This window comes from Manihot esculenta, chromosome 1, assembly GCF_001659605.2.
Source record: "Manihot esculenta cultivar AM560-2 chromosome 1, M.esculenta_v8, whole genome shotgun sequence".
Lineage (NCBI taxonomy): Eukaryota > Viridiplantae > Streptophyta > Magnoliopsida > Malpighiales > Euphorbiaceae > Manihot > Manihot esculenta.
Window position 1 is genome coordinate 40,572,535 of NC_035161.2, and position 139,264 is coordinate 40,711,798.

The 139,264-nt window shown below is 34.9% G+C and overlaps 15 protein-coding genes, 1 long non-coding RNA gene and 1 pseudogene across 23 annotated transcripts; 11 read left to right on the top strand and 6 right to left on the bottom strand.

Moving 5' to 3' along the window:
* Nucleotides 1-12,924: 12,924 nt before the first annotated feature.
* On the top strand, nt 12,925-18,177 carry LOC110614491 (exportin-2). The gene is made up of 2 exons (XM_021756042.2): nt 12,925-16,127; nt 17,729-18,177. The coding sequence occupies exon 1, from the start codon at nt 13,218-13,220 to the stop codon at nt 16,125-16,127; it is 2,910 nt and encodes a 969-aa protein (XP_021611734.1). The 5' UTR covers nt 12,925-13,217; the 3' UTR covers nt 17,729-18,177.
* An 11,128-nt stretch (nt 18,178-29,305) lies between these two features.
* LOC110614518 (transcription factor MTB1) lies at nt 29,306-32,013 on the top strand. Its single transcript, XM_021756075.2, has 2 exons — nt 29,306-29,556; nt 29,842-32,013. The coding sequence occupies exon 2, from the start codon at nt 29,844-29,846 to the stop codon at nt 31,704-31,706; it is 1,863 nt and encodes a 620-aa protein (XP_021611767.1). The 5' UTR covers nt 29,306-29,556; nt 29,842-29,843; the 3' UTR covers nt 31,707-32,013.
* A 3,845-nt stretch (nt 32,014-35,858) lies between these two features.
* LOC110599629 (protein DEFECTIVE IN MERISTEM SILENCING 3) lies at nt 35,859-38,941 on the top strand. Its single transcript, XM_021736105.2, has 6 exons — nt 35,859-35,945; nt 37,188-37,299; nt 37,430-37,664; nt 37,783-37,974; nt 38,048-38,368; nt 38,502-38,941. Exons 1-6 carry the CDS (start codon nt 35,925-35,927, stop codon nt 38,686-38,688), a joined length of 1,068 nt encoding a protein of 355 aa, XP_021591797.1. The 5' UTR covers nt 35,859-35,924; the 3' UTR covers nt 38,689-38,941.
* A 1,463-nt stretch (nt 38,942-40,404) lies between these two features.
* Nucleotides 40,405-43,161, bottom strand: LOC110610945 (annotated as a pseudogene).
* Nucleotides 43,162-50,463: 7,302 nt separating this feature from the next.
* LOC110614542 (aspartyl protease family protein 2) lies at nt 50,464-52,350 on the top strand. The gene has a single exon (XM_021756105.2). The coding sequence runs from the start codon at nt 50,651-50,653 to the stop codon at nt 52,097-52,099; it is 1,449 nt and encodes a 482-aa protein (XP_021611797.1). The 5' UTR covers nt 50,464-50,650; the 3' UTR covers nt 52,100-52,350.
* Nucleotides 52,351-56,182: 3,832 nt separating this feature from the next.
* On the top strand, nt 56,183-59,873 carry LOC122721364 (E3 ubiquitin-protein ligase SINAT3-like). Its single transcript, XM_043948947.1, has 3 exons — nt 56,183-56,865; nt 58,131-58,517; nt 59,359-59,873. The coding sequence occupies exons 1-3, from the start codon at nt 56,641-56,643 to the stop codon at nt 59,719-59,721; spliced, it is 975 nt and encodes a 324-aa protein (XP_043804882.1). The 5' UTR covers nt 56,183-56,640; the 3' UTR covers nt 59,722-59,873.
* Nucleotides 59,874-60,682: 809 nt separating this feature from the next.
* LOC110614553 (E3 ubiquitin-protein ligase SINAT3) lies at nt 60,683-63,971 on the top strand. The gene is made up of 3 exons (XM_021756115.2): nt 60,683-61,279; nt 62,402-62,788; nt 63,371-63,971. Exons 1-3 carry the CDS (start codon nt 61,058-61,060, stop codon nt 63,731-63,733), a joined length of 972 nt encoding a protein of 323 aa, XP_021611807.2. The 5' UTR covers nt 60,683-61,057; the 3' UTR covers nt 63,734-63,971.
* Nucleotides 63,972-64,565: 594 nt separating this feature from the next.
* On the top strand, nt 64,566-69,928 carry LOC110614562. Its single transcript, XM_021756126.2, has 5 exons — nt 64,566-67,048; nt 67,338-67,984; nt 68,208-68,417; nt 68,968-69,191; nt 69,341-69,928. The coding sequence occupies exons 1-5, from the start codon at nt 64,714-64,716 to the stop codon at nt 69,387-69,389; spliced, it is 3,465 nt and encodes a 1,154-aa protein (XP_021611818.1). The 5' UTR covers nt 64,566-64,713; the 3' UTR covers nt 69,390-69,928.
* A 567-nt stretch (nt 69,929-70,495) lies between these two features.
* LOC110614571 (phosphatidylinositol 4-kinase gamma 4) lies at nt 70,496-73,264 on the bottom strand. Its single transcript, XM_021756137.2, has 2 exons — nt 71,323-73,264; nt 70,496-71,088 (listed from the first exon to the last, which is right to left on the bottom strand). Exons 1-2 carry the CDS (start codon nt 72,694-72,696, stop codon nt 70,702-70,704), a joined length of 1,761 nt encoding a protein of 586 aa, XP_021611829.1. The 5' UTR covers nt 72,697-73,264; the 3' UTR covers nt 70,496-70,701.
* A 2,746-nt stretch (nt 73,265-76,010) lies between these two features.
* Nucleotides 76,011-79,101, bottom strand: LOC110618632. Its single transcript, XM_021761809.2, has 2 exons — nt 78,097-79,101; nt 76,011-76,347 (listed from the first exon to the last, which is right to left on the bottom strand). The coding sequence occupies exons 1-2, from the start codon at nt 78,799-78,801 to the stop codon at nt 76,186-76,188; spliced, it is 867 nt and encodes a 288-aa protein (XP_021617501.1). The 5' UTR covers nt 78,802-79,101; the 3' UTR covers nt 76,011-76,185.
* A 2,914-nt stretch (nt 79,102-82,015) lies between these two features.
* LOC110621602 (cytochrome b561 and DOMON domain-containing protein At3g61750) lies at nt 82,016-84,391 on the top strand. Of its 2 annotated transcripts, none has more exons than XM_021765883.2 (5): nt 82,016-82,508; nt 82,694-83,090; nt 83,162-83,448; nt 83,557-83,843; nt 83,936-84,391. In XM_021765883.2, the coding sequence occupies exons 1-4, from the start codon at nt 82,209-82,211 to the stop codon at nt 83,830-83,832; spliced, it is 1,260 nt and encodes a 419-aa protein (XP_021621575.1). In that variant the 5' UTR covers nt 82,016-82,208; the 3' UTR covers nt 83,833-83,843; nt 83,936-84,391. The 2 variants fall into 2 exon arrangements, with proteins under 2 accessions (XP_021621575.1, XP_021621569.1); XM_021765877.2 differs by having other exon boundaries at nt 82,019-82,508; nt 83,956-84,391.
* A 146-nt stretch (nt 84,392-84,537) lies between these two features.
* LOC110621624 lies at nt 84,538-86,017 on the bottom strand. Its single transcript, XR_002488987.2, has 2 exons — nt 85,710-86,017; nt 84,538-84,860 (listed from the first exon to the last, which is right to left on the bottom strand). It is a non-coding gene; the product is annotated as an uncharacterized LOC110621624 (long non-coding RNA).
* A 17,757-nt stretch (nt 86,018-103,774) lies between these two features.
* LOC110601203 (probable F-box protein At3g61730) lies at nt 103,775-107,836 on the top strand. Its single transcript, XM_021738260.2, has 8 exons — nt 103,775-103,959; nt 104,976-105,175; nt 105,294-105,338; nt 105,848-106,012; nt 106,136-106,183; nt 106,662-106,832; nt 107,308-107,415; nt 107,597-107,836. Exons 1-8 carry the CDS (start codon nt 103,868-103,870, stop codon nt 107,677-107,679), a joined length of 912 nt encoding a protein of 303 aa, XP_021593952.1. The 5' UTR covers nt 103,775-103,867; the 3' UTR covers nt 107,680-107,836.
* A 5,156-nt stretch (nt 107,837-112,992) lies between these two features.
* Nucleotides 112,993-118,997, top strand: LOC110614613 (beclin-1-like protein). Of its 2 annotated transcripts, XM_021756199.2 has the most exons (11): nt 112,993-113,396; nt 113,950-114,290; nt 114,440-114,610; nt 115,149-115,273; nt 115,474-115,522; nt 115,869-116,027; nt 116,792-116,877; nt 117,176-117,247; nt 117,375-117,464; nt 117,820-117,969; nt 118,519-118,997. In XM_021756199.2, the coding sequence occupies exons 1-11, from the start codon at nt 113,258-113,260 to the stop codon at nt 118,763-118,765; spliced, it is 1,629 nt and encodes a 542-aa protein (XP_021611891.1). In that variant the 5' UTR covers nt 112,993-113,257; the 3' UTR covers nt 118,766-118,997. The 2 variants fall into 2 exon arrangements, with proteins under 2 accessions (XP_021611891.1, XP_043804906.1); XM_043948971.1 differs by lacking the exon at nt 117,375-117,464 and having other exon boundaries at nt 112,995-113,396.
* A 1,284-nt stretch (nt 118,998-120,281) lies between these two features.
* LOC110610992 (non-specific lipid-transfer protein 1) lies at nt 120,282-120,734 on the top strand. Its single transcript, XM_021751080.1, has 2 exons — nt 120,282-120,643; nt 120,725-120,734. Exons 1-2 carry the CDS (start codon nt 120,282-120,284, stop codon nt 120,732-120,734), a joined length of 372 nt encoding a protein of 123 aa, XP_021606772.1.
* Nucleotides 120,735-120,993: 259 nt separating this feature from the next.
* On the bottom strand, nt 120,994-124,992 carry LOC110614632 (cyclic nucleotide-gated ion channel 1). Of its 3 annotated transcripts, none has more exons than XM_021756228.2 (9): nt 124,838-124,992; nt 124,541-124,610; nt 123,615-124,188; nt 123,323-123,535; nt 122,933-123,228; nt 122,725-122,836; nt 122,116-122,352; nt 121,649-122,043; nt 120,994-121,495 (listed from the first exon to the last, which is right to left on the bottom strand). In XM_021756228.2, the coding sequence occupies exons 2-9, from the start codon at nt 124,567-124,569 to the stop codon at nt 121,195-121,197; spliced, it is 2,157 nt and encodes a 718-aa protein (XP_021611920.1). In that variant the 5' UTR covers nt 124,570-124,610; nt 124,838-124,992; the 3' UTR covers nt 120,994-121,194. The 3 variants fall into 3 exon arrangements, with proteins under 3 accessions (XP_021611920.1, XP_021611936.1, XP_021611926.1); XM_021756244.2 differs by having other exon boundaries at nt 124,801-124,953; XM_021756234.2 differs by lacking the exon at nt 124,838-124,992 and adding an exon at nt 124,680-124,831.
* A 5,127-nt stretch (nt 124,993-130,119) lies between these two features.
* LOC110614647 lies at nt 130,120-136,197 on the bottom strand. 4 transcript variants are annotated; one of them, XM_021756262.2, is made up of 10 exons: nt 135,899-136,197; nt 135,730-135,800; nt 134,624-134,692; nt 133,686-133,841; nt 133,413-133,518; nt 132,938-133,120; nt 132,404-132,569; nt 131,424-131,737; nt 130,653-130,742; nt 130,120-130,399 (listed from the first exon to the last, which is right to left on the bottom strand). In XM_021756262.2, the coding sequence occupies exons 3-10, from the start codon at nt 134,636-134,638 to the stop codon at nt 130,335-130,337; spliced, it is 1,095 nt and encodes a 364-aa protein (XP_021611954.1). In that variant the 5' UTR covers nt 134,639-134,692; nt 135,730-135,800; nt 135,899-136,197; the 3' UTR covers nt 130,120-130,334. The 4 variants fall into 4 exon arrangements, with proteins under 4 accessions (XP_021611954.1, XP_043804916.1, XP_021611947.1 ...); XM_043948981.1 differs by having other exon boundaries at nt 134,624-135,800; XM_021756255.2 differs by having other exon boundaries at nt 135,730-136,197.
* Between the last annotated feature and the right edge of the window lie 3,067 nt (nt 136,198-139,264).

Genomic DNA, 139,264 nt, shown 5'->3' on the forward strand with positions numbered 1-139,264 from the left:
AAAAATAATCGTCTAGTACCGGGAGCTCGGCTCCACTATCGCTACGGGAAGGAGGCCACCACTTGAAAGTCAATGCAAAAACAGAGTAAACTTGAAGCCACCAATCTATCAGCTGAGGGAATACCCTTCCTCGCGATCTCAAATTGATCCAAAAATTGAACACCCAAATGGCTCAAATCCAAAGACCCAAAAGCATTATTGATTTTTTAGGAGAAGAAATAATCAGAATCATAACACCAGTATCAATCTGCATGTTCATTGTGGTGATTCTGGTCTCAATTCTCAACACGGACTCCTTGTCGGCATCAACAACAATAAACACCATAACTACCATGGCTTACACTGAGACAACCTCGGACTCCTTCTGGGATAAGCTCGGAGGTACCCTTTTGAACTCTCTTGTGTTTGTGGCTGTTGTCATTGTTGTTACTTTCCTTCTGGTGCTTCTTTTTTACCTTAGATGCACTCAGCTCTTGAAAATATACATGGGTTTCTTACAATGGGCTAGGGCCTATAACAGCAAGACAAGTGTCCTCTGTTTGCCTTTTTGTTTGCCAATAATACATATACATATTAAAAAAAAAAAAAAAAAAGGAGAGGAGGAAGTGCTGGTCTGGTCGAGCTCCAGCAAGTGAGGTCGGCGCAACGAGTCCTCCCAGATCTGCTCTTTGTCTCCATCGAAAGCTTCCACAGAGAAGGAAGGAAACAAAGCTCAGTTATATACGGAGGAAGGAAGTAGGCAAGATGTCGCTTTGCTTCATGAAGGAGAAGCTAATTGACAGGCTCAAATCGGCGGTGGCGCGGCTAGAGGCGCTGTCTACGTCGGCGTTTAGGGACCATGGAGTTTCGGACTTTAGTGGAGCTGATGTGACCATCGATCCATCAATTGTGGCATTTGACGATCTATTGGGACAGTTCTTTGGTAAGGTTTTGGCTGCGGATGAGAAGATTGGGGGACAGGTGTTGGAGGTTACAAAGATTGCGCAAGAAGCTTTTAGTGTTCAGAAGGAGCTTCTCATTAAGGCTAAGCAAACTCAGAAACTTGATTTTGCGGGATTGGCTGAATTTCTCAAGCCATTTGAAATCTGCTGCGGACGGTCTAACAACTTTAGCATGGATTGCTTATATAGGGAAAGATTTGGTATGGGCATGCCTAGCGCACATATTGAAGAGAGTTGACAAATGGCTGGATTTTACAACAATAAGGGTACTCTTGAATTCCAATAACGCACACTTTCCAAGGATGAAGAAATCAAGCACATCACTTTCTTCAGCATTTTCTTTGCTCTATCCGCAAATTGCTGTGAATTCCAATAAGAATCATGATTTAACATTTCGTCCGTATGTAAATATGGAGGTCAATCGGCCAGTCGGAGTAGCAAGACCGAAAGGAGCTCGGACTGCAGCAGGTCGGCCAAATATCGAAATTATTAATTTTTCAAGATTGAGTTTGAGGGAATTGCAGTAAAGTGACATGTCAACGCAATCCATACAAAAGTGGTCGACGTGACTCTTAATTACTAGGAGGTAAGTACCCAAATTCTTTACAAATATTACAACAATGCCATCATAAATGATTTATTAGCTTACGCACGATCCACAACTACTGCAAGCAATTAATTATTTATCATCATCACCACCAGACAAACCTCAAAATCAAGAGTCTTTTATGCTACCTTCGCTTTATAGTTTTGCAGTTATTATTGATTTCAAAATTATACAGTGTAAATAATACTTACACTTTTCACAATATTTTCGAGCATAGTATTTTATAAATTGATCATCTGAAGATGAAACCGAGTGACATGTGTGACATATTATTTATTGACAGATATTATTGAATTAACAACAAGTATTCTTGTTATATGTGCTCTGTGCAAGCTCTTATTTTGTAGAAAAATTCAGAAAAATAAACAAGACCTCAGTTAGGCACAAAACCAGCTGAGATGACGAAGCGACAGTAAGGCCATAGAGCCCGAATTACAAAGAAGACTCCGGGATCCCCTAAGAACTCCCGGGTAACCAAACAAGACCGGGATCCCCTAAGAACTCCCGGGTAACCAAAGAAGACTCCGGGATCCCCTAAGAACTCCCGAGTAACCAAACAAGACCGGGATCCCCTAAGAACTCCCGGGTAACCAAAGAAGACTCCGGGATCCCCTAAGAACTCCCGGGTAACCAAACAAGACCGGGATTCCCTAAGAACTCCTGGGTAACCAAAGAAGACTCCGGAATCCCCTAAGAACTCCCGGGTAAACAAACAAGACCGGGATCCCCTAAGAACTCCCGGGTAACCAAACAAGACCGGGATCCCCTAAGAACTCCCGGGTAAACAAACAAGACCGGGATCCCCTAAGAACTCCCGGGTAACCAAACAAGACCGGGATCCCCTAGAACTCCCGGGAAAACAAAGAAGACCGGGATCCCCTAGAACTCCCGGAAAAACAAAATAAAAACAGCCGGTGAGGATCTTAAAGATGCCTCCCGGAGCATGAAGACCGGGATCCCCTAGAACTCCCGGGAAAACAAAGAAGACCGGGATCCCCTAGAACTCCCGGGAAAACAAAATAAAAACGGCCGGTGAGGATCTTAAAAGACCTCCCGGAGCATGAAGACCAGGGTCCCCAAGATCTCCTGGCAAAAGAAGACCTCAATAAGGTCTTGACAAAAGAAGACCTCACTGAGGTCCTGACAAGAGAAGACCTCAATAAGGTCTTGACAAAGAAGGTCTTGACAAAAGAAGACCTCACTGAGGTCCTAGCAAGAGAAGACCTCAATAAGGTCTTGACAAAAGAAGACCTCACTGAGGTCCTAGCAAAGGAAGACCTCAATAAGGTCTTGACAAGAGAAGACCTCAATAAGGTCTTGACAAGAGAAGACCTCACTGAGGTCCTAGCAAAGGAAGACCTCAATAAGGTCTTGACAAGAGAAGACCTCAATAAGGTCTTGACAAAAGAAGACCTCAATAAGGTCTTAACAAGAGAAGACCTTACTGAGGTCCTAGCAAGAGAAGACCTCAATAAGGTCTTGACAAGAGAAGACCTCAATAAGGTCTTGACAAAAGAAGACCTCAATAAGGTCTTGACAAAAGAAGACCTCACTGAGGTCCTAGCAAAAGAAGACCTCAATGAGGCAGAAGACCTCAAAAGAGGCAGAAGACCTCAAAGAGGCAGAAGACCTCAATGAGGCAGAAGACCTCACCTGTAACGACCCTAAAACGGACCGTCACCGGCGCTAGGATTCAGGTCGGCTTAAGGCCGCCAGAACCCGTAGCAAGCCTGTAATACTCTCTGTGTACCTGTAATTCTCATACATGATCATACATTTTCAGTGAAAATAAAAACTCTTTTCTCTGTACCAAGGCTTAACCTGTGCATGCACTAACTCTGTACTCAGTACTCTGTACCCCTGACTAGAGCTTGCTCTAGCTAGGTTATCTCGTATCTGTTAAGCCTGGTTTTTCACATACAATATACATATACAGATCATGTATCCAAACCAAAGAATTACAACACAAAACATTACTAAGTCAAGCACAATTCTAACTGAATATACAACTGATACATCTCTTTATAAATACATGTCCACTCTAAACTATTACAAGTTTCAGTTTCTCTTTCTGAACTCTTCTAGACTTTCCCTCTGTACACTGTACACTGAATCCTGCAAGACTGGGATTAAGGGAGTGGGATGAGCTCTATAGCCCAGTGAGTAGAATAATAAAATCAGTCATAACATATGATCTCATGGAATGCGTCATAACACAGACAAGCCACATCAAGAGTAAACCTGTCACCACATAGCCTCAGTAACTTCCGTGCCAGGGCGTAGAATCGAGCACCTGGTCTTCCTGTCATATATGTATATGTGTATAACACCTCTGTACTTACCATTGCCAGGGCGTAGTCAAAGGCTCCTGGTCTTTACTATACCTGCCAGGGCGTAGTCAAAGGCTCCTGGTCTTAACTCAGAGACTATTGGATCATTCAGCATTTACTCACATCAACAATTAACAATGCAATGCAACATATTCGTGAATACTAATGCAGTCAACCTATTTGCATAATCATGATGCATGAGATATGCTAAAACATTCCATTGTTTCATTAAAAATACTAAGTTTAGTTCCACTCACCTCTGGCTCTGGACTGACTCTGCAGGTTCAGTAAACTCTGGAGCAGTACTCACTGCTGCTCTCTCTGGTTCCTCTGGTCTGTATAAACACATAAAGACTTAAATGAGGGACCAAACTACCTTACATGTACTACCCAAGAATCCCCTTAATCTTACTATAAAGTTCATGCAAAACATACAAAAGAAAAGCTGGACAGAACACTTTCGGCGACAGGTTCGGCGGCCGAATGTCCTCTCCAGAGACGAAACTCAAGCACCTTCGGCGGCACCTTCGGCGGCCGAATCCCCCAAACAGAGCCGAACATGCAAAAACACTCGGGGGCAAACTGTGGCAACCTAGCCACCATGCAGGAGGTTCGGCGGCCGAATGAACCTTCGGCTGCCGAACCTGAGTTCATCCAGAACTCAGCTTCAACGGCAACTCATCTCCTCCTTCCCTTCAATTTCTCCAAACATGCATACTTCAACTATTCAACACACATATACTCACGTATATGATCACAGGGGTCCAAAACTAGCTAATAACCCCAAACAACAAAACAAACATAACACATAAACATATATACATGCATAAATCATCAAAACTACCATTACTAACCTAAGCATGCATCTCTTTCCTTTAACCCCATAAAACCTTCAGAAAACATATAAACAGGTTCTAGATCTTCCCTTACCTCTGTAAATAGAAAGATGCACGTACTGAACAAGGGAAACGGATCAACTTTTCTTCAAACCCTCAAAATCTCAAAAACGTGGCTTGAGTTTCTCTCAACTTTCAACTCCTTTGCAAACACCTCAACCTTCTGTGTGATCAACCAAAACATGTACAGATGAGTCATAAGAGACGTGGCCTATTCCCTGGCAAGAATCTGAGGCCAACACCTGTCAAAATCCATGACTCAGCTGACCAGCCAACTCAGCTTCGGCTGCCCAATCGCATGCAAAACCATGCAACATTCGGGGGCCGAACCTGAACTTCGGAAGCCGAACATTGGGCACTTTCGGCAGCCGAACTTACCTTCGGCGGCCGAACTTGGCTCATCTGCCTTGGTTCCTTGCAACTCACAACTTAGTTCCATGTAATTTAAAAACATTTAAACACATCATAACACTTAGTCAAACATAAATCCTACCCTTTTATAGAAGGCCGACACCCCGAATTCCACCGGACGACAGGAATTCAGGTGCCGGATTCTGCCGGGTATTACATTCTCCCCCCCTTACGAACATTCGTCCTCGAATGTTCCTAAGACAAACAACAATTATAACAAAAGAAGGAGAATACCTCAAAATAGATGTGGATATTGCTGGAGCATAGACTCCCGCGTCTCCCAAGTGCACTCTTCTAGGTTATGGTGGTTCCACAAAACTTTCACCATCGGAATCTCCTTGTTCCTTAGCTGTCTGATCTGTGTGTCCAGAATCCGTACTGGCTGCTCTACATACGTGAGATCCTCTAGAATCTCCACATCAGGTGCACTCATAACCTGATCCGGATCTGACACAAATTTTCGTAGCATAGAAACATGAAATACCGGGTGAATCCTCTCCATAGAAGTAGGTAAATCCAGCTTATATGATACATTTTCGATCCTTTGCAAAACCTCAAAGGGTCCAATGTATCGTGGAGCCAATTTACACTTCTTCCCAAAACGAACCACTCCTTTCATTGGAGACACTTTCAGCAATACCCAATCTCCCTCCTGAAACTCTAACAGTTTCCGGCGAATATCTGCGTAGCTTTTCTGTCTACTCTGTGCTATTCTGATTCTCTCTCTGATTACTGGCACTGTTTTACTGGTAATTTCTACCAACTCTGGCCCTGCAAGAACTTTCTCTCCTACCTCTTCCCAGCAAACAGGGGATCTGCATTTCCTCCCATATAAGGCTTCATAAGGAGCCATCCCAATGCTAGCATGATGACTGTTATTGTAGGCAAACTCTACTAAAGGTAGATGCTGCCTCCAAGAACCGCCAAAGTCTAATACACACATTTTGAGCATGTCCTCTATGGTCTGGATGGTCCTCTCTGACTGTCCATCAGTCTGTGGGTGGAAAGCAGTACTAAAATCTAATCTCATGCCCATAGCACTCTGCAAACTTCGCCAAAATCTGGAGGTAAACTGAGGTCCTCTGTCTGAAACTATAGACACTGGGACTCCATGTAATCTCACTATCTCATCCAGATACACCTGTGCTAACTTATCCACAGAATAGTTATTCCTAACTGGAATGAAATGAGCAGATTTCGTGAGTCTGTCCACAATCACCCATATAGAGTCTATCCTGTTGGATGTTACCGGTAAGCCCACTACGAAATCCATAGCTATGTTTTCCCATTTCCATTCTGGAATCGGCAGTGGGTTAAGCATTCCAGCCGGCTTCTGATGTTCTAACTTCACTCTCTGACAAGTCTCACAGGCTGTCACAAACTGCGCCACTTCCTTTTTCATGGCTGGCCACCAATACACTCTCTTTAGGTCTCGATACATCTTGGTGGCTCCGGGGTGAACACTATACCTTGCATTATGAGCTTCCCTCATAATGTCTTCCTTCAGACTGCTATTATCTGGTACACAAAGTCGACTTCCAAAATGAAGGATCCCTTTGCTGTCAAATCTGAACTCTGCACTGTTGCCTGACTGAACAGTCCTGGCAATTTTCATCAACTCAGGGTCCTCGTGCTGTCTCTGTGCTATCTGCTCCAGAAACACTGGTGTCACTCTCATCTGTGCTATCTAAGTTTAGTTCCACTCACCTCTGGCTCTGGACTGACTCTGCAGGTTCAGTAAACTCTGGAGCAGTACTCACTGCTGCTCTCTCTGGTTCCTCTGGTCTGTATAAACACATAAAGACTTAAATGAGGGACCGAACTACCTTACATGTACTACCCAAGAATCCCCTTAATCTTACTCTAAAGTTCATGCAAAACATACAAAAGAAAAGCTGGATAGAACACTTTCGGCGGCAGGTTCGGCGGCCGAATGTCCTCTCCAGAGACGAAACTCAAGCACCTTCGGCGGCACCTTCGGCGGCCGAATCCCCCAAACAGAGCCGAACATGCAAAAACACTCGGGGGCAAACTGTGGCAACCTAGCCACCATGCAGGAGGTTCGGCGGCCGAATGAACCTTCGGCTGCCGAACCTGAGTTTATCCAGAACTCAGCTTCAACGGCAACTCATCTTCTCCTTCCCTTCAATTTCTCCAAACATGCATACTTCAACTATTCAACACACATATACTCACGTATATGATCACAGGGGTCCAAAACTAGCTAATAACCCCAAACAACAAAACAAACATAACACATAAACATATATACATGCATAAATCATCAAAACTACCATTACTAACCTAAGCATGCATCTCTTTCCTTTAACCCCATAAAACCTTCAGAAAACATATAAACAGGTTCTAGATCTTCCCTTACCTCTGTAAACAGAAAGATGCACGTACTGAACAAGGGAAACGGATCAACTTTTCTTCAAACCCTCAAAATCTCAAAAACGTGGCTTGAGTTTCTCTCAACTTTCAACTCCTTTGCAAACACCTCAACCTTCTGTGTGATCAACCAAAACATGTACAGATGAGTCATAAGAGACGTGGCCTATTCCCTGGCAAGAATCTGAGGCCAACACCTGTCAAAATCCATGACTCAGCTGACCAGCCAACTCAGCTTCGGCTGCCCAATCGCATGCAAAACCATGCAACATTCGGGGGCCGAACCTGAACTTCGGAAGCCGAACATTGGGCACTTTCGGCAGCCGAACTTACCTTCGGCGGCCGAACTTGGCTCATCTGCCTTGGTTCCTTGCAACTCACAACTTAGTTCCATGTAATTTAAAAACATTTAAACACATCATAACACTTAGTCAAACATAAATCCTACCCTTTTATAGAAGGCCGACACCCCGAATTCCACCGGACGACAGGAATTCCGGTGCCGGATTCTGCCGGGTATTACATCACCGAGGCAGAAGACCTCAATAAGGCAGAAGACCTCAAAAGAGGCCGAAGACCTCAATGAGGCAGAAGACCTCAATGAGACAGAAGACCTCAAAGAGGCAGAAGACTTCAATGAGGCAGAAGACCTCAAAAGAGGCAGAAGACCTCAAAGAGGCAGAAGACCTCAAAGAGGCAGAAGACCTCAATGCGCCAGAAGACCTCAAAAGAGGCAGAAGACCTCAAAGAGGCAGAAGACCTAAATGAGGCAGAAGACCTCACTGAGGCAGAAAACCTCACTGAGGCAGAAGACCTCACTGAGGTAGAAGACCGGCGAAGATCTCAAAGATCTCCCGGAGCAAAAATAGCCGGAATCCCCAAGATCATCCGGTGCTACAAGCAAAAACAACTCATAAGAACATAGTTCCGATCTCACATAAAAGATTGGGGCACGGGACCATAAATGAAAAGCTAAACTCCGACCTCCCAAAGGACCTCGAGTCATCAGGTAGAGAGACTTTGATCTCACACAACAGCCAAAAGTACCAAAGCATCATGCCGATCTCAAGAAAACGAGTGCAGTACTGGTAAACCCAATAGGCAGGCCGAATTAAGGCAAGGCGATTCCTAAGCAAACTGCATACCAAAATACAAAGCCAAACAAAGAATCAGGGGCAATCATAAGAGGCAACGACCTCGAGAATTGACCGCTCACACTAAACTAACTCCGCTGACCTAGAGAAAGGTCCAAGCAACAAAGAGCCCGCAAAACGCTCGAAAGAAGACAGCCCATAAATACTCAGGGGCAAAAAACATACACGAGAGTCCAACGATCAGACAAAAATAATAAAAAGGCAAGAAAGGGATACTTTCGACAAGAGCAGTTCTCAGACCGCACGGTCATGAATAGAGTTTAAAGATTTATCCCCTCACCAGTCATGGAATAACTGCTGAGGAGATAAAGGGGCAATTGATGATCGCTGGATTTCTTCACCCCGGTATAAAGGCCAGGCCCATGAAAACAGTCCATGATCCGAAGGCTTCAATATTCCCCTCGAGAGCCAGGTCCAGCCCGCTCAGTCACAGGGCCGGACTCCGCCTAGACTCCTCAATCAAACCGGCCCAAACCTCTCGGCCCAGTAATCAGGCCCTCACCAGGCTCAACTTCAGCCCTACCATTCAACCCAGCCCGGAAAAGGGGAAAATGACCAAGATGCCCCGCTGGTAGGTCCTTCCGCATGCGTATCAGAGGAGAATCATACGTATCAGAGGAGAATTAATGGCCGTTACGCATGGAGCAGGCGCCTGACACATCCGTACATACGGAGCTAAGCGACAGAAGACAGCTAGCATTGTGGTAGAGAGACAGATATATATATCACGGTAGAGGCCACGCAAAGGGGGCTCTCTTCTTCTTCTTTCTCCTTCCTGGACACCATTTTTATTCTTTCTGTAACCTTTGCCTAAATATACTATTCTGAGCCATAAAATCTGACTTGAGCGTCGGAGGGCCTCTGCCGGGGCACCCCCGGTAGACCCCTGACCATTCTTTCTTATTTTACAGATCCTTTCACCAGGTAGAACATGGAGAGACCCATCAGGGAGCCCAACAAGAAAGGACCCAGAAGAAAACCAGATCTATCATGAACCAGGAAGATGAAAATATTTATCACTTTTAATACTAAAAAGAAAGAAAGAAAATTTTCTTTTAATTAAAATAATTGAGAGTATTTTAATTTTTAAAATTTTAAAATTAATCTAAAAAATTAATTATTAAACATTTTAAAATTTTAAAAATATTTTAACGTTTTATTTAAAATTGAGAACCAACATAATAGTATTTTTCTTTTTTTTAATATATTAATAAGTCTATTTCTTAATTTTTAAAAAATAATATTTTAGTTTTGAACTGGATATATATATGTTTTTTAAATATATCTGTTTTTTAAAAATAATAAATTTTACTCAATAAAATTAAAATATAGTAATAAATAAGGGTGTAATCGAATCGAGTTAAATCGAATTTTGTACAGTTTAAACTCGTTTATTAAAAAATTTTATAAGTTCGAACTGGAGCTCGAGTTCGAACTTTAATATTGAGTTCGAGTTTGATTCAAAAATTAAATACTATAATCGAGCTCGATTTGAATTCGACTCGTGAAAAATTTATTTAAATTAATAATAAGTCTAATTAAAATTCAAACTCGAAAATTTAATTAAAAAATTTATTTAAATTAATAATGAGTCTAATTCAAATTTAAATTTTTTTTAATTAAAGGTCAACAGAAATTTTAATAAAATTAAATATAATTTAATTAAAATATTCTCTAATCAAATTTTTAATTTAAAATATAATAGAAAGTAAAATATTTATTTATAGAGGAGTTTTACCCCTTTATCTCTATAAATTTTTAATGTGGAATAGGAGATATTATTTCAATAATTTTCAATATTTTATATGTAAAATAACGCGTAATAATTTTATAAATATGAGTTTATGATCTAATCGTTAATGAAAGGTAATTTTTCAAAAATTTTAGATTCTATTCCATCGACAATAAATAATTAATTTTTTTTTATTATTTAAATTTTAATATTTAAATATTTATTTATTTATAATATCAAATAATATTTATTATTGAAATACTAATTATAAACTTTTAATTAATTATATAAAATATATTTAATATAAAATTAATGATATAATATTAAATTTAATAATTATTTATTTAAATATTTATATTACATGAAAAATTAATTGAAATATATATAATAAATATATAAATCTATATATAAACGGTCTATACAAATAGGATAGATTTTTTTTAAATTACATAATTCTTTTTAAATTATATAATTTTAATTAAATTTATATAATTTTATTATTAATATCGATAGATATTTTTATATAAAATTTATTAATATGTTATCATTAATTATTCATATGTTATTATTAATTATTCATATATCATTATTTATTTTTATTTAAATATATAATTTATATTAAATTATTTTATTATATAAAAAATACTATACATATAATATAAATATAAAATATTACATAAAATAAATATATTAATATAAAATATTACATAAAATAAATATATTAATATAAGTATAAACAATTTAAATTATATAATTATATATATACATTATATTTAAATTTTATCAATAGAATTATATTAATTTATATTTAAATTATATAAAAATTTAATTTAAATATAATGTATATATATATAATTATATAAAAATTTTAATTTATAAAATTAAGTGAATAATATTAAAAAAAAATAATCATACATATATATATATACCTATGAAAGTAATAATAAGAAGAATAGTTTATTAAGAGATTTAATATAGGGGTGAACATTCGGTCGGTTCGGTTTTGAACCGAACCGAACTGAATAAACCGAAAATTGAAATTTGAGTGTTTATGAAAACTGAACCGAACCGATTTTGATCAGAAACCGAACCGAACCGGTCTGATTCGGTTCGGTTCGATTTGATCGGTTTCGATTTTTATTAATTTTTTTATTTTTTACACTTTATTTTTAATATTTTAAAATTTAATTAACATATTTTAATTTTAATATGATTTAATTTTTATATATTATTGAAAAAACATATTATTATTACTAATCGGTTCGGTTAGGTTTTTTCGGTTTTTTTATGATCAAAACCGAACCGAACCGAAATAACTGAAATTTTTGAAATTGAAAACCGAACCGAACCGAACCGAAATATATAAAAAACGAACCAAATTTTCAAATCGGTTCGGTTCGGTCGGTTTTTTAAATTTGAACCGAATACTGCTCACCCCTAATTTAATAGTTTAAAAAGAGTGTTTACACCAAAAAATAAATATATAAATTAATAATATAATTATATAATTAAGTGATAGAAATATAAAAATTAACAATATATATGATAAATAGATTAAGTGACAAGGGGTCTAATCGAATCGAGCTGAATTTTTAAATGGGTCTACTCGATGGACATTTATGAGTATATTCACAAGCCTCTTAACGAGTAAGTTCACGAATCTTGACGAATCGAATACTACGTAGTTCAAGTTTAGTTGGTTTAATAAACGAATCTAAAAATTAAGTTCGAATTCAACTCGTTTAAAAATTCAATTGAGTCCAATTAAACTTTTATTGAATCGAGTCTCAAATAGTTAATGAATAATTTAGTTCATTTATTGGCCTACTAATAAATCATTAGTTACTTAAAAAAGCTGAAGCAATACGTTTATCAAAACATTGATCAAATGGTTTTTCTTTAAAAGAAAAATTGATCCAATGGTGAAAAAATAATTGTTTTAAATGTATTTAAGTTTTATTTTTTTTGACATTCAATAGAAAATTGAACAGATCCAGATTCAGTACGATGAAATTAATATAAAGATTAAATTGTTAAGTCTAAAGAAATTAAAGAAATATATATAAATTTTAAAATAACTTAATTGTAAAACATAATTCATTTCATAAATAAATAAATTAAAAATATTTTTCTCAGCTTATACAAATTTTTAAACTAATAAAAAGAGAATATAAATTATCCTTGAACAATAATTGTACTAATTGACAAATCTATGATCTTCTATAGGAAAGAAACTAACGGGCTAAAAAAGCTGAGCGGCGTATTATGAAATCAAACAGCAAGGGCAAGTAATGTAATACTATCTCGGCTTTTTGGGCTTGGGCTATTTAATGGATGACAAAGGGAGCTAGCTTTTAGGCCGAACATTGTATGGTTTTGATCTTTTATTTACTGGGCATTTGATTGGGAGCCCAAGCGATCCACGGAATTGGACTATTGTCCGCGACGAACCAAACAGAGCCACGCGTCTCCCGTTTCTCAAGCAGCGGAACTCACTGCCCTGAAAGCTAAAGCCTCCCTCCCTTCCTCCCCTTTGAAATTCTCGAGATTTTCCCTCTCATCGCCCGCTCTCATTTACTACTTACCAGTTGCCTCTCTTTCGCCATTTTACTCTCTCTCTATTTCTTTCTTTTCACGTTACCACTTCCAATCCCATTTCAGTTTTCTTTTTATTTCTCTCAAACCCTAAAAAGCCGCATTCTGTGAACCCTAGCGCAGCCACAAACGCGCAACAGAAACCACATTCTATCCGATCATGGAAATTAGTCCAGAGTTCCTATCTCAATGTTTTCTCCATACTCTCTCTCCAGCACCGGAGCCACGACGCGCCGCCGAAGCCAAACTCTCCGAAGCTGCCGACCAACCAAATTATGCCCTCGCCGTTTTACGCTTAGTTGCTGAACCCTCCGTCGACGAGCAGATCCGCCACGCTGCTGCCGTCAACTTTAAGAACCATCTCCGCTCACGATGGGCTCCATCACCGGAGTCTTCCCTCTCCCCTATCCTCGATGCCGAGAAAGCTCAGATCAAAACCCTAATCGTTAGTCTCATGCTCTCCTCGACTCCTCGCATTCAGTCACAGCTCAGCGAATCGCTTTCTCTCATTGGCAAACACGATTTCCCCAAATCATGGCCCACTTTGCTTCCGGAGCTAATATCCAACCTCCATGCGGCCTCCGGCAATAACGATTACGTCTCCATTAATGGTGTACTCGGTACGGCTAACTCCATCTTCAAAAAATTCCGGTATCAATACAAAACTAACGATCTCTTACTTGAATTGAAGTATTGCTTGGACAATTTTGCCGCTCCATTGTTAGAAATTTTTCTAAGGACCGCCGGTTTAATCGACTCAACGGTTAGCTCAGGTGGTGGCTCCCCTGTAACCCTAAAGCCGTTATTTGAGTCCCAGAGGTTATGTTGCAGGATATTTTACTCGCTGAATTTTCAAGAGTTGCCTGAATTCTTCGAGGACAACATGGACAAGTGGATGAATGAATTTAAAAAATATTTAACCACCAGTTATCCTGCACTGGAGAGCACTGCGGACGGACTAGCTGTAGTTGACGACCTTAGGGCTGCAGTATGTGAGAACATTAGTCTTTACATGGAGAAGAACGAAGAGGAGTTTAAGGGGTATGTGGAAGGTTTTGCACTTGCTGTTTGGACTCTGTTAGGCAATGTATCCCAGTCTTCCACCCGGGACAGGTTAGCTGTTACAGCAATTAAGTTTTTGACTACTGTTAGTACTAGTGTCCAACACATTCTTTTTGCCAATGATGGGGTCATCCCACAGATTTGTCAAAGTATTGTGATTCCTAATGTGCGGTTGAGGGATGAGGATGAGGAGCTCTTTGAGATGAACTACATTGAGTTCATTAGGAGGGATATGGAAGGGAGTGATCTTGATACTAGGAGGAGGATTGCATGTGAATTGCTTAAGGGGATTGCTACAAATTATAGGGCACGGGTAACTGAATTGGTTGCTGTTCAGATTCAGAACTTGTTGAACTCATATGCTGCTAATCCTGCAGCAAATTGGAAGGACAAGGACTGTGCAATTTATTTGGTTGTTTCCCTTGCAACTAAGAAGTCTGGGGGCACATCTGTTTCAACCGATCTTGTTGATGTTGAGAACTTTTTTGCACAAGTGATATTGCCTGAGTTGCGGAATCAGGATGTAAATGGTTTTCCAATGCTGAAGGCTGGTGCTCTCAAGTTCTTTACAGTATTTAGGAGTTTGATACCAAAGCCTCTGGCAGTTCAGTTGTTCCAAGATTTGGTCCGGTTCCTGGGTGCTGAGTCTAATGTAGTTCATTCTTATGCTGCAAGTTGTATAGAGAAACTCTTGTTGGTCAAGGATGAGGGAGGAAGGCCACGGTATAATTCCGCAGATATTGCTCCATTTTTACAAGTGTTAATGAGTAACCTCTTTAATGCCCTGAAATTTCCAGAGTCTGAGGAGAATCAATACTTGATGAAGTGTATCATGCGGGTTCTGGGAGTGGCAGAAATATCCTCTGAGATTGCTGCACCTTGCATTGCTGGATTGACCTCAATCCTTAATGAAGTTTGCAAAAATCCCAAGAATCCTATATTCAACCATTATCTCTTTGAATCAGTGGCTGTTCTTGTAAGGCGTGCATGTGAAAGGGACATCTCTCTCATCCCAGCCTTTGAAACCAGCCTATTTCCCAGCCTCCAGATCATTTTAGCAAATGATGTCACTGAGTTCTTGCCTTATGCATTCCAGCTCTTGGCTCAACTTGTTGAATTGAGTAGACCCCCAATCTCGCCCAATTACATGCAGATTTTTTCTCTTCTCCTGTCTCCTGATTCATGGAAGAGAAATTCAAATGTTCCAGCCCTTGTGCGTCTACTCCAAGCTTTCCTTCAGAAAGCACCGCATGAGCTCAACCAAGAGGGGAGACTCAGCCAGGTGCTCGGGATATTCAACAGGCTTGTGGCATCCCCAAGTACTGATGAACAGGGTTTCTATGTGCTTAACACTGTGATTGAAAATCTTGACTATGGTGTCATTGCTCCATACATGGTTCACATCTGGAATGCCCTATTCACACGCCTGCAAAATAAGCGAACTGTAAAATTTGTCAAGTCTCTCTTGATTTTTATGTCACTCTTTCTGGTCAAGCACGGGTCTGTGAACCTTGTTGACACAATGAATGCAGTTCAACCCAATATATTCTTGGTGATTTTGGAGCAGTTTTGGATTCCCAACGTTAAGCTAATCACTGGACCCATTGAAGTTAAATTAGCTGCAGTTGCCTCAAGTAAACTTATCTGTGAGTCTCCTTCCCTTTTGGATGCTGCAGCTAGTAGACACTGGGGAAAAATGCTGGATAGCATTGTTACCCTTCTCTCCCGGCCAGAAGAGGATAGAGTTGAAGATGAACCAGAAATGCCAGATATTGCGGAAAATGTGGGTTATACTGCCACATTTGTCAATCTTTACAATGCTGGGAAAAAGGAGGAAGACCCTCTTAAGGACATAAAGGATCCAAAGCAATTTTTAGTTGCTTCACTGGCAAATCTTTCTGCTCGTTCCCCTGGGAGGTATCCCCAGGTCATCAATGAAAACCTTGAGCCAGCAAATCAAACAGCATTATTGCAGCTTTGTACCACTTACAACTGCCCAATTGTTTGAGTGAGTTGCTAACTTAAATTGCTGCCATTGTCTCTGGTTAATATGCTATCTTGTTAATTTTGCTACTGAATATGAAGTATATTATATGACACAACTGGTTGAGAACAATTTTGGTGTGCATTAATGTTCCTAGATTTAATCTGAACTTGCATACCCTAATGAGGTTTTCCTTTTTCTGTGATCCTGAATTAGAAGGGGGGGGGGGGAGATGCTATTTTGTAGTCATCTTGCTTCTTGTGAAGTTGTGATCACTCTATAGACTTTAACTGTGCTTGACTAAGTGGAAGCCAAGCGGTGTATTTCGCTTCTTGGATTGTTAGTGGTGATATTGTGTGATTGTTCTATATGTTTCTTTTACTTTTGCTGTTGATAAAATAGTACTGAGTATTGTATTATTTTCTTGGTTATATGCAGCTAATTAATAGCATTTTAAGATTGAAATTGGTTTTAAAGATTGAAGTTATCTAGTTGAAACACCTACATAGCGCTTGAATTCTTTATGTTGACTTGGATTCAGTTTTTTCTTTTAATTTTTGAAATGAGACTTGGCCATCTGGTATTCTGTCGTTTTAGATGTTATAATCGAGTAAATAGTTGACTGATGTCATGATGCCTAAAATATTATGCCTGCCTTTGTTTTATAAATGTGTAGGAAACCTTTTGAAAATGGATAACAGCTGCAACCTTGCAAGCTTAAGTGCAAAATGTTTAAAATAGTTTGCAACTGTTAAAAGCTTATTTCCTTTATTCTCTTTCTATTCCTCCTTATATATATATATATATTACATGCTGGGTGCACTGGAGCACCCTTTCTTGGCTTCTTTTAAGATCCTATTATCGGCAACTTCTTTTCATGAACTCTTTTGCAAGTCTGTTGTTTGTTTCGACTAAGGGGTTTGGTTGGCTTGGTTATAGACTATGTAGCCCATCTTTGGCTTCTGTCATCCGTAACTAGGACCTTTGTCTTCTTTAAATGATCTTGAATTAACTTCTCTACTATTTGTGCCCAAGTTTCTTAGGGTTTTGTTTGGTTGAGGACAAGTAGATTAAAGTAGAACTTTTCATGAAGTGCAAAAAAATTTCTTTTGTTTGGTTTCCACTATTAAACTAACTTCCTAGGAGGTGGAGCATTTTGTTGTGGCCCCGCGTCTGGGATCGCGTCACGGAATGTTAAACAAGAAGGAGCTCATTAGAGCAAGCTCTTAACACCTCAAGCCTTGACAAAGGGAGAGTCTTAATCTCACAATTTTTGAAATAAATATGCTTATTTATTTGTAATAAATTGGCCTTATTTATAGTGAAAGCTTACATCAAGAGTCCTACCCAAATACACTGTTAATTAAACATATCTTCTCCATTGATTAGATAAAGATAAAACATATCTACTCCTAGAATAAGATAAGATAAAAAAAATGCTATAAGTGATAGATTTCTTCGATATTTGCACTCTATTGTAAGATGCTTGACATATAACTATATTGTGGATTTAAAGGGTTACATATGCCTAGTTGGTGTTGTCTTTGAATTTCATTTATGCCTTGTTTAGCTGATCTTATTCCCAACTGCATAATATCTTACCGTTATTTTGTGGTTGTTTTCAGAATCTTATATGAAGGAACAGAGGTCTGTTTTGTGGTCAATTGGACAAGTATTTTTCAACATGCTTTTGTGAGCAGATGGCATGTTTTACTTTACGGTCGGTGGATTTAGTCGGCTAATTATCTGTTTTTGCAACGTCACAAGGTCTCGTGCAGCGACAGTATAGGGTCTTACGCGTGGCTTGGGGGAGTTTTACATTGCTTAAGAGGATAATATCCACAATGGGCTTTTATTGGATTTTGTTGTAACAAATCACTACCCTTGCTTTGGAGCGAACTAGCGAAGATATCACTTAGTTGTCATGTCAGTGTATTTCTATGCCATGCATTTTTGTTTGGTCATCGAGTTCATGTAAAAGGAGGGGAAAAACAGTTCCTAGAGGGAGTCGGTTCATTTTCTGTGTAGTTAAAATTTGGTTGTTATCTGTTGAAAATTTTGGCAGTTATTTGCATTCCTTGTAGTGGATGCCATCTTAGCTTTTGAATTTTGGTGGAAGTCAATCGGGAGCTGAGGGAACCGAGAGTTTAGATGCGAAACACTTAATTACAATTGCGGAAGTTTTTCTCGAAGTTTGAGAGAAGATCAAGTCTCCTCTGACAATAGACAAGTGTCATGGTAGTGCCAAGCAATAAGCCATTTTTCACTAGAATCACTAATGAATGCCGTGTACAAGGTGATAGTTGAGGTGACATGCTGCTTCTCCTTACTCAGTTCGCAAGCATTCCGCTATTATTTTTATTGTCCCCATCATTTACCACCTCCTAGTCAGTAATTTCCCATCTCTATATATACATATATATGTTTGCTTTCTATTCAATACAAGTCTACTACTAATGTCTTTATATTAAAGCATTCATGACTGACAGGATACCGGAAGACGTATTCTAAGCATGGAATAATTATAATTATAATTATATACCCATGTGGACTTGGGTGTCATATAAACTCTATGGTTCCCTACTTAAAAAAAGGGACAATAAGAGAGCAGAAAACTGATCATTCTAATAATCGTGTTTATTATGCACATTCTCCTTTTTTACGCAGTTTATTTTAAGAGTATTTCAAATATTTCAAAAAATTTTATTATATTCTTTTATAATATTTTTGAAAAAGTAATTCCCATTTAGAATATTTGTTCCTTATACTTTTTTAAGTTGAAGTTTTAAGAGAAATTATTCGATTTTCTTGCATAATAATTTTCACTCATGATTATTAAATTTAAGTTATTATTTTATTGCAATCATTAAACTTTAATTTATTTTAAAAAAATTATTAACATTTAAATATTTATCTGAAATAATCAATCAACTCATCAACGTTTAAATATTTATCTGAAATAGTCATTCGAGTGAGTTTTCGACAAATTTTTTTACGAAACACAGGTGTTAGGTCTTAAGTAGTTAAAAAAAAAAAAAATTTTGCCATGTCAGAGAATTTCACGATGGGCTTCTACACACACAATGTGGGACTCCATAAGGTTCTGAGTAAAAAGGAATAAGATGGATTCAAAGCTAATATATGATCATGTCGGAAATCTTTTATTCTTGCCATTTTAAAATAAGAATGTAATGAAAATGTATAGAAAGATCTTCAAAGCATACCTCCCTCCCCTTTGATTAATTTTGTTGTCCCCGGACGCATTTCTCTTCCTTATAACATAACCCACAGACCCAATAATAGCATCCGCAGAAAACCTAATTCCAAGTCCATACCACACATTCTGAATAACCAAACAACTTCTAAGATTCAAATTCTCCACTATTCCATTGTTGTCGTTGTTCCCTAGCGATGCATCTTAAACCCTTGAATGTAGTGTTCTTTTTCTTAATGATAGGCTCAGCATTGTTTGTGGAGGAAGAGGAAAGGAAGATAGAGGAGTTTGTGGATTTAGAGGGCGAGAGATATGTGGGTGTGGATCTGTTTCTTGTATAGAAATGACATTTTCTTCTTGCTGATGATGGTGAGTAGGGGTGAGCATTCGGTCGGTTCGGTTCAAAATCGAACCGAACTGAATAAATCGAAAATTGAAATTTTAGTATTTATAAAAATCGAACCGAATTGATTTTGATCAGAAATCGAATCGAACTGAATCGATCTGATTCGGTTCGATTCAATTCGGTTTGATCGGTTTTGATTTTTAATAAATTTTTTATTTTTTACACTTTATTTTTAATATTTTAAAATTTAATTAAAATATTTTAATTTTAATATAATTTAATTTCTCTATATTATTGAAAATAACATATTATTATCATTAATCAGTTCGGTTCGGTTTTTTCAATTTTTTTCTGATCAAAATCAAACCGAACCGAAATAATCAAAATTTTTAAAATTAAAAATCGAACCGAACCGAATCGAATAAAAAATCTAACTGAATTTTAAAATTAATTAGTTTCGGTCGATTTTTTCAATTTAAACCGAATACTGCTCACCCTGATAGTGAGCCAATTTAATTCTAGGTTTTTTTAGCTTGATTTAGTCTACTAAGTATGATTTTACAGAGAAATAAGTAGAAAAAAAAAAAAAGAAAAATCACAAGTAATTAAAGCTAGAGAGAAAAAGAGAGGGAGAATGAGGAAGAAATTTGATTTTTGAGTTATTATGAGATGAAAAAGAAGAGATTTTGATTGGTATTGATGAGTTTGTTTCTCTATTGAAAATTTTCAAATTAAAAATGAAAATAAAAAAAAGTATAATAGTGAAATTTGAGATTAATTTGAAAGAGTTTAAATTTGATATTAGTATATAAAGAAACTCTCACAAATAAATTTTTTTTAGTTACATAGCACATGTCTCGTGTATATTTTATCAAAAAATTTATCAAAAACTCGTTTGATTGACTATTTCAGATAAATACCTAAACGTTAATAATTTTTTTAAACAAATTGAAATTTATTGATCGTAATAAAATAGTGACTTAAATTTAGTGTCCGTCAAATGAAAATTACCTTTAACTCTTTACAATATTTTGAAACCATATTTTAAAAATTTTTATTAAATTATATTTAATTTGATAGAAAAACAATTGAAGTGAATGGCGTTGAATTGGGATATTGATATTTATTTATATTGAAAAATAATTCAAAAACTGTGGTCTAAAGAAGACAACTGAAAATAAATAGTGTTCATATGTAAGCGATATTTAATTAACCATGCAAACAAGTTTGTATTGAAAGTTGCCAAGTGAGTTACAACAATAGATTAAGATCATAGCTCAAAGATTATACTACAGAAGGGAAAGCAACAATAGACCCTTCATTATAAAATCTCACTAAAAATGCTAACAGCCAACAATCAAACACAACAAATCAAAATACAAAAATTTAAAAAACAATTAGACTAAATCAAGACACAAAATCTCACTCAGGCAAGACAGAAACACAGTTACTGAATACCAGCAACAACCTACGTTCATCATGGATGCTTAATTTGAGAGCAACTATGATATTCAAATTGAAGTGGGCAATGACAGGATTGGGATATTCATATTTAATTATATTAAAAATATTCGAAATTCTTTGCTACTGATGAAGACAAGTGAACGCAACAAACATGATAATTATGAACAAAATTATTTATAATTTCTTAAAGCATCCTCCGTCAGCAATATAACACGTGGAAGTGATTTTGCTAATGGCAATTGAGCTGTTTTCATTTGGGCAACGATTGGAATAAATTAAAAACAAACATGTGAAAGATCGAAAGGTAATTATGAAAAAGAGCTGTACGTGCGTGCTGTCTTAAATCTATAAATTTGAAGTTCTTAATATGCTGCTGCTTTCAGACAAAAATAAGGAATATTTAATGCTCCAACTCTAATAATCGCATTAATTGTTTAATCAATCACATGATAGATTACTTTGTGGGATCAGATACACACACCTCAATCGCATTAATAGCATATATTCCTGGAGCTGGAGGTGCTGAATTCACAAACCCAAAGCTATAGTAAGTGTAACATGTCCGTAAAAATGAAGGAAAGCCCAGCTGTAACCAATCAAATAATACCAGAGGAGCCTCCATCCTCTCAACCAATTAACACCCACATATTTGGTATCCACCACATTAAACCTTTTTCTTTTTATGTTGCTTATTTTAATGAATTAAGCGATTTTTCATATAATTTTCTTTCCATTCAAATGCAAATCCTATATATTTAGCTAATTGCAATAAGTAATTAATTTTGACAAATAGTAGTTTATGTAAAAAAATTAAAATATTATCATGTAAATTTTTCTAAAGACTGAAATCGAGAGATGAAAATATGATCAGTAATTATTGAGACTGAAATCGAAATAGAAATATATAACATGAAACTAAAAACAAGTTGAAATTCATAAAAGAAAAAATGGTCATGCCAAACGACTGATCTTAGAATTATGAAAGGTGGAAAAGATTCAATTACATGGTTACATCATTTATATTTATGCCTTATAAAAAAAAAAAAATTAAATCTACCTGTTTATGAAGATTGTTGAGCCGAAACCTGTTAAAAAACTGTATGGTGTTGCTAGAATAGAGCTAAACTAAAATTGGTTAATTTAATAATGCATTACCTCGTCGTTTTCAACCCAAATGCTATTTTAAAAATATTTTATTTATCATACTTCTGTCATCGGTTTGTAAAATTAAAATATATTATTTTTATATATTTTTTTAGTTTAGTTTCAAGTTGATTTTTTTTGAATTATATTACTATTAATATTCTATATGCTAAAATACGTTAATTTAAAAATTTAGGTTTATTTTTTTTAATGTAAAATTATTAATTATATTAATAAAATTTCATTAAATAAAAATGAATATCAATGATGGTTGGACTTAATCCACCTTGGGCAAGATCAAGTCCAAATGAACTAACCGATCCAAAACTCACAAAATCTCTTGAATTGACCGACTCAGCATTTCAGGCCTCGACTCAGACACGCCGAACCGGATGGGTTATTCGAGAGCCCAGATCCAATAAGAAAAAGCCCAGCCTGGTGATGTGACGTGAGGGAGAAGAGCTGGTCCGGTCACTTTGCAGCCCTGTCCGTATGTGCGCCGGAAAAATTAAATGGTCGTCTGGCATGGAGAGGGATCTGACACGTCTATACGTACGGATTTGAGTGACATAGACAGCTAGCACAATAGCAGAAAGGCCGTTGAACGTCACTAAAAAGTAAAAAAGAGAAGGGATCTTTTTTTGAGGGTGTCTTCTTCTTTTTTCTCGAGGGGAGCCCCAGATTATTATTTTTTCTCTCCAACCCTGACCTTTTCATATTATACCAGTTCTTGAACCTGACTTGAATGTCGAAGGGTCTCTACCGGAGGCATCCCGATAGACCCTTAATTATATTTTTTATTTTACAAGTCCTTTTATTAAATCGAATATTGAGAAATTCATATGAAAAAGAAAAAAAAACAACCAAATTTATTATGGAATAAAAGAAAAATTAGATCTATCGAATATTATTCTAAATAGGAAAACGATCGTATGTAATAGATTTAATTTATATAATAAAAGGTGAGGGAAACGAAATAAACTCATTTAACTTTTTTGGTAAAACAAAAAAGATCGAGCATGTTGGGGCTTGAAATTAGTTGTTCGAACCGGTAGGTTTTCGGTATGGGTTTAATAAGGGTCGGTAAAAATCCGCTCCGGAATAAACAGTTTCAACTTGATTCAAGAACTGAAACCTTGTGGGCTCTTATTCCTGATTTGACCGGCCTGATCCGTTACAGTTGAAACCGGACGTGGCCAGGTCTACCTTTTCTTTTTTTACCCTCAAGGTCCAGGTCCACCATTAACCAACGATAAAGGGAGTGAAGTGATGCCACGTCACTAAGGAATGTCCGTCCAATTAGCTTTGCTATTAATAAAACATGGACACACGCTAAACACGTTACACGAAATTAAAAAGAAAGGCACAAATATTAATAAGATATTAGCGTAAAAATCTAAAACTTTATTTTTTAAATTATAACTCATTTTTTTAATTTTAAACAATAAAATTATTTTTTAACTTTATTATAATTATAGTAAACTAGTTAAATTAATTTTGATCAAATTCATTATTAAAATAAATAAGTAAATTATTAGTCCAGAGATTTAATAAATAATTTATACAAAATATAAAATTAATGCAGTTTTATTAAAAATAATTTAAGTGTTTAAATATAATTATAATAAAATTTTAAAAAAATCATCTTCAAAATTAAAAAGTCATGGATCATGAAAAATATAAAGTTTTAGGGGCTAATTATTAAAATAATATTTTTTAATTTTTTTTATAAATTTAAGATGAGTTTAAATAATTTATTAAAATAATATTAACTTATAAAAATATTAATGGAGAAAGAATTTGTAGAGATAATGAAAAATTTAAAAAAACATTCTCAATGAAAAATTAAAATTATTAATTATTAAATAAATTAATATTTATTATATCAATATAATTGCATTTTTAGCATTCTCTTTTATAAATTTATAAACTCAAAAGTCAAAGTTTTTAATTTAAAATTAAATGTTTATATGTTATTATTTTTTTGAGTCGACCTTAACAAAATTAAAATAAAAAAAATTAAAATTTTATATTTTTAAACATAAAAATTATATAAATATAAATAATGAACAATAAAAAAATGAAAAAATTATAAATAATAAACTGTTTTCAGAAGGCAAGCGCAAGCAAACCCGAGGCAGCCTGGATTCACGTTAGAGTCACGTGCTATTCATTGGCTTTTGACTTTTTTGTACAAAAGAAACAGAATGGGGCCGGTGCGAGTTTGCCTTCCACTGACTAATAAAGTCTTTATTGCATAAGATAGATAAGATCTTAGAAGAGGCTCACCATGTAAAGCACGTGGACCGCGTGTGCAGTGTTAAACGTGTATGCTCTGCAATGGATTAATAGAGCCGCCCAAAACGCGTGACTGCGGAGCTGGCGTCGCGTGATAAATGAATTTTTTGAATCTCGTGGAAGGCAGTCATCTCATTTTTCTTGGGCTTTGTGATTGGATAATCAAACAAGACTAAGCGGATATGTTCTGTTCTTGAGTTTTTTATTATTATTATTATTATTTTTAAAATCTTATTTAAAAAAAAAACATTTCTTTTTAAGTTTTCGTAAGGACTTAAAACATTGAAATGAATATTGTTTTATTCATTTAAAATTACTAATTCATTTTTTAAAGTTTTTGTAGTATATACAAAAAAATATTTTTTTAAAAAAATATGAATAAAATTATTAGTGAACTAATTATGTTATCAGAATTCAATTTACAAAATTTAAACCATTAAAACATGGAATCACTTTTATTTTACTTGTCTTTTTTCTTTTCAAGAAAAAACCAAGTTACTTTAAGTAAACCAACGGACCTATCGTATAAACTCTGAATGAAAATTTTGAAAACAGAAAAATAAATAATGGAAATATAATAATGTATTTTTTTAATTATTTTATTTTATTTTTATTTATATTAAAAAATAAAAAATAAAGGGATATGGTATAATAATGACTGAAAATATATTATGAATTATTATTTTAGAATAATATTATACGGTAAAATTTTAATAAATTATAATAAATAGTATAAAAATTTTATTTATAAAAAATATTAAAATATAATAACATTCGATATTTAAAATAATAATATTCACTCTCTCTTAAATTAAATTAAATTTTTTATAAAATAAAATTATTATTAAATAATATAATTTACCAGATTTCCATTTCATATATAATAACAATATTTTTATTTATTAATTGATATTAATTAAATTTTTTAAAAATTTAATTACAAACTCAATTTCTTATAATAAAATATATATAATTTAAAATACATAAGTCAACTACCTTATTTTTTTTCTTTTGCCTATTAATAGTCATAATTTAATTTATTTTCAATTTCAACTTGAAAAAATAATGAAAATAAAATTAATTTATTTTATTTAAAATATATAAAAAATTAAAATGAAGGTAAAAATTGTAGTTAATTTATAATTCTATTTTATATATTAGAAAAGAAAAAAATGATTTCAAACAGTAATTTTATGGTTTTAATATATAAATATACCTTTTCTCTTAAGTTTTATTTTTTCCTTTTAATTTTAGAAAAACCAATAAGGATAAAATAATTTTTTTTCTTTCTTTTTATTTTTCCTCTATTTAAATAAAAAAATATATAATTTTTTTATTTTTTTAAATTATTTTTCATTTTCTTTATTTTCCACATCAGGGTTATTAAAGTATTTTGAAAATAAAAGCACATCATAAATCTCTTATTCAATACTTTTTCTACATTCCGTAGAAAAAAGAAGAATCATTTTGATTAAATTATTATTAATTTCATTTTTTTATCGATTATTAATTTCATTTAATTATTTTAATTTTAAAAATTTATTCTATAATATAAACAAACGAAGATATATATTTAGTTATTTAATAAAATGAATTATTTTTTAATTTTTATTTTCAAAAATATTATATGTTTATTTCATTTACTTTTAGTTATTTTAAGCATGTTAGACGCTAATTAGGCAGGTTCAGTTCACCATATGAAAAAAAAATATTTTTGATATTTTTAATATTTAAAATATTTTTAAAGTTAATTAATATAAAATTTTATTTTTTAATTTAAAATATCATTAACACTATAAATATTTTAAATATAATTTATTCACGTTCTTTATATCGACTATTGCAATCAAATAAAATAAATAATTATATATAAAAATTATTTTTCATGAAGCAATGAAACTTATTATGAATATAATTTTAAAAAATACAATTACACATGCTTTGTATTTTTTTAAATTTTGTATATTTAATTCTCACAGCAATAATTTTTTCTTTTAAATTTGATAAAAAAATTTAAAAGAAAACAAATAAAAATTCTAAAAGTAATCAATATATTTTTTAAAATAAATAGATAAATGCTTTGAAGGTTAATTCAAAATGAATAAATTAAATATGAACATAGCAATATTAAATAAGAGCTATTATCATATTTTATCGCAAAAATACTTTTTTAATTAAAATAAATATTAATATTTTTCTTAAATTATATATATTTATTTTATTTATTAATATATTCAAAAAATATAATTATATTACGATTGGTTAAATTTAAAAAACAATGTGAGATGATAAATATTTTCGACGATAATTTTAATATTCAATAAATAAAGAGTGAAATAAAAATTATTTATTTTTTAACTGTAAAAATTTAATTTAATTTTTTAAATATTTAATAATGATATGGGTGATTGATAAGAAATTTCAACCATTAATAAATTGAAATTCGTGATTATAAATTTAAAAGGATTTGCGGAATTCTAACCTCTAATCTTGTCTTCAAGTTTCAGCATATAATTTTTTTAAAATGTAATTTATACAGTAAAAAGCGTAATTTAATTTATATTATTTTAAGAAAATTTATGAATTCTAGTAAATTACTAGATTGACCCCAAAATTTATTTATTTATACATCACAAGTAGTTGCTTCTTTAATTTATTAGATAAGTTGAATTAAACTCCTTTTTTTTCTTAATACTTAAATAAAATAAATTTAATTTTTTATCAATAAATTTTTATTTTTTTTAAAGGTTAATTAAGTCGAAACTTAATATATAATTATTTTTAATAATAAAATATTATTTTTGATAATTTAATATATAAAAAATAATAAATAAGTTGAAAATTACAAAATAAAATTGTACTAAAAATATTTATTATTAAACGATAATATTACATTAAATTATTAGTTACTTAATATTTAAATAGCAATATATAAATTTAATTAAAAAATTAAATTAATTTAAATAAAATAAATAGATTTAATTAAATTTATTTATGTAATTTAATGGTGTGGCTATTATGAATTTAGTGGGCCCGGTTTTATAAAATAATACGTGAGCGGTTTTTGTATGACTACGTTGTCGGTTAAAATGCGATTAAAGAATTACTCTGCCATCGAATCCAACATTTTCATTTATCAATGCGATGCGGATCGGCACCATCGTTGAACTAGGTCCGCTGACTCCAACGTGAATCTGATTATAAATTTAAATATTTATTAATATTTTATGAAAATTTAATTAAAATATATAATAAAGTAATGAATTTGAAAATTAATTCAGAAATTATAATAAAAAATAAAAAGCTTCGAGAAACAAATACTCACATAGATCAAAGGAGAGTAAGTTGAATTTGCATTAGATTCTGGTTCGGTGATGGTGTTGCATAAACCACAGCAGATCGAATAAAACTCGATGATTTTAATTTTAATATCAATATTAATATTAGTACTTTTTGAAGCTTCAAACCTCAAACTTGTCAAAATAATTTTCAGTTGTCTTCCAACGTCATCATGTCGCCAACAAGAACCGGTGAACATTGGACATGTGATTTTATTGCTTTTTCTTTATGAACACGAGTATTAGGCCCCACTTTGGTCAACCCCGTTCACTTCTGTTTCTTTATTCCATATTTTTATCCCTGTACTATACGGTACCTGATCTGTATATATTCAATTTCATTTAATAGTTTACGTAATTTTTCATAAAAAAAATAAAGGCTAACTATAATTCTTTGAAATAATATTTACTTTTAAAAAATATTTAATATAATTTTCTTTCAATTATAAAAGAGGCATATTTAAAATTATTTGGATATAATATATAGAGGGTAATTTATAGTACAATATCATAAATTTGGTAAAACTTATAATTTAATCTATATTTTTAATAAAGATTTAAATAATTAAAATTTAATAATAACGTTTAATAGAAATATTATTTTATAAAAAAATAAAAACTTAAAAATTAAAATATTTTTCATTAAAATTATGATAATTAAGTTGCAGATATTGTATAACTTTAAAGATTATATTGTAAATTATTATATAATAAAAAATAAAAAATAAAATCAATGTTCTCTGACTATAAACTTTTTTTTTAATTATACGGTTTTCTTTTAAAGTGATATTCAGTTAAAAAAAAGGGAAAATTAAGAATTGTGGATTAAAAAGGCACAAATTGTCTTAATAAAAAGTAATCGGTGAGAAGTGCATTCGCTTATTTGTTCAAAATAATTTATATTTTTAAAATATCTATATTTTATTTTTTAAGAAAATATTAATAAATTTATATATGATAGTATTAATTAAAATTTTAAAGCCTATAAAATAATTTAATTTTTATTTAATGAATAAAATTTTTATTGATTAATTTTTTAAATATTCTAAATATCAGAAAATATATAAAAAAAATATTTAATTAAATTAAAAAAAAAAAAGAAAAAAGAAAAGAAGGTCCCTTCCTAGTTTAACCCAAAAGAAGTTGGTAATTACCGATGATGTGTAAGTGGGAAAGCCACAGGAACTCTTAGGTGTCTACTATTACAGCTTTTATTAGACCAACAAATAAGCCACACAAAAATCGTTGCCGACTACTCCTCATCTTCCAACCAAAAATAAATAAATAAATGCTAATTTTCATTTATTTTTCTCAACCCGGGTTTTAATCATGGTTACTTTTTTTACATGTTCTCTACTTAACCATGGTCCACTTATGCAGTTAAGGAGTTAGAGAGAGCAGTAAACAACAAACCCATTCCCTTCTCTATCTCTGTCTTTCAACTTAACCTCCAAACTTTGCTACAAACAGGGAAAAAACCTTTGCCTTTTGTTTTTCCTCATTCTTCGTCAAGTTTGCTGTACGGGAAAATTTATTCCTCAACTGAACTTACACTTTCCCGGAAAAATTTACAGCACCTGAGAATATCATTCCGGTACCTTACCCAACTGTTGTCTCATGATCCCAATTTGCTTGCTTTTTCTTTAACTGGTGTGTATAGTTATATCTCTATTCATTTTATCTTGGCATTAATTTTGCTTTACTTTTTCTGGGTTTTCTTTCTAACTTAGCTATAGAGCTCTGAGATCTGAAACTATCGCACAAGAGAACCCATGTGGGGAATTTTGTTATGTGCTTTGGATTTTAGTCTCTAGCAAAATAAAACCACGTTTCCTTTTTTCTCAGTATTTTGTGGGTTTTTTTACTCAAGGTTTGATTTGGGTATTAAAATTTGAGATTTTTTTTTTGTTTGGGTACTTTCATTCTGGGGCTTAGTGATGAAGATTGAGATAGGCATGGGAGGTGGGGCGTGGAGCGATGAAGATAGGGGCATGGTGGCAGCTGTTTTGGGAACAAAGGCTTTCAATTATTTGATATCAAATTTAGCCTCGAATGAGAATCTGTTAATGGCTGTTGGCAGCGACGAGAATTTGCAGAACAAGCTCTCGGATCTCGTGGACCACCCAAACTTTTCGAACTTCAGCTGGAATTATGCCATATTTTGGCAGATTTCATGCTCCAAGTCCGGTGATTGGGTCCTTGGATGGGGAGATGGGTCTTGCCGGGAGCCCAAAGAAGGGGAAGAATCTGAAGCCACAAGAATTTTAAATCTACGGTTTGAGGATGAGACTCAGCAGAGAATGAGAAAGAGAGTTCTGCAGAAGCTGCACGCATTGTCCGGTGAGTCGGACGAGGATAATTATGCTTTGGGGTTGGACCGGGTTACCGATACTGAGATGTTCTTCTTAGCATCCATGTATTTCTCATTTCCTCGTGGAGAAGGTGGCCCCGGCAAATGTTTTGCGTCCGGGAAGCATATATGGGTTGCTGATGCTTTGAGGACGGGGACTGATTATTGTGTGAGGTCTTTTCTTGCAAAATCTGCGGGGATTCAGACCATTGTTTTGGTGGCTACTGATGTTGGAGTTGTTGAATTGGGGTCAGTGAGATCAGTGCCTGAAAGTACTGTGATAGTTCAGTCGATAAGGTCTGCCTTTTCGGCTCATAATACAGTTATCAGGGCCAAACCAATGGTGCCGGCAGCAGCCCCAGCCTTACCTGTGGTCAACGAGAAGAAAGATGAGAATTCCCTGTTTTCCAACGTGGGTATTGTGGAGAGGGTTGAAGGAATTCCAAAGATCTTTGGGCAGGAGTTGAACAACTCAAGTCATGGTCATGGACATGGTTTCAGAGAGAAACTAGCAGTTCGAAAGATGGAAGAGAGGGCATCATCATGGGATGTTTATCAAAATGGGAATAGGCTTGCATTTCCAGGTAATCGAAATGGCCTTCATGGTTCAAGCTGGGCACATAATTTTGGTTTGAAACAGGGGAGTACAGCAGAGGTTTATAGTTCGCAAATAGCAGCAAATAATCTGCAAGAGCTTGTAAATGGGGTTAGAGAAGAGTTTAGGCTGAATCAATTCCAGCCACAAAAGCAGGTGAATATGCAAATTGATTTTTCGGGGGCAACTTCCGGGCCTTCTATGGTTGGCCGGCCAGTTAATGCGGAATCAGAGCACTCAGATGTTGAAGCATCATGTAAAGAGGAGCGACGAGGCACGGCTGATGACAGGAGGCCTCGTAAGCGGGGCAGGAAGCCAGCAAATGGAAGAGAAGAACCCCTCAATCATGTTGAGGCAGAGAGGCAGCGCCGAGAGAAGCTAAATCAGCGATTCTATGCCTTAAGAGCCGTTGTTCCCAATATTTCCAAGATGGACAAGGCTTCCTTGTTGGGGGATGCTATTTCTTATATCAGTGAGCTCCAAGCAAAGCTCAAGTTAATGGAAGCGGATAAGGAAAAATTTGGGAACACCTCGAGAGAGGCATCAGCTTTGGAGGTTAATTCAAATGGAAAAACTCATAGCCAAGCTCCTGAAGTTGACATTCAAGCTTCCCACGACGAGATTATCGTGAGAGTGAGTTGCCCTCTGGATTCACATCCAGCTTCAAGAGTGATTCAAGTTTTCAAAGAGGCAAAGGTTAGTGTGATTGACTCAAAATTTGCTGCTGCAAATGAGACGGTGTTTCATACATTTGTGATAAAGTCTCAAGGATCGGAGCAACTTACAAAGGAAAAGCTGATGGCAGCATTTTCCCTTGAACCCAATTCATTACAGCAATTATCATCAGTTGGGTAGCTTCAGGAATGGCATTTAACATATAGTTCACAGTAACGAGAGCATTGGCAGTGAAGAACCCTTTTGAAAGCTTCTTCAGAGTTTTGTTTTAGACATTGGAGTGCATCACACAAACACAAGAAGCCACCTAGAAGTAGAAAATAACGACCTATTGACCAAGTAGCGCAGCAAAATTTCTATGATTGTTTATAGTATACATAGCCTGTTGTAAGAGAAATATTCTTGTCAAGAAGAATTAAATTTGTAAGTTTTTAACCAACTTTGCAATTGTTGGTTGTAAGAATTCATATATTTGTTTTGTTCTTAATGTTTTTTTTTTTTTTTTTTTTTTTCTAATTCTTTTGTTCTTTGGCAAATTATGTGTGCGTCATCTCAATTTCAGTTTCCGTTTGAATGGAAATTTTGTGTGGTTCTAAATTTTGGAAGCCTAATCAAGCGTTTGTGGTGGAAGGCGTTATTGGCCCTTTACTGGCTGTCCATGTATAATGAGTCTCACGATTTTCACATGCTGGGTGGGGCGATGCAAAACTCGTTTTTGTGCGCTTAATCACATTGCACACGACTGCCACGTGACAACAATAGTTTAATAAGCAAATATAAATGAGAAAAATGAAAACTTTAATTTTCTTTTTTATGAAAATTTTAATTTTCTTTTTTTTTTTGAATATATATATATATAAAAACTGGAGCATGATTTAAGGTAACTATGCCATGGATTAGGAACCCCAATTTGAAGCCCCACCAGTTTTTGCAGGGTTCAGAGTTGGACCTTGACTGGGAATATGAACTTGAATATTTCTTTTTACATGTAGCCAAACCGACACATGTGTAGTTTTAGGTTTTATTTAATAATTGTTTATGTAAGAGAACCAGACTCTGAGAGATTCCTAGTTTGTTTCTTTTCGTATGCTTTTTTTCTCTTGGAATCAAATGAAGCTTCTTTAGAAGCATATGAAAAGGAGGAAAAGAATAGATCCTGTTCTCAAATTCTAGGTCATCCCTTTCATTTCTTCTTTCTATGAAGAGATTTTGAGGTGCATTAACCTTGGCAGAAAAAGAAAAATTCAAAAAGATGATGAGATTATAAACTATAGCACCACCAATTTTCAATTTTAAGTAATAATACAGAAAATTTATGGTATTGAAAATTCTATATATTATTTGTATTGCTGTATAGAGTATATCTATATAATATATATAAGATCTATCAACGGTTAATTAGTAATTGAGTTGGATACAAATTATATGATAATAAATATTATCTCAAGTAACTCTAAATCTTATCACATCTCTAATCTTATCATAATTCTAAACCTTATCAAATAATAACACTTTATATACACCATCCATCCATTTAAGGATATTTATATTTTAAAATCATTATTTCACAATTAAATTTTTTTTAAAGGCATAATTGTATCAACCTATATATTAAAAATATTAGTTATTTTTTTATTTATTTTGAGATTTTTTGTAAAATAATAAGTTGATGCTTATACGCTTATGATCGCTGTAATTTTGGTATTCAGACCAAGATCGAGTCCTGAAAAAAAAGACAGACTCGAAACTTATTAGAGTATACTAATCAGACCCATCCATCAACATTCCATTCAATCCGCGCCTAAGGCAGATTAGGCTGATCGAGAGCCCAGACCTGCCAGAAGGGAGCCTAACTCATTTGATGTGACGAAGAATTGGAGAGTAAAACCAACTATGCTGCGACCCTTTCACCACGTGTGCCAGAGTAGAATTATGGCTAAGAATAGACAGACATGTACTTCCGTATTTACGGTTCTGCATAACAGAAATAGGTGGCAGGATTGTGGTTATGTGTCACTAGAAGATAAGGGAAAAATGAATAAAAGAGGGTAACGTGACCCTCCAGTTTACACACACTTAAAAATTTTATTTTTTCTGAATCTCAAAAATTACAAAAAATTGAATAGTTATACAATATTTGCCCTATATAATACGTTGGGATTATTTGGCTACTATATTCACAGAAACAATAGCAGTAAATGGTAAAAAATATTCAAAGTGTCTGAGAAAGCTATGTCATAATAATTATGTTGGAATTGAGATGTATACTTTTTCATTTCTTATGGTTTGACTCTTTTTACGGGAAATATGGATTCACAGACTCCTTTTTTCTATATTTAAAATAATTTTATATAAATTTTTTAAAAACATATAAAATTATTTCATATTTGCTACTAACCAATCTAAACCTTAAAATATGGTTGTGACTGTATTTTAAAAGGAATATAATCATGTAAAAAATAATATAATTTTATGAGAATTGAATTTATATATATAATTTTACAAATAGCTTTATTTGAAATCAATAATTTTATTTGAATTCAGACTTTGATTCAAATAATTTATTTGAATTTAAAATTTAATTCAATTATTTGAAATAGAAGAATTCACTTCTTTTTAATTTAAAGAAATCATTTTTAAAAAATTTGAAACCATGTATTATTTTATAAGAATTTATTTAAAATTTTATTTTATAAAATAAATTAGGTCAAATAAGTTAATAAAAAGTTATAGATCCATTTCTTCTCCTTTTCATTTTCTTTCTTTTTTTTTTTTTATTTTCCATTTTTAAAAACCCTCTTTTCCAGTGACTACTTATCATAAATGTACGGAAAAGAAACATTAAATCTCGTACTCTCTATAGAGTCACAACCTCAAGATTTTGATTAAAAAATAAAAAATTAATTTCTTCTAAAAATATTGATACCAAAAATTTTATTTCAAGTATTTTTAAAAAATAATTTTAACTACATTTCCTTCACTTTCCCTTATAGTATTGATGGTTATTAGTTGTTTATTGCCTTCTTTTTGTTATATTTTGAAAATTTATCTTGCTTTAATTAGAGAAAAATTTAAATTTTTTTAAATTTGTGAGGGATTAGCATTAATAAAGTCTTAATTATGATTAGAATTTTTAAAATCTATTTTAATTTTTTTAATTATCTAATATGTATCACTTTTTATACATTTAATTTTTTTCAATTAGATTTAGATTAAGATTCATTAATATTGAATTTTTTCTCTGATTTTCCTTTATTTTCTTGCCGCTTCCTTTATCTTCTCAATATTATGATAATGAGTTGGGTATTTTTAATATTTAATTTAATTAAATTTTAATAGAATAAATTTATATAATTAAAATAAATTTAAATTTCAAAAATAATATTTATAATTTAAATTTTATTTATATAATATATGTTATTTAAATTTGTTTATATAAATAATTAATTTAATAAAAAATATATATTTTATAATAATATTTATAAATTTTTTAAAGATGTTTTAAAAATATTAAAATTTTTGATATAGTACCCAAACCTCATATCGCACGTGAGCAAAATAAGGGTAGGCGAGGCCCCTCAAACCTGATCCAACTTTTTTATTTTATATATATTAAATAATTTAAATAATTTATATTTTTATAATATCTCAATATAATACAAGTAGATAAAATTAGCCATCACAATTTGCATATAAGCTTGAATTAATCAAGCTATTAAATAAAGATTTATTTTATTATAATAAATTTACTTTACTATTTAATCTTTTATAATTTAATAATTATATTTTAATCTTAGACTCTATTATATATTATATTCTATTTATTTTTATTTAATACATTACACTATTATCTATATATACATAGATGTGCATATACATTTTATTTATATAGATAGATAGATAAATTATTTTTATTTAAAGTGAGTTTTACTGTATTTAATTTTATTTAATATTTTAATCTATATTTTATAATTTAAAGATAATTTTATTTTATTTTTTTAAATTTTTCGGGCAAAATAACTAAATTTATAAAAATTTAAGTATGAGACAGGACGCTTTAAAAATCGTGAGTGCCAGTAATTTTTTTTTTTAAATTGAATTGAGGGGCGTGAATTTCTGCATTTGGAAAAAAAAAAAAAAAAACCCAACTTGTCAGGTAGATTCTTCAGCCTGAGAAAAGGACCGTCATTTAACATCAGCAACTACACTGCGCGTGTAGCCACGTACCAATGAAAAATAAGATTGGCTGGGACCCATTGATGTTGAATTTACCCAGGTACCACCATGGATTTAAATCGCAATTTAAATATTCAAAATAAAAAAGGTTCCCTTTAGGGATTGAAAGACTCGGAAGCAGACAGCGAAAGAGGCGCCTCTGAATTTCGGCATTGACAAAGCATGGCTGGTCCCGGCGGCTTGGTTATTTTCCTTCTCTCTTTCTCTCTTATTTATCCACACACATGGCTATTGTGATTCTCACTTGTATTGTATTTTATTTTTATTTTAAAATGCAAAATATAAAATTTTAGGGTAAAAGATTTATGCTAATTTTATTTTGAAGCAACATCTTTTGAAAAGGAAAAAAAAGTTTTTAAAAGTTTCAAATGTTGTTTAAAATCCCTAATTTTTTCAATCAATTAAATTAATGTTTTAATAGGGTTTTTTGATATCACTTTTCATTACTTTAAAAAAATCTCTTATGTACCATAGCCAAACAGTCTTTACATTTCATTCTATTTGAAATCAAAAAATTTATGAGATTTTAATTCAATTCAATTGAATTTTTTTTAATAATTATCTTATTTAAAATTTAAAAAATTTTAATTTTGAAAAAAGCTAAATTCATATTAAAATTTTGTTCTTATAAAATAAATATAGTGATTATGCTTGGATCTGCTGATTTTTAAAGTAATAATTATGTTTGGGAGGAAGATCATTTTTGCAGTTTTATAAAAAAAAGACACTTTATTATCCTTCGTCTTCCTATTTTGAAATTTTATTTTTTTAAATTTAACTCCGATACTATTGGGGCTTTGAGAAAAAAACTTTGTTTGCCTTCATGCTATCAAAACACACTGTTGATCTTGCTATTTGAAATTTTATTTTTCTAAATTTAATTTCAATATAAACAATTTAAATTTTTTTTTATTAATTTTCATTCCATTAAAATCCACAATTAATTTTACTTTTTCGAAATTTTCATTCCATCATAACACACCAAGGTATTATTATTTGAAATTCTATTTTTCTAAATTTAATTCTTATGCAAACTGGGCTTCTAATATAGAAAGTTTGGGCTTCGCTTTAAAAATTTCCCATGTTCTAAAAACAAAAAAAAAAAATGGAATCTTTTCTAGAAATTGTATCTCATGATCATCACTGGAACATTCTTAAATACGGATTACTTGTAGATTAAAGCCAAAGAATCAATGTTCATAGGTTACATACTTTAGCCAATCTGCCTACAAGTTAAAACAAATGATTTGGTCACCCTGCTTGCTGAATGGGATATTTATTTCTTTATAGACTGATTTGTGAAGTTTCTTTTTTCTCTGCTTAATGTGATAATGAATTATGTGATAGTTCTCTGCTGGAATTATTTGTGGTCTAGTCAGCCTGCAAGTATTAATTACTAATTGGTTCATTCAAATGGCAACTTAGGATGAAATTGAGATTATGAAGTTGAAGAAAGATATCAAAAGGCATGAAGACAACCTAACATTTTTGAAGTCAGAGGAAAACCGTGTAGATGAATCTATACTTCAGTTGCAAGGTTTCTTATTTTCTTATTATTATTATTTTGTTTCTGTATGGTTTCATGGTCTGATATCCTTTTGTATTTTAAAGCCAATGTATTTGTTAAGAGATTTGATAATGTCACTTCTTACTAACAAATTTTTCAGTGATCTCTGCGAAGTATCATTTGAACAGTACATCTCAGGGAACGAGTAAAAATGGAGGCTCTCACAATGAGGAAGAGACAATGGAACAAATACTGAAGCAAGAGACAACAGCAGCTGCCATGTTGTGCCAACTAAAAACTCATCATTCAGTTCTGTTGTCAAATTTGCCAGTGACCAAGGATGTTCTTGGTGTGGTGGCAACTCTGGCCGGAGTTGAGAATGATAATCTTAATAGGTCAGTCCTCCAATTTGCTGATTGAATTACTACTGGGTTAAATCATTTTAATGAGCTAATTACCAGTTGTAAACCTTCACTTTTCTTGAGATGATGCCCTTTTGTAACCTTAAAACAGGCTTCTGTCGGAGTTCTTGGGACTGGAGACCATGCTGGCGCTCGTTTGCAAAACATTTGAGGGTGTCAAGGCTTTGGAGAAATATGATTGGGAAGGGAAAATAATCAACAGTGCGGGTCTCCATGGCCTTGGATGTTCCATGGGAAGAAAAATTAATGGCCGGTTTCTTGTCATTTGCCTTGAAGATTTAAGGCAAGAACCAGTTTATTATCTTTAATTTTGTACTCATTTCATGTATAGATATTTGACTGTATTTTGTTAGCAGGCCATATTCTGGTGGTTTCGTGGATGATGATATTCAAAAAAGGCTTGATCTTTCAAAGCCAAGGTTAGCAGATGGGAGTTACCCATCTGGGTTTGTAGATTTTGCAGTTAACATGATCAATTTGGATTATCGGAATTTGTTTTGTGTCACTGCGAAAGGAAATGGGCTTAGAGAGACACTATTCTATGCTCTATTTTCTCACCTTCAAGTATACAGAACCAGAGAGGAAATGCTACGTGCCCTCCCATGCATAACTGATGGAGCTGTGTCTTTAGATGGCGGGATGATCAATAGACACGGTGCCTTTGCCCTTGGAAATAGGTAAGCTCTCGAGTATATTTCATGGATGTCAGATTTTGTTTTTCAACTGGACGACATTATTTCAATGTCATGTGCTTCTCTTATTATTTTTTATTTGTTGGTCTTGTTTACTATGAATTCCATATGCTTCCAGGACTGATGTAGAGGTGAAATTCCCAGTGATTTCCAGCAGAAACTTACCAGCAGCAGACGAAGTTAACGTTGAATATGCAATCAAGGTGCTGAAATTGGAACAACTTAATATTTCGGAGGATATGAGAAGGGAACAATCATTGTTGGAGAAAACAAAAGCTGAATTGATAGCCAAGTACAACACATAAAGTTGCTGCACACTGCAGTCGTGGTCGGATGGGGGAGTATAAACAAAAGTTGGTGCACAGACAGCTTCTAGTCTAAAATACAGAAGCAATGAATAGTTGTTTAATCAGAGAATTACCTCTGTGTTATGCAGATTTGGTTAGCTCAGAGAACCAAAATTAAACCGAGCTTTGCTTTTATCCTCCTTTAAACTTTATGATTTAGTTCAGTAATGTCATTGAAAAAACAGCTTGAGAAAATATGTTTTTGTTATTCTAATGTTTTTTATAACTAAATTATGTAAAAAATCATTTTAAATATATTTAAAATAGTATTTTGGAACAAAAATACTTTTCTGAATCATAATTTTAAGAGTAATGCTATACAGGCTTTAAAGCATTTCAGAACTGTTATTAGGCCCAAACTTGGAAATCTATTCTAAAAAGGAGTCACTGGTCAGGGCCAATAGAGCAATGGAATTACAAATATCCTTATTTCCCTGCGAGCTACAGGTTCTAATATCTTACAATAGCCCCCGGCTTTTGCTAAAATGTCAGCTAGAATTACTTCATAGGCTGTCATCATGCTCTGTCTTTGAATTCTGATAGAAGAATTTAAATAATTATAATTAAATTTAAAATATTAAATAAATTTAAATTTGATATTCTGATATCTATTGAGAATAGAGTTATTATAATTGTATGTGCTTGGAGAGGAAAGAAGATATCGCTCCCCTTTTATTTCTTTTTTTTCGTACGCCTAACGATCTCTCTATTACGGTATCATTTATCTTTGTCTGTCTCTGTCATACAGGTCCGTATGTACGAAAGTGTTAGATGCTCTTTCCGCGCCAGACGGTCATTTAGTTCTTTTCGGCTTACGTGTAGACAGAGTTGTGAATTAACTGGGTCTATTGTCATTTCTCCTGTCATGTCACCGGATCGAACTTGTGGTTAGTGGATCTGGGTTTGTGAGTGACTTGGTTCGCTCTGTGGAATTGAGTTAGGGCTGACAGGGTTGGACCGGCCTACTGGGGAAGTTTGGTGTGCTTTAGCCAGTACTGCTTTTATAGGCTCAGCCTTCTACTGAAATGCGTAAAACCCGATAATCATCAAAATTTAAAAAAAAAAAATATATATATATATATATATAATAGATTTAAATTTTATTTATAGAATACTTAAATAAAATTATTAATAAAAAATATTTTTTATATAAATTATTAATTAAAATATATAAAAGTAAACGAGTTTAATTTTGTAATAATATTTATAATATTTTATATATTTTTTAAAATAAATTTAAATATTTTTTAAAATATTAAAATTTTTAAATAAAAATTATTAATGAAAAATATTTTTTATATAAATTATTAATTAAAATATATAAAACTAATCGATAGTGATAATAATAATTAGATTTAGAATAATAATAATTGGGTTTAAGAGAAATTCGAATAATTTATATAAAATTCAAGTGTAAATTGTTTAATTTTTACGGACACCCGCACATTTACATGATAATATTTACAATTTTTTCAATACTCCCTTACGTGCAATCACATAATTAGCACTTCATAATTAATTTTTCACAAACACCTATCCGACATTTTTATATTTTTTTCATGTGGTATTCTCAATAAATATGTCCATTTTACCTACAGCAGTAACAGACCAGAGCCTTGTTATTTATCTCCATTTCTTGTCTCTTCCCATTTAATCTTGGTCTCATCTCATCTTTCATCCTTGCAGTCGTAGACTGTTGGTATGACTAGAGCATAGAGAATTGGAAGTCTCCACTTGTTTCTCTTGGTTGCGAGACTCTTCCTCCACCCTTACACGTTCCATCAACATCCAGAAAGGCAGGCGTTCCTCGCACGTTTACTTAATACAAAAATCTTTCCATGATGGGGGAAGCTTGGAAATAATGGCACTAACATGAAATTTCTCATAAAAAAAAAATTCCAGGAGCAACAAAAAAATCTGTAATGCTATTAAGTTCTTAAACTTGGTCAATAATTTATTTTTCATCCACTATCTGAAATTCCATGTAATTTCTGACTTGAGATCTCCTTTCAAACTCCTCATAAAGATAAACTAATTTTAGCTGGCTTTTTAACTTTTTCAAACTTAAAAAAAAAATATTTATCAAATTAGATTTGTGGCAAATTTATTTACCATGATCGTCTACGTGACGGTTAAATTTCAGCACATTCTTAAAGTGTTCCTCCAACTAAGATTTTTAAAAAAAAAAAATTAATTATTAATATATTATAATAATATATTTATATTATATTAATTTAATAATATTATTTATAATATAATTTTTTACACTAAAAAATATTTTTAATTATTTTTTATAATAATTTATTTAATTATTATAGTAATACAGTAATTAAATAGTATAAATTATAAATTTATTAATAAGTATATATTATATTATTTTTAATATATAAAAATACTATAAAAATTAATAATAGAAATAATTATATATAAAATAATATTATACTGCAATTAAAAATATGTGAAATTACTGACTTATTTATTATTTATTAAAAAATATATAAATTAATTAATTAATTAATATAAATATTTAAAATTATAAAAAATATGTAACATTATATTACGATTAAATTTATATAATATTACTAAATTATTTATAATTCATCAAGAAAAAATATGTAAATAAATAAATAAATTAATATAAATATTTAAAATTATAAAAATTAAATTTATATTTTATCGATTGCTTTCGTGCATATGTATATATTTAATTATAAAATAATATTAATAATAAAATATATTAAATATTTTTAAATATATTAAAAGAAAATTTTTTAATTATATTAATTATAAAAAATAAATTTTTAAAAAATATAAAATACTTTTAATGTTGGCTGACAGAGCTCAGCCAACGTGTTTTAAAAACAAAAGGGCAACATATTTTTAAAAAAATATAAAAAATTTACTTTATACCTTAAAAAAAAAAAAAAAATTTAACACCAAGAACATGAAAACCCCTATTTCTCTGGCACTCTTAGTCTTCTTTAAATAGTGATAATAATAAGAGCATCAGATAGAGCAGTCAAGATGCTGTGGCGACACAGTGGCTTGAGCAATTTCTTCAGCAATTGTTTCTGGTCTTATAGCAAAACTGGGGCATGGATCAAATATCACATATGCGATCTTCAATTGCTTCAACAACTCCTCCGTTAGAAGTGCCCAAAACTGATAATTCTTACCATTAAAACGGTTAATCTCGATAGGAATAAATTCATGCAGAGAAGAAGGTATCATCGAATCAGAAACTTGGCCATTGGGTTCATTAGGAGTAGAATTAGTCGCTGATGTAATGAGCTGTCCATTAAGTTCATGAGGCATAGAAACAGTCACCAAATTAGAGGCTTCTCCATTAAGTCCATGATTTGAGGAAGTTTCGTATTAGAGATTTGCCTATTAAGTCCACAAGGAGTAGTAGCAGTCATTAAATCAAAGGCTTCTGCATCAATTCCATGAGTAGAGCCAGTCAATCTGTTAGAGATTTGTCCATTAAGTTCACAAGGAGTAAAAGCAGTCACCAAATTACAGATTTCAGATTTGCTCACTTAGTTCAAATCAAACCAAGTAAGAGCAATTTGAAATTTAACTTCTTTGTCCACCCTTTCATAGATTACAATCTAAGATTCAACTCTCCAATTCTATTTTATGTTGCTGTAATAATCTCCAACCAACAAAATTTAAACAAACCAACTGCATTTAGTCTACCTCAATGAAAGAAAAAAAAATCCCATAAAAAGCAGGAGATTAGGGTTTCTAACCGTACAAATAATGCAATTCCCGTCGCCATCAAATTCCTTCCTTGGCATAGTGTCATGCTCTTATCGCGCCATTCCTTACCCTCCACCTCCATTAAAGGGATCGGCCTCTTTACCCTCCTTGTCACCTACCTCCGTTGTAGAGAGCAAGGACTCAACCACACCTCTGACAAATCTCTTGCTATTGTGACGATCAACCCACAAATAACAAAAGAACTTTAGCTACATCCACAGTCATCCATCCATTTTATCTAATAAATCATCAAATACAAGTTTAAGTTTCTTAATCCATTACACCCAATTAACCACACATTGTAAAAAACTGTTGCTTATGCTTATAGTAAAAATATTAAGTATTATTAAATTTCATCCCATTTAGAAATAATACGTAAATCAAAGATTTATTATTACAGTAATTCAAGTAATAAATTTCGGTTCTAATTAGAAAAGATTTCCCATAAATCTAACACTTCCATGCCGAGTCTCTTTAATGCGGCCACACGGACCTTGAACTCAGTCATTCATTCCATGTCGGCGTCCTTTAGTACGTCGAGAACAGCTTCCTGGATTTTCAGCTGAATTCCGGTTTCACCGTTACAAAGAGTTTTAGTTTTATATCATACCAAGCTAGGGATTCAAGTTTTAAATTATATTTTAATTTTTAAATTTTAACATGGATCATGGCTTAAATCTCTTCCATCTATAATTATTCTCTTTCATTTATAATTACTTAATCAACCTGTCAAAAAAAAATATTTTAAATATCTAAAATATTTTTATAAATATTTAATTTTTAAATTTTATTATTATCGATAAATATATTTTTATATTTTTAAAAGTTAATAACAAAAAAGCCATTATTTTTAATTTTATTGTAATTACGTCATACTTTTTTATTAATTAAAATTTAATTTTTTCAAATTATCCCAATTGTATTTTATTATTATTTGTATCATTAAAAATTAATAAAATTATCGTGTTATTCAAATGTGTTAATAAATTTTAAATTCAAATGTGTTAATAAATTTTAAAGTAAAATTGATGATAATTTAAAAGTTTACGGTAGGATTAGAATAAAATTAAAAATATATATTTTTTTTGTTAATTATTTATTTTATTAATATTTTTTTAGAAGAGAGAGATAAAAATTAAATTTGTAATTTTAGATAAATTATATATATTTTTAGTTATTTAACCAGAATAATTAAATATTTAATTTATATATTATTTATTTTTTAAATTCACTCTAAATATTAGTATAATTTAAAAAAATATAAATTAATATTATATTTGAGAGTTAAAAAAATATTTTATTATTTTTAATATTTTCAAATTAAATTATATTAAATATTATTTTAAATTATTTTTTAATATTTTATAACTAATGTATTTAATAAAATTATTTTCTTAACTATAATTTTAAAAATACTACTAAATAAATAGTAAGTATGTTAAACAGATTTAATAATTAATTTTAAATTTTAATGATATGGTATGGTGATATGATATTAATGTAGGAAGTAATATTATAATTTATTAGTTTTTTAATAATATAAATAACAGCAAATATGATTAGATTAATTTAAAAATATTAAATTTTAATTTAAAAAAAAATATAGAGCGTAATTAAAAGTACAGATTTATTTTTTTACCATTAACTCTATTTTTAAAATTAAATCATATTAAAGCTTATATATTACAGATTTTATATATCCAGCTAATAAATAAATAATAATTTGAGTAAATCAGATTAGAGCTATATTTAAATTTAGATTAATAAATTTTTAAAGAAATGGTGACGCGGAACCCTATGGCACAAGTCTCAAACTCACACGCACAAGTAGATACGGAATCCAAAGATCTGATAAATCCACCTCCTATGGCACCCCAAACTTAGAGAAGCTGAAATACCAATGATCGAAGGATTTAGATGAGAATCCGACAAACGTCACAACGAATAATTGATAAGTTAGCCAAGATTCCTGGTGCAATTGATGAAAGCAAATCCTCACTCTCACTCAAAGCAATACACGCCAAATGCATGAAAGAAATTCTGAAAAGTTTGATTAAAAGCTACCTCTTACAATTGTTTCTTATCCTTATATAGTAAGGAGAAAAAGAAATAAAATCCTAAGACACTCTTCTTGGGCCTGACTTAAACACATAAGACCCAAGCCCAATCACACACTAAAATAACATATAAGTATTAAAATATAAGCCCACAACATGGCCCAACACTCTAAAACTTAAAAGATAAAATATGGCCAGAATACAAGCCCAAACAAAACTAAAATAAAACAAGTGTTTAAATAATAAAACTAGCAAGCCCATCATAACAAAGTTGAATCTTCACAAAACCCTTACTTGATCTTCACTTTAGGCTTTCCTTTATGTAGTTTTAGCCCATAGGTTTGATTAGGCTCCCTCAACCTATGATTGCAAGTGTTGCACCAAATCTGTCCCATATGAATTAAAGCACGCCCCAAATATATATGGATTATATGAATATGATTTTGAACTACTCTTCGATCCATTGGAATGATATAAGTTTGCTCCACACCATTGTTAGAAATTTGTCCTATTGGATCCGTATCATTCCCTCTTTCTTTAGAAAAGATTCGTCCTCGAATCTTGCTGATATTTATGTCAAGAAGGAAAGCTTTAGGCACCCATGTATCTTCAAAGACCTCCTTTTGAATAGGTGGAAATAGTATAAAACTTTCATCATGGATGTTTTCATCAACAACCTGCACATCAAGAATAAATGAACTAGACATAAAAATATTAGTCATAGAAAGATCATGTGGATGTGACCCATTCTCCTCTACAACTTCCAAAACAGTCTTATTCACCTCCTCCACCTCATCAATCATGTGCTCCCCATGTCCACCATCATTCACAACCTCTTCTATAAGCTCATTAATGGAATTTTCAAGAACAACTACATTAGATGATTGCATTACAACTTCCTCTTCAATTTGAATCTCTATGGAAGTTGACATTGGAACTTTAGCCTCTTCTTTCTCATTTTCTTTCTCCATCTTCCCTCCTTGAACTAGTCTTGATTCTTTTCCAGCCTCGTTACCCTCAAACTCACTCTTTTCTCTCATTTTTTCCACAGAACTCAAGCTCTCACTCTCCTTTGTAGCCAAGGCCGAAGCCTCCCTCTCCCTCTCCAGCATTTTTATGTGATCGGCATATACCTCTTGAGGTGATAAAGGAGCGAGTATAAGCTTCTGTCCTTCATGAGTGAATGAGTACTTGTTATTGAGCCCATCATGTTGCACCTTTCTATCATATTGCCACGGCCTACCCAACAATATATGGCTTGCCTGCATAGGTACCACATCGCACAAGATCTCATCCTTATACCTACCAATAGAAAATGGTATAACCACCTGGCGTGTAACTCTGACCTCACCACAATCGTTCAACCATTGCAATCTGTATGGCTTAGGGTGTTTAATAGAAGCCAAGCCCAATTTCTCCACCATATACACACTAGCCACATTTGCACAACTACCTCCATCAATAATGACAGTACACACTTTTCCATTAACCAAACACCTAGTGTGAAATATGTTTTCCCGTTGTTCCAAGCTTTCTTCCTTAACCTGCATATTCAGAGCATGCCTAGCAACAAGCATCTCACAATGTGCAGCAAGCAACACATTATTAACAAACACATCCGAATCATCACAGTCATTATTGCAATTATGAGTTCTTTGAGGTATTCTTGTAGAAGTGGACGCTGGTGAGACATTCTCATCTTTATTCATCCTACCTTAAATCAACAAAGAACAAAGAGAATTAGCAAATATTGTGTTAGAAAAGAAAGAACTCAAGTGTTTGCACACTTACCACTCTTTTGCCGATTCTTCAATTGCACTTCAGAAACTAAGGTCAACCAACTAACCACAAGGTGCGTTTAATGAAAAAAAAAAAAAAAAACTAAAGAAAGAACGAAGCGCGCAAAAACTAGAATGAAGACACTGACAATTTGGAAAGTAACACATGAACTAGGTTTTGTGCTACTTGAAAAATATTACCTAGAGTATAGACATAAGCAAACAATACTCCAGCAATGTCAAGGAAGTAAAAGCAAGCTTAAACCAAAAAGAAACTTTGAATTGAAATAAAGACGAATCTGGACAAAAGTTTGAATTTAATTCACTTCAACGCAAATTAAATATGGATCTGCTTAAATCTACCCAAAAAGGCAAGTATCAAAACACCACAAATAGAATCAGAAAAAAAAATATAAATTTCTCTCAGATCAGAAACATGGACGAAAATTCTGGTGTTAAAAGAAGGACTTGACATCAAATCAATTTAGATGCAATTTCCTTAAATGTGCACTTTAGGAAATAGGCAGAAATTCTTTTATCTCCTAATCTGGATTCAACCAAATTCAAAATTCAAAATTGATTCCCATAAACTACAGCAATCAATTGAGATAGGCAAGGAAATATGGATGAAAAAGGAAGCATATCACAATTTCGGCCAGATCAAGATAAATATGGCAAAGGCGAATTTTTTTTTTTTTCGTTTTTTTTTTTTTTTTTTTTTTGGGATTTCGAATTTTTTTTCCCAAAAGAGATTATGGATACAGAAGTTTTCAATGAAATCAACAAGAAAGACAAGGAAAACTCAAAAAAAAAAAAAAAAAACTCTAGATCCTGAGATAAATAAGAATTTACCTCACTTTGGCTCTGATACCAACTGACGCGGAACCCTATGGCACAAGCCTCAAACTCACACGCACAAGTAGATACGGAATCCAAAGATCTGATAAACCCACCTCCTATGGCACCCCAAACTTAGAGAAGCTGAAACACCAATGATCGAAGGATTTAGATGAGAATCCGACAAACGCCACAACGAATAATTGATAAGTTAGCCAAGATTCCTAGTGCAATTGATGAAAGCAAATCCTCACTCTCACTCAAAGCAATACACGCCAAAGGCATGAAAGAAATTCTGAAAAGTTTGATTAAAAGCTACCTCTTACAATTGTTTCTTATCCTTATATAGTAAGGAGAAAAAGAAATAAAACCCTAAGACACTCTTCTTGAGCCTGACTTAAACACATAAGATCCAAGCCCAATCACACACTAAAATAACATATAAGTATTAAAATATAAGCCCACAACATGGCCCAACACTCTAAAACTTAAAAGATAAAATATGGCCAGAATACAAGCCCAAACAAAACTAAAATAAAACAATTGTTTAAATAATAAAACTAGCAAGCCCATCATAACAAAGCTGAATCTTCACAAAACCCTTACTTGATCTTCACTTTAGGCTTTCCTTTATGTAGTTTTAGCCCATAGGTTTGATTAGGCTCCCTCAGCCTATGATTGCAAGTGTTGCACCAAATCTGTCCCATATGAATTAAAGCACGCCCCAAATATATATGGATTATATGAATATGATTTTGAACTACTCTTCGATCCATTGAAATGATATAAGTTTGCTCCACACCATTGTTATAAATTTGTCCTATTGAATCCGTATCAAATGGTGTATAAACACTTGTAAGAAATTTCCCTATGCTAAGCTAAATAGTGCCTTGATGACTTTTCTTCGTGATTTGGATTCAGTGGCATGAACACTGTTTGTGCAGAGAAATGTGTTCATCTGAGATATTTTTTAATTAAGTTGATGGAAAAGCTAAGGATTATCTGTGATCTCTTTTTTATTCTTTCTTTTGCATCGCCTTCATGTCTGCAAGGCTTTTTTCTTGGTCTCATCACTCATGCTTACACTTTATTGCTTTTCCAACTTATAATTCATTTTTATTATCATCTATTGCTTTCTTTTTTTTTTTTCTCTCTTTTCTAAAAAAAAATGTTTATTTACTTTGGAGAAATGCAGTGCTTCCTCTACTCTCTTATTTTTCTTTTCTAACCAAACAAGATAAAATGTGATATCAAAATTACTTTATCGCATCTATTCCCATTCCTTCCTACTTTTTATCTATCCAAACAAGCTCCTAGCTTGGCTACCTTACAAGGAAAATGCCATTTTTTTGGGGATAAGGCCTAGGGCTTCCTACCCTTTTAAAGGGTGCAAATTCATAGGTGGGGTTTCCCCTACCCTTTAGTTGTCTTTATTAATGAATGCTAATTTACCTTTTCTTTTTTTTTCTTTGTCAAGTGCTCTACGGACTGCTAAAAAAGTACATTTCATTATTATTTTTTATGTGGAGTCTATCTAGATTTGTAAGGGAAATAACACTAAAGCTTGATGAATTATTAAATTTAAAAATTTTAATTTATTAAAATATTTTTTTATCAATAAAATAATTATTTTATTAAATTTTATTTATTTTTATTATTTTTCTCTCAATTTTTTTATATTATTTTATTAATGAAAAAAAAAAATATTTTAATAAATTTTAAAAAATATATGACTATTTTATTAATAATAATAATATTCAATGACTAAATAAAAAAATTTATCGATTATAAAATTTAATTTTAAATATTTTTTATTTTATTTTTTATTTATTTTTAATAAAAAATGAAGTGAGTATTTTGTTAAAAAAAAAACATAAAAACATTAATAAATTTTGAGCCTATCCTGTTAACCTATGATTCAAATGAATAGTTAAAGTGTAGAATTGCACATAACTATTACTTCACCTACTTTGCATTTATGTACAGCCAACTTGAACCAAGTGGCCCTAAAAGCAATATACATGCTGGTTCATTGATTTCGCTTGTGAATCACAGATGCACCATTTTCTTCTTTTTAAAAAGAATTTGGACACATACTGATATGATGCAGATGAAAATCGTGCCCACTAAGAGCTGCCACGTATGATTCAAACAATTCTCAATCGAATATAAGGCTTCAACAAAGGTGCAAGAGCAGGAAAAGCGTTAAGAGTCATATTCAAATTCAATGGAAATGGCATCCATGCATGAGAGAGACTGGTTCTGTGTCGCTGCAAATGCTTATTGGTCGCGCTAGAATTGGATCATGGACATGCAGATGCGAGATAGTAACATGGGTTTCAACCATGTGAAGCTTCCTACGACTTGTCAACACAAGAATGAAATTTATAATTTCAATTTCAACTTAAATAGATCACTTAGATTTGATATAATTCAATCATGGTCCCCTTGTAATGTGCCATCGCGGTTTGTGTCATCAATGAAATTTCGATCTTGGAGAAAAAAAGAAAAGAAAATAAAAAAAGGCAATCACTTTCTGTCACTTTCTATCGTTAGGGTCTCTATATACACACATTTCATTAATTTCTACATGCCATTTAAGTTAAAATTAAAATATTTAAATTATAATAAAATAATATTTAATTTGATTAAATTACTTTTATCTTATATAATTATGTGAATTTTAATAATTTTATTTTTTATTAATATATGAATAAAAAGTGAAATAATGGTAAAATACATTTTAATAAATTGTAAAGTAATTACTATATTAAAAGTAATTTTTTTTAATTTGATAGATCATTTATGGTAAATAAAAGTGATGGAAAAGTATAATTTTGGATAAGCTAGGCATCTGATCTAAACTGGTATTATACGGCAGTAAGGTGATAATGGTTGAAGTCACTCCAAGTTACGAAGCATATGAGGTGCACGCGGTTGAGGATGACTTGCAGTTTCAGTTCACCGCTAAGTCTAAAGCGTCCAGATCAGCTTAGGTCATTTCTGTTTATTTTTAATTTAACCCATTAGTTAAGGCAAATTAATACTTTCACCCAACAAAAGCAAAGAAAACTTGGGATATTTGTCCTCCCCACCTTTCTCTCCTTTCGCTTTCCCATCTATCTTCCTACCTAATTCCTTATACGTTAAATAATTCACTTCTTTTAAAATTACAAGAATGAATGCAAGAAGATGCAGTAGCAAATTAATGATCATTATTATTATTATTTTACTATACTAATATTTTTCTAGTATTATTTCGGGAAACAAATTGCAGACTAAGAAAACTGTATTTGCAGAACTGCACGACTTCAACTTCAAAAAGGAGAAATAAATGTTATTGCCCGACGAATAAAAAAAAGATGCAACTTCACTTGAACGGCTTTTCCGACTCACTCTTTCAATTATTTATACTCTCTCACCTCTGCAAATCTCTACGCCCCTCTTTCTCTTTTCTCTCTCTCTCTTCCTCACTTTACTTTGTCCATGGAAGGAAAAGCAAGACCTGTCCTTCTTTTCTTTTCCTTCACCATTTTCCTTTCCCTCTCCACCACTTCCTCATCCTCACTCCGGTATCACACCCTTGTTCTGAACCCTCTCCCTAGCCAGCCCACACTCTCATGGCCAGCCTCCGATTCCGAATCAGAAACGCTCACAGCATCCAACGCCACCGAAATAGACCCAGAAGAGTCCACCTTATCCGTACAGTTACATCACTTGGATGCACTGTCCTTAAACAAAACCCCTCAACAACTCTTCTGTCTGAGGCTCCACCGTGATGCTTCGCGAGTTGTAGCTTTGTCCTCTCTTGCTGCCTCAGCAGCTGCAGCACCCGGTGGGCGCGTCACTGGTGGGTTTAGCAGCTCCGTCATATCTGGTCTAGCGCAGGGCAGCGGCGAGTACTTCACGCGCATAGGCGTGGGCACGCCTCCAAGGTACGTTTACATGGTGCTGGATACCGGGAGCGACATCGTTTGGATCCAGTGCGCTCCGTGTAAGAAGTGCTACTCTCAATCTGACCCGGTTTTCGACCCACGTAAGTCCAGATCTTTCGCTGGGATCCCCTGTGGGTCCCCTTTGTGCCACAGGCTTGATTCACCGGGCTGCAATACTCAAAAGCAGACATGCATGTACCAAGTATCCTACGGTGACGGATCTTTCACTTTTGGTGATTTCGCCACTGAAACGCTGACGTTTCGCCGTACTAGAGTTGGGCGTGTAGCTCTCGGGTGCGGCCACGATAATGAAGGACTATTCGTCGGTGCTGCGGGTTTGTTGGGACTTGGCCGGGGTAGGTTATCTTTTCCCTCACAAACCGGTCGCCGGTTTAACCGGAAGTTTTCTTACTGTTTGGTAGACCGGTCTGCTTCTTCTAAACCATCCTCCGTGGTTTTTGGAGACTCGGCCATCTCTCGAACCGCCCGCTTCACTCCGCTGATCTCAAACCCCAAGCTGGACACTTTTTACTACGTTGAACTCCTTGGGATCAGTGTCGGTGGCACTCGTGTCCCTGGTATCACTGCATCTCTATTCAAACTCGATCAAACTGGCAATGGCGGTGTGATTATTGATTCGGGCACGTCCGTGACTCGTTTGACGCGACCCGCTTACATAGCCCTTCGGGATGCTTTCCGCGTCGGAGCTACCAGTTTAAAGAAGGCACCCGAGTTCTCTCTATTCGACACCTGTTTTGATTTATCTGGGCAGACGGAGGTGAAAGTTCCAACCGTGGTGTTGCACTTTCGCGGTGCTGACGTATCTTTGCCGGCGTCTAATTATCTGATTCCTGTGGATAGTAACGGTAGCTTTTGCTTTGCGTTTGCGGGTACAATGAGCGGGTTGTCGATAATAGGGAATATTCAGCAACAGGGTTTCAGGGTTGTCTACGACTTGGCCGGTTCACGGGTCGGGTTTGCTCCACGTGGGTGCGCCTAAAGGCGTAATTAGTGTGCGTTGCGGTAAAGGATAGAAGCTCTTATCTCTTCCTTTTTTTTTTATTATTTTTTTTCCCCTTGGGTTTTGTGGTTCCCAGAAAGAGTGTAGGATTTGGGATGATGTCCACTTGTTGGTTGGTTGTTTGTTGTATAACTCGCAGACGAGGGTAAAATCGTTATATATAAGGCTCAAATTCAGCTTGAGTTAACATTATGAGAACCTAAAATGCAAATTTCCTTTGATTAATACAAGTTAAATCGTGCTGATGAAATTTAGTCTTCATGCTGTGATTCATAGTAAATACTTCTAATTAGTTGGTGTAATTTGGTGAACATTGTGCAAATGTGTAATCCAAAGTATTAAACTCTTTTGAGATTTTTGTAGATGTAAGCGTCAGCCAGATTTAATAGCTGGGAGAGATTTGTGGGGACGTATTGTAGCTACGTGCTAGTTGCTATCCTCGTTTGGCAGGGTAGCATTAAGTCACTTTGAATTTAGTTCAAGGCATTAAGTGCATAAAATTAGCGTTTCCGGTGCATTTTCACATAGATGGAAAAAGCCAGGAAATTTTTCTTGTTTGGGCATGGTTTTCATTTTGTGGTAAATGAAAAGTATTTTGCAGGTTTTTTTATGTTATATTGCTGAACAGTTTGTAAGTACATTAGCTTTACTTGTTCCCTACTGAGATTTGTGTATTGTCTGGCTATTGTTGCTCTTAGTCAATATTAACGTTGAAAATGTGTTGCTTGATGATGTCTTTCTGCAACCAAAGCCAGCATCGGCGACTAAATTAAACAGACCCATAAATTAGATAATGCAGCAGCAGCTTCATCGTGATCTTCATCTCTCCAAGTGGGAACTGTGAAGGAGCTTTGGAAGTTTCCATGTTTTGGTGGGGCCTCATCAAAAGTATTCACTTCGTGATGGAATATCACAAACCCATCTTTCGGTGCATGTGCAAGTGGATGTACTAGTCATTTACTAATTTAGCACAGTTGTCTATGCAAAGCTAGAAACTTTATACAGTGGGACTTAATTATTCATGGGATGGTGCATGGGCGATTGGTATGAGTTAAGCTTGTGTAATTACGACTTGTAGCTGTGTCTCTCAACTGTGAAAACAGATAGCCCATATGCCACATGCATGACCTCACCCATGCTTTAGTGTGTCCACCGCTCACCCATATCGCACACGCCCCGACGGCGAGTCAAAGAAAGCTGCCAACGACTCTGTTTCGATGTATATTTATTAGCAGATTAGAATTCTACACTTTGTGCGGTTCTAGCTGGACATAACCGATAGAAAAGTTACATCAACTACTACGCAACATGAATAGATACTGGAAGCATCACTACTTAAAAGTCGCATGTCGATTCAACGACTTTAGCACCTTGAAAATAATCTTATTTCCGAGAGATTTTAATTCATTCCTCCTTCACCAGCAAACTGTGGAGATCAAAAGTAGATTTTAGTCATAATCATGGGTTTAGCGAATCTAGAGTTGCAAAGGATGGAAATTAGTAAACCTTTGTTCCATGGTAGGATAGGCATGTGATGGGAGATTATCACATGACGGATCTTTTCCTAAAATCTGGAAAGGCGGACCAAATAAAATGAGTCTGATTATAATGATTAAAAAAAGGATGTTAATTAACCTAACCATTATTTTATCTCAATATAATCAGAGGAGTATAATTTGGTGTATGAACACAAAGAGACAACCATCCATCCTCTTTGTCTCGTAATACATGTGTATTGGGGGGTGGGGGTGGGGTCAGCAATGTGTATAATCTTTTCCTCATCTCAGTTTTTATTGGAATTTTTTTTTTTTGAAATGGGATTGGGTCTCGTAAAATAATGGTCCTTTTAATTTGATAAAGTTAGAATATATGGATTAAATTTATTTTTAAAACAATTGAAAGACATAAATATTAATTTAAGTATGTTCTAAAAATAAATAAATACTATACTTTTAAGGGTATTTTGATTATTTTTTAGACAATAACTAGAAAAATTAGAAAAAAACAGTTTTTTTTTTTTATACAAGTGAATTGAGGGAGCTGTAGGAGCTTCTAGTGACAAAGCCGGATGTTTTTGTCCAGAACTTGATGATCTTCTAAAGTAGCTAGATAATTCAGAGATTGAATTCTAAATGAATCATCATTATCCAGAATTGTCTCCAATATGTTCATTCTATGTTTCGTAGAGGTGATGAAAATGAGGATTTTGAAAGCAGTTTAGGCAAGGCAAGGCAAAGTGAAAATGAGTCATAGGGTTGTGTGAACATGTTGGAACTGATTCAAGCTCACCTGAAGCGACTCTTAGGTAAGGTGGGGCGATTTCCTGGATGCATGATTTGGGGTCAAATAGGGATGATCTGTCCAACCAGAAGGGCTGAGAACTTGAAAATCACTGGGGTATTGTGGGCTACTGTGCAGAAAAATTTGCAGAAGAGTACTCGTTGCACCGTAGTGTTTTTGAAAAAGAGCCATGAAGAGTGTTTCTGTAGGCAACTTTTTCATCTTTGTGTGGTTTTTGGAGAAAGTGAGAAACCAATAAAGCCTACAAAGGGTTCTGATGCAGAAAATAGTTAAATTTAGCCATAGTCAATCCCAAATTGTGTACTATTGGGTCAATGACTATGTAGGTATATTTATTACCCACAATATGTAACCCAAAGTGAAGAACGAAGAGAGAAAGGGGAAGAGCGAGTATTGAGAGTGGTGGTTTGTTTTCTTGTCGTCCAGAGGAGTGGAGGCTTTGGCCTTCCTTTTCTCCATTTGATGAAGTATAGTTTTGTTTGTTTTGTGTGAATCGGTGTTTGTTTTTAGATTTGTTCATTTTAGTTTGTCTGTGGGTTTTGTTTCTGAGTTTTGATCGTTCCTACTCAGAGGGGGTTTCTACTTGATAATGACATTGACACCTCGAGGCGCTGCCACTTCGTCTTACGATCTCCGCTCTCATTGACATTGTGAAGCCATGCTTTGCCGCGTTGCCCTCTTTATGTGGAGTTTTAGAGACTATAGTTTTCACGGTGGTTTCAGGTTTGTTGGACTGCTGGTGGTTTTAGTTGATGCGTTCTTCTCTGGGTTATGGGATGTTTTTCAACTTCTGCTTTGTTGTCGGTTGAGTTTGATTTTTGGCATCTTTGTGCTTTTGTTGTGGATTTCTTACTGGCATGTAACATGCACTGACATTTTTTTTTAAAAAAATTTTTGTTTGCTGATTGTGATGAGGCGGTGGAGAGGGCGGAGGCAGCGTAGGAGGAGAAAAGTTGGGTTGGTATTTCCAGGCGGCACCGTTTCTCTAAGGGTTGGGTTGTGCTTTTCAGGCTCTAGGTCTAGGGTTGGGTTTGTTGGATTGTGAATTAGATTTCTATTAATGGATTAATGGACTTTGGTCTCTTATTTGTAGAATTAGCCCACTGGACTTTAAATGTAACAAGCTTTGCACGTTAAAAAGAAATGCCAAATAATCCGATTTTGCTGATGGCGAGTGAATCACATGGCAGATGCTTATGGCACAATAGACGAATCAAAGTAGTTAGTGGAGTAGGTAATATCCCTTCTCACGTCAGACCAAAAAGTGTTAAAAGTGGCAGTAGCAATACCATCCTTTTGCACTAATATAATACATCTTTCATCTGCAAGTAACGTTGAAACTAAGACATTTTTTATGCCATTATCATCCCCAATCCTTCCTACCAAAACAGCAGCAAATGGACGATCAATCCATGCTCCAAAGTCCAAAGCCCACAAATATATTATTTTAGGCGCCAAGTAGCGATAAAGGGACACATTCCCGGGCTCAGACTAATGACGAGAATTAGAGTGAATATAAGAGATTTTAGGTTTATCTACCCCAATTCCCTATCCCTTATAAATTTGGAAAAGAAATTGTAATTGAACATAAAACGACATTACTAAGAAGAACAAGAAAAAATCCCATGACTTGGAATAATAAAGCGTATAAATCGGACCGGAAGAGCCAAGAGCCAGGCTCTGCCATTTTCCCATAGATATAGAATAACAGGGCAGTAACAGCTCACCAGTCACCACCCAGTAGGGAAAGTGAAAAATAATGATTCACATTATTTAACTGAATAACAATGATAACACTTACCCTTTAATTATTCCATTCCACCTAATCCAATCTCCTATCTAAGCCTCTACGCTTCACTCCCTCTCTCGCATGAAACCCTTTGATGTCATCGGTGACTTGCATTATTTCTCACCCTCTCGCCGATTGGGAAACTCACTTCTTTTTCCTGTAGGAGATATTGTACATACAGAACCAATCATCGTCTCCCTGTTTCTTCATTCTTCCAAAATTTCGACCTTGTATCCCAAAGTACACACCCATCAAAGAAAAAGACGCTTGCGTTTGAAATACTCATCCTGCGCTGTTTCTCTTCTTCTGGGAATGAAGGATACAGAATTGAGAATACCCATCAGGGAATAAGCCTTAAATTCGGAAAATTACCTCTTCTTTCTTTCCGGGGGGGGGGGGGGGGGGGGTGTTTGGGGGTAATTTTTTTATAATGGAATTGGATACAATTGAAAGTATGCCATCCTCGGATTTGACAGATGAGGATGAGATCCATCCCCACCATATTCAATTCCCTTCACTTCCAAAGCCTCAAAGCAATAACAATATCAACATCAGCAACACTAATAGTGTTTCCTCAGCTATTCAGTCCATCAGTGTCCATGAGTTGCTTGAGTGCCCTGTTTGTACCAATTCTATGTATCCTCCAATTCATCAGGTTTGTACTTTGGTTGTTGGGTTCCTAACTTGTCTCGATCTGTTTGTTACTTTTTTATCTGGGGGATTTTTGGCAGTTGAATTTGTTCCATTTTTTGTGGAGGATAATAAATGCAATTTTGGTATTTTCTAAATTTCATTGAATTGAACTCAGGTTTATTGTTCTTCAGTTGGTTGATATGGTTGGAATTGGACATAGGGTATATTTTAGGGCTGCGTTAGAAGATCATCTAATTTTTGAATTGTGGAATTTTGACTTATATGAGTAAGACTTGGGGAGTTTTTAGTGCCAAATAAGTTCAATAGATGTTGTTCTTTGCCTTGTATTTGTACGACATGCCAGAGCTTTGTAGTTTTCAGTTGGGAACTGTACCTATATTGCCATATCATTATTGTGGTACAATATGAAACTAATACTTCTAAGAGTGAACTAAGAAGTAGCATGCACGGGTTTTCTTTTTTGTTAATTCTCACGTTTGGAATGGAAGAATTAGTTCTTTTTACATTAAGTTTTATTATTATTATTATTAAAAATATAAATAGTGCAAGCTTGTGTAAGAATTCAATTGAATTATTTTCTTGTAAATGATTTATTCCAAATAGCGGGAGTAGGATTTACCAAGTGAAATTCTTACTTGAAATTTTTCCCTCCCAGTGTCCTAGCTTTGCTTTCAAAATAACTAGCCAAAAGAAGGGAAAATGGGTTGAAACTTGTTGCTCTCAGTCGTCTATAGATTCTCTATTGCTTATTTATGACTAGCAGGATTCACAGGAACCATCTGCTTGCATATGAAACTTGGAATCTTTGATGTGAATCTTAGGACGCTTGAGTGTGAGAATTTGGTAGATTGGAGGTTTTATATGCTAGTGAGGTGACAATAGGATGCTGCATGTAGTTTTTTTATATTTGTGCATTACAGTAGAATAAGTTTTCAATCTGCAAAATCCCAAAGGACTTAATTCGAGGGGGGTTTCATCACATGATTGTATGAACCTATGGCATATATAAAAGTGAGCTCATACTGGATTTTGTTTGAAATATTCTGGGTTAAACCTTTTTGAACATTTAAAACATGGAAGGAATTGTGAGTTAAGACTTGAAATATGACAAACTAAAGGAGTGTGGACTTGATGTAAGAATCCGATCTTGTGGCTTCTGTGTGTTTTGAATGAGACAGATTTGCTGGCTGTTAAAATTTCATCATGCTAGCTGAAATTTTTTGCTAACGTGTTCTTTAAATTTATTTATTTATTTTTTCTGTGCAGTGCCACAATGGGCATACTCTTTGTTCAACTTGTAAAACAAGGGTGCATAACCGATGCCCCACTTGTAGACAAGAACTTGGTGACATTAGATGCCTTGCATTGGAGAAAGTAGCTGAATCACTTGAACTGCCTTGCAAATACATGTCACTTGGATGCCCAGAGATTTTTCCTTACTACAGTAAACTCAAACATGAAGCTCTATGTAACTTCAGGCCATACAACTGTCCATATGCTGGATCTGAGTGTGTTGTTGTTGGGGATATCCCATTCCTTGTTGCTCATCTGAGGGATGATCACAAAGTAGACATGCATTCTGGATGCACTTTCAACCATCGCTATGTTAAGTCTAATCCTCGTGAAGTAGAAAATGCAACATGGATGTTAACTGTAAGTATTTGTTTTGTCCCATTTAATTACTTATAAGGAAAAAGAAAAGCTTATGTAATTAAGTTGATTGGAAAAGGACATAATAGTAAATTTGGGATAGCCTAAAAGATTGGGACATGCTTCTTGTTTATGGCTAGATCATTGTAATTGTGAGTCAGGGAACATGATCTGGCAATTATTTTGTCCACAGGAGAACCCATCTGTGCCATTTAAAGAAGGCATTTTGAATTCCTTAATCATCTGCCAACAGTTTGGTTAAATGGTTAGACAATCGCATGTTTGGTCATTGGCCTCATGAAGTCTGTACCTGGGTTCAACCCATCACAAACTTTTCACAGGACTTCCTCTAGGGATTATCCTGGTAGTTGCATGGCTTGTTTGGAATAAGGAGATTGCATGTGCTAGGTATTTGTCTGGTTGAGAGCAAGAAAACTGGCAGAGAAGAGGAATGTAAAATGTATTTAATTAGTATGACTCTAAAACATTCTAATTTTTTAAGTGTTTATAAAAATATATCATGTGCTTTTATCTCTTTTATGTCCTTATGGGGCCCCCTATGATGATGCTGATGCAAGTATGTAAAACCATAATTGAAGACGAGTTATATGGAAAAGGGCATAAAATGGTAAATTAAGATTTGGATGATACTTAAGGTCATTAGTTTAACCTTTACTATTATGTTTGCCTTGAACTGTGTTGGTTGATTGATCGAAGTTGTCCTGATGAAGAATGTATCCTTACCTGAGGACTGCTTTTCCTATAACCTCTAATCTGCAAATCTCACTCATCGGTTGAATTTCCAAGTGAGTGCTGAACCATTGTTTCTGACAATATTGTGTAGGTTTTCCACTGTTTTGGTCAGTACTTCTGTCTGCATTTTGAAGCGTTCCAGCTAGGGATGGGACCTGTTTATATGGCATTCCTTCGTTTCATGGGAGATGAGACAGAAGCCCGTAATTACAGCTACAGCCTGGAGGTAGGGGGAAATGGCCGGAAACTGATATGGGAAGGGACACCACGAAGCATTAGAGATAGTCACAGGAAAGTTAGAGATAGCCATGATGGCCTCATTATACAGAGGAACATGGCGCTTTTCTTCTCTGGAGGGGATAGAAAAGAGCTAAAGCTTAGAGTGACAGGGCGCATATGGAAAGAACAGCAGAACCCTGAAGGTGGGGCTTGCATACCCAATCTCTGCAGTTAGTGTGTTGCCTCTTTTGTATTGTTATCATATTCAGATGTCTTGGGAATCCGTACATATGACTTTCGGAGGCATGAGCTCTATAAATTGTCAATAAACTATGACGAAGTTACTCTGGCTTTGTTGTGAATCTATCATTATGGCACCTGCATCTATATTCGTTTTGAGAAAAAAAAAAAAAAAAAAAAAAAAAAAAAATCTCACATTATCAGGTGTAATTTTGGCTTTTCTCCCTATTAAAAAAAAAAATTCTGCAATTCGTTAACAAAAAGATAACTGGCATCTAACTTTACATTTTAGAAAAAACAAACAAACAAACAAGATATTTAAGTGAAAAATACAAAATATTTCGCACCAAAGATACCATTTTGATTTGCCTTTCTCTTGGTGATCTTGATGGGAGTCGAATAACCAATATATATATATATATAATTAAAAGAATTGAACCATCCAACCATTTTCATTTTCAATAAAAATTTTATATTTTAGTAATTTAATTTTAAAAATTTTAATTCTACTCTGTCCACTGTTTGGATGCTTGAAAACAAAGGAAAAATAAATTAAAAAATATAAGAAGGAGCACTGTCTCTTGATTTGGCAAGAAAGGTGTTTGTTTTTTTATCTCACGATAAAAAAATGTTACTTTTTACATAGAAATTATAAATGTTTTATTATCCATTTTAAAATATATAAAACAAATTATAAATTCATACTAACTTTATTATCTCTTTACTTTTAAGCCTTTTTAAATAAGCATTTTATTTTATTTATAGTAATTTTTGTAACCATTTATCGAATATATATATATTTCCTTTCCCTTCTGAACGTAGTGTTGAATGTTGATAGTAAAATAATTTGAATAAATTATTTAAATATTAAAAATTTAAATGAAATTTACTAAAATCAAGTTTGAAGAATAAAAATTCGATAAAAAGTTTTTAGATATATTTTTTGTTAAAAAAAAAAACTTCTCTGTCAAAAAGCTTCATCGGTCTCTCTCGCCAGAAACATTTTGACGTTGATGAGCTGACTCTGTAATGTCGACTTTCATTTTTCCTCGCTCACCAGTTAATAAAAGCTCTTCTTTTTGATACAATTAAATTTTATACAACACGAACTCGATCAGATTCCACTCTTTCTCTCTCTCTCTCTCTCTGTTTTTCCTTTCCTTTTTTTTGAAAATTCCGACCTTATATCACGCGTAGAACACCCTTTAGTTCGAAAATTTTCCATATACGCTCTTTCTCTTCTTTTAAGAATGAAGTATACAGAATTCTGAATACCCATCAGAGGATAGGCCGTAAATTTGAAATTACCTCTGTCTGGGGGAACTATATGAATGGAATTGGATAGCATCGAAATCGTGCCATCCTCAGATTTGACAGACGAGGATGAGATCCATCACCACCATGTTCAATTCCCTTCAGTTCCTAAGCCTCAAAGTAATAACAACATCATCACCAATAGTAATAGTGTTTCCTCAGCGATTCAATCCATCAGTGTCCATGAGCTACTCGAATGCCCCGTTTGCACCAATTCTATGTACCCTCCAATTCATCAGGTTTGTATTTCGTCGCAATCTGGTTGTTGGGTTCCTAATGTTTCTCGATCTGGTTGTTGATTTTGTTCCTTCGTTTATGGATGATGGTTCGTAGTTTTTTTAGTGCCTTGAATTGTAGTCAGGAACTTTCATTTGTTGTTCAAATGGTTGATTTGTTCGAATTGAAAGGGTATCTACGATTATAAGATCTTTGAATTGTGGAATCAGAGAATTTGATGGTATTGGGTATCATTATTGCGCCTTACTTGGACTTGTATGTTAAGACTGAAGGAATTCTTAGTGCAAAAATATTCGACGTTGTTCTTTGCCTTACCTTTTTACAACATGCGAGATGCTTTCTAGTTGTCAGTCGTAGACAATTATTTCATACTTGACTACTTCATGATGAAAATTAATACAAACCTTCTTGAAGTGAACTCAGGAGTAGAACGTAAAGCGCTCTCTGTTTGTCAATCCCAAGTTGTGTTTAGAAAATTGCATAGTGTATTCCTTCCGAGTTGCCCCTTCTACACATCCATCCAAAAGGAAAATTTGGTTGAGATTCATACTTGTTAGCTCTCTTCTTCCGTAGTTGTTCATTGCTTTTTTTTTTTTTAATTGTGATGGCAAGTGGGTAGAGTTCATGGCCTGTTTGCATCAATTACTGGAAATTCTAGTATAAATCCTAGGGATGCTAAGTGGGAGAATTTGGTAGACTGCTTATTTTTGTTGTTTAACTTGAGCTTTACAATAGCAAATCTTTCCCTCTGCAAAATCCTGAAGAACTAATTAGAGATGGATTCATCACATATTTCTGTGCGGCTATGACCATATATAAAAGTGAGATAATGCTGGATCTTATTTGAAATATTAGGAGAATTGGTAAAAATTGGAAGGAGGTTCTGAGTTTAGACATGAAATATGAGCACACGAAGGAGTATGGGCTCTTGGTGGCATCTGGATTTTGGGATGAGACATCTCAGATACCCTGGACTCTCAATTATTACATGATAAGGGGCCATTTTTTATGACTATCACTGTTGAATGAGACTCACCATTATAATTATTTTTCTCTCTTGAAATTCTGTTATGCTAGGGTGGAGATTTTTGCTAATATGATCAGAAAATTGTTTCTCTCTGCAGTGCCACAATGGGCATACTCTTTGTTCAACTTGTAAAACAAGGGTGCATAACCGATGCCCCACTTGTAGACAAGAACTTGGTGACATTAGATGCCTTGCATTGGAGAAAGTAGCGGAATCACTTGAACTGCCTTGCAAATACATGTCACTTGGATGCCCAGAGATTTTTCCTTACTACAGTAAACTCAAACATGAAGCTCTATGTAACTTCAGGCCGTACAACTGTCCATATGCTGGTTCTGAATGTGCTGTTGTTGGGGATATTCCATTCCTTGTTGCTCATCTGAGGGATGATCACAAAGTAGACATGCATTCTGGATGCACTTTCAACCATCGCTATGTCAAGTCTAATCCCCGGGAAGTGGAAAATGCAACATGGATGTTAACTGTAAGTATTTGTCTTATTCAAGTGCTTATTATGGGAAAAATGCTTGCCCAATTAACTGTACAAACTAATCAATTATTATGGCCACAAATGATCTTTTCATGCCTCCTTCAGTTGGCTCAGTCATGGTAACGGTAAGCCATGAACATGCTTAATCTTAATCTAATAAACTTCAGTTAACGTGTGCCATTTATTGGAGGGACTTCTAAATTCCTAATCTTCTGCATGAATTAGACTATAAATATTGCGGTGCTTATGTGCATGCTATGGACTGTAGTAGCTTTGGTGACTAAACTATACTAACAGAAATGAAGCCCAAGAGTTTAGCTGAAGGGATAGTTTAAATCTTTATTTAGTATGTTATGTCTGCTGTGATGATTGACGCATCCAAATAGACTATGTTATCAGTGAACTGATAAAATGAATTTGCAAACAGGAATTATTTATCTTTGTCAATTGGCATGATTCATAGAGTAGCCACTACAAGCATTGCTTATCTTATTTTCAGGAACCAATCTCTGAATCTCACCTATAGGTGCAATTTCTTAACGAGTACCGATTATCTTTTCTGATAAACTTGTGTAGGTTTTCCATTGTTTTGGCCAGTATTTTTGTCTGCATTTTGAAGCTTTCCAGCTTGGAATGGCACCTGTGTATATGGCATTCCTTCGTTTTATGGGAGATGAGACAGAAGCCCGTAACTACAGCTACAGCCTGGAGGTTGGGGGAAATGGCCGGAAACTCATTTGGGAAGGTACCCCACGAAGTGTTAGAGATAGCCACAGGAAGGTTAGGGATAGCCATGATGGCCTCATCATACAGAGGAATATGGCTCTTTTCTTCTCTGGAGGGGATAGGAAAGAGTTAAAGCTGAGAGTGACCGGGCGAATATGGAAAGAACAGCAGAACCCAGATGGTGGGGCATGCATACCAAATATCTGCAGTTAGGGTGGTTGGTGAGTGCTGTGTCTCCCGTGCTTGCTTTTGTAATATTGAAGTGTTCAGATATCTTGAAATGCATGTGTGGATAGTGGAAGCCTGAGCTATATGAATTGTGAATAAGCTATCTGAAGGCTGTGGTGTGAATTTTTCCAATTTACCACCTGCGTGAAGTGTATGGTGTGATTGCTATTGTATTCTTCAACTTCAATGTTACTGCTATCAATGGCCGGATCAGTTGTTTTTTTTTTTTGTCCATAGCACCAACTTTGAAAGCAGGATATCAACATTTTCAAGTCAGTTGTCTAATAAGGCCATGTGTATGGTGATAACCGAGTCTTCACACAGGATTTGCTCATATAAGCACACTGAACTGATATTCTTAGGGCCTAGACATTAATTAACCGTCTAAATTCTATGCTTATTATGTTTAAAATTAAAAAGAATATTTCACGAATAATTATAGCTTACGAAATTTTTATATATGACAACTTTATTTTTTACTAAAGTAGATATCACTTTAATAATAATTATTGCTAAATGGTATATATAGAATAAAGTTATAATAATTTTAAATTAATTTTTTAAGTTATAAAAAAGTAATTAAATTTTAAATTTATCAATATTATCTCTTAAATAATAATTTATAGTTTATAATTTTTATTAAATTTTAAAATCTATAACTTTATTTTTTAAAAAATGAAACTTAATTTTGTCAATATTTTTAATAAATCAATAAAATCCAACGAAAAAATAAAACACGAATAAAATAAATAAAAAATCATCATAGAAAATACTTTCAAAATTTTTTTTTATCAAATTTAGAAAAGGCCGGTTATTTATATTCACATCGGTGGCCTTGGCTCCTCGCTAACCCAACGATGCCAAGGGTTTTAGCGACGGCCGGTATCTGAGAAATCCACAAAACCTCTCTTATCAGAGTATCGAAGTCCGGCTTTTACCTTCTCTTTGACCTTTCATCCTGAGTAATGGAGCTTCTCAATCCTTCTGTTTCAAACAGACATCTGTTTACTCCACGCTCTTCCTTCTTCACTCGCAAATTTTCCTTCAAAACTTGCAAAACTAAAATCCCTTCCAAATCCCATAAAAACCTTTCTGTTCCATTCCATTTATCCTTCTTTACCACCAGAATTGTGCTTGTTTCGGCCCATTTTGGACGACCTACGAATCGCAGGAACTCCCTGAGGAAAAAGCACGTTGATGATCAACAGGTGCGTCAAAAGAATCCTATTTCTCTAAATCCAAGTTCTGATTTTCAAAACCCGAATATCCATTTTGATAATATTGGTAATTCTCAAGAGACTTTGGATTATGATAGTCTAGAAGGGATTGATTCTAGTTATGGAGTTGGTTTAGTTGAACCTGGATGGGAAAAAACATGGAAAACAAAACCGAAGGAACTGGGTGAGTCAGTTTTGTCGACTAAGCTGGAAGACTGGGTGCATCAGTATAATAAAGATACTGCATATTGGGGTCTTGGGTCTTCTCCTATTTTTACCCTTTTTCATGATTTAAAAGGCAATGTCAAGCGGGTTATAGTCGATGAAGATGAGATCTTAAAGAGAAGCCAAGTTAAGAAGCGAGAATTGGGAGATATAACAAAACTTAATTCTAAAATTTCGTATGCAAAGGATTTGGCTAGACGAATGGAGGAAGGGGGAAATGTTATTCCTAGAAATAGTTCAGTGGCAAAATTTGTTGTTTCCAGGGAAGAGTCTGGTTTTGTAAACTCAATTCGTGATGCTGTTTTCCAACCCCAGTTTGTCCCAGTCCTTTCGGGACTTGGGAAATTGACATTTTGTGGTTTTGTTGCAATTTGGGCGCTGAAGAAGTTGTTCACCTCTGGAAATAAGAAGGAGCAGTTAACAGAAGTGGAGAAGGAAATGATGAGGAGAAAGATAAAATCTAGACAGGAGAAAGAAATGCTGGAGAAAGGTAGAGTTGAAGTTGTTCAAGAACCTTCTGAACTACCAATGTTGTCAACTGAAAAGCCTAAACTGGACAAGCAAGAACTAATGAGAAATATACTTGATGCAAAGGCTTCAAAGGATAATTTGGTGTTAGTAGATTCTTCTGGTTGCCATACTACCAGTAGCATGGATTTTGATAAAAAAATTCAAGAAATTGGAGCAATGGCAAGGGAAGCTCGGGAGATTCAGAGTGGAGGACAACCAATGGTTAATAAGAATAGAGAAGAAAAACAGTCTGTTAAAGATGAATCATCTGGTGGGACAGAGTTGTTTGAAAAGCACACAGAAGAAGTGAGTTCTATAAGTAACACTCAAAATGGAGAGTCTGGTCAAAGGAAGGATATAGATGAAATCACAGGGGAGATATCTTTAGAAGGATCAGAGGGTGATGATACCAGACATCTAAATAAGGTATCCTCAGAAAAGAATGGGGTCATGCATTCTTCCTGCGCTTCAAGTGTAGAAGTTTCGAAAGACAGGCAAACAATGGCAAGAGGAGAAGTTACACATTCCTCTGATACTCCTGATGGTGAATGGTGCTTGCCAAAGGACAAATCTTTTACAATGAAACCAAGGATTATAATGTCAGTCAAAGAAGCAAGAGAATTCCTTGCTAAGAGTGGTAGCAAACGTGGCCAGGAACCCAACGTTAACAAAACGCAAGAGAAAACTATTATGTTAAGTCCGTCTAGTGATAAAGTATCTTGTAGTAAAACAAGCCAAAGAGTGGAAACAAGTACACCAATTTTTGGACCTGTCAATTTGGGCGGGGTGTTAGATCCTTCTACTGCCACAAATTTTCTCAAAGATTCAATTTTGGAGGGGAATGAAATGGTTTCAGTCCAAAGAGATGATTCAAATGATTCTAAGGAAGAACATGGATTGCATAATCTTCAAAATTCCCAAACACTCTTAAATGGTGACATTAATGACAGCAAAGAGGGAATACAACCTGTACAGAAAGAAAACTGGATGGAGAAAAATTTTATTGAAGTTGAACCCATAATTGAGAAGATTGGTGATGGATTTAGGGATAACTACAAGATTGCAAAAGAAAAAGTAAATCAACATTCAGCTATTGATCTGTCAAATCTTAACTATGATGAAGAGGATAGTGAACTTGAATGGATGAAAGATGATGACCTTAGGGAAATAGTTTTTCAAGTCCGAGAAAATGAGTTGGCAGGGAGGGACCCTTTTCATTTGATGGATGCCGAAGATAAACTTAAATTCTTCAAAGGTCTCGAGGAGAAGGTTGAGAAAGAGAATGAAAAATTGTTTCAAGTTCATGAATATCTCCATTCAAATATTGAAAATCTTGATTATGGGGCAGGTAATTGCTTGCTTATTAACCATAGCATTAACTATTTTTCCTTGTCCTTTATTCTTAAAAAAAAGAAAAAAACAGTTGTGTAATGGCATGGCTATTGTATGTCATTGAATCTGATACCCTTTCTTTAATGTTTTATTCTTAAGATTACAATTTTTTTGTTATAGTAGTTCCAAATGGCTGAAAAGTCATCAAACCAATTGGTCAATTGTAAATTTACATATTACTGAATGCATTTTGATCCTTTTTTAATCAAATTAATTCTGTTATTTGTCTTCTGCTCATCCTGTAGATGGTATCAGCATATATGACCCTCCAGAAAAATTTATACCACGATGGAAGGGGGCTCCATTAGAAAAAAATCCCGAGTTTTTCAACAACTTCCTAGAACAACGGAAAGCCATTTTTGCTGGAAATGCTAGCACTTCGTACCTTGTGAAGGAGGATGAACCAAACTTGCTTCAGATATCAACGGAATCTCTAGTAGATGAGAAGACTTCAATTTCTGTATCAGACAATGCTCTCGAGAAGACTTTACATAGTAGGAACTCTAAAGATTCCAAGACAGTTATAGAAGGTAGTGATGGTTCTGTTAGACCTGGAAAAAAATCAGGTAAAGAATATTGGCAACACACAAAGAAATGGTCCCGTGGGTTTTGGAAATCTTACAATTCAGAGACAGACCCAGAAATGAAATCTATCATGAAGGATATAGGAAAAGATTTGGATAGATGGATCACTGAAGAAGAGATTCAGGAGGCAGCTGATCTGATGAAGAAACTTCCTGAGAGAAATAAGAAGTTCATGGAAAAGAAAATCAACAAGTTAAAAAGAGAAATGGAATTGTTTGGACCGCAAGCTGTAGTGAGCAAATACAGTGAGTATGCAGAAGAGAAGGAAGAAGATTACTTGTGGTGGTTAGATCTTCGGCACGTACTGGTATGTAGATATCATTTTGCCATGCATGTTGCTGATAAGGCATTGCATTCGTCCAAATCTTCTAAATTAATAAAATCCTATGGATAGCATTGCATGTTGTTTTGCTCAGATACTGTCATTAGTATTTCACTCTTTTAGGTTTATGACGTTAGGTTCATTTGATATCATGATATAGCTTTTCTGTAGTGCATAACAATTGAACAGATTCTGTTGGTATTTCTAGTGCATTGAATTGTACACAACTCAGAATGGGGAACAGAAGATTGGATTCTATTCATTGGAGATGGCTGCAGATCTTGAATTGGAACCAAAACCATGCCATGTGATTGCTTTTGAAGATGCTGGTGATTGCAAAAACCTATGTTGTATTATTCAAACTCACATGGATATGCTTGGAAATGGCCATGCCTTTGTCGTTCCAAGGCCTCCTAAGGTACAAAATGACCTCCAGTTAATTATAGCTTTGACATTTCGGAAGATCATCTAGTTAAAGAGAATCTTCCATCATGCTAACACGAGCATCGTTCTTTTGATTAAAAGAGAACCTTATTGTTAGCTGCATCTAGAAACTACTTTTAACAAACTGGATTAACCATGCTACCATTTAGTAGATTTTCAAGAATATGTTCTTAATTATTTTTCTGTTTTGTGCTCATTTGGGAGACTAGAATAGTATCTTGCTTTTAGATTTGATAAATAAAAAGGCATGGGTAAGAGAACTCTATAGTGGAACCTACCTTGTATTACTCATTATTATTTTTCCCATTACTTTCCAGCGGAACATAAACAATCCTCTTGATGAACATATTCCCTTTTAGCAAGTGTGTTGGAATAATTGTATGCAGAAGGCTAGTTGTCTTTTTCTCCTTGATTCCCATTATAGAGGAGATGAGCATTAATATTTCGACTTTCATTTTTTTTTTCTTGTTTACCCCTTTGATGTGGGGAGTATTATGGTCTATTCTAATTGTTGATCTTTGAAGGATGCCTTTCGAGAAGCCAAAGCAAACGGTTTTGGTGTTACTGTTATTAGGAAAAGAGAGCTAAAGCTGAATGTAGACCAAACCCTGGAAGAAGTGGAGGAACAAATAACAGAGATAGGAAGCAAGATGTACCATGACAAGCTCATGCGGGAACGATCCGTTGATACAAGTGCACTGATGAAGGGTGTTTTTGGTGTAGACGGCCAAAGTGCTGACGCTAAAAGGTAATTTTAATTTTGTTATGGTTTTCCTAGCAGATGTAACCTAGCAATTGAGAGGAGATGAGGAGGATAGGAAAGAGGTGTGGGTGGGCAAGAACATTGTGATTTGCAAAATAAGCACCTCATGTACTTTCTGATTGTTTTATCATCAGAAAAAAGTCAAAGCGGAAGCTGAAGAAGCCTAGCAAGAAACGAAGATGACTTGTGGCTAATGAATGAAGCTTCGGTGAGGGTTGATGACCGTGTTAAAAAATTGATGAATGAAAGCTGTTTTACGAGGTCTGTATCTGGGTTCGTTGTCTTGTTTCTAGTCAGGCAGCGCAGGAGCACAAGGAACACCTTTTTGTTCAATGCTGAATGCTTTACCTGTAACATATGTCAAGTTAATCTGCTGGCAGCCCTATTTGAAAAGGTCCTTGCGTCATGCAGCGATGTCAAGTTGGCAATTCTACTAGTTAATCCACGAGCGTAAGGCTTCAATTCTGGAAGTGAGAATCAATTGTACCGTGGGAGGGGCTGCTCTGCGTCCATCAGCAATTTCCGGCGCATTGGTCTTCCAAGTCTAAAGCGATTGGAGCAGGTATCTGTATTCTTTGGGATCGACAGAATAGGATTTGGCCCTGTAAAATTCAAAGCCCGCTGCTGGTGAGGATAAACCCTTCACCTTTCATTTTTTTTCTTTTTTAATTTGTTTTTTAATAAAAAAAGGTTCAAATAAACTTTCGAACTTTTTATTAAAATTTCAGCAAGTCTAATTTAGCTCTTTAGTCAAGTAAAACCCTCAATTGTATGTTCATATCTAATTTAATAACTACTGTTAAATATAAAATATTTTTTTCATAATTTTGTCTAATAAATCATATTTTGAATTGAAACAGAAATTAAAATAAAAAATTAAGAGTAAAAATAAATACTCTTTAATATTTAAAATTATAATATTTTATTAAGTCGTTTTTATTTCAACTTAAAAAAAGGTCGAGTCAAATAATTCAATAAAGTTAAATGTAAGTATTTTGACTTTTTGTTTTTTTTCTCTCATTTTACATACCCAGCATGCTATGCAGGATTTAGTATCTGAAGTAGGAATCTCGTATATCCATCATCTGATCTGGTTTACATGATAGATATATATCATTTCCATGTCCTTCTCATTGATAAAAGCATAAAAAGAAAATTCCAACAAGTTATCAAGAAATGAGAACCTTCATCGAATAGAAGACAATGAACCTTCGTCTTCTAGGAGGACGATGTGAGAGATATAGATGCAACTGAAAGAAATGCACTTTAGAAGCCAACCGCATTCACGATGAAAAAACAACCAGGTTTTTATTCCAAGTTCAATCAGTTGAAAAAGGAAATCCTTACGAATACTCATGAAAGAATAGCAAATCACTATCAGAGAAAAAATATTTGGACAATTAAGCATCCCTGCAAACAAATGCTTATGTACTTAAGATATGTGCATATACACATTTATAACCATGTTATGTTATCCACAAAATTTAGCACTCCATCAAGGTAGAGATCCGGCAATCTCATCAAGGCGACGATCCATGATGTGTGATACAGCTTCAAGGAATGCAACTTCGCTGGTTCCAGGAAGAACAGAATCCCGTGCTTCTTGGACAATCTCCTCAATAATAGATGCCTTCTTCAAGGTCTCTCTGCACATTATGCCACCAATATCAAAGGGTGTGAGTCCCATCTCGACTCCCTTCTTCAGAAGCATTGTGGAGATGCGAAGTATGCGTGCACATTCTACTGGCATGTCCCATCCATGAAACTTCAGAAGAGAAATATCCTCCTCAGCGTCCAATGATTTTATATAGTTAATAGTGCTGGAGTCAAAAGGACGACGAGCTTGAGGCCAATAGAGCCATTCAAATGTGCAATCCTCAAACTGCAGTGTAAGAATCAATGATTAAGCCAACAAATTGACCAACATATAACATCCATAATAGCAGTAATAGAGAGTCCAAACCTAACTGCTGCATACAATGTTTTACAATCAATCTTAACTAAACCAAACAAACCATGTAAAAGATATAGAAGCATGTAAAGTCAACAACACAAGGAGAGACGATAAGTTTGAAGTTTCCTGAAACTAAAAGCATGTTAAGCATACAATACTTACACTTTCAGGGAAGCAATATCCATGATCTATTGGAATAAGCACAGTCTGTCCATCTTCGGAATCTCTGCTCAATAATATATTCCCAGCATGCCTATCTGCATTTGCCATTCTTATATCCAACACAGAGATCTTATGAACTTCCTTCACCGGAAAAGCCCCAGGACCCATATCTTCACAACTTCCATTGTTGTCCATGAACATCTGCAAGGAGCCAACCTTGACAACCACATCATCTGGATGGTTAAACCCCTTATGAAAGCACTTGACCATAACTGTAGGTGGAACCCCAGCAAAGCCCTTCTCATCACCAAACAAGGATCGGCGCCCACTCTCTGGATGATCCAAAATATAAGCTGCAACTTCCCTGAAAGCTCCTTCTCCAACTCTTGTACCTTTCTTTAACCCTTCACCATCAGAAGACAATGGCAGCCCTCGGGGGTTGTTCACACCCATTGGTTCCTCATCAATAGGCTTGAAAACAGAAACAAACTTCTGTCCACAAGAATCCTGCATGAAATAAGCCCCCCCAGTACCCTCCATAGATCTGATTGGACTATTTCCACACTCTAATCCATCAAAGGTAGCATTTATCATATTCCAAATCACAGAGGGAAATTCAATTTTGGGGTTAACAACAATCGGTTTCAAGAGAAAATCTCTTTCAGGAGGCTTTCTTAATATGGTAACTTCATAACTTCTCCTGTCATTTGCTTCACCAACATCACATTGTTTTCTAGGATTCCCTTCATCATTCAACTGCGGTGCCACAATAGACAATTCTAAATTTTTCTCCACAGGCCTTGTCCGAACCTTTGCAGATTTCCTCACCAAAAAATGAATCACAGTATCATTGCTATGTTTACAGATATCATGAATAAGACTCTGATCATCAAGCGGCTCACCATCACAAACAACCTCTTGCTTGTCAAGGTCATCAAACTCCCTCTCCTTCTTTGCAACCTGTTGTTTCACATAACCAACATCTCTACCTCGCTCCACACAAAAGGTATATTCTTTTCCGCTAGTAGTTTTAACCTTTATAACTTGAAGATCGGAAAGCCTGAGAACCAAATGCAGAACATTCCCATCAGTGACTCCATAGTCACGGATAAGGGAATTGCTCCTTGATAATTCTCGGCCCCCACAGACCAGCTTTTGGTTCTTCACAACAAATCCTTTACAGGATTGAATTCGTAGCTTCACAGATTCAATGGAATCAGACTCTAAAACACGCATTGGCATCATAGACCCCCCAACAGAAAGATATATCAAGATGTACTCATCGGAGCAGGGGAATGGTTGGGCCTTGGCACAATCAGAAGAAAGTACGGAACTATTGTGAATTGGAGTGAGAGCCACACCAGCGGAAGACATTTTCCCCGTTTATTGTTTCTACGCTTATATTGCAACAATCAATTTGGATTTTAAGGGAGTTCAAATTAAAAGCTCACCAGAAATTTGACATTTTTTTTTTCGGGTACTGTTAATGATCATCTAATTACAACATCATCTGATAAAGAAAACTACAAGACGAATGTTGCAATTTCTGTACAGTAAACCCAGAAACAAAATGTGGAAACCAGATCCGAAACATATCGCAAACAAAGAAAAGATAAAATTGGGAGTCAACGGCTAGGAGTTCAACAAATGTACAAAGATTAGGGTTTCAGGACAAGGAGGGATTAAACAAAAGGATAGACAATATAAGAGCAGTGAAAGAGAAAGAAAGAAAGGATCCTTACCAAGCCGGAAGAACCGAAGAGAAAGGGAAGAGGAACTGGAGGTTAAATTGGGCTGATTTTTACTAAAATAATCTGAAGCGTAGAAGATTTCTGTGCTTGTGAACGGTGAAGAAGCAATGAAGAAGAAAACAAGGACGCGTGGAGCCGCCTCCATTTATACGTAGCGCGTTCAAAGTACGACTTTTGACAATTATTTTGTTTATTTAATTATTTTGGGGTTTTTGGTCAAATAAATGCTAACGCTTATTGGTGTTTTTTCTGAAATGCACGTAATATTACTAACTCTTATTGGTAGAGAAATTTATAAAATTATTTATTTTTTTTTCATTTAAAGAAAAGTGGAATTATGAGCTCTAAGCTTATTCAATAAATTTTATATTATCTTTATAAAAAATATTTTTTCATACATATTACTTTATTTCTAAATTATTTTTAAAATTAATAAATTTTACATCTCAAAACATATTAAACAAAATATATTAAAAATTTAATAAATAAAATAAATAAATCACCATATCAAAATACTTAGAATATAGGATAGATAAAAAATAATATTTTTTTAGATAAAAAGAGTATATTTTATTGTTATTAAATACTAAATTAATTAGTTATAAAAATAAATAATATCTCAAATTAATTTAGTTTTAATTTTAGTGGATTAGTTAACCTATTAATAGTTTTTTTTTCTAAGATCCCTATTTCTGATTTCATAATATAAAAAATTTATAATTTTAATTTAATCATTCAAAATAAATAAAATGATAATTTATTTATTATTATGACTGGAGCGGCAACTGGCGAGTGTGGGGATCTTGACGAGGAAGTGGGACTGGAGACGCATGTTATAACGGAAACTTCTCTATAATTAACGTCATCTCTTTCAAAAAAAGAAAAAAAAAAAAAAACATAAAAAACGTCATCTCCTACGATTTCAATTTTGGGCGTTTTCGTCTTGGGTCGAGTTGGAACGGAAAAATATCGCTCGTTACTTAATAAAGAATTAATAAATTACAGAATAATTATTAATTATAAGAAAATGGCTTTTTTAATGCACAAATACCAGATGCTTTTTTAAAAATTAACTTACAATATAAAATACAAGCAAATTGAATATACAACATTGTACATTTTTTATATATTATTATTATTATTATTAACAACTGTAATTTTAAATTTTAAGACAAAAAGAACGGTAAATATAAAAAAGCTAATTTTTCTTTAAAATTATAAAAAATATATATCTAAAAATTTAAGTCAGTAATTCAATTTTATATTTTCAATTGAAACTCTAATTTCACTTAATTAATAAATATTTATATAAAATTTTTAAAGTAAAATTTAATTTTAAATTAAAAAATTTACATATATAAAATTTTATAAGTTAAATTAATTTATGCATATTAAATACTGAATATGAATTTTTAAAATTTTTTAATATGAATTTTCTAAATTATTATTTATCATCCGTTAAAAAATACTTTTAAATTTAATATTTTGATTTATATTTAAATATAACAGTAAACTATTAAATTTATTTTTTTACTTAATTTTTTTAAATTAAATAGTTCATAAAATCTATCAAACAATCTAACTATTATTTTTAAAATTATTTTCTACAAATTTAAGATTTATTTTTTAAATTTAAATAGTCTAATATATAATTTTAATCACGTAAATAAAAATAAATAAAAATAATTTTACTTTTTAACAATAAAAAAGTAGTGTATATAAATAAATTAGGTTAAATATATATCTATACTAAATTTTTAGTAAATGAAAAAAATATTATCATCTAATTTTATTAATTTATAAAAATTTAAAATACAATAAAAAAACAGCATAATTAATAAGATATATAATTAATTTAATATTTTTTAATAATAATTAATTTATATTTAATTATTATAAATTTTTATAATTTTAAATGTTCAATGAGTTAATTTTAATTATTATGCGATATATATATTAAGTTAATAAATTAAATAATTAGTTAATAACTTAGTTTATAAATATTTTGAAAATAAAAAAAATAAAGCAGAATATGTGTGAAGTTAAAATCTTAAAAATTAAACGTACCGTAAATTTTTTAAATCGAAAAAAAAAAACATAGATTAAATGACTCATTTAAAATATTATTAGTATTGAAACTTATTTATAAGAGAATTATTATTGAATTTTTAAATTTTAATAACTTTCATATTTATAAAAATCACTTAATTAAGACGTGTCATATATTTTATAAAATGAAATCGTTTAATTAAACTAACCGTTAGTTTACTTTTAATTTAAAAAAAAATAATAATATAAATATTTAAATATATAAAAACTAAATAATATTATATAAAGTAAATAATATAAATATTCATGTTAATAAATTTATAAAAATTAAAAAATTTTATTTTATAAAATATAAAAATATTTTAATTGAATAATTTTCAAATAAAATAAATTAATAATTTTTTTTAAAATTTTAGAAACTGAATAATAATTTTTTTCATTTATTTAAAATTAATAAAAATTATATAAATACCTCTATAAAAATTTCAAAAGTTGGCCATACTTAGATCCGTCACTTGAGGGTATTAAATAATTTCACAAGAGACAATAACATGTAAAGCTTTGTAAAACCAATTATTTATTTATGCTTTTTTGTCACTTCATTATTGGGTGTTATTTGTTTTATATTAATTTATATATTTATAAATAAATCACCTAGATGTATACAACGGCTCTCATTTTAATTCAAATCATTAAAGCTCATATTCAAAAATAATTTTTTGGATTTATTAATTAGTTGAGTATTTATACACTTAAGCATGTAAGAATTTTACACTGCAGAAATTTTAAAAATGGTTTTGTTACAACACCCCAAATTAAAGGATGATGCTTGAAATTTACCTCATTTAACTGGAAATCCAATCAAACAACCACAAAATCCATCCGACATAGAAAATGCAGACAGAAGAGACGCTTCCATTTCTGTTTCTCAAAATCTTGATTTCCTCCAGTTATTGGATAAAGTAAAATACATCAACTCTGAAGGCCAAACAGGGATTATCTACGGCAGAAAAATCACTGCCATGGACGCAAATCTGAACCAAAATTGCCCACAGAAGAAGACTTAGGTTACAACTAAGTAACCCTGACAACAATAACAAGCAACCAAAATTCCAAGCACAGCTCCAGCAAAGACTTGTGATGGGGTATGTCCCAGAAGTTCTTTGAGCTTCCTCTCACTGATAGGATGCCCTTGAAACAGGTCCTCAACAATCATATTAAGAACCTATATCATCAACACAGGAAAGGTGCATGTTAGTTCCTGAAAATGCCAATGAATGAAACTGAACATTGCAATCTACCATTAGGCAGGGAAAAGAAAGTAGCTAATTTCATATCCTCCAAAGGATTGAAGGAGATACTATTAATTAGTTAAACTGTCTAGAACACATCCTACGCTATAAATAAGCATCAACCATCGAATATGTAGGTTTACAAGGCAGAGATATCAAATAAATTGACTGGAACTTCAGCAGTGGATTCAACATGCATTAAACCAGAAGTTCTGAGGTTCAAGTCATAAATTGCATGTTTGCCGGATGGCAGTTTAGGGTACATCATATCTTACACGTGCTATTATTTGCAAGGTATACAATAACCCAATGTAGTGCTCCTCCATTCACAAATAAGTGAGCTTTCCATGAAAAAAGAGGTGAATACAACAAATTTATTAGTGAGAGTGCAACTGCACCAGGTGGGTGCACTAAGCAAGGTTAATAGTTATGACCATTGAATTCCACCAAAATCCAATGGGCTCAATATTATCAGAGTTGATTCCACAATGCTAACTATGAGAACTTGTGATCACCATACCCAAGTCAATTTAACCTGTTCAGTTGGTAGGTACCATGTTCATTTCAGAGATCCCAACTCTGTTACCAAAAATGCCTGCATGACACCTTTTTACTCTTCACTTAGCACTAAGCTACCTGTGCTTGACAAGGTTTCTTTGTGAGAACATGACAATGTCAAACTTTAAATTAGTAGCCAAATCTATGAAAAGCTTGGGAAAAAGGCGACCTAGATGCCTACCCATTAAGATACTCATATCATAGTCCAAGTAAACATAAATTGCCCCCGTAATCCTTATTTGATAGACCGGCATTCTCATATAGGCACAATAATGTGAATAAAGACCATCAGTGCCATTGCAGTTTGCAAACAGATGAGCTAATCATCAGAATTCAAGGCTTGATGCTATCTAGGATTTACTTATCATGAAACAAGGGCAGCATATCACACCAAGCAGTAAGCACAAGTTTAGAAACTCAAGAATCTATTCAACTAACTGAAAATTTCAAGATTAAATTGATAAATGAAATTTTACTAACAACTAAATTATTCCAACCAAAGACCAGAAAATAAAGACTATATTACGTTCAGTCTCTTGCTTATAACCAAATAATGCCTATCCCTTTTCGACAAGAGGTTGCTCAAATATCAAAATTTGAGGCCTTTGCACAAAAATGCTTATCAGGAGTATCCACTAGTAAATGGTAAAACGCAAATGACCTTCTGAATTCCCTGTACTTTTTATCTGTCTCCACCACTACCAAAAAAAAAAAGGCTATATCCCCAGATGAACTCCCTAATCTGATTGGTTATTATTTGATCCAGGAAGACGATACACAGAAAATATATATGGCCAAACTTGGGACATAGATTCAGAGTTCAGAACAAGCGTTCATTCCGATTTAACAATACCACCAGCGATGAAATCAACAACATGAAAAGACATGGGAAAATAACAAAATACTCCAGCTCTCGGGTTGGGCAACGAGAAAAACAATAAGAGCAATGCAACAGTGGAAACCCATATCTTATACTTCACATATGCATCACCAGTAGCAATCTTCCCTCAAACAAGAATGATTATTTTTCTAACAAAAAATAACTTGAACAAGACCAGAAGCAAAAGTAGTGATAAAGGGAATAAATCTTTTTTTTTTTTTTTAAAAAAAAGATCACTCATTACCTCGGCTTGCATTCCAGCATGACGTCTAACACCGATTGCATCGTACATAACTATAAGGCTAAACCCCAAACAAACTGGAAATAAAGAATCAGCCACCCCATGACATAGCGCCACTGATGTTGTCAAAGCAGTGCACAAGGCAGAGTGTGAAGATGGCATCCCTCCGGATGCAAATAGTATTCTTAAATCCCATTTCCTCTCCACAAAGAAATTCAATATTACCTTTATCGATTGGGCCAAAAACCACGCAAGCAACCCCGATATAAAAGTTGGGTTTGCTGCCAATGTCGCCACAAAGGGACTAAATCGGACCTTAGCGTTCGATGTAACGCTCAATAAAGCCACTCCAAAAGCTCCGTTTTGCAAGTAATTGCCACTGTAGCCGTTCATTGCTTTCTCCGATTCCTCACTATAAGCTTGTAGGCGAGAAACCCATTTCCTAGTTTGAGAAGAAGCTACCCCCTTGACGCGTTGCAAGATTGGGACAAAAACCCATAAAGGGTTAAAAGAAGACACGTTATTATTACAGTCTGATTTGGGATTTAGCCGATTTGAAGGACTTGTACAGGACAAACAAATAGGAGAAGTTCTAAATTTGGAAAGATGAGTCAACTTGAAGAATGACAAGTGTTTAGGATAGAAAGGTTTAGTGGTGGGATTAAAAAAGAAAGAGTTAAAAGTGGGTTGAAGTGTTAGAAAGTCCATGAGAGAACACTTCTAAGCTTGAGCTGAGTTTCAGTCAGCATTTCAGGGAAGAACTCTAACGAAGGAACGAGAGGCTCTACGAGAGTTGGAAGAAACAGCAAACTAGATCATCAGACAAGGATTGGCTACAGTGGATGGGAACTAGTGGTGGAGAAAAGAGACCTTCGTTTATCTTATTATAACGGAGATGCCATTTTCAAAATCACATAGGAATATGCTCTGGTTCATTTGCTTGGTGCTTAAAACAGGGTTTGGACACGAACGCAAAGCCCAAGAGGAAGAAGAGGATAAAGGAAACAGTAGTTGTCTTGCACCTGGGTATTTTATAATGGGGTTGCCAATCTTTTGCTTTGCTTTTTGCATTTTGGCCCAATTAAAAGATGAAGGGTAATATAGTAAAACAGGTAAATACGTTAGAAAGTTTCCACCGCCTCTTTCCCTCGCTCGACCCTCCTTCATGAGGCGGCACAACGAGGCTAGGGTTATATATATAACATAAATGAATGGTTAAGATTAGATTTAATTGACGGTTGAGATTTTTTAATTAAAATCTTTTAAAAAAACATTGTACGGAGGAATTGAATACATGACCTATACGTGTCTAAAAATAAGTTCAAAATTATAAAAAAAATTTAGCATGTAAATTAAACTCCATTAAAAATGTAGAGGAATGACATATTGCATATTCAAACTGGTCCAAAAATAAAAAAGTTTATATTCCAGTTCAAAGCCCAAATATAACTCCATTCATTTTAAGATTAAGATTGTTCTGGAACAATCCATCACTTTGATTTTCACAGTTTCATCCAGCATCTCGGACAATTTAAACAAACTACCAGCTACAATACACTTCAAAAATAGAACCAGAATTACCGAAAAAAAAAAAAATACCATATCGATTTAGTTTTGAGTAGCTATGAAGGTGCAGTAAGAAGGCAATTTCGCATTTTTGCACTGATTATATCCACTAATTCCAGTATTCACGATAACAATCCACCGAACATAAGATTTGAGATACGAAAATAAGATTATACAATAAAAAACATTTAGTCATACACATTTTAATACAATCAAAATTAAATTCCAACCAAATACCTTACTAAAAATCACCAAGATCAAAACTCTAAACTATATATAAACTACAATAGAAAACTCATCGAGATCAAACGAATTTCTATATCATGACCAGAGACATAATTCCTTTTCTTTTAAAAATCAAACTAAACAATTTAGAGTAATTAGTTGGACCAATTATTTCCATTTAAATCTCTAAACATCTGAGTCTTATTTACCTAAGTATCATTAAAGTTAATTAACTTAGTACACACTGTGCTGTTAATCAACCTTATAAAAGCAATGTTTTTATAAGCGTTTGAGTTATTTTATAAGTCAATCAAATTTACTTATTAATAGATCATAATCCTGTTTAATTAAACTAAAAAAATATTTCCATATTAAATCAAAAGTCAAGTATTCATATTTTTTATTTATCTAGTTATTTTTAAATTATTTTTTTACTAAATAAGATGGTATATTCCAATGAAATCAATATTGTCTGTATTTGATAACTATAACACTTTTTTTAATCTAATAAACATAACACTTAATTACTTATCTTTTGATAAACTAAGTTATCTTTTAAATATCTTTAATCAAACACTTAAACTAAGTAAAGGTTACTTTCAAATAATTTTATCTGAAAATTATTTAATTTGATTTATAATTAATTGATAACGAAGTAAATATTTCTTAGGAGCCAATAGTATTAAAGAATCGCACCTTAAATTATTCAGATCCAACTTTTCGCTTCTCTTCTCTTTTAGAACTTAAAATTCAACTTTTCGCTTCTTTTCTCTTTTAGAACTTAAAACTTATGAAATAATCTATTTGCGCAAAATATTTTGAAAAATACAACATATCTCCATAGTTTATCCATCATTACTCCTTACCCACAGGACAAGCTCTTAAAAGACATGTTTGTAAATGATTAACATTATATTGTGATTTAGCTTATTTGAAATTAGAATTTTAGAATTTTTTTTAAATTTAAATTATAATTAATTAATGATATTCTCTTGCTTTTTATGCAATATATCAACCAAGTTGTAGGTGTTTTTTTTTTGGGTAATGTAAATTATGAAATAAAATTAAGAAAGTTAGAATGTCAATTTATTGAGGGTAAGGAGTTAATTATAATGTGAAGGTGATGGAGTTGTGTAAATTTCATCTTCCATGAAAGAAATGTCTTATCGTCCCTTGTGTTACAAGCTAATTAAAAGGTTTTTATAGATTTGCCTCCTCCATAAATAGTAATTTAACGATTATTTTACATAAAACAACTATATGAGATGCTAATTCAATTAAAATGTAATAAAAAATTTATAATTTAAAATAAAAAAATTAATATGAAAATATAGACATCACTGAATTTTATGAAATTCACTATTGCTAATTTGTAATTTTATTATAAATTTATCATTTCATATAAATTTATATATCACTATTGCTAACTTTTTTTGAAGAAGTAAAATACCATATGATTGAATGATGGCTAATTCATCATTATTGGAAGGTAGCTGCTGCACTTTTCGTTAACTTATAGCGCAAAACAAATCTGCCAAACACTAAGGCTTATCAATGGCATGGGCCATCCATAGCCAGGGCTACCAGGGAATCCAGCTTAGTCAAAATACAAGCAGAATTCAATTTTAAATTTTAGCTTTTGAAAAAAAAAAATAGATATTATTTTCTGAATATAATTAAAATTCACCCCAGTATTATTCAACAGCTGAGCCTTGTCGTTCATATTTTGGGATGAATAATTTACACACAAATGGATTTTTCACCAGATTATGCTGCTATTCTTGGATTCAAATTCTCTAGTTGCCAAATATATGTTTAATTATCAGAGTGCAGATTTGCAAATGTAGATTCGTATATTTATATGTAAAGGGTAAAACTATATATACTCGAGGGAAGACTATCTGGTTGCCGCCGCCGCCGCCGCCGCCACCCTGACCTTTGGATTGTAGGCGCATGCAAATTCTCCTGCTTCCCGGGAGGAGAATCTATTTGATATATTCTGAAAAAATAATAAGAATATTGAGACACTTGAAAGAATGTTGTTGTTGTTGGGTAGTGAGTTTGCAATAACAGGCGAGATTGATCATTACTTGCCATCACCAACCACCTTCTTCACCAGCAATATCTATAATTTACATATCCTTCAGATTCAAGCAACTGACACCTTTCAACCACCAAAACCTCTTCAATCTCTTCTTCACCTTCACTTTCACAAATCACATTACCTTTCTTCAGCTTGTTTCTGTGTGGTTTCATTTGATTATCCCATTTCCAAATTCAAGGTTTTGATTATCCTCTCCTCTGCTTCTTGGCATTATTCTTGAATGGCAAACTCATTAAGATTTCGAGCTTTCAGGCCTGTGATTGTTTTTTCATTCTGTTTCTTGGTTATTTTCTTGAGACCCAATGTTTCCTCGGCCACACGCGATAAGTATAGGGGTCCAGGGCCACATGATGATTATGTTCATGTTACAGCATTAGATGGTGAGAGCGGTGGAGCTACTCTAGGAGTTGACGGTAGATCGGAGCTTTGCAATATAGATATGAGTAGTTTTCTTCCTCCTCCCTACAACAATATATCAGGCATGGTCTGCTCACCAGTCTGGAATAATTTTATTTTGAGGGTAAGCCAAATTAAATTTATATCTCTTTAGATTTTGTTTATGATTGAAACCCTGAAGAATTATGCATATATATTGCTTTGCTTAAGACTTGATCCTCTGCCTTTCAAATCTTAAAAGGAGACAAGATAGGCAGCAGCATATGTTTACCCATTTATTGATATAATTCCAACGAATGTATTTTGTAGTATCACAAGAGAGAAGAGAACTTGGTGACCTTTATATTATCTGCTGTATACACCACTGGATGGGTAGGAATGGGGTTTTCTAAAGATGGAATGATGACTGGGTCCAGTGCTATGGTGGGATGGTTTAACAAGGAAGGTCATGCAAGAATCAAACAATACTATTTGCAAGGTTCTCGGCCATCACAGGTCATAGCAGATGCAGGTGAATTGGATCTCACAAAAGTTCCACCTGCCGTTGTGCTTTATGGACCCATGATTTACTTGGCATTTCAAGCCAAGTTTGAAAAACCTCTCACTCGCCAACCCATCATACTGGCTTTTGGAACAAAATATCCAAGGCATCACCACCTCTCCATTCATGATGATAAGACCACCGTTCTCTTCGACTTCTCCGCAGGTTTGTTAGGTCATTTTCGCTTTCAGCTTACCATTTCTAGCTTTCTTCATATTATTTTCATTCTTCCGCAGGTTCTGCTTCTTCTGGGTATGCAAATCCTGGGCAGATGAAGAAAAATCATGGAATATTGGGCATCTTTGCGTGGGGCCTGCTCCTTCCCGTTGGAGCAATTGTTGCAAGATACATGAAGCATAAAGATCCACTATGGTACTATATACACGCAGGTATTCAATTTGTGGGATTTATCTTCGGCCTAGCTACTGTGGTCCTTGGACAACAACTCTATTCTAAAATTAATGCCAGTATACCGGCTCACAGATCCATAGGAATCTTTGTTCTTACCCTTAGTATTCTTCAGGTACGTTCCTGAATCCTGTCCTGATTATATCTGGACTTAGATTGGTGTTTTCAATGAGATGCATTCTAATTGATTATTTAAATTGGCATGTCTAAACTTGGGTTTCAGATATTGGCATTCTTTCTACGGCCCAAGAAGGATGCCAAGATCCGTAAGTACTGGAATTGGTATCACGGCTGGTTTGGTAGGATCGCGCTCTTCTTCGGAGCTCTAAATGTGGTGTTGGGAATCCACGCAGGATCTGCAGGGATGGCATGGAAGATATGCTATGGGTTTCTAATTAGTACAATATTAGTCACAGTGGTTATCCTAGAAACATTGTCTTGGATGTGGAAATCAGAAACAACTCCACCTGCTTCCTTCCAAATGAATCCAATTTCATAAACAATTTTCAGGTAATATTGTATGAGTCCGTGATTCTTGATTATGTGTTCCTCATTTATGTCCCGATCAGAAAACTGGATTCTAGATCAAATTTCTGAAACAGGGTGACCACGGTTGTTGCAGAATTTTGACCTGAAAGAAACTGTAAGAATTGTTCAACAGTTGACCATTTATTTGTTTCTGAGAAGGACAAAATGCCATGCCAAACTGCACTCATTCAATTTTAGACGTGGCCTGCACTCATGTAAACTTTTAGAAGCTGTTCGTTATGTAGGCGATTTCAGTGTGAATACTAGGGATATTACTGAAAGCCGGATACAATTATTTGTAAGGCTGGAGCAAGCAAGTTTCAGCCTTTTTTTGGTGGAAAGTCAACACAAACTAAACAGTGAGATTCTCCTTTCCACATTGTGGGCTTGTATTGCTTCGAGTTTGCAGATGAAGGTATAGTCGAACATACACAAAGTTTCTCCTTCCCCCTCTCCACCTTTTCTTTAGGGAAGACATGGTTGTCATGTAGGCTATATTGACTATATTGAATATGTTTCCCGTTCAAGTCATTCTATTGCGAGACATGCCACAACCAAACGGTGATAATGATGACAAGAGACATGTATCAAACAAGATGAAGTTATCTACCCATTTAGGCACCATGAAGTATCAAACAACAGAGTTATCTATGGTCTAAGGGCTGAACAAATTTTAAAACTTAATATTCTTTTTATCTTCAAAATGTGGTTGCATTATCACATAAAAAAATGAATAAACAAATAAAAGGGAAAATAACCACAAGTCAGCTAGAACTGAAGGGAACAATTCCATTCCTTTAGAATTCAATCAAATTAATATCAAAATCACTTGTATTGGAACCAAGAAACTCAACTGTCATTAGACACTGGCGCTCCTTGGAAGTTCTTTGAAGTTCGTTCTGTCATTAGATAGATATCAAAATTTTGTGTCGTCTGCCAAAATTGCACCTCAACCAATGTTACCCAAAGGTCCCACCAGTAAACAACCAACTACGAAACCTGAATAACAAGCAAAAAAATGATCAAGACCTTAAATGTAGCTCTTCAGCCTCATCTAGTTACATCCCTTCTTTTGTGTACCAACTGGGAAGCAACTCACAGGCTAACTTAGTTTTCTATATACATAGACATCTCCCAACAGTTCACCATGGCAATCAATTGAACTATGCTATAGGCAAACAACCAAAAGAGTAGTTCTTTCTTTAATTTATGCAACACGTAGACTGTATCATCTTCCGTAATTGATAAATCATCATCGAGGGTAGAGAAAAATAATAATAAATTTTGCATTAGTAACAGCAATAGCCGGTGTGTGTGTGTGTGTGCGTTTTAGGCAACCGTCAAAGTTTCCATATATAATTACAGCCTCCCTAAGAGTGTATTCACATATTAATGTAGCTGACAAACATAACAAACAGAAATATATAAAAAGAAGAAAAACTGATAGAGAATGTGGATTGGTCATGGATCAGCATACAAGGTTTGGATCAACGGAGGAAGCATGGTGGCAGCAGATGGATGCTTAAGTAAATGTTGGGAGAAGTCTAGGTCAGCATTCAATACTAGAACGCGACCACGCCTTTTATTTCAACCCATCGTCAATGCTCATGCTATGACATATTTTGATGTGGGAGAGATAGCGATAGTCACAATGCAATTACTCAAACCAAGGACAAGGGCCCTCTCCCTTCTAAGACCTTCACATCCATTACTACCACCATTAATCTTCACTGCTCAGACCTTTTACTTTTAGCCATCATTTCCATTTCAATCGACATATTATCAATTTTTCTCGTAAACGAAAACTTGAACAAGGGATTCAAACAAAACAATTTAACAGGAAATTACCCCATTTTTAATCGGAGAAGGCGAAGCAACCTGAACCGCTTCTATTCAAAGAGGGAACTCCTAAAGCATATGGAATCCGGTCCTCTGGCGATTCGATTAGAGGTAGTGACTGAAGATCTCTGCAGCACCGGTGGCCGGCGGGATTACAGTGGAGGCTGTTTATCCCCTGCTGCTCTTTGCAGTTAGGTTTCAGGCAGAAATTAGAATTCTTCCCATGGAAATTGCTATTAAAATTAGACGAAATGTTGCGTGAGGTTTAGTGACATGTCCTATGAAACAGCACGAGAGAACAGGTAATTTATTTTATAAAATCAATAATAAATAATTATATTTAATGAATTTATTGTTGTATTCATTATAAAACTCAATAAGATAAATGCTCCTCGAGCCAAAAGAAAAAATAAAAAAAGATGAGATAAATGCTCGATGGATTAAATTAAAGTATGAAATATATTTTCTTTCTGAAATATATAGGTCAATTAGATAAATTTTGATTTTATTTTGGTATTTAAAAATTTATTAGAAGGGGAAAGGAATTTTATATAATGGCCATCTTAATATTATATTTATATAATAATTTTAAACACTACACAAAAATATATTATATACTACATTAAAAGAGGGAGCAATTTATTATATTTAGATATAGGGTGTTGCATGTTATGGTTGATTCGTCCATTGTCATTGAGGCATGTGAGGGTGGCTTTGTCATTAGTGATATGGTGGCCGACTCTCAACATTTTTCTCGCCTCTTTGTTTTAGTTTTTTTTCCTTGTTATTAAGAGACATTCGCATCAAGCTGCTCATTGTCTTAGTTGGAAATTCGTAAAGAGATTCCAACTTTCGTTATAATTTTCCAACTCAGTTATACTTTGTATCTGGTTTTCAGCCTACTTTGATGGAATATCAATGAAACTTCTATTTTTTAGAGAAAAAATATTATGAATTTCTAGGTGTTTTGAAATTCAATATTATTTATGGATGGTATGTACGGGGACTTACATGACACTAAATAATTTTATTAAAATTGTTATAATTTTGATTTGGATTTAGTGGATTCTGGTTTGTAAGTATAAATTTTATCTTTTAATAAAAAAATAATAAATCGAAAAAATAATTGGTGTGCATGCATGCATAATCTGGCATGAGTCTTGGATGGACAATTTATCGTATGGATTAGTTTTTAAAATCTCGTATTAATTATAGATGGATGTGTGTGCGGACTTATATAATATTAATATAATACTAAAGAGTTGTCAAAATTATTATAATTTTAATTTTAATTTAATAATTGTTGATGACTGCTGGATTTCTTCACCCCGGATCAGGGGCTTGACCACAGCCAAAGGCCCATAACGTAGAGGCCCACACACTTGATAAGCACAATAAGCCTGGCCCATTCAACCTTCAAGGCCGGGTTCTACCAAGCTTCTTTACTCAGATCGGCCCAGTCCGCGACCAGCAGGTCCTCTCCTCTCAGGCTCAGCGTCCGGCCCGACTCTCGGCCCAGCCCAGTATCCAGAGCCATACTAAGACAGCCTAGCAGATCCGCTCGAGCGTACGCACGAGGAGAATCAGAGGCCGTTACGCATGGAGCAGGCTGCTGATACCCTCGTACACCCGAATCTGTATGTCAGAGACGCGTGTCCCAATCATGGAAAGACCTTTACACGTCACCAGCAAGCATAGCGAAATGGATAAAAGGGAAACCCCCTCCCCAGAAAGTTTAAGCTTATTTTTCAATACCAAAACCCTTGTAAAACCCTATTCTATTGGATCTCAGATCATCAATTGGCGCCGTCTGTGGGAACGAAGGAGATCTTTTCATCACCGGAGTTTTCACTTTCAAAACCCACTGAGATCCACGATGACAAACCACCAAGAAAGTAACCTTAACATTCCAAATGACCTTAGCTCTGCCCAAGATGGGCAGCAGTTCTCCTTTTCTAGCCCTACAACGTTGAATAACCAAACGCCTATCTCTCTTAATCCCTCGCCAAGCTTGGCAGGGAATACTCCCACCGTGACTTTATCTAACCAGGACATTCAAACTATGGCTCTCCAGCTACAGACTACTGCTCACTGGTTGGGGCAGATAATGCAACAGAGGGGCCTTAGCACCCCAGTAAATGCACTCCCAGTAGTGGAGGAACCCAGAACCAATGAACTCCGACCTACCTCTGACCACCTCCAAACTAACAGCCACGATGCCGGGGAAGAGGAAGAATCGGAGGCCCGAATCCATGGGAGAAGGGCAAGAGAGTTGATAGAAAATGAGGAGGCGGACAACTATTCTGCCGGAACAACCAGGGAAACGGGAACTGAAACAGGGGAGGAGGAATACAGCTGGGGGAAAGGATCCAGCCCAGAAGACGAGAAAATGAACCAAAAGCTGAAAAGGTTGAAAGAGCAGCTCTTAGCCGAGCTAGGTAAGAAAGATCAGAGCCAAACCTCCTTGCCCACTTCTTCTCCCTTCTCAAAGATAGTGCAGCAGGAGACCGTTCCCAAGAAGTTTATGATGCCGCCGATGGCGGCCTATAATGGAGCTGGTAACCCGAGAGAGCATGTCATGAACTATAAGACCTTCATGGAGTTGTAAACCCTGTCAGATGCCTTAATGTGTAAGGTGTTCCCAACAACGCTCTCGGGACCAGCGCGGGCGTGGTTCAACAGCCTGGAGGCCGGAAGCATTAAGAGTTTTGGAGATCTTGCCACCCGCTTCATCAGCCGGTTCATAGCCGGGGTGCCAGCAGATAGGAAGACAAGCTATCTAGAAACAGTGAAACAGAAAGAAGGTGAATCACTCAGAGAGTATGTCGCCCGCTTCAATACGGAGGCCCTGCAGATTCCCGAGCTGGATGAAGGAAGGGCGGTGGAGGCCATGCAAAAGGGAACAACCTCTGCCGAGTTCTTTGGTTCTTTGAGCAGGAAACCTCCGACCTCACTGGCTGAGTTGATGAAGAGGGCGGAGAAGTATATAAGGCAGGATGACGCCTTAGTGACGAGTAGATTTGCTAAAGGGATGGCAGGAAAAGAGAAAGCCCCGGAGGAGAGGAGGCCGGAGAGACACGAGAAGAAACATGGAAAGAGGCCTGAGCCGTACAAACAGGCCTGGGAGAGACGGGATCAAAGGCCTCCTCCTCCTCCTCAGGCTCTTGAACCAAGAGTGCTCCCTCCTTGGGTTCCCGAGAAACCAACCCCCCTCAACGCTTCCAGAGCCGAAGTGCTCATGGCAGTCCAGGATAAGGAGTTCCTCCAGTGGCCCAAACCCATGAAGTTGGAAGCAGATCAAAGAAATCCTGACAAGTATTGTCAGTACCACCGGAGCCATGGGCACGATACGAATAACTGTTTTCAGTTAATCGCGGAGATTGAGAGGCTGATAAAAAGGGGGCACCTCAAAAATTTTGTGAAGAAACCAGAGGGACAGAGGCCTCAGCCTGGTCCGACAACTCAGACACCTAGGAGAATAGGAGCTGGACCAGTGAATGATGGGTCCAGTGGGACCATCAACATGATTGTTGGAGGAACGGGAGGATGGATGAGCCGTCGAGGAAAGAAGAGAAACCGGGAAGGAGAGACCAGCAATAGTGAAGTCATGCAAATCGTTGACCACTCTCCCATGATCATCACTTTCTCCTCAGAAGATGCTCAGGGTATTCAGATGCCCCATGATGACGCGCTTGTCATTGAAGCCGTCATTCATAATTATCGGGTAAAGAAGGTCTTAGTGGATGATGGGAGTAAAGTCAATTTCCTGCCATACCGAGTGTTTCAGCAGATGGGAATTCCAGAGGAACAGCTGGTTCGGGACCAGTCACCAATTAAGGGGATCGGAGGAGCACCGGTACTTGTAGAAGGAAAGGTGAAGCTGGCTCTTACCTTGGGAGAAACACCCAGAGCTCGCACCCATCATGAGGTGTTTTTGGTGGTCAAACTCCCACTGAGCTACAATGCGATTTTGGGGAGACCGGCGTTGTTTGACTTTGAAGCTGTCACTAGCATCAGGTATTTGGCACTCAAGTTCCCAACGGAAGAAGGAGTGGGAATGGTCCGGGGCAGCCAGAAAGAAGTAAGGGCGGTATACTTGGCCACAGTAACAGAACCGAGCTCAACTGGAGAAGCACTCGACTCGGAAGTTCTGGAGGTCAGAGATGAAACAAAAGAAGCCCGGACAGAGCCAGTTGGAGAGTTGGAAACCTTCCCCTTATCAGGAGCAGATACAAACAAGGTCTTCAGTCTTAATGCCAGTCTCACCAAAGAACAAAAAGGTGAAGTCATGGCCCTGATCCGAAGTCACGCGCCGACCTTCGCATGGAAGCCTTCAGACATGCCGGGAATTGACCCTAAAGTGATGACACACCGATTGAATGTCCTCCCCGAGGCCAGACCAGTAAAGCAAAAGAAGAGAGTAGTGGGAAGAGAGAAGCAGCAGGCCACCCGGGAAGAAGTGCAGAAGCTAGAAGAGGCAGGCTTTATTAGGGAAGTCATGTACCCACAGTGGTTGGCAAATCCTGTGTTAGTCAAAAAAGCCAATGGCAAATACAGGATGTGTATAGATTTTACCGACCTAAATAAGGTCTGCCCTAAAGATTGTTACCCCCTACCTGATATTAATAAAATGGTCGACTCAACGGCCGGTTTTGATTATATGTCTTCTTTGGATGCTATGTCGGGTTATCATCAAATCCCAATGGAAAGGTCGGATGAGGAAAAGACCTCATTTATAACTGAAGATGGAACTTATTGTTATAGGGCTATGCCCTTTGGATTGAGAAATGCCAGGGCAACGTATCAGAGGTTGATGAATAAAATCTTCAAAAACCAGATCGGTAGAAATCTGGAAGTGTATGTGGACGATATGGTGGTCAAAAGTTCCACTTTCCAACAACACATAGCAGATTTGAGGGAGATATTTGGGGTGTTAGATCAATACAGAATGAAGTTGAACCCAGCAAAATGCGCCTTCTTCATTAGGGGAGGAAAATTTTTGGGGTACATGGTGAGTGGTAAAGGCATTGAGCCTAATCCGGAGAAAGTGGAAGCCATACTGAATATGCCAGAACCGACCTGTGTAAGAGATGTTCAGAGACTAACCGGGAGAGTAGTAGCGCTTAACCGATTCATGTCGAGGTCGGCAGAAAAGTGCTTGCCATTCTTCAAAAAGTTGAGAAAAGTACCGAATTTCGAATGGACAGAAGATTGCCAAAAGGCCTTCATAGAGCTTAAGAAGTATCTTAGCTCGCCTCACGTGCTCAGCAGTCCCGTAAAAGGAGAAAAACTTCTGATATATCTGGCGGCCTCAGAACAAGCAGTCAGCGCAGTGCTAGTAAGGGTGGAAGAAGAAGAACAGAAGCCTGTTTTCTACGTTAGCAAGGTACTCAGAGACACTGAGGTCTGATATTCGAACATTGAAAAATTGGCTTACGCCTTATTGCTAGCAGTCCGGAAATTCAGAGTTTATCTAGAAGGCCACCAAGGAGTCGTGATGACAGACCAACCCTTAAAGAAGATTCTACATAGGCCAGAAACTTCAGGGCAGATGTTGGCATGGTCTGTAGAAATTAGCCCTTACTGTTTAGAGTACCGACCTCGAATAGCCATAAAATTCCAAGCTTTGGCTGACTTCATAGCGGAGTGCACATTCAATGAGGAGAAAGGAGGATCATCCTCAGAGTTATCAAGAAAGGAGGAAGAGAGAGAGCCCCCCCAAGAATTTAGCTGGAAGCTGTATGTAGACGGAGCATCAGGTGCTGAGGGTAGTGGCGTTGGGATAATGCTTAAGGGGCCAGAAGGTTTTAAAGTATGTTATGCCTTGCGTCTAGAATTTACGGCTTCTAACAATATGGCCGAATATGAAGCCCTGGTAAATGGAATGTTGATAGCTTCGGAGGTAGGGGTAACCGACCTCGAGGTGAATAGCGACTCTCAGTTGGTGATTAACCAGGTGACGGGAGTATATCAGGCTAGGGACCCCATCATGCAGAACTATCTTGATAAAGTAAAAACTATAGAAGCCGAGCTCACGGGTCGGGGAGTTATCGTCAGATTTCAAAGAATACCTCGGGATGAAAATGAGGAAGCAGACCTGCTTAGTCGGTTGACCAAAGAGGAGTTAGAACAGCTTCCCGATGAAGTATATATACAGCATGTCCGTACACCTGCTTTTAAAAAGACAAACACGGTACTGCAGGTAGAACAGAGCCCAACTTGGATGACCCCATACCTGAGATACTTGGAGGAGGGTGAGCTCCCCGAAGATAAAGATAAAGCCAGAAAGATAGCAGCTCGTGTTGCCAACTACCAAGCAATAAGGGGAACCTTATACAGAAAAGGGAAGTCCAGCCCATGGCTCCGGTGTGTGAGTCCGAAAGAAGCTGCAAAGGTAATGGAGGAAATACATAGAGGCCTATGTGGGGCTCACGAGGGAGCAGGGACATTAGCCAACAAAATATTCAGGCAAGGGTACTACTGGCCCACTGTTAAAAAAGAAGCAGAAGAGTTTGTCCGGAGGTGCGACGTATGTCAGAGATTTGCTAACGCCATCAGAACCCCTGCCACTCCTCAAGCAAGCATATCCAGTCCATGGCCTTTCTCACAATGGGGAATCGACATCCTGGGACCTTTCCCCAAGACTACGGGGCAAAGGAAATTCGTGGTGGTGGCTGTGGAATACTTCTCGAAATGGCCAGAGGCAGAAGCAATAGCCACAATCACAGCTCGCAAGATGATAGATTTCGTATGGGGACATATCATTTGCAGATTTGGCATACCTAGAGTACTTATCTCAGACAACGGCAGACAATTTGACTGCAGCATTTTCAGAGCCTTCACGACGAACATGGGCATATGGCATAAGTTCTCCTCCGTGGCTCATCCTCAGACTAATGGCCAAACAGAAGTCACTAACAGAGCTATCCTTCAAGGATTAAAGAAACGGCTGGATGGCGCAAAGGAGAATTGGGCAGAAGAACTCAATAGCATACTATGGGCACTCCGAACCACTCCCAGAGCGCCCACTAAAGAAACACCGTTTGCACTTGCTTATGGCACAGAAGCCGTAGTCCCAGTTGAATTGCAGATCCCCACTCATCGAGTCCAATTCGTTAGTGAAAATACTAATGAGGATAAGTTAAGAAGCAACCTGGATGCTCTTGAGGAAGTCAGGGAAGAAGCCCAAGTCCGAACTGCCGCTTATCAACAACGAGCAGCGAGATATTACAACCAAAAGGTCAGAGAAAGAAGCTTAAAAGTGGGAGACCTGACCTTAAGAAACCTGGAAGCTACAGGAAAAAGAGTGGCCGCGGGCAAGTTAGCACCGACCTGGGAAGGTCCTTTCAAGGTGACAAAAGTGGTCAGGCCAGGGGTATACCGAATCGAAGATATGCAAGGAAACCCCGAGCCCCACGCTTGGAACATCCAGCACCTAAAAAGGTATTTCCCTTGAAATATTTGTAAAGAAAAACATTGTATTTGGACAAATATGAGTAAATAAAAGTTATTTATACAATATGAATTATCTTTATGAATAAACATTCCTCCATGAAAAAGAAAGAACAGGGCTCAGAAAGATCCCTTGAAACAAGACCTCAGTTAGGCACAAAACCAGCTGAGATGACGAAGCGACAGTAAGGCCAATGAGCCTGAATCTTGTGCAAAAACCTCAAGAAGGCACAAAAAAAACTGTCAGCGGGGCCCCGAGGTCACCCCGGAACGGCCGGTGAGGATCTTAAAGATGCCTCCCGGAGCATGAAGACCGGGATCCCCTAGAACTCCCGGGAAAACAAAACAAAAAGCTGCCGGCGGGGCCCCGAGGTCACCCTGGAACGGCCGGTGAGGATCATAAAGATGCCTCCCGGAGCATGAAGACCGAGATCCCCTAGAACTCCCGGGAAAACAAAACAAAAAGCTGCCGGCGGGGCCCCGAGGTCACCCCGAAACGGCCGGTGAGGATCATAAAGATGCCTCCCGGAGCATGAAGACCGGGATCCCCTAGAACTCCCGGGTAAACAAAGAAGACCGGGATCCCCTAGAACTCCCGGGAAAATCAAAACAAAAACTACCGGCGGGCCCCGAGGTCACCCCGGAACAAAAACAGCCAGGATCTCGTAAGATCTCCTGAAAACAAAAAATGGTGGGTGAAGGACTTAAGAGCTTCCCGAAATGAAAATTCCCCATATCATATGCAGGGACAACTTCACACACAGTTCCGACCTCACAAAAAGAGAGGAGCCCGGAGCTACCAAAGAAAAATCAGGTTCCGACCTCCTGAAGAGGCACGATAGCTGAGAAGCGCCGACCTCAACACAGATGCTAACTGTAATACCCGGCTCGAGTCCGGCATCGGAATTCCTGTAGTCCAGTGGAATCTCGGGTGTCAGAACCCTCGAGAAGGGTAATACATATGTTTTTAAGATATTTTCACTTGTTTTCATGTTTTGAAGTGGTAAAAGACTTGAGTTTTGAAAGAAAAGCAACAAGGGAGAAATGCAAAGGTTCGGCCGCCGAAGGTAACTTTCGGCCGCCGAACATTGCATGGTTGCGGCTTCACGTTCGGCTGCCGAAGGTGGTCTGGCCAGCCACCTATAAAAGGGCCAAGGGTCGGTGGAAGGAGGCTATTTCTCCTCCACTTGCAGCCAGAGGTGAGTTTCAGCCTCTCCCACGTTGACTTTCATGTTTTCCATGATTTTCATCAAATCTTTCAAGAGTTTTAAGAGTTTTGGTGATTTATGAAGGTTTTGAGCAAAAGAAGCAAGTTTTGAAGCTTGGAGCTTTGGAAGAGCTTTTCTTCATATCTCCACGTTAGGATCCTTCATCCTCAAGTTGTGTAAGAGGTAAGTGAAGATCCTGAGCTTCTTTGATGATTTTGAAAGGTTTTATGAAGTTTGTATGGGTAGTTTGCATGTTTAGGTTTAGGTGAGGTTTTTGGTGATTTGTGGTGTTCTAGCATGATTAAGTGTTATGTGCTATGTTTGTTTGGGGTTTTAGGGTAGTTTTAGACCCCTTTGTGCGCATATATGTGTATATGCTAGTTGGGAGTAGTTGCTATGCATGTTTGTAGGATTTTGGGCAAAGTTTGCATGAAACAGAGCAGGGTTCTGTCCTTCGGGCAAAACCAGGTTCGGCCGCCGAAGGAAGGTTCGGCCGCCGAACCCTTTGTGGAGGCAGTTCGGCTGCCAAAGGTTGCCCCCGAAAGCTAGGCTTTCGGTTTAGGAAGAGACTTTCGGTCGCCGAAAGAGGGAGTTCGGCCGCCGAAAGTGTGTGAGTTTCGTCTCTGGACGAGACCTTCGGCCGCCGAAGGTGCCGCCGAACATGCATGAGTTTCGTCTCTGGAGAGGGGTTTCGGCCGCCGAACCTGCCGCCGAAAGTGCCCTGTCCAGCTTTCTTTTGCATGATTTATGTGCTGGTTTGAGGATTGTTTAGAGGGGTTTTGGGGAGTTTCTGAGAGATGTTCTTGAGTGAAGTTTAGTCCCTCATTTGAGTCCACCTGTGTAGGTACGGACCAGAGGAATCAGGGACATCAGCAGTGAGTCCAGTGTCAGAACCTGCCGAGTCAGTTCAGAGAGAACTACAGGTGAGTGGAATTTAACTTAATGTTTTAATATGATAACTGATATTTTCTCATGCTTCATGCATCATGACTATGCTTTAGGGTGAGTGCATTAGTGTACACAAAGATGATGCATTGCATATATCCTTGTACTTGGCATTGCTCCTTGTACATTGCTTATGTGAGACGGCACGGACTTCGTGAGGATTCATTAGCCCTCAGAGGAAGACCTGGAACAGCCCTACGGGGACCAGGCACATATACAAAGACCTGGAACAGCCCTACGGGGACCAGGCATATGGTACTTGGGTACCCCAGATGAGATAGAGGGAGTTTTGATCCGTCCGGCCGAGGTTATGTGATTATGTGTTGCATTCCATGAGAGCATGTTTTATCACCTATATTTGCCTATTCTACTCACTGGGCTCTTGTAGCTCATCCCTCTCCCCTAACTTCAGTTGTGCAGGTTCAGAGGTCAGAGAGAACTCAGCAGGGTACAGGAAGAGTTCAGAGTCTTGTAATAGCTAGTGTGGACATGTAAATGTAAAGAGATAAGGTTTATGTATAGTGTATAGAATGGTGCTTGACTATAAGACTTGTAATCCCTTTTTGGAGTCACATGATCAGTTTATGTATATTTCTTTATTGTTGTATGTTTATGAGCAAAACCAGGCTTAACATTATGAGTTTGATCCGCCTAGGGCCATGAGGAGCTCTAGTAGGGATTACAGAGAGAGTGCATGCACAGGTTAAGCCTTGGAGAGAAGAAAACTTTTATGTTTTTACAGTAAATGTATGATCATGTATGGGATTTCACAGGTATACAGACAGGATAGCAGGCTTACTACGGGTCCCGGCGACCTTAAGTCGATCTGGATCCTAGTGCCGGTGGCAGTTCGGTTTCCGGGCTGTTACACTAACGCTAAAAGTTTGGCTATAGAACAAAAAGCCGAGCTCCTAGCTCGGAAGGACCTATACTCTCAAAAGCTCAAAGCCGGGCTCCCAGCTCGGATAGACTTATATCCTCAAAAGCTCAAAGATATGAAGGCCAAAGAAAAAGGCCGAGCTCCCTCTCTAAAAGGGCTCATAAATGAAGAAACCTTCAGAAGGATAAATAAGGGAGAAAAAGGGCTATACTCAAAGCCCAGATCAGTTTATCTGGAACAAACATCCAAATTTACAACCAAGAAGAAGGGGCTACAAGCAAAAATCAGACATGCTAGTCGCCATTAAAAGGTATGAGATTTGATCTCTCAGACTATTAGCTAAGAGCTGAGCTTGCAACTCAAGAGCAATTCAGAGCTTATGAATAGTGTACAAATATGAGAAAAAATATATTAGAGTACTTTGAAAACTGATATTTCATTACAAATAACTATTACAAATTATCCTTCTGACGAGGTGGGGGGATAAATAGTCCTTAAAGGACTTACATCAGTAAGAACACCCTCGCCTACATTATTTCTACTTGCAGTCACATCTGAAGGAAGCTCGGAATCCCTTGGATCAGAGCCCTCAACGTTTACAACAGGAGCTATCTCTGACTCAAGGTGGAGATCCTCCTTCTCAGAGTTAAGGTCATCCTTCCCTGACTCAAGGACTTCCACGTCCTCCCCCTCTAGCTCGGACTCTTCCGAAGAAGACTCAGCTGGCCGGCATATGTCCCTCCGGCAATCTCCTCGGGGCATAGAGAAATCATCCTCCCCATACAACACTGGCTCGCCATCTGAGTCCACTTCGTACTTGCGAAGCTCGGCCAAAGGAGTATCAGGAGCGTGTCTGGCTTCTCTTAAACCGCGATTATAGCCGGTCACATACATACGGAAGGCTTTCTTAAGAATAGCCGATTTCATTTCACCAGAAGCCTTATATTCATCGAGATGTGCTTCACAGGCCTCAGCTACAAATTCCTTAAACTCAGAAGAGTCCTTGTAGTCCTGAAGATGAGCCTCACAGGCCTGCTCGATCTTCCTTTTCAGCTCGTTAGACTCCTGATACTCCGCTATACATTGATCGCGCACCAGCGAAGCCTTGTCCTCACCATGTTTTACTACCTTGAGCAGGGCTAAACACTTACTTTCCAGGGTCCTGACTTCATGGTTGAGCTGTTGATGGCGAAGCTTGAGCTCTTCAGCCGATGAAGCCAGGTCTCTGATATGATCAGAGCTCGTACTCAATTCCTGCTCAAGGACCTTCACCCGAGCTAGGGCCATTTCCTTCTGAGCCTTCACTTCCCTCAGCTGAGCTTGCAGCTCTTCAAAATCAGCCTTTAAGGCCTCATATTGTTGCTGGACCTCAGCTTTTTGCCTCACGACCTCATCCCTTTCGCTAAGGGCCTCCGTCATAGAGGACAGCTGCTTCAAAACTTCTTTACAACGAACCTCCACTGCAGCTGCCCTCTCATCAGACGCTTTGAGAACCTCACGGGTCTGAGACAGCTCTGCTTCTAAAGACTTGGTATGCCCTGCTGTCTCAGCCGCCTTCTCATCAGCCTTTCTAAGGGCCTCCAGCGCAGAATGCAACTCCACCTGGAGGGACTGGATTTGCTCCCGAGCAGCTACCAGATTACCCCTCGCATCACTGGTCGCAGACAGATTTTCCTCCAGACGCGCCTCTTCAATCCGGCGGTCTACAGACTCCTGGAGGAAGCGATCACGAACATCCACCTCCATAAAGAGGCCCGTCACCTAGAAAGGAAGAACAACTGTCAAGAAAAAGAAACGAAGCAAACCTAAAGAGAGGTGAAAAAACAACTTACCATCAGAAGCATTTCTCTAATTGAAGATCCGAGCTCCTCACGAGAGCGAGATCGGAAGGACACTTGCTCCTTGGTAGAACTGGCTAAAAGACCAGTCAGGGCAAGAAGACGAGGATCCGAAGCCTCTGTAATTCCGTCGAACATTCGCTCTCTGAGAAGTTCGACGACAGCACTGGCCGGAGACTCGGAGGTAATGTCCGATGTGTTCAGAACGTTGCCAGAAGGAGACAATGAAGGCATAGCAGGAACACCTTTCTCCTTCCCAATGGGAGGAAGAGCTGGAGAAGGTCCTGTGGCAGCCCTGGATTTTTTCCGAGCTGGAGATGGGGCAGATGTTCCGGATGGGGCTAGGCGCTTATCCCCGGTCTTTGGTGGAACGCCCTCAGATCCCTCAGGCCCAGTCCTCACAGAGGCAGGGGCATCTTGAGCAGAAACCTCTGAGATTTGGTCATCTAGGAGGATGATCTCCATCCCTGTCCCAGAGGCCTCTTTGTCTTCAGTAGCAGGGGACTTAGATTTTCCCCCTGACACCCCTCCAGGAGAATGGGCAATACCCTGCTCCACCTGATCAGAACCTTGGGTCTGCTCCACAATAGCTAGGGAGGCTTCCCTCACGACCTCTGAGGAAGCTGGAGCAGATCTAGACCCCTCAGCAGGCCTCGAAGTTGAGCTCGATCCACCTCGGCTAGACAGCCGAGATGACTTGGTGCTGTGAGAGCTCGGCTTCGAAGCTCTAGAAGAGGCTTTGGCGGGAGGTCGGCTAACCTTCTTGGAGGAAGCAGCTTGAACCATCTCCGCAGCAATCTCAGTCACTGAACGACCATCCCCAAAGGCGTAAAAAATGGCATGCATATTATCCCGGGACAGGACAAAGTTCTTGGGGAACTTGGTGTCATCCATTTTTACCTCAGAAGCTGCAAAAGAAACGAAATTATAAAGAATCAGCATACTTTCCGATATTATGAGCAAAGAAGAAACAGAATAGTCGGACAAGGCATTATACCCGTGTCCCGGATATCCCTAAGATTGGACGCGAACATACACTTCTCGACGTCATACTTCCTCTCAACGGAAGTCAGTCGAAGCAGCCCGACCTGCTCAATAAGACTCAATTGGGGCAGCTCGTTGCAACCTGGAAAGATCTCCCCCCAACTTAGATCCACCTCCCACGTTCTGGCGGACCCTAATTTTAACTCCGCCACAAGGAAGTTCTCCACCCATCCCTTTATGGAGTCCTTGTACCCCGTGAAAAGAGATAACCCACTACGGGGGGAAAAATAATAGAAATTTTGAACCGCCCTAACCAGACGGAAAAAAGTGACAAACAGACAGGCCGTGGGTGTAAAACCCCAACTCAGGCAGATAGACTCAAAACAGGACATGAACAAAATGGAGTTTGGGGATAACATCCGAGGAGTTACCCCGAAGTATTCAAAGACCTCAATAAAGAAAGGGGTAAAAGGAAACGGCAGACCGAATTCTCTCTGCTTCAAGAAAAACACTATACGACGACCCTCTTGGGGATCCACCAAACCCGGAGGGGGAGGGTAAGGAAGGACTATCCTTTCATTTGAAAGAGGTGCTCGAATGAAATACAACGGAGCATCTAAAAGTCTCTGGGAAATATACTTAGTTATGTTGGAGGGTGTAATATGCGACTCAAGGTTAACAACATCAGGAAGCTTTGAACTTGCCATGGAAGAACAAGGAAGCGTACCTGAGAACACAATGGGGTGAAAAATGCAGAAGGAGTTGCAGGAAGACAGAGAGAAGAAAAGAGCTAGTTTCTTCAGAAGACAGAAGGAATTCGAGATGACAGGCAATAATGAGACGGAACGTTGATCTGAACAGTTTTGTCTTGGAGCGGCGCGATCATTAATTACTCTCGAAGTTTACCCTCTCAACGGGTAGATAAATAACCGATGAGAAGGTAAAGGGGCAAAAAGATGATCGCTGGGCTTCTCCACATCCGTCAAGGGCCAGATCCGTGATTACAGCCCATCAATCAAAAGCCCATTCGCCACCTACATAATACAAGCCCAACTCGCCAGTCAGAGCAACTTAGCCCGCAGGAACAACTCAACCTGCAAAATTCACCACCTCCATGGTATATACCAAGGAAACAGAGGGGCAAGTCAAGAAAAGACTCAAAAGTACAAGCAAATGAGAGCATGATAAAGGTCAGACTTGCTCATCACTTAAAAAGTTATAAGATTTGATTTATCGTTATTGAACAAAGGCTGCGAGATCAGAAAGAGGCGACAAGGGCACCTCGGAATCATACAGAGCTGAGAGCTCAGAAATCAACTCAAGGATTAAAAGACCGAGCTCACAGGTCGGATTAGTCCAGCTCGAAAAACATAACTTGAGAGCTCGGTCGGCTAAAGGAGGCTCAAAGTTCAATCCATCAAGTAAAGACCGAGCTCACAGGTCGGTTAGTCAAGCTCGGAAAAGTAAACCGACCGTCCAGTTGGTTAAGTAGGCCCGAAGCTCGGCTCATCGACTAAAAGCAAGAGTTTGCGAAATATGGTCAGTTCAGCTCGGAAAAAACGAATCAAAATTTAGTTGGCTAAAGCTACGAAGAAAAGCAGTATCAGTACTTCATCCATGACAGAGAAAGAACAAGTATGAGTAAAAAACAAGAATTTCATTAAAAGAAAAGTACATTACAGCACGTTATAAAGGCCTACACTACGGGATGAAAGACTATCCTTAAAGGATTTACATAACCACATACATCATCATCTACGTTTACATCACGGACATCCGCCCTACTATCTTAGTCTTAATTCCGGGGACTATCCTAGTACGGAAAGCGAGCTCTACAGGTCGGCTGAGCTCTGTCTCGTTATTATAGGGGAACTGAACAAGTTGATTTCCATAAGCATTTCTCACTGTTCCCTTAGGCAAACGTTCGGTTACCCAAGTGTGATGCACGGTACATTTGGACAAGCTCAGATATTATATGCCGGCCGTGCACCACACATGAAAAATATAAGTCTTCGAGTTACGGCACCGAAGAGATCACAAAGCATACATTTGAAGAAATCGCTGGAGACTTGACTGAGTGCAGCTGATCTCAGTCCCTCGTAACGTAAGCACCCCACAATGAAGGAAACAATAAGCTAATCTTTCTCGCCACTTCCATTTATATCAAAAGAAGATAACAGGGGCATCGGAGAAATTTCTTTCTCCCTCTTGAGGGAAGGCAAAGTTAGAGCAAACTCCCCAACAGCCCAGAACCTCTTTGGAGCCCGGACAACAAACAAAGGAGGAGGCCGGCCAGACGACCTGGGTAAAATAGTCTCAGCAGCTTGCCGAATAGTCCCACCCATCGGCCGCCCTACCAGAAGGATCTCCAAAGCACCGTCCAGACTCCTTAGAGGTAACATCAAATTTTCAAGAATTTTGAACTGACCCATTCTTATCTCAGGTACTGCAAAAAGTTTCAAAACAGAGACAAGTCAGAAACAATTCTCCATCAAGATGATAAAAGCAAGATTAAAACAAACCTCTGGGGCAACAAAGCAATACAAACTCAAGCTCACCTCATTCCGTTTGAAGAAGGCGTCAAATGGATCCTTTGCGGATAAACCAGAACAATCAGGACAATCTCGCTAGAGGAAAGAAGCAGACAGAGAAACAGAAAGGAAGAACCTCTTGTTCCAGCAGAGGATTTGAGAATGAAGAAAAGTTGGCGTTGATATATACCCGGAGCCTGAGGCCTTAGCACGGGGCAGAGCTATGCTAGACTCTAAGCTAACGGTGTCAGAATTTTAAAAGATAGTCATGGAAAAGGAAAGAAAGGACATGTCCAGATAATGATGACCGGAAAGCAAAGACAGCAAAGAACACGAAGAATGGAGAAAAACCAGAAAGGGGAAAGAGCAGATAGGATTCGGAAACTGCACAACGACAGAAAGATGAAAGGATGTTATTAAGGCACCTGAACACGAACAGGCGCGGTCATAATGGTTCTTGATATTCACCCCCTCGGCAGTGGGAGCAATAACTACCGAGAAGGTGAAGGGGCAATTGATGACCGCTGAATTTCTTCACCCCGGATCAGGGGCTTGACCACAGCCAAAGGCCCATAACGTAGAGGCCCACACACTTGATATGCACAACAAGCCTGGCCCATTCAACCTTCAAGGCCGGGCTCAACCAAGCTTCTTTACTCAGATCGGCCCAGTCCGCGACCAGCAGGTCCTCTCCTCTCAGGCTCAGCGTCCGGCCCGACTCTCGGCCCAGCCCAGTATCCAGAGCCATACTAAGACAGCCTAGCAGATCCGCTCGAGCGTACGCACGAGGAGAATCAGAGGCCGTTACGCATGGAGCAGGCTGCTGATACCCTCGTACACCCGAATCTGTATGTCAGAGACGCGTGTCCCAATCATGGAAAGGCCTTTACACGTCACCAGCAAGCATAGCGAAATGGATAAAAGGGGAACCCCCTCCCCAGAAAGTTTAAGCTTATTTTTCAATACCAAAACCCTTGTAAAACCCTATTCTATTGAATCTCAGATCATCAATTGTAATTCATATGGATTGATTTTTAGAATTTCGTATTAATTATGGATGAATGTGTATGCGGACTTATTAAATACTAAAAAGTCTTATCAAAATTATTATAATTTTAATTTTAATTTAGTAATTGTGATTCATATGCATGAATTTAATTTCTTAGATTTATAATATATGATAAATGTGTGTGGAAACTTATATATCACTAAAAAGTTTTGTTAAAAATGTGATTGCATTAGTACGCGAGTTTAATTTATTAGACTGGTGAGTCATGATACATATACTTATTCATATATAAATATTAGATTTTATAAACATATATGATTATTATTTTATAATAAATGATAAATTTATTATTTATTTATAAATAATTAATTTTAAAAAATATAATTAACATAATTTTTATTTGTATTATAATTTTTTGTATTTATGTATAACTAAATAAAAATAATATTGATAAATATAATGGATAGAATAAGAGGTCCACAGATAATGAAATTAGATACTTATTCTTTACAATAATTTTGTTCAGGATCGATAGTCCACACACATCTGCAATTAGCAGTGATTCTTCTTTTGAAACAAGATAGAGCTCCACTGGAGGATTTGGATGGTTGAATGGTAAAAACAATTTAAATAAGATTCATAATTTTTTATTTAAAAAAATATTTAAATTTTTATGTTTAATACTCTATAAATAGTTCTAACAGTAAATTATAATTGTAAAAAAAACTAAATTTTTATAAGATAGAATAAAAAATATTAAACAAAAATTTATGTTTAAATATTATTTAAAAATTTAAAGATATAAATAAATAATATCAACAAGAAAATTTAGAAAAAAATCATATTAATATTTATTAAGTTTTGTTAACATAGTCCTTTAAAATTAACAGGGTTAAAAATTAACCAGTTATATTGATAATATCCAAACACTATTGGTAAAAGATTAAACAATGCAAAGAAAATAATTACTTTTAACCTTGCACCAACATCTAGTTGCGCTTACAAAAATCAGTTGAGTTAGATTAGATTAATTTTAATGGCAAAATCTTCCATTTTTTAGGATCAATTTACATGTAAATGGTAAATGGACGAAGGCCCATTCGGTTGGTAATACGAAGATAAGTCCATCTTTAACATGGTCCATAAACCAGGCCCAATTCCATAATCCTTCTATCCGAAAAAAAAGAAAGAGAAAATTTTGTTTACTCATTTTTTGAATCTGAGAAGTTCGCGCGTCTATAAATAGCCCAAGAGAGTAGTTTAGCGTGATGTTGCGTTCGTTGAAGTTGATTCGAGTTTCAACTAAGCTCACAGTAAGAGATGGGAAAGCGATTGAGAAGAGGCAGGTCCATTTGCAGTTGCAAATCTCCTCGCCCAAGCTATCACGCAAGTCCTGGCTCCTCTTTCAACTGGTTTCTCTCTCCCTCTCTCTGTTTCACTCTCACTGCACAAATTCCAGCATCGATTAGAACAGAATTCTAATTCCAAACACGAACTTGCTTCTGCTTATACTCATTTCTGCTTTTTTTTTTCTTCATTCATATTTCTGTCTACTAGACTTCTACAAAAGTTTTAACAAGAAAAAATAAGGACTGTAGTTAGATTTCGGATCTTCAATATCGATGATATTCATTTCAGTTTATTTTTGTAATTATCTTCGAGTTTTGAATTTCAGTGTAGATGATTGCTCGTAAGCATTTTATTTTCATGAGATTTCTGAGATGAACTCTGCTTAGTTAAGGATTTGGATTCGTTGCTTGTTTCTAAACATGTGATTTTAGTGAATCGTGTGCAAGTTGTTGAGTTTTTTTCTTTTCTTTTTTCTTTTTTCCGAAAAGTTGAGTCTAAGGCTTTAGAAAACAGTGTTAATTTGGAATCTTGTTTTAGGAAAATAAGTTCAGCTTCAAAATTACGTTTCTGTGGATTTATGAACGATGTCTCTGTTAGACAGATTTGCATTCTAAATGCACTTCATTTCAATTCCTTTTCCGCCGTTTGGTCACTGAAATGAGGCAAATTTAGCTAAGCTAGAAATTCAGGTCCTTTGTTGTCTCTTGTTTCCCTTTTTTTTTCAATGTAAAACACACGCACCACATATAAGCGTAAATTATTTAAGTAGAGAATTTGAATGTTTGACTTCCTCAATTTCTAAATATAAGTTTGTCATTACCATTCCATCATTTCCTATATTACATTTCTTCTCATCTGCCAAACAGATAGATGATGATTACTATCGCTTGTAGTTTAATAATCCTGACTGTCTTCCTTCGAGTTTAGCTTGAAAACATCCTGCAAGATCGGTTTCAAAATTAAAGGAAGAATTATTCTCGTGAACGCAAAACAGCACAGTTTGATAATAAATTCTACTCGACAATTTTCTTTTTCTTTTTTTATTTTCCTTAGTTGTTTTAGTTGTCGTTTTAAAAAGGTTCGAAAAAGATTTGTGGACGGAGATAGCCAAGTTCTTGGACGGGAAATCTCTGATGAAGCTAGCGGTAACAAGCCGATGGTTCCACAGCGTTATCATGCACGACAGCATATGGAGGTTTGTGTGCTTGCGTGATCTTCAGGTCCCGGAGCCCGGCCACGTGGCTTTCAATTGGAATAAGCTCTATGCTTCAGTAGTAGGTAATTACAGAAGCCATTAATAATTCTACTTCTACGTGGACCTTTATGATTTATTGCTGCCGCATTAATTAGTTACAACTTGATGATAAATGCAATTGATGTTGGCTTATTTTATCAGATGGCAGTCACTCTTACACGTTCCGAGAGAAGGAGAAGCATTTGGGTGAGTTTTTAGTTTCTTTGCCACGTGAGACACTGGCCGGTCTCCCTGAGCTAAAAAAATATGGATCATGAATGTTAGCTGTTATATGTTGAATTTACTTGTATAACATCTTGGAAACAAAATCTAAAAGTCGCATACCTAATAAATTGGATGGTGCTCCTACAAAAATAAAGTTTGGATAGTGGTCCAGCCAATGTCTCAATGCAAGAGCGGTTAAAACATAAAATCTCATGCTTATCTAAGCATAAGCTTTTAGTTCGAAATCAAAATAAGGTAGCAGATATATTTATACCTTAATTTACTTTTCTAAAGTCTAAAGATACCAAATGAAATTATAATTCTCTGACTATTCATTCAGAATAGTGCCGCGTCTATCAGCCGTGAACTTAATGGGAGATTCACATGTATGTTGGAGTCGTCTTAACATATTTGTTAATAAAGAAGTTCATGAAGTGTTTCAGCGATTTACAATTTTTCTCACCCTAAGCTGCTTTTTATGGGACAATCAGATTGGATGAGAATTGGTGCATTCCACATCGAGTCAACAGCAGCACTTCTGAGTGAGAGACTCGACTTACCACTAGAAATCAGACAACAGAATGCTACAGAGAAGATGTTCGAATCCTGCGGGGCTTCTTTGCTAAATAACATCAAAACAGGAATTTGGATAGCAGGTACCTTGAGTTTGATTCAACCACTCTAGAATATCATATGTTACATTTTCTTAAGCAATATCTACAGGAATGTTATCGTACAACTTGACTAACCAGGTAATACAACATGATCCATGTTTCCAGATCTGCAGCTTGTTCGATGCCCTGTTTGTGAACTCGATAAATGTGACGGTGAGCAATGGCCATAAGAGTTCAATTTATGAACAGGAGGCTAGAATCAGTTTTGTCATAATTAATTCATCTGCAATTTTTTCATAGTTGCAATATTATAACTGCTCTTAGTTTTCCCTCTTTAGCAACGCATGTTTGTAATTTAAGGTAGTTCCAATTCACATGGGACTTTTTTTACTTAGCAATAGCCAGTAGGTGGAAATGCTGTAGCATGTTTTGGACGCACACCAAACTACGAAATTGAGGAAGGGGACAAGTGGCAATTGTGTTATGTGACACCGACATGTTTATCCTATGACGAGTTGTATATATCCTAGCCATTTGGTTTACGCAAGTTCATTAAGAAACTAGTTGAACTTCAGTATCTTGTTTTTGCAGTAGAGAGTTTTAAGCACATAACTTTCTGTTTTATTCGTTTCTGGCTCCTTGCATCGGAAGAGGATAACCAAGCCTGAAGAAATACTGCTTGCCTATTCAGGAACAATGCAGACATTAGATGTAAGGCATATAGAGCTGTTTCATTATAAGGGTTTTCAGGAAGGGAGCTGGAAGTACGAGTTGATTGGAAATCATAAAGTTGAAAATCCTATGAAGGCGGCGTCTGGAGGCATTTTTGATCTCCAGCACCTCAACGACCGGGCATCAGCTGGTATAATTTGATAGTTTTGGTCCTCCATGCTTCACCGTATCACTTTCTACACCTATTTCACAATTTTACTCCACTAGAACACTGAAAATTTGGTGAAACTGGGAGACCAAAGGCTGGGTGGTGTTAGTAGTGTTTTTATTTTTATTTTTAAATAAAGTATTTACTTGAGATGAGAATAATGACAGCGGTCATAGGACAGGATAGCGAGCAAGGGTTGTAGTGGAAACCAATTAATGGGATGTAGACAATATAACCTATTATGATTTCTTATGTAGAGTAATTATGGTGACCTGGCATGCCCTGATGTTTAACATCCCAGGATTCTCTGGAACACTTGTTTCTACTTCTGATTTCAATTGTTGGTATCCAATTAAAACATTACCGAGTCTTCATTTTTTTAGCATGTATTATTAATACTATTATTACTGAAATAAGAAGTAAATGATATCGTCTCGTAAACCAAAAAATTTGGCAGGCATCTTTGATCTCAAGTTGTGGACAGGAGAACCCACTGATTTTCAACCAAAGGCTATGATCACATTCCATGCAGTTGCAATCAACACCAACTTACAAGTCAACGACGGTAAACCTTCCAATCAGTATAAAAATTAGATGGCTCAAACTGTTATCATCAATCGCGCCTACATTGATTGGACATCTAAGAGTGTTTGCATTAGATTTTATTCTCAATAGTTAATGTAATTTGCTTAACTGCTTGCTATTTACTTGTTTCTTCGTCTCCTTATCCTTGCTGGGGGAAACAGGACTCCTTACAAAGTACTACATGATGAGAGCTGGACCTGATGGAGAAGTCGTTTCAATTAGAATCTCTCAGCAGCTCCTGTAATTCAGCAAGAATCTTACATCTTTTAACCGATATTTGTTCACTTTCACTAAAAGAAATATTAAATCCTTTCACAATGTTGTAAAATGCTTTGCAAAAAAGTTGTATTTCTATATATAAAGAGCCATCCCCTGAACTTGCACAATTGATAAAACATCACCAAGATACATATACAGATACAAGTTTATGAAAGACGCGTTTTTTTTTTTCCTTTTTAACATCAGTACTACGTACTTGAAATGGGTGAACTGTACAGAGTTAGTATCTCACTTCATTCTTATTCCAATTTACTGCACATAAATATTGCTAGTATATCTATAAACCTCTCGTTTTCATTTTCTCATCTAGACTGTTGCTTGCTTAAAGTAACAGTAGAGTGAGAGAGGGAGTTCACAAAACATCTGGAAGCAAAACATTTCCATTTCTGTTTTTAGTTCTTAATTCTTATCGTTGCAGCCATCAAGTTTAACCTGTTTTTCTTAGCCTTTGCAATAATTCTGATGATTTAATATTAAGAATTTCTACATTCAGATAGAAATAGTCATGCTCTTATGTCCTTGTGGCATTCAAAGGCTTCTTTGTCATCACTCGCATAATTAGTTATGGCCTTTTCGGCTAAACTAAAAGCAAATGTTTGAGTACTAGCCATAGCTCACAAGATGACTTTAGAAACCTTTATTATTATAATAAAGCCTAAACCGTTGTTGACAAAATAATAATAATAATAATAATAATAATAATAATAATAATAAGCTCCATTTCACAACATCATGCAACCTGAAAATTTTAGGGTGTGCTTAGTTATAAGAAATAATTTTTTATTTTTTATTTCATTTTTTATTTTATTCTTCACAAAAAATTGAGAATTTTTTTTATTTTATGTAATATTAAAAATTATTTTCTACTGAAAAACTAGAAAAATATGTTTAAATTATTATTAATTTTTTAAAAAATATATTTTTTATTTTACTCTACATCTTAATTTTTATATTAATTTAAAATAAAAAATCATATATTTTATATTAATTTAAAATAAAAAGAAAATTTTATATATACTTAAATATATAAATATAATTATTAAAAATTATATTTTCTTCGTATAAAATTATTCATTAATGGAGTCCTGTATTTTTCATTTTGAATTTTTTTAATCTTCTAATATAATGAAAAATATATAAAAAACAATTAGGGTTAGCAGTTTCAATTCCGTGACGGTTCTGTGCAGGAATCGAAAATCGAAAATCAGTTTTTTAATTTTTTTTTAAATCAAAATTATAACTAAATTTTAGTACAATTTTAATATGGTTTTATATATTTTTTATTTTAATTTAATTTTAGTACCGATTCTTATTTTGATTTCAGTTTTAATATAATTTTAAATTTTTATAATAAAATTTAAACTTAATGAATAATTAAATATTTTTATTATTTAAATCAAATTAACAAAATTTCATGATTATATAATATTTTTATTTAAAATATATCACGAAACTAAATAATTAAATATAATATAATATTTTTATTATAATTTTTAAATTTTAAAAAAAATAAAAGAAATCTAATAGAATTTTTAAAAATTTTATTGCAATATTTTTATAAAAAATAAATTTTAACTACACGAGATTTTATCATTTTTTTGATATATTGTAAATTTATTTAGTTTTTTTATTTTTTTATAATAAAACTACTTAATTTTATCTAACGTTACATAATATTTAAAATTATATAGTTTAATTTAATAGTATTTTTAAAATAATTATAATTATTTTAATTTAATTTATTTATAATTTTATCAAATTATATATATAATCTAGTTAACCATTATATATATATAGATATATATATAATTGATTTTAATAATTTATATTTTATTAATATAAATTCTACTATTGTGAAGATAATATATAATATAATTTATTTAAATAAAATAAAATATAATTAATAAATTAAATTAATTGAATTATATTTTTATAAATCTTTAATAATTAATTAATGATTAAAATACATAATAATAATTATATAATATATATAGTTATTAATAACAATTATAACTAAATATACATACATATATCAATTAATATATAATTATTTTAGTAATTATATTTTATTAATATAATTCTAATATATAATTATTTTAGTAATTATATTTTATTAATATAATTCTATTAATATTGAGATAATATATATATATACATAGTGAATTTTAATTAACTAATAAAATTAATTAAATTATACTATTTTTTTGAATTATAATTAAATTATACCATTATAAATATTTAGTAATTGATTAGTGACTAAAAAATATAATAATTTTATATTATTATATTATATATAGATAATAATAATAATTATAAGTATATATATATAATTATTTTAATAATTTATATTTTAATAATGTATTTTATATTAGTGTATATTATATTATATATATATAATTTATTTAAACACAATAAATTATAATTAATTAATTAAATTGGATAAATAAAATGGTTTATAATTGCATGTATGTAATTTTATTAAAATTGTATTATATATAAAATATATTATTGAAATTATATATTAAAAATATAGAATTACTATAAATTATTTAAAATATATATATATAAATTAATTTTTTAATGATTGAGTTTGATATGGATTTGATATAGTTTCAATTCAATTTTAAATAAAAAATTAAATTTAAATATTTAAATAAATTTAATTTAATACGATTCAATTTCTATATTATTCATTTTTTTAATTTCAATTCAATTCATTATGATTTTTCAATTCGATTTAAAGCTCTCACAAATTGAGCACACCCCTAAACACATTCATATAAATGTTTTTCCTTTTTTTGTTTATAAAATCTATAAAATATAAAAAAAATTTCAATTAAAATAAAAAAGTTAAAATGAATAAGTTTTTAAATTTTTTAAATATTTTTTAAAAAAATAATATATTTTTTTAACTAAAAACACTCTTATTCTCTTTTCTTTCTCCTTTCCGGTTTCTATTACCAATGTCTCGAGATATTGCCCAATCCCCAGTGGCAGCAAGGATGATAACCCTGTATACTCCTAGTTGCAGGCTGATTTTGACATGATTTCAAGCTAGAACCCGGTTAAATAGGCTTCCCAGTTCCACCAATTTCAATTACAAACGGTTTCGAAATAGTTTGGTTTAAAGACAGCTATGCCTATAACTCTAGTTTTGACCCCAAATTGAAAATTTTAAAACTGTAATATTATTAATATTCTACACATTATTATACATAAATTTCATAATATTATATTTATATATATCCGATAATTAATTTCTATAAAAAAATTAAAGGTAACCACTATAATTATTATAAAAAAGAAACCCTTTTTTTTTTGAATGAGAACAATTCAATACAGGACCATTCGGATCATGGCCAAATCTATCTCTATCCAATTTTCCAATACTGTGGTTATCCAGGTTTCAATCCATATCGCAACAATCAGAGCAAAAACATATATAGAACTTCCACATTCTGGAGATTTTCTTGCATGTTGTTCCTGGGGATCAGTTATGTCACAGAAGACATACAAGTTTATGACTCAAACAGCTGCTTCCTAAGTAGACCCCTAAGCATCTCTCAAGTTCTCTTTTGTTATTGCAGCTTATCAGAAGCCAACCCAGTTTGTAGAGCTTCGCTTTACCCCAATCGATTATCTTGGAAATTCTACCACCTCAGTTTTAGCTACCTCTTCTACGTGCCAATTCACCGTCCCATCAAGCTGGATTACTATTAAATTGCCAATCCTATTTCCAAGCCAATTCAACATGATGAAGGCTTCTCCAGTGAACTTCAGGGTGATCTTCGGCTAATATGGTATTTTCCTGTTGGTGAAGAATGTGACTGTTGATTTAAGACGAACAATATTGAGAACTCGGCGGTTTCAGCAACTCTAAAACAGTAAATATTTCAAAATCTCGAGATTTTTCATAAACATATTCAAGTGACTAAAAATTTCAAAATTAGAGATATAAAATATATATTACATGATACATGACAGATAAAAACGTATTCAAGTGACTGAAAATTTCAAAATAAGAGATATAAAATACACATTACAGGATTCATGACATGAAAAATCGCAAGTTTTTTTTTTAAAACAATATTACAAGCACAAACAACGAAATAAACTGATGGGATTTACAAACTATACATTTGAATTAAAAAGATCCCTTACAGCATAATTCATTTCTTGGCAAGCAGCATATCCAAGAGAGTAGCTTTTAAAAGAAAAGGCGCTCCGGCTAAGTATCCCTACCTTTGAGCCTACGAGCATGTAGTTCATTCTTGAACCTTTCCATGCCGAGAACCTATCACAACAATAGGGTATTTTATGGCAAAATATAAAACCATAACCAATTGATGATGCAGGCTTCATCAATAATGCATCACAACCACAATACTGATAAGTTATTCATTATCATGGATTCACGTTCTTAAGGTACAACTCCATTAAAAATAAGTTTTTTTTTTCTTCTTGAGGGTAAGTGCTGACCTTTTCGTATATCATAAACTATCCATTTGTTGTAGTTTATTTTATAAAGAAATGAATTCTTTCAAAATCATGCAAAATTTAAAAAAAAATGAAAATTATTAAAAAGAAAATCAATTGAATTAAATTTAAGTAGGAAAAATAAAAATATTGGAGTAACACAAATCTAATGCAGCCCAATGCACAATTTCTAGTTGCCTATTCAGCTGCTCTCAAGTTCTAATCGATTCATGTTACAGAATTTTGATTGGATCTCCTAGTTTTGCTTATTAACTCATGCCAATCATGATAAAGAATCAACTCTATTGGTAACTCAATTCCTTATTCGGTTGCTTTTTTGCTTTCAATTTGAAAGAGATTTGTACAGTAAAAGGAAAAAAAGATAAATTTTCAAAAATTTTATAACAAAAAAACCTTAATTTATCTTAAATTTAAATTCAAAATTTATAAAAATTACAAATCTCCGATTGTTTTAAAAATTTCATTTAAAATCAAAGTTAATAAATTTTATAAAAAATATACGCTTTTATAAACTTTAAATTTACTAAAAGAAAATATTTTTATGTTTATTTTTTTTAAAATTCACTTTTAATATATTTTTATATTTCATAAAATAAAATATTTTTGTTCTTGTAGAACGTACTTATAACGACTCCTATGATTAGATAAATATAATGTAATGATAAAAAATAAAGAGCAAATAAATAAATTAAAACAAATAATACAGTAATAAATTAATATTAGCAAATTTACTTTAAATATAAATTCAGTGTCATTTAAAAAAAAATTGTTATGTTTTTCTCCGTCGCGTCACGTTGACTTGGATAGGATCCACGACGGGAAATCGGGGAGGAACCAGATCCGAACCCTTTTGCGTATCCCCAAAATCCCACGGTGAGGGGATTAAAGAACACAAACAAGAGTTTTAAGAAAACCAAACTGTTACGATCTTCTGTGAGCTCAGCAAAGAATTCCCCCAAGAATAGAAGATAGTGGTCCTTTGCCTTGTCACAAAGATTTCTCCATTACAGCAATCGAATGAATCTATACTTGTGAAGGACGAAAATATGGCCGATAAGGGTCGAACCTTCCCCGTGGATCCGAATCTTCCTCGATGGGTGTGCCAGAACTGCCGCCACTCCCTTTGCATCTCCGGCGTCGACTCCTACGCCGACAAGTTCATGAACGATTCCACCTCTCGCTCTGGTTAGACTTTTCTTTCTGTTCTTTTTCTTTTTTCACCTTTTTTTATTAGTCATGCTCCTCGCCGTTATTCAGTCGTTGTTAATATCTTGTGAAATTTATGACTTGCTTCTCCAAATTTGCACCTATTGATTACTGAAACCTGTTCTTCGATTGCCTCTTCCAATTTTATTTTATATGAAATCATCCATTGCTTTATATTTCTAATGTCAATTTTAGCCTGAAATTGGATTTTAGTTGCTTTTTCGAGTCTGCATGCTAACTGAGATTCCACGTTCAGATGGTTGAAATGTTTTCTCAACTACATCTTTTAACGGGAAGTTGTGACTTTGTCACCGTATCTATGAATTGTAAAAACTAAACTGTTTTCACTTGCAGCGAGTTTATTTATATGCTTTAGAAGTTTAAGATTCTCTTTTCTGGAGTTTTTTTTTCTTCAACGGTTATTTTATGTGATATCCGTGTAGGATGTTTTGTCTGGTAAAACTGTGCAGTAACCTTACATTTTAAGTGATGGGAATCACATGTTTCTCTGATTACCGTGTTATACTTTCAGCGATGCAGGGTTTCTCAATGCATGGGGCTAACAGTGTGCTAGGCTCAACGCGAATGGACAATTCTTTTGTTGTGTTACCGAAACAAAGACCCCAAGCGCAGGGAGTTCCTCCACGTCCTCGAAATGGAGCTGTTCAGCCTGATATGGGCCAGTCTGGAAAGGCCATGGAAGAGTCTTTTGTAGTTGTATATAAATCTGAGCCTGCATCTGATGGAGGTGGGACTCATTTGCCATCTTTAGAAGGAGGACCGAATGGTCAGTTGCAGCCCAACAATGCTGGGTTTCACTCTACCATAACTGTCCTGAAGCGAGCCTTTGAGATTGCTACATCCCAGACACAGGTATAACTTATCAAGTATATTTTATTATGTTTTGTTATTTTGTTTTTAGTTTTTAAATGCTTGTTAGACTCTACTAGCCACTTTGAAGTGCTTAATTAAGGTTTGCAAATCATGATCCCTATGATAGTGCGTTTCATTTTGCACTTCAGGTGGAGCAACCTTTATGCCTCGAGTGTATGAGGGTGCTGTCTGATAAACTTGACAAGGAGGTTGAAGATGTAAACAGAGATATTGAAGCATATGAAGCCTGCCTTCAACGTTTGGAGGGGGAAACCCGAGATGTTCTTAGTGAGGCTGATTTTCTTAAAGAGAAACTGAAGGTGCATGCTTAGCAATAGAGATTGATTTGTTCATCTTTAAACATGTTAGAATTGAAGGGGTTATAAATCTAGTTGCTATCTCCAGCTGGGATGTGGATATTCTAATATTTATTTTATTGATTTCTGCCTTCTCTTTTCTTTGATGGGCCGGCAGAGCAGGCCGTTCTACATGCAACGATAGTTTAGATTGAGGTTCAATCATTTAGTGTATGAATTATGGAAAGGATGAGTAAGATACGACTCTATGTTGCGAAAACCTAGGGTACCCCCCTTATGGTCATAATACTATTCTTATTATGAAGCCACAATGGGTGAATAAGTTGAGATGCTAACTGTGTCACTGGCTGTTGAAGTTAATTATAAATTGTGTTACAAATTATGAATGAATCACAGAAATTATTCTGTTTGTGTTTACAACTTTTGGGTGGTGCATATTTATTGTACTCTGTGGTGTCTTGGCTTCAGACTTAATATCATCATTGTAATATTTTCTGACTGAGGTCAAAATTTGATATGCTTATTTCCATTTCTCTTTAAGATTGAAGAAGAAGAGAGGAAACTTGAAGCAGCAATTGAGGAAATAGAGAAACAAAATGCAGAAGTTAATGCCGAACTGAAGGAACTGGAGTTAAAATCTGTCCGCTTTAAAGAGTTGGAAGAGCGGTAAGTTCCCTCCATAGAAGCATTTGTCATGTTCTTGCTTGCACATCTGTGACCGGATTTTTGTTCTCCAAACTATCTACTAAGTGATTTATAATTCACCAATATGTGTTTCACTGGAATATGCAATATTTCTTACAACTTTGAGGTCCTGCCATCCTGGTGGTTGGTTGTTTATGTTTTTTGAATTTAACATGTAACAGGTATTGGCAGGAATTCAATAATTTTCAGTTTCAGTTGATTTCACATCAGGTGTGTTGCTGATTTTTTATTTATTTATTATTTTTTTTGCAATTTTATTTTCTTCCAAGCTAACTGCATTGAATGCATAGTCGTCCATAAAGTTCCTCATTTTTTATGGGTTATATATTTTAGGCATTTTGATCCTAACTTTGTAGTTAGATGTTTTTATGGATGAACAAACTAGTATGTGGATGTCACTTTTATATGATCTTTCTAGTGACAAATTTAGAAAAGTTATGGGAATTAGTCAATTCTGAGTTTTATGGGAATTAGTCATTCTTTTCTGAATTGCATTTTCATACGGTTACTCCCTTTACTGTATTTTAAGCATTGACAAAAATCTCCTGGTCAACAGGAAGAGAGAGATGCAATTCTAGCAAAAATTGAAGTTTCACAAGCACATTTGGAGTTGTTGAAGCAAACTAATGTACTTAATGATGCCTTCCCCATCCATCACGATGGAGAATTTGGAACTATAAACAATTTCCGACTTGGAAGACTTCCTAAAATTCCGGTAAAGCAACAAGCTTACAACTCTCTTTTTTTCTTGCTTTCTAATAATCACCCATGGTTGGTGGATGTGATTGATATTCTACCTTTCTCCATCTTCCTTAAATGGAAAGCACTTGAAATTTGTCAAGAAAGGCCCTGTCTGTTCAACCAACAAGACATTCTAGTCTACAAGGGTAAAAGTTGAAGACTTCATGCATACTTGGCAAAATTTTATCTTTTAAGAAGGTATATGGCATGGGGATGTAGTTCAATTTACATATTTACAGATACTGCCAGGGAACTACATTAACGCATGATATGCAAAGATAATGCTGTTGATTTCTGTTGTCATATTGTCCTTGATCAGCCAGTAGAAGAAGGGGAATGGGGGACAGAAAGGACAGTGATCAGTTTGGCTGGTTGTATCAAGAAATCCTGGTCGGGATTCATGACAAAAGAAGAATAGTCCAATAAAATAACCTCTTGGTTTAATCACATGCAGCAAATACTTCTTTAACAAGATGTTTAAGTTGATACCTTTTCGTATTTTACTTATTATTCATGTTTATACTTTATAGTCATGTGCATTGACATTTTAATTTGTTCTTCGGGCCTCTTTAGTTTGTACTACTGCAAACAAGATAGGGGGATGGATTGACTTCCTAGTTTTCACATTCATCTTATTCTCACAATCTTCTTTTGAAGTTCCTTTTCTTGGACTTGATAAAATTGAAAACCATTTGTGATTTTCATTGTTATTTCTTATGAGGTTGTGCAAATGTGCAGGTTGAATGGGATGAGATAAATGCTGCCTGGGGCCAAGCTTGTCTTCTCCTCCACACAATGTGTCAATATTTCAAGCCAAAATTTCAGTATCCTTTACCTATGAGGCATCCATATGTGTATTTTCTATAATTTCTTGATATAAGTAATGTATTATGATCCTTCTTGATATCAAGCTCAAGTGTGCCAAAAAAATTGATATATAGGTCGGTCTGCATTTTTGCCACTCTTGTTGAAGTCCCTGAATTTCTTCACACAAGCTCCTTTATGAGAAAAGAATTAGTTTTTTGGTTTGTAAAGCAAAGGGTTTGTTTGTATCTCTAAGTCAAGGTCATACTCTCAAAGTCGTCAATAATATTTATCTGATAGTTTGTCCTTAATTTTCAGATATCGAATTAAAATGCTTCCTATGGGGAGCTACCCACGAATTATGGACACCAACAACAGTGTTTATGATTTGTAAGTATGGACTACCCCTTTGAGGTGGAATGCAATATCTGTAATTTTGACTTGGTAAATGGACTGAAATGTGTTAACTTGCTCAAAGTACTCGGGCCTTGGTCCCAATTCCTGTTTGGTTTGGTAGGAAGGAAAGTGAAGGAAAAGAGGAAGAAATGAGAGAGAGACAGAGATGGAGAAAGAAGATAGAAACAGAATTTGAAGAAAAGAGCAGATTGTTAGTTTTTTGTTGCATTTAATTCATCCTGATTACAACTCGGTCCATGAATATTCATTTTAACTCTACTATCATTGGGTACTAACAAATCACGTAACGATTCCTAGCTAAATAGCAACTTCTAACTAATCAACCTCCTTCTAACTGACTACCCACCTATCCCTGCTAATATATTCTTCAGTCGCTGCTGCTAAGGGCATAATAATGGCTGGGAACATATCCTCTTTCCCTTGATATTTTTGTTGGGAAAAGTCAGATTAGAAGTGCATGATCGTGCATCTGCCTTTTTTTCGTTCAACTTGCTGCTGGATCTTGTGGACTAACATGTTACATATATCATACATGTACTTCTCAGGTTTGGTCCAGTGAACTTATTTTGGAGTACTCGCTATGACAAAGCAATGACATTGTTCTTGACATGCCTCAAGGACTTTGCTGAATTTGCATACTTGAAGGATCAAGAAAACAACATTCCACCTGAGAAACGGTTCAAACTTCCATACAAGTAAGTTTGTTGCCTTTAAGAAATATATGTGGAGGACCTTCATATTAGTTATATTATGTGTTTGCTGACTCGGTCTTTTATTATAATTGGGATAAATGTCCAACTAATATCTTTTATTATAACTAATATGTAAGGTCTAATAATAATGGGGTAAACGTCTGTGGGTAGTAGTGTGAAACTGTTTACGAGCTAGCAGACAACACAAGTCTTGAAGTGGGTAGTGAAAATTGCTTGGATTTTAGGTTGGACTAGAATTCGCTCAATCTCCAAATTGTCATTGATTATTTGATTGCTTCTATGTCTTGCAGTTACTTTTTTGTGTGCTTTGAAAATATTTGGCTGTTGCCTTGTGTTTTTATTAAACCTTTCCTGTGGAGAAGATTATATTTCTCAAATAAACAGTTGAGAGGTACGTTAATCTGTTACATTAACATTCTCAATTGTACTAGGAAAGGCACCAGAGGTTTGCGTTCCTTTTAGAGAATTTGGATTGTTTAAAGTAAGGGTTAATGCGAGCTTCTAATAGTCATCGTCAAATAAATTTTGCAGGATTGAGGTTGACAAAGTAGAAAACCACTCTATTACCCAGAGTTTCAATAAGCAGGAGAATTGGACCAAAGCTCTCAAGTACACACTCTGCAATTTGAAATGGGCTCTCTATTGGTTTATTGGAAATACAAACTTTCAGCCTCTTAATGCAATGGTGTCTTCACGTGTCGAAGTTCCAGCTGTAAGCTCTTTGTACACAAAGCGTGGTGCTGATTCCAAGTCTGAATCTCGACACATACCAAAATAGTGAAAGCCATCATGGAGAATTGCAATATATGCAAAAGATGCTAACTTGTGAATAGAAATTAAGCAAGTTTAAGTAATCCTCGTCACATCTTTATCTGGATTTATTTTTCACACTAGATTGGAATGGGAAACATTTTCATCTATACGTTGATCTTTTGTATATTTGCCGAAAGGGTAGGATAAAAAAATCCAAACTGTGATTCACATTTATATCGAAAGTTAATTTTTTTCAATTTGTTTTAATTTTAGTTAAAATGACAAATTAAATTTATATAAGTTAATGGTAAATTATATGTGAAATAATTTAATATATATTATTTATATGTGATATTATATACAATAGAAATTTATTTATAATAAATATTTATTTAATATAATATATTTAATATTATATAATAAATATAATATATTTAAAAGATTATATATTTTATTAATATATTTATACAAATTTAATTTAATTATTTAATTATGAATAATAATTACCGTAAACATTTATTATTATTTTTTTCAATATTGAAACTGCATTCCGGGTTTCATTTCCTGAGAGCCTAGCCTGTGTAATCTAGATGGTTCCTTTTGGGTAGGGCACAAACAGTAACCTGAACTTGGACAATTTAGATAGTTGCTCAGGAACCCAATTTCATTTCGGCCTGCACAAATGGCGAGTTCCAATTTCATAATGTGATCTTTCAATTCGTTTTTCTACAAGCAAATGATGGTGTTTACCTTCCGAACATGAAAAATAGGCCCATTAACAAGTTGATACGATTATCACATTGTGACATGCATATCCTTTTGCGAGGATACAATGCGTGTAATCACAAAATATCATATTTATATTCAAACCTTTAAATTTTAAATCACAAAATCAAATATTTTTAATGTGTAACAATTATAATAAAAAAAAATTAAATTGAATATAAAAAAATAACATTAAATTACAATATAATCTCTAAATTTTTTTGACTAATAAAATAGTTCTTAATATATATATATTTTTTTATTTCAATAATATCTTTTTTTTAATTTCATTATTTATTTCTCATTTTCATTTTTTTATACATAGATTAATAAAAAAAAATTAAAATATAAAACAAACTTTATAAATTAAGACATAATTTTTCATTTTATTTAATATTGTTATATAAAGTATAATTTTTCATATATTAAAAAGTTAACATAAATACATAATAAATTACTTTAATATATAATATTTATATTTAATTGAAATTTATTTATAATAAATATTTGTTCAATATAAAATATTTAATATTACATATAATAAATTTACTTTTCAATATTTAGATGCAAGCTCTCATGCGTTGGAGTTGCTTGTTATATAGTCAGTCATGGACGAAGACAATTCCAACAATTCACAAGTCACAAGCCCCTCGTGATAAGAAAAGAAGCCGCAGCAAACAAAGCTTCTCCACCCTTATAAATTCCCTAATTCTCATTCTGTAAGCCACGACGGCCACCAAGATTTGAAGTTGATAGCATATTTTTGATAGTGAACCATGTCAAGGGCAGAGGCCATGACTCGCCTAGCTGGGTTGTTAATCCTACTCTTACTTGTTTCAAAGCCAGCTGTGTCTGAAACTGTACTTGATATTAATTGCAGTGCAGTGATTACGTCCTTAACTCCATGCCTGGATTATATACAGGACAAAGCAGACAAGCCTTCACCCACTTGTTGTGATGGGATGAACTCAGTTGTTGGCACCGTCAAATCCAAGGCCGATAGGGAAGCTTTGTGCGACTGTCTTAAGCAAACCTTGTCAAACATAAAATATGATCCTGCTCGCATTTCTGCACTTCCCAAGCAATGTGGATTGCCCATCGATATTCCTCCGATTACACCCACCACCGACTGCACCAAGTATTCTCTCTCTCTCTCTCTCTCTCTCTCTCTCTCATGTGTATAAATAAATCAATGATAATTGATCAACTGTTATTGCAGGTTTCTTTAAGCTTCGGGGTTGCTGCTTGTGGAGAAAATAATGTTGCAGGAAAAGTTCTCCTGAAATACAAAATAAGCGTACAATAAATTAAGCAAATGTCAAATTCATACTAATGTCCGAATATTTCAGCTTTTTGCTGCAATAAGCTTCTTATAGTTGTTAAGAATTTGATCTGTCTATTTTGGTTTCGTCACGCCGAAAAATGATTGAACCTCACACTGGCTAAAAAACTCAATTCCTGCTATATTTTAAATTTGCAACTAAAAACTGTCTTAACAAATTGTTTTATTTATGAACAGTTTGCTCATCCAGAAAATCCCAACAAACTATGTAATCAAGCTAGTGGAAGATACATTGAATTGAAGCTTACAATCATGATATTATCACGCCTAATGTACATCTGCGTTAAGCTTGCAATACATGAAAAAAATCGATAGGATAAACTCAGTTAAGAGTAGTTCTCAAGTATCTAGAGATTGGGGGCAGAAAAATCAGGCTCAGCTGGCTTCTCAGGCATCAATGCTAATCTCTGTGGCAATCTAGAAGTGTGTCCCCCATTTTGCCTAAGATTTCTTAATGCATTGGCAGCAAATTGCGATGCATACATTGTAGCACCAAAGCTAGTTGTTGTTACGGCTTCATTTGCCAAAGTGTCTTGCAGTCTGCCTTCTGCTTGGCGTAGGCATTTGGCTTGCTTCTTCCTACAGTAACGCCGCCAAGCTGCTTGTATGAAGCATGCCGCCCATGTTCTCCATTGCACAGAGAAGAACCTGGAACCAAGATGAATGAGTAATCACATAAATATGTCATCACACAACGTTAAATTTCTATGAAAGTATAGTCATTAGTAATTCTGGTAGCGACGTTAATCTAAAATTTAACCACAGAAGAAATCCCAATGGAAACGACATATCGAGACTCACCTGAATGTGTGCTGGATATCCTTGTGATGAAGACGGCGAAACTGGGAGGCAACAGATTTCAAGTCTTCAGCTACTAAAGCAAAGGCTTCAACCTCCGTTAGAGCTTGTACAGTTCTAGTTGAGATAGGGAAATGTGAAGATGGATGGGGATCCAAGGCCCATGTAAGAAGAGATTCGCCACAGAAGTCACCACCCTTGAGATAAACAGCATTGAAAAAGCCAGTTCTTCCACCATTTGTGGTCACACTCACTAGATCACCTCGCATGATGAAAAGCATCTCATCAACAGGATCCCCCTCGCGAACAATGAAACTATCCTTTGTGTAAAGGGCTGGCTTGAGACGATCGCATATTGCATCCAATATTTGCCCATCCATTTTTGCAAACATTGGCACCTAGAGGATTGGTGAATGTTTTAGCTAATTGTTTGATCAATTTTAACTTACAAGACAGAGGAGCGCACTCACTCTCATGATTAGATTAAAGCAAAGATGGCGATTTATATCCCTTCTGAGATCTTTTGGAAGAGTACGGATTAGAGTCCTCTCCTCCACACCTCTCGTTTCCTGCCATTTGTATTGTTCATATCTCCTAATCCGCTCCCTCAGGTCCTCAGGGAGCATACGATGGGCCATCCACCGCTCTGCATCTCGCCTTTTCACTCTCATTTCCTCTATTCTAACAGTCGTCGATTGCAGATATTTCTGTGCAACAAGAAAGCTATGCATCGTCATCTTAAAGGATGTGGAAGTGTCTAAAACTCGTGGAAAATAACTTGTGTTTTAGTAAACATTTTCGGTGGAAAACATTGAAAAATATTTTCCTACAACATAATTTATTTTTCATTATTTAGATTTAATTTAAAAAATAAAATTTATTAATTAAAATGACTTCATTTAGCATCCAGGAGGCTAAAATAGTAGACATCTAAAGAATTTCCATAACAAGGAGTCCATGTAGATAAAACTTAGCAGCTTATGCACGAGACCTAGATGAACAGTCGTAAATAATATATCATTGCATAGGCTTAAAAGAATAAATCTGAAAAGCACTGAAATAAGAAAATCAAGTATGACCTGCATATTGCCGATAAGCAGCGAAAATAAAACCAGGCCAGAAATGCATATGAAGACAGCAAATATAATCTCCCCGACATAAGTGCTTGTCTGGAGGTTCTGGCCCAGAGCGCTGTAAAAGGAAGGTCAAGGAAAACAGGAGGATGATTAATTCAAGAAAGATTCATGCAGATAGCAAATGAACAAACGAAAATGGTACATTACGAACCTAAGATTACGTAGACCCCACCAAAAGCAGTAGAAGAGTTTCCTTGGAAAATCCCATGATTCCACTATACCAGATTCTAGAGCATCAGTGAATATTCCAAAGTTGAAGGCAGTTGAATTTTTAATTTCATCAGGCTGGATAGAAGGGCATGAATCTTTCAGAAATGCGCTCAAGTTTGCATAACGGCGTTCTCCACAGTACAAGTCTGTGGTATTACATCGAGGAGCCTTACAGACCATACGCCAGCACCTATGCTCGCGCTCTATTGAGAACAAGTACCAGTAGGCTCCAATTATCTGGTATAGAACAATTTTTGTTGATCAGAAAATCCACAGTGAATATTGGAATTGTGTCAATTATTGCAGTTTCAAAGCATCGAATCAAACTCACATGACTGGCTAGCATATAGAGGAAGAGATTATAAGCAGCTCCAGCCCATGCCGTTTCGGTAAGTATTCCAGAATTACAAGTTACTTCTTTGAACAGCGGGTAGATTCTGATTAATCTAGGCACATATTGGGATAAAATAACAAACTTCAATGCGTCCTTAGCAATTAATGAAACGGGACCTTGCAAGCTGGGAATGATGATTAAAACTACCACCTGAGCAAAACGACAAATTACCTTAAATTGCTGAAGGCAACATCCATAGTTGGAGCAAGCAAGAAAAGGGACAAATTACCTGAGGGAGTGGAAGAATTGATAGAGCATCAATGATAAAGTTGGAAGTCATGTATCTTTTAGCGACAATGACAGGATCCTCAACCAGCTCTCCTCTTCCAAATACACGAGAAGAAGGGGCAATAAACCCCGTTCGGAATTGAAAAATAATACGAAGTATATAAAACGCATCAATGAAGGTTCGAAGAACACAAGCAGTAGTTTCCAATGCTTTGTCCAAATCAAGGCATTTGTTGTTGCCATCAATCACCGGGATGTAAAAGAACAAGGGATCTACGTACACAGCAACGACGCAGGCAAGCACAAATATTTTGTTCCACTTCTGGAGAAATGAACCATGTGGATCAAGAATTTTCTTTCCTGTGCCTAATTCTTTCGCTGGATGAGCACCACCAGAGTGGAAGCTTGATGGTATTCTTAGGCTTCTGAACTTGTCAGAACTTCTCTCCCAGAAACGATGGATACCATCCCAAACCACGTTTGCAGTTGGTTTCACTTTTCTTCCATAAAATCCATCATCAATGGAGTATTGCCGCTCTGAACTATAGGATTTCTCTGATTTCCAGTCTTCAAAACTGAATAAAAGAAAAAAGCTCAGAAATTTGCAGTGGTTGAGTACATGAAAAAGTTGAAAGTGATGTGCAATCGAGAATTAAAAAGGTTTTGTTCTTGAAAACACTCCAATATATCGTGAATCAGAAGTGATATGCATTTTAAGTTGCTCTCAACTCTCTATACACTTGATCATGCAGTTACTGCACCCAGGGGATGAAGACGAAAAGCTACACACTGTTCCAGCAATTCAAAGCCAATTATGTTGATTCATGAAGTCAAAACAAGAAAATAGTATTGTTTGATGAATTAACAAGTCATTCTTAACAGTCATAAATTATCTTATAGTTATTTAACTCAAGTATACTAACCAACCTCACAAATTTATTTCCCTTGATGTTCATGACTTTGAACTAGTTACTTGCGCTCGGTCTAAATGCCAAACCTGCAATAGAAAATGTATTATCGCGTGAATTTGGAGTTTAAATATGCGAAGAAAAAGTGGGGAAATCACATTTTCCTGTTTGGGCGCTAAGAAAATATGAGAAACCAAAACAATAAAGAAAAATTCTCGCATGAAACAGGAAACGGCAGCGTAGCACTGTAGTGAAAACAGAGTAAGAGAAAACCAGAACCTAATTTTGTGTGTGTGAGAGAGAGAGAGAGATTTACAGAGGATGATGAAGGAGAGGGAATTGTTAAATGATTGAATTTGAAGAAGAGATTTGGTCCACTGAAGAAAGTTCGTGGACAGGTACAGAGTCTCGAACGGCAGTTATAGAGTGCGTTTCCGACGGAATGGTCCGGGGAAAAGCGAGCCCAGGTGGTGACCCTCCAAGAAATAGGGCTGATAATGTCTTTTTCTATTTTATTTTTTTATTAGTTGACCAATAGCAGCAATGTGTGGGAATTTGGGGGCTTTTGTTTTTTGCAATTAATATTTTTGTGGGCCCGCCCATATATTATAATCGGGCATCGTCTCCTTTCTTTTCCTTCTTTTAAATGCTTTTTTATCCACAAAAATGGCTTTTAGCTCTTTTTACTATTCCATGCTTTTGCTAATGCTAATATTTTTTTTCCTTCGTTTTTTTTTTCTTAAGTAGTTCATAGACTGTTCATTTAAGCAAAGCCTCTTAATTTGATAGCCAATGACGCAACGCTTGATTTTGAATGTCTTGAATTCAATTTTTTTTTCTTTAATATAACACAATATGTTTTATATAAATTTTAAATGCTATTAAAGATGAAAAAAATAATTTATTTAAATTTCTTGACTTTTTTTAATCAAGATATAGCTAAATGTAAAATAAATATATATGTGGTAAATTGTATAAATAATTTCATTTTTTTTAAAATTTGAAACTCATTATTTTGAGTTGTTTTAATGAATAATGTTTTATCATACATCTCTTCATAGATGGTCTGTTATAATTTTTATTTCAGTATTTAATTTGAACTAAATTTAATTTCAAGATTGAACTGATGGTGCTATTTTCAAGAGTTTAATTGTGCCTCAAGAGTGGTATACTTGCATTTAAGAAGGTTTTTAATTGATTACAAAATAATTTTTTTGGTTCGAATTATATTTTTACTAATTCTCAAACTTTATTATTTTATCTTAAATCTAATTCTATAGACTTTTCAAAATTTTGGGATTATTATTCAAAAGTGTATTAGATTATTAAGTTAAAGGATTAATATTATTGGTAGATGGATTCAAAGACAAGCGAACGAAGAAACACATATTCTTGCTAAAATCTCTTTTTTCTGTCTTTTTAAATAGTATATCTTATTGTTTGGTCGATTATTATTTTTAGTAACAGAATTATTTTTTTTAAAAAAATATTTTAACATACATCGTTTTTATTCTAAAGCATTCATATTTATTCATTTTTTTAAAATTATCTTCTTCGTATTTTTATAAATTGAACTGACACATTAGATTATCGGAAGAAATTGGCTAAATGAATAAGCGGACAAATATTAATTATTGAGGTCAATTTTGTATATTTTGATCTAAATGTAATTTATTTAAAAGTAAATAAAAATTCAAAATCTACCATTTATATTATAAATTAAAAATGATTATTAGATTTGAAAAGAGCGATATAATTCGGTCACATATTATTATTTGTCTCATTAAATTTTTATTAAATAGATACAACTTTTAACTTATATTAGTCATATAATAAAATATTATGCATTCTGAGAAAAAAAAAAAAGAATATTGTGCATATTATTTGTTGAAATTATAAATTTTTCAAGGGATGGAATATACAACAGGATTATATGGAGAACCGTGGCAGACCCTACTTATGCAATTATCAGAATGAAATTACCCTTTTTTTTTTTTCTAAAGGAACTTTTTGAACATATAATTGAGTGAGATATAGGCAATAAATAGACATCCAGGAGTTGAAACCTCCAATAGGATTCAAGGCTTTGCAAATAGATAGGGACTTAGAGATAAGAATGGTTTTTCGCATTTATTAGAAGAGGAACTGTTGTTCAGTTGATGTGAAGTAATAAGCCATGCTTATTATTGGATCAGAAAGCAAAGCACAATTCGAGAAAAAAAAAATTTAAGTCTACAGCTGGAACAATAAAAATATCTAAGAGTCTTACACACTGAAATCAGGACCACAATGAAATTGCATAACACGAACAAAAAAAGAAGAATGAGATGGGTAAATTTTACTGGGGTAAAGGGTTTATCCATCCGCTGAAGTTGGTGGTCTACTAGGGTGATTCCGGAATTTATTTAATTAAAAAAAAAAAAACTCCCCTGAAATGGCCTTATGATACAACTTCACTGCACAGGTTAGAAAAGAAAGATATAAAAATAACTAAGGTCAGATGACTAGTTTTTCTTATTAATTAACCGGATAACAGCTATCTATCTATAGGGATGGCAGGCGAGCGGATTTTCACGGGTACCCGATCCGCCCAAACCCTATTAGGACGGATTTGGGTTTTTACAAAACGGATTTGGGCGGATTCGGATTTGAAAAATTTTACCCGTCTCGGATTCGGGTAGGGTTCGGGATTAGGTGATCGGATACCCGTTACCCGAACCCGATTAACTATGTAACGATCCCAAAATGGACCGTCACCGGCGCTAGGATTCAAGTCGGCTTAAGGCCGCCAGAACCCGTAGCAAGCCTGCTATACGCTCTGTGTATCTGTCAATCTCATATATGATCATACATTTTCTGTGAAAATAAAAACTCTTTTCTGAACCAATGCTTAACCTGTGCATACACTATCTCTGTACTCTGTACTCTGTACTCTATACTCTCATTCAAAAACTCAGTTCCTTAAGCTTTAAAACTATGAAACATAGTAAAACATGTTAGAAAAACATCACTCTCACCCTTCTAGAGTCTTCCGACATCCCGGATCCCACCGGAAAGCAGAATTCCGATGCCGGACTTCAGCTGGGTATTACAAACTATACTAACAAAACTAACCCTAATCCCTAATTTATTTTTTCATTTTACTCTTTCCTCTCTTCGTCTACGTCTCTCTCTCTCCCTCGCTTCCCTTCCCATAGTTCTCAGTCACGCCTCTCCCCCACTTCACTGACGACTGCGGCAGCCCAGTCGTCACCGGCGACATCTCCTTTCTCTCCCCAGTCGACGATAAATCTTCTCTCTCCCCCGTCAGCAATATCTCCTTCTCTCTCTCCAGAGGCGACATCTCCGACTTTCCAGTTGAAGACAACTCTTCCCTCTGCCCGGTCGGCGTCGGCGATATCTCCTTCTCTCTCCCCAGTCGAGTGAAATCTACTCTTTTCGATTTACGCTTCTCTCCCCGCACTTCACAGACGCTAGAGACAACCCTTCTCTCCTCAATCGGCGACATCTGCTTTGACTATAACTCTCTTCAGGTTTCAAGATCTTTTATGTGTATGTTCTTAAAGAATTTTATAATTTATGAACTATTAATCTGATTATTTAGATATGTTAAAAAATCTAATTATTTGCTATTTGATTAATGTAATACTGTTGATTTTTAAAATTTATGGACAATTAATCTAATTATTTGATTATAAATCATTATTTGCTGGGTTGCTGAGTTGCTGGTTCTTGTCATTGAACATTTCTCCTCCTACTGGGTTGTGCAACTGTTAGATAGTTTATTTGGTTTTGTCATTGAATTGAATTAAAAAAATTATTTGCTGAGTTGCTGGTTTGTATCGGGTTCGGGTATTGTGCGGATATTGTTAAACAGGTTTGGGACGGGTTCGAATAATAAAATTAAAATATTAAATGGGTTTGGGACGAGTTCGGAAATTGTATATATAATCGGGTTCGGATTTTGGTACTCTCAATTTTACGGGTACCCTACCCGTTTACATCCCTAGCTATCTACATGCCAATTCTCATCTCGTCCTTTGCAGCCACATTATGTGCCGACTAGAAGTTTAGAATTCAATTGCCGCTTTTAAAATTTGGTATTCTTGCTCGATTATCAATTTAATTGGATTTTTCTTTGAAAAGCAAATTTTTTTACTTGGATTAGTAAGCAGAAGTTTCCCATAACAACATGCTTGTATTGGTTCGGTTTGATGTTCTCTAAAAAAATGTTATTTAAGTGTCGGTTAAAAAATATTTAAATATTTTTGTGGTTAAAATAAATTAAATTAAATTATAAATTAATTTTTAATATCTTTTTGTTATACAGAGCTGCCCCTGCAATTGTGAACATTGTTTGGTTATGGCATTGGCTGCCGGCTTATCTGAAACGATCAATTCTTATTTTTGTCTTAATTCCTTCGCGATTTCAATCATTACCATTTACCAACGTACTAATCCCAAATGAGTTCCATCATTGTATCATTTGAAATACGTTCCATAACGAGCATTCTTCAAGGGTTGTTCATATCAATAGCAACACAAGCACTCTGGCACTTGGAAACTTTATCTCACGGGTGTCATCTTTCAGCGGCTACAATAGTTAGTGTCGTTTTTAACACACAGAAAATTAGCATAAGCACAGACATGTGTGATGTAATCCTTTTCAGAGGTTTTTAAGATTTTTGCAGCGAGGATATGTATATATATCGAAGTATATAGAGAGAGGAGGTCCTAAAATTTAAAGGCAGAAGTATTATAAGTGACTATAATCTCACTCATATTTCAAATTGATAACCGCTGGATTTTATTAACTCAGTATGAGACCGAGCCTCCAAAGACAGTCCAGTTTCAAAGCCCCAATTCAGGCCCGTAGAGTAGATCGAATCACGCAAAAACTCAGGCCCACTCACTACACTCAGCCTGATGATGTGACACGAAAAATACAGTAAGTCCAGTCACTTTGCAATCCTGCCCTCACGCACGCCGGCAGAATTAAATGACTGTCTAATATGAAACCGTTACACGTCATTAGCAGACAAAGAGAAAAAATAAAAAGGGAGAAATATTTTTCTCTTAACAAAAAACTTACTCAACTACGTAAAATTTCTCTTATGTTTTTAAAAAATTTCTGATATTTAAAGGATTAAGAAAAAAATTAATTAATAAAAAATATTTTTTAAAAAAATTAATAATCTCTTTCTTTTAAAAAAATTAATTTTCAAATTTTATTAACTTCACAATATATAAATTTATTAATACCTTCCCTTTTTTTCAAATTGCAATTAAATTATAGAAAATAAGTTTTCTTTCTTATAATTTTTTTTCAAATAAATAAATGACTCTAAATATTTAAAAGATATTAATCCGTTCAAAATAAAAGAAATTATAATAATTCAATTCAAATTGATTTATTTTTTAATTTCTCTCATTTGGAATGAAAATTTTTAATAATTTTTAATTTAAAAAATATTTTAAAAAATTAAAATGTTGTATAATTTTTTTAAGAATTTATTTGATTTTTTTTAAAAAAAAATGAAACAATCAAACAAATGGTCAAGTTATCACAAATAATTTATTGATGGAAAAGAACAAGTATAAGCTTACACTTCTACCATTTTATTTATGGGTTAAAATTACAACTTAGGACTATTTCCTATGCTAATAGAATACGTCAATGCAACATAAACGTACAGTTCTGTAAAATATAAATAAATGTCCCTAGAGAATGGACGGAAAATGTTTAATTTATTCATCTAATTCATTCTGTCGTAACAATTTCGACCGGAAAAAAGTATGGAACCTCACCTTGGCTAGGATATCTCTTCATTTGACTGGGAAGGTGGACCAGGGACAGAATCCACAAAAAAATCTTCCACTGTTACAACAATAATGTTACACTTACAATCAGAAACAATTTTTTTTTTTCTCAAATAGAGAGAATCAGAAACATTTGGCTTGGTATCTTTTCCAGAAATCTATGTTCTTTCTTTGAATGGCTTCAGTAGGTATAATGTATCAATAGAAGAATAAGACAAATGTTTATTGAACACTCATCAGTCATTCATCAGCCAATGGAACAGAAAGACGATGTATGAATCGAAAGATACAATAGATGCAATTCCCATTACCTATGTCGTCGTGCTCTGGAGAATCAAGCAAAATTTCTGAATCAGAGTGCAGAAATGGAGAACCAGGATAGTTTCCTAGGGCTCCCAAATCTGCAAAAAATAAGCAAACAATTCCAAGGCGACGCATTAATAAAACCCTAGAAAATAGAAAATTATAAGAACATGAGAATATTCTATAATTGGTCAGATATTTTTCCAAGAAATGGCAGCAGCATAGCCCTTCCATAAGAACTAACCAAAACTTCTGCAGTCATTTACAATAAATTAGTGGTTGAATTTTTATCGTCTCCACTCCCCTAGACAATCTGGTAATTTGCTTTGAAATAGCAGATTCTCAAGCTAATGAAGTTCTAAGACATAGTTAGCAAAACTGGTGCAAACCACAGCCCTAAGCTTAGAAGACTGAAAGAAAGGGCAACAGACTCCAATCTAATTGGAACTGATGATTGAGTTGAATCTAGCAGCACTTCAAAAATTAGTGTCAATAATGAACAATAAAATGTTCTTCATACAAAATGGGGTGAAGAAGCACGCAAAACTCGGATATTTCAACTCTCTCTCCAATTTCCATGACATAAACCTCTTATGCTGGCCCTCAGATTTCCTTCCCGGAGAAGATATTACTGCTTTCTTATTACACATAACGAGATATTATAAATAAATAGTAGCACAACTTCATTTTCTTGATGTGAAAGGAGGTCTTCTAAATAATAATACGACTTGTATATGGTATTTAACTGAATTTACAAAAAAAAAAAATCCGCAGTTTACCTCCCAAGTTTGATAAATCAGCTGTTAAGTCAGAAAGGCTGAAATTCCACTGAATCTGATCCAAAGATCTCGAGGTGCCAGCCCCAGCATCTGGTCCAAGCTGCAATCCTACTGAGCTGGCAACATCAGATGTAAATGCTGTATCAAGTGCTGATGTGTCAACTCCGATTCCTGATATTTCTGATGCAGTGAAGGGAAAGTGACCACTGGATGCCACCGATGTAGGACTCACAGGCATATCAGACATGGATGACATGGCACTGCTTAGTGGAACTACAGGAGCCATATCAGGTGTATTGCTTTCCATCACCAAACTACATGGATAGGTGCAACAGCTATTAACTTTAGCTTCTAAAACTAATATGAGAGCAAGAAAACCAAGTACATAATTCTAAGTTCCATGATTTTGACCATGTTGACGCCAAAGTTATTCGAACACATCAAATACACTGAAAGAGAGAGTATACTATAGGAACCAGCATGCATTTGCCAAAAAAAAAAAAAAATTCTTTAATGACTCTTTATACATACTGTACTATATAATACTACATACTGTACTATATAATACTTATCCAGACATAAGCATAAACGAGGCAAAGATTAAAACACAACTCAACCGATCATCAATTTTAGCCTTGTTGGGGCCAGCTAAAAGGATCCCTTTCTCTCCAGCCTGCAAGGTTTTATGGTGTATTGCAGAGAGGTCTAATACAAGAATAACTACAGAAAAAGGAACTAAAACTGATCAAAAGCTAAGTAATTGCTAATTGAGGTTTAAGCAAAAACCAACAAGATGATACTATAGAAATAGCAGTTAAATTGCTTATCAGCTAAAAGCATTTGGTAATCTGAAAAGCACATTTCACACATAGGCTATATTTTATTTTATTGAAGGGTGTATGGCGGCAGCAACCCAGAAAAGTACCGTCACAAATAATCCAAGAAGAATAGCTGGGAGGGGGTGAAAAAAAAATACTCACTTGTTCCCAGAATTCATCCGAATGGGATGAAAATTCCCTGGAGCAGGGACTCCATTAACCACATGGCAGCTTGATATTCCACAACCCATGGTATCAAGATGGGGTTGACCTGGTGCTGGCATTGGATGTTGTTGCATGACAGGGTAACCCATAGGCAAATTGTTAACTGCACTGCGAAGGAGTGATGTTGAACAACAATAACAAGGTCACAAAAAAACAATGCAATATTATCATCTCAGCCATAGAACCTTCAGGCCGGACAGATATTCTGCTAATAAGACAACCGAGCACAAATAGAAAAGTGATAGTGCTTCCAATATCTAGGGAAGTTTTGATCCAACATAAAGGAAAACAAAAAGAATCAAATGGAAAATGCAGGGGTAAATAAAAAAACAAAGCATAGTAATAATTTTTAACTTTAGCATGCAGATATTGATAGCAATGCATGATGCAAAGGCATGTTCAAACTCACTACATTTTCTTATTCTGACATGAGTAATGGTTTCCATAAACACTTGGAAAGTTTGAACTTACCGGGCATGGGATGAATCCCATTTTGTATGGGGGCCAAAGGAACCTTTGTAGGCACAGGAAACTTCATAAGATGATATTGATGTTCAAGCAAATGATTAAATAAGAGAATTTGCTTCTTCAATTTCAGCCTTATATAATAGGCCCTGAAGAAATCTGCATTTTCTTCTTCCAATTTCTGCCATACTAAGAAACAAATGGAAGAATATTAAAGGAAATATCACTGTAGGATACTTTTGTTGAACAGAGAAATTAGGATCAATGTGTCACTAGAAATTGTTAGACTATTTAACAGGGAAAATAAGACAAACAATCAATGGATCACCACAAGAATAATAATTATGTTAATGGTTAATTAATGCTGGAAAAAAAAATTCAAGATATGGGTTTATGGAAAATCTTACGCAAGCACAAGTTCAAACAAGTGGTTTGAGGCACCTAAAAGACAAAGCCCAAGTGAAATATTCAAGAAGCCTACCCAGTGTTGTAAATCCAGGATCAATCCTCGCACGCGTCAAGAGGGTTTTGACCACCTCATCTCTATTCATGTACAATTGCAAGCACCGCTCTATAAGATTCTGGACCTGCAACAGCCATTAATATAGTTTGTTATCAATCGTTTGTAGGATCAAGTATTAAGAGAATGTTTTGTATGGAAGGGAGGGGGGGGGGGGGGAATGACATAGAGAAACAATGAAAAAAAGCAAATGAAGAGAAAGAACACGATTGATCAATGAAGGATGAAGCTTACAAGCTCAATATCTTGGCGTGAAACCTTTCGGCTATCATTGCTTGAAGCAGATACTGAACCAGAGTCTGCTACAGCAGCCTCTGTTGTGTGATTGTTCTGTTGGTCACTTTGGGAGTCCTGTGAAACTTGGGTTGAGGGTTGTAGTTCTTGGGTGCTCTGTAATCCAATAAAATATTCTCTTCAATTTACCAATAAGTGGCAGAACTTTCACACAGTAGTGTTTTACTTCGAAGAAGCAAATAGAAAAAATTAAAAAAAAAAGGGGAAAGTGTCGAAAGTGACAGTATAATTTGTTACATTATAGAAGCTCAAGTTCCAGAACCGGACATGAACAAATTACGCTCCTTGCCGCATCACGTTAATTTAGGAATTTAAAGATTTTAGGCCTAAATGAAACCTCTGAAATTCTGATTGCTTATTGAACCCCTTCAATCATAAAATTTATTGAGATCCTGTAAAAAGTGTCATGAGTTGGATAGCCATACTGGTTCGGTGGTTTCCCAGTCTTCTGATGTTGCTCAACAATAAAAATAACAGTGCTGGAGGCACCACATAATTGCTAATGTTCAATATTAGTAAGGTAGTGTATGATGTGGCAAAGAGAAATTTTATTTAATGATGGCTAGGTATAAGAGAAAAGGAAAAATGAAGGCAGCTGTTAGAAATGCAAGGTCAATGTTGAAATGAGCTTAGGGATCAATGCACAAGGAAATAAAAAGAGAAAGAAGGATGTTCCTCAAGAGCAATAAGAGGAGACAGAGGGAAAGGGAGTGTTAGAAAGGCACCTAATGAAGTTGAGATTTCAATGTTTTCCCAGCCAAGAAAAATTGCTTAGCTATCCAGAAACAAACAGAACAAAGCACTGATGAAAGAATAAATTTGTCAATAGCCTACAGTGGAGCACTATATAACAGAGGTAGGGGCACACAATAACACACCTGTAAGGTCTTCATTCCAGCTGATAGCAGGTTGATGGCATCTCTTCAGCTCATATTGGCTCGCTGCACCTAAGACCACATGGTTGATTGAAATGAAAATAAAAGCATCCAATTCTATAACAGTCAAGAATGAGGCAGTTTTTGCTGAAAAGTGATCCAACAATAACTCGAAAGTTCAGCTATTTAGCGGAAACCAAGATATACAGCAATAAACTTCTAAACATGCAAAAGTGAATCAAACTCAGTGAAGCATTCGCATAACATTAATTCAGCAAAGTCATATACTCTTCCAGTTCCTCGATCAAATATGCCTCATAATTCTCACTGAACCAAAAAACATCAGTAACAAGGAATAGCGATATTGTGCTCTATTGAACAAATGTCTGGTCACTCGTGCATTTCCCACACCCATACAAACACAAAGTAATGAACGATTGATTCCGCAAGGATTAACAATTTGCATCAAGTGGAACTTCATTATTGAATTCTCAGGTCCAGAGAATTGCGTTTCAAAAACAGAAGTTAAAACCTGTCTTATGATCATTGTCCAACTTTACACCAAAATTCAACATCAATTATCTAACTGTCACGGTAATCGATTTGGTTGCTAGGAAAACAGGGTATAACAAAATTTCTTTGCTCCTACGCGGACAAAATAATCTTGACATAGATAAAATGTGAAGTCCATGTTTTTCAACAGCATAAAATTAATCTTGGTGGCTTTGAAACAACCACAGCCTCCTTCAATGCCACAAATTGGCAAGGACTTGCTATACAAAAATTCTCCACAGAAGCTTAATATTTAAGAGCTACACAGAGAAATCAAACAGATCTCAGTCCACTATCCAGAGTGTGCTACTTAAAGAGTCCTATACTGGCCTCAGCATAAAAATATTCTTAAAAAATGATATAGTTGACAACACTTTAATTTATTAAATAAATAGCTTACTTTTTCCCACTAAACCAAATCCAACATGGATGCAAATAAATTTATAAGTTATGAAAACGAGTGAATTCATTTCCCTTTTATAAAATCAAAATTGATCGACTTTCGATACTCGTGTCCAAATAAACAGCAAGATCTAAAAAAAGAAAAGCGGTTTTACCTCGAACCCAATATCCGATTCTCCAAAATGCCAATTTTAATTTCGACGAATTTAGGGATCAGAACTCTTCTCTATAGCTCAGATTAACAAATATCAACAAAAATCAAGCTATACTCAAAAAGGATTGAATAGAAATTCACCAAATACACGAGCACTCAAAAAACTTAACAGTAACTGCCGGTTTAAAACGTCTCCATAAAACTTCTCCAGCAGAGCTAGAATGCAGCGAGGTCCTGGGAGAGCTAAAAGATATTTACATCAGAAGAAAGATGAAAGAATGGAGAATTTTGAATGCACATGAACTGATGACCAAGAGCTGAAACTAGCTGAGCTGATAGAAATTTGTTGGGAGATAAGCGTGCGGTTGAAGGGGTTGCGGTGACATTATAGAGAGCAGAACGAGACTCTGCAAGAGGAGCACGACAGAAAAAGGAAAAATAAATGAAAAGAAAAATCTCAGGAAATTTGTTGATTTTTGGCCTTTTATACGTCGGATTTCTCGTGAGAGAATAAATGAAAATTTAAGAAGAAATAAATAAATTTAATTATTCCTAGTTCCGACAAGGCTCTGTTTTAACCGCAGAATTAAATAAGCCGTCCCGTATTATGATTGACAAAAAAAATAAATAAGAAAAAATAAAATGGATGGAAAAGTTATTTTTCTTTCGTTAGGCAAAATAATTTTTTAAAATAAAATTAAATAATGAGGATATGTGTAAATAATGATTGTAGTAGAAGTGGCGAAAATAGTTGTTAATATGCACTGCAGTGAAATTTGGATAGAGTAATAGTTCTCTTATTCGAAAACGGCTTGCAAATAGAAAACGAAGAAATTCTGAGCATAACGGCCGAATGATACCGAATCCAAAAAGCTTCAGGTGTGGACCTGCACATTATGTTCACACTCTTCGAGGACCGGATCTGACCAGACCTTGCAGGATACATAATAATTTCTTGTTTTATAATCTCCCAAGGCATAAATTATGTATTAAGGATTTATTTGGTGGGTGATAATTTAATTAAAAATTTTAAATTTTTAAAAAATATTAAAATTATATCTATTTAATTGATATTTTTATTAATTTTATATAAAATTAAAAATATTTTTTCACATAATGGAAAAAGTAATTCACCTAATCAAATTATTTTTTTAAAAGTTTAATTTTTAAAAAGTAAATAATTTAAATCAAGCATAAGTGATTTGTTAAATTTACTTATTGTTATGTGTTTCTAGCACTAAAACAATAAGTTTCTCCCTTCATTTTTTAGCTTGTATTTTGGCTTAATTACAAGTGTCCACAACTTCTTAAATTAAAATTAAAATTAAATATTGTAGTATTTAAAAAAATATTTTAATGAATATTTATTCAATTTATTAAAATTAAATTTTAAACTTAGTTATGTAAAAGAGCATCCATCTATTTATACTGACATTTGTAAAGTGAAGTACACTAATAGCAGAAGAGAGAGAAAAGCAAATGAGCACATGCTGAGTCCCGTAATGGCCTTTCCAGATCAGGCCATATAGCTTTGCATTGCCCAGGCCATATAACTTTGCAATGCCTTAAAGTTTTGGAATTGAAGAGAAAAGAGTAAAGAAAATGACAAAATGGCTGCAAATTGCAAAACCAAGTTGTTGATTGTTGTTTTACTCTGGTCAGTGGTTACAGAGTTACACCAGCAAGGGCAAAGCTCCATAATTATTAATTTTCTTTTTTCATTTATACTTTTTTTATAAAATTTATTTATTTATTTTTATGATCCCACAATCGATGTGGTCCAATTTCGCCCATCAAGCGGATCGTTATTTTGAATTAGATATTGTAGATATTATATGCCCTCCCATAGCAGGACCACTAATGCCCGCGATCCTGGTAAGGTGGACCTGCCTTTTTTAAATACCACAGGTCTCCGTTTAGGAAGGGCAATGGATTGAATTTTTTTATATTCAATTCAATCGAATTCTAAAAAATAAATTTAAATAATTATAATTAAATTTAAATTTAAAACATAATATTCATATTTAAATTTTATTTGAATACGTTTATATAAATAATTAATTTGATATAAAAAATATATTTTATAATAATATTTATACATTTTTATATTTTTTATTTAAATATTAAATTTTTTAAATAAAAATTATTAATAAAATATATTTTTATATAAATTATTAATTAAAAAATAAATAATATTAAAATAAAATAAATTTAAATAATTTAATTTTTGTTGTACCCTATTCATTTGTATTTCTATTCTAGTGAATAAAAATAAAATAGATAATATTTGAAATAGAAAATAATAAAATAAAATTCAAATCACGCATATTAAAATGATTTAATTTGAAAAAAACAAAAGAAAATGAAATTTTGTAATGGTCCAAAATTTTACAATGCTCGTACTTCCTTCACATAGATTTTATTTAATTTTTTTCCATTTGCCTCGTATTATCAGAACCAAACTACAGTTATATATGTTACTCTGCTTCCGTTCTAAGTAGTGAGAGCCACGCAAGCAATGACACGTGATGAATTAAGGACCATTCGCTAATTTTACTCTCTAGTTAATTCACTTAACTAAAGAAAAGATTAGCATCAGTGAAACAAAAGTACAAAACAATTACTTAGGAAGGGACCAATAAACAGGAGCCACAGAGGACGGGCTTTGTTTCCTTAGACACATATATCAATGAGACTTAATCGCACAAATCCTGTCACTTCATGTCGAAGAATCAGACCAGAAACATTCGGCTGTGAGAACTACACGTGTAATAAAGATATCGGAAAATCGTGGCTTGCTAATGGCCGTTAATCGCTTTGGCTTTCAGGTCAATGTAGAGAAAATTAAAAGGATTTTCAAAATTCCCGCGAAAAGTTGCTCCCTTTGGAGATATTAGGAAGAAAAATAAAAATTTCTTATTTTAACTATATTAATAAATGGTTGTTTAATTTTAAAAAATTAGATTATTTAATTCCTCAATTATATTTGAAATATAATTCAACATCCTTCCATCTATTTTAAGTAAAATTTTTGTTTAGGAATATGTGCAAAAATACCACTGTTTTAATAAAAATTACATTTTTATATCCCTCATCTCTCCCTTCTCAAATAATTTATCTCCAAAGATCATGACAAACTAATTTAAATTTTATTCATGAAATGACTTTGAATTTTAATGGAAGTATAACTCTTGAATTAAAAGATCCAATATTTAAAATTAAGAAATTAATTTATAAATATGGTTAAATTCTGTAGACTAAATTATAAATTTACTTGCAAATGTATTATCAAGAAAAAAAATTTATATATTTGGTTTCAAGGAATTTAGGTAGCAAATATTTTTTATTTGGGAGTTGTTTTATTTATCTTTGCCAAGTTTAAAGGGCAACCAAATTGACATTGCTCTCGCCTGTTGCAGTGAACCATCGACTTCACAAAAAGCACCAATTATTATGGTAGTGTCCCGTGGCCTCCAGAGGCCCTTTTAGTGGCGACCTTTTCTGGGTGGCATTTACTAATAATGTTCTTCAAAAGT

Excerpts from the sequence above, each read along its gene's own strand:
- LOC110614491 (XM_021756042.2), top strand. The coding sequence starts at position 13,218 with ATGGAAATTAGTCCAGAGTTCCTATCTCAATGTTTTCTCCATACTCTC.
- LOC110614632 (XM_021756228.2), bottom strand. The coding sequence starts at position 124,569 with ATGAACATCAAGGGAAATAAATTTGTGAG. Across the intron at positions 123,229-123,322 it reads TCTATATGCTAGCCAGTCAT|ATAATTGGAGCCTACTGGTA; the intron begins GTGAGTTTGATT and ends GTTCTATACCAG. Across the intron at positions 121,496-121,648 it reads GATATCCAGCACACATTCAG|GTTCTTCTCTGTGCAATGGA; the intron begins GTGAGTCTCGAT and ends TCTTGGTTCCAG.
- LOC110618632 (XM_021761809.2), bottom strand. The coding sequence starts at position 78,801 with ATGGACTTTCTAACACTTCAACCCACTTTTAACTCTTTCTTTTTTAAT. Across the intron at positions 76,348-78,096 it reads ATGCTGGAATGCAAGCCGAG|GTTCTTAATATGATTGTTGA; the intron begins GTAATGAGTGAT and ends TTGATGATATAG.
- LOC110610992 (XM_021751080.1), top strand. The coding sequence starts at position 120,282 with ATGTCAAGGGCAGAGGCCATGACTCGCCTAGCTGGGTTGTTAATCCTA.
- LOC110614613 (XM_021756199.2), top strand. The coding sequence starts at position 113,258 with ATGGCCGATAAGGGTCGAACCTTCCCCGTGGATCCGAATCTTCCTCGA. Across the intron at positions 114,611-115,148 it reads TTCTTAAAGAGAAACTGAAG|ATTGAAGAAGAAGAGAGGAA; the intron begins GTGCATGCTTAG and ends TTTCTCTTTAAG. Across the intron at positions 116,878-117,175 it reads TATTTCAAGCCAAAATTTCA|ATATCGAATTAAAATGCTTC; the intron begins GTATCCTTTACC and ends CTTAATTTTCAG.
- LOC122721364 (XM_043948947.1), top strand. The coding sequence starts at position 56,641 with ATGGAATTGGATACAATTGAAAGTATGCCATCCTCGGATTTGACAGAT. Across the intron at positions 56,866-58,130 it reads TGTATCCTCCAATTCATCAG|TGCCACAATGGGCATACTCT; the intron begins GTTTGTACTTTG and ends TTTTCTGTGCAG. Across the intron at positions 58,518-59,358 it reads ATGCAACATGGATGTTAACT|GTTTTCCACTGTTTTGGTCA; the intron begins GTAAGTATTTGT and ends AATATTGTGTAG.
- LOC110599629 (XM_021736105.2), top strand. The coding sequence starts at position 35,925 with ATGGCTGGTCCCGGCGGCTTG. Across the intron at positions 35,946-37,187 it reads TGGCTGGTCCCGGCGGCTTG|GATGAAATTGAGATTATGAA; the intron begins GTTATTTTCCTT and ends ATGGCAACTTAG. Across the intron at positions 37,975-38,047 it reads ATTTGCCTTGAAGATTTAAG|GCCATATTCTGGTGGTTTCG; the intron begins GCAAGAACCAGT and ends TTTTGTTAGCAG.
- LOC110621602 (XM_021765883.2), top strand. The coding sequence starts at position 82,209 with ATGGCAAACTCATTAAGATTTCGAGCTTTCAGGCCTGTGATTGTTTTT. Across the intron at positions 82,509-82,693 it reads GGAATAATTTTATTTTGAGG|TATCACAAGAGAGAAGAGAA; the intron begins GTAAGCCAAATT and ends TGTATTTTGTAG. Across the intron at positions 83,449-83,556 it reads TTACCCTTAGTATTCTTCAG|ATATTGGCATTCTTTCTACG; the intron begins GTACGTTCCTGA and ends CTTGGGTTTCAG.
- LOC110614553 (XM_021756115.2), top strand. The coding sequence starts at position 61,058 with ATGGAATTGGATAGCATCGAAATCGTGCCATCCTCAGATTTGACAGAC. Across the intron at positions 61,280-62,401 it reads TGTACCCTCCAATTCATCAG|TGCCACAATGGGCATACTCT; the intron begins GTTTGTATTTCG and ends TTCTCTCTGCAG. Across the intron at positions 62,789-63,370 it reads ATGCAACATGGATGTTAACT|GTTTTCCATTGTTTTGGCCA; the intron begins GTAAGTATTTGT and ends AAACTTGTGTAG.
- LOC110614518 (XM_021756075.2), top strand. The coding sequence starts at position 29,844 with ATGAAGATTGAGATAGGCATGGGAGGTGGGGCGTGGAGCGATGAAGAT.
- LOC110614562 (XM_021756126.2), top strand. The coding sequence starts at position 64,714 with ATGGAGCTTCTCAATCCTTCTGTTTCAAACAGACATCTGTTTACTCCA. Across the intron at positions 67,049-67,337 it reads AAATCTTGATTATGGGGCAG|ATGGTATCAGCATATATGAC; the intron begins GTAATTGCTTGC and ends CTCATCCTGTAG. Across the intron at positions 68,418-68,967 it reads TCGTTCCAAGGCCTCCTAAG|GATGCCTTTCGAGAAGCCAA; the intron begins GTACAAAATGAC and ends TGATCTTTGAAG.
- LOC110614571 (XM_021756137.2), bottom strand. The coding sequence starts at position 72,696 with ATGTCTTCCGCTGGTGTGGCTCTCACTCCAATTCACAATAGTTCCGTA. Across the intron at positions 71,089-71,322 it reads GATATTGCTTCCCTGAAAGT|TTTGAGGATTGCACATTTGA; the intron begins GTAAGTATTGTA and ends CTTACACTGCAG.
- LOC110614647 (XM_021756262.2), bottom strand. Across the intron at positions 133,121-133,412 it reads TCCTGGATTTACAACACTGG|TATGGCAGAAATTGGAAGAA; the intron begins GTAGGCTTCTTG and ends TTTGTTTCTTAG. Across the intron at positions 130,743-131,423 it reads TGATTTATCAAACTTGGGAG|ATTTGGGAGCCCTAGGAAAC; the intron begins GTAAACTGCGGA and ends TATTTTTTGCAG.
- LOC110601203 (XM_021738260.2), top strand. The coding sequence starts at position 103,868 with ATGGGAAAGCGATTGAGAAGAGGCAGGTCCATTTGCAGTTGCAAATCT. Across the intron at positions 105,176-105,293 it reads GCTCTATGCTTCAGTAGTAG|ATGGCAGTCACTCTTACACG; the intron begins GTAATTACAGAA and ends TTATTTTATCAG. Across the intron at positions 106,013-106,135 it reads AACAGGAATTTGGATAGCAG|ATCTGCAGCTTGTTCGATGC; the intron begins GTACCTTGAGTT and ends CCATGTTTCCAG.
- LOC110614542 (XM_021756105.2), top strand. The coding sequence starts at position 50,651 with ATGGAAGGAAAAGCAAGACCTGTCCTTCTTTTCTTTTCCTTCACCATT.